The 133,274-nt window shown below is 42.1% G+C and overlaps 1 protein-coding gene across 1 annotated transcript; it reads right to left on the reverse strand.

Moving 5' to 3' along the window:
• Positions 1 to 39,062: 39,062 nt before the first annotated feature.
• vegfc (vascular endothelial growth factor c) lies at positions 39,063 to 117,380 on the reverse strand (the record flags this gene model as incomplete). The annotated part of the gene is made up of 7 exons (XM_079264798.1): positions 39,063 to 39,171; positions 42,580 to 42,904; positions 52,914 to 53,056; positions 71,216 to 71,355; positions 87,824 to 88,014; positions 88,416 to 88,638; positions 117,270 to 117,380. 7 exons carry the CDS (start codon positions 117,378 to 117,380, stop codon positions 39,063 to 39,065), a joined length of 1,242 nt encoding a protein of 413 aa, XP_079120924.1.
• Positions 117,381 to 133,274: the final 15,894 nt, after the last annotated feature.

Here is a 133,274-nt window from a genome sequence, read left to right on the forward strand (position 1 = left end):
GTTCTGAGATTATTAAGGTTAGCAGAGGAACTATGATGGAATCTGGTTTTATATCTTTGAGTAATGATTACAGGGATTGGATGATTAAGAATGAGAACAGAAGATCCAAGTCCAGTATTATATGTGCCAGAGGTGGAACTAAAAACATAGGAACAGGGACCTGGGGGACATCAATCGGTGGGGGACGGGTTAGTTGGTGCAGGTGTGGGAAGGTGCATGGAACGTGCATGCTGTAATCCATAGGCCAGGTTGGCGGACAAAACGCAGGTGCCAGCTCGGTTCAGGTGGAGGCCATCTGCACCAAAAAGATGTCACCTTTCCCAGAAAATGTTGAAGTTGTCTATAAAGTTTACGTTGTGGGCGCTGCAGGCAGAGGAGAGCCAAGTGTTCAGGCTGAGCAACCTGCTGAAGCGGCCCATTCCTCTGCCGCAGGTGGGTGTGGGGCCGGAGATGAAAACGTTCCGCTGGAGTGATGGCAGTTTATTAAAAAGCTCCATGAAATCACGCTTTAAAAGCTCAGATTGCTGCCTGGAGGTGTCGTTGGTGCCCACGTGGATGATGACACATTTTACCTGAGGGTTGGAATCCAGCACGTCTGGGAGTTTCTCCGCCACGTCTGACACAGTGGCGCCGGGAAACACCAGGTTGAGAGCTCCCCTCAGGCAGACGTTCCGGATGATGGAGTCTTGATGACGAGCGTGGTGGCTTGTTGTCGGATGGTTGTCGCTGCAGGTTCGGTCCCCCAGTCACATTCCCGTGGCTGAGGACGTCTGGAGTGCCATCTAACCGCATCTCTCAGGAGCCGCCTTAAAGGAGCCCAGCAATGAGTCCTTCCTCCACAGCTCATCGGAGAGCTGACTAACATCCTCCAAAAGATCGGCTATCTTTTTCTGAGCTTTTATGAGCTGCTTCTCGATTTCCACAGGTAAGGGAGTGCCAGTTTTTATAAATTCCACATTTGTGGAAGAGAGATTTCTCATCACCGGAGACGCTTGCTTTTGGCGTTCTGCCATGGTGGCCATCTTGGATGCTTGTTAGGATGAAAATACAAAGTAGTGAAGAAGAAACTCAGATGGCAAACATGGCTGAGAAAATGCAGGAAGGATTTCCTGACTCGGCTTGGTTTATTTGCCTCCTCCCACTAAACAGCTGAGAAAGAAAAAAATCATTGGTGGAAAAAGCTGCTATTAATAAAGCCTCAGATCACTCAAGGAGCAAATCCAGAGGAGGAGGAGCCAAGACAGGGCGCCACTTTCAAATCTTGCTCGCTCCCCAACATTAGCAACCACAGCTTTAATAAACCCTGATGTGAAGGATGTGTGCTGGTATACCAGCTGGCTAAGTGTGATCTGTTAAATGTGTCGACTTCCTTTCAGAATCATCTTTTTCCTTGCTTAATGGAATAAACCAGCAATGTCTCATCTCCATTTAGAAAATGGAGATGAGACATAACAGGTGTGACGGCTCGGCCAGATCACTTGCTTTAATATGTTCCTTCCCAATCACAAAGAACAACCAACTCATCAGACCTGACAGGATGTAAAACTCAACGGCAGCGAACCACCATGAACAGATGCCATGGCTGAGATCAGCTTATTTCTGGGATGAAGTGGATGTAGCAGCAGAAATAAGCCCTTTGCATCATCCTCCTGTAACTCAGTTATCAATCAAAGCTTCATTACTCATACTCATTAAACTATTGATAAGGAGAAATTCATGCATCTAAGTGCAAATTAATCCAAATTAGAGTAGTGGAATAAATTTATTTCAATTGTATTCTCCCTTGAGCAATAATAAGCAGAAGAAATATGAGTAATGGCAAGTGCTTTATGTATGTGCAATAATAAACCAAAACCAAGAGTTTGAGATGATTCAGGCATTTACAGAGATTTTTCACAAAATTCATCATTAATACAAATATTGTCTTAACAAAACAGTACAACAGTTAAACGTTTGACAAATTAAGGGATTTTCAGTTTATTTTCCATTATGTTCAATAACATAGGTTATCAGTTTTGGGGTAAAAAGAATGAAACACGACCAAAAAATACTGCATACCATTGGTTGATGAAGCTGAACACATGTAGCAGGATCACACATCCGCAGATTCTCTGCTCTGAATGGGATACAGAGGCAGAGCATACCTTTACCTGGAATGCTACTGGTCACCTTGTAACACAGATGTTGCGTTAACATGTGAATGAAACATATGCTAAAAATAAAAAATAAAAAAAGTATTGCAGACCAAATTCCATATGTAGCATGTACAAGAGTCCGACTAAAATTTCTGTTGGTCTGCTTGTCCCTCTTTCACGTCTCATAAGAGGAACATTACAAATCTAAGTGGGCTGGTGTGGCTCATTTTCCCCTCTAAAACTCAAAGAACACAGCTGTCACAACATGGTGGAGAGTGAGTGTTGTACTGGACTACTGACAAAAACATGTCAAGAGCTTTTACATTAAGGCCTCTAAAACCTGTCACTTATCACACAGTCATACATTGATGCACACAGGTGCTCTTAGCTCGCCAAGGCAAGGCAGGTTTATTTATATAGTACAATTCAACAACAGGGTGACTCAAAGTGCTTTACAGATGGTCAATTCCAGCTTAAAAGAAACTTGCAGAATTGGACTTAAAATAAAAACTACTGAAATGTAGCTAACAGGATTTTCTTGTACCTAGATGTTTCAGCTGATTTGAGGCTTCCCAGAGCTTGTTCTAGACATGTGGAACATAGAAGTTCCAATGTCATTGTTGCCAAATGGCTGGCAATCAGGTGCGAATGACTGGACACTTGATTGTCCTCTGGGCATGAAAATTGAAAAGCCTGGGCTGGTAGTGTTCATTTTAAATAAAGCCAGACTGCACATAGTGCTCAAGCAAACTAGTGAGTTAGCAACATTGTCTTTTAAACTTAAGGGTACAAAAATGAGTGGGGGAGCTAGACCAAGTAAAAAGTCAAAAACAAAGTTTTCATACAGTGGTAGGTTGACTTTTTTTTTCCTCGTGTCATTTTCAAAGTGAGTTTGCCTAATCTGCTAGTCTGCCATAGCTTTACCAAAAAAGCTAAATGTGGAGCAGTATTTTCAGGCTGTTTACAGAAACTACGAGACTAGCTTCCCTGCGAAAAGTGAGCTGAGAAGGAGAAAGGTGAAGGAACTCAAAGCTGTCTGGACAGCTGTCATTTTTCCTATTGCTAACTTGTGCAGATATGCATTTTATTCAGATGGTGTTTACTGATATGACCGCAAAAGTGGAGCTGTTAACAGTCCTGCACATGAGGAGAGGGCATATGTCAGTCTTAAGAACTTTGAGAAAACCCAGTTTCCAGTGTGCAAAGTGGTGTTCATTACCATGGACGGAGCACCTGCAATGGTTGACCGCTCCACAGGGTTTATTGCAGGGAGGAAAATACTTTCCCAGACTTGACTTATCACTGCATGATACACCAACAACCAATGATGTAGTGGTCACCCAAGAAGTGTGTATACTCTTTCTGCCTTTAAAAAAAAAAAAAAAAAAAAAAAAAAAAAAACAGTAAAAGGTATCCCAGAAAACAGTTTCAGATAAAGTGTCATCTCAGACTACTCTATTGAGTTTTCCTCCATCAGTATATTTGCTCATTGCCACAATTTCTACTATTCTGTTTCAGGGAAGAAGAGTTATGAAATGACAAAACCAATGCACACAGACTAGTGAAAGACAGGTTCATAGACATATACATTGCTAAAAAAATAAAAATAAAAAAAAAAATAAAAGGAACACTTAAACACCACAATGTAACCAAGTCAACAACCCTTTAAAATCGAACCGTCCACTTAGGAAACACTGCTTGACAATCAATTCCACATGCTGTTGTGCAGATGGAACAGACAACAGGTTGAAAATTGGCAAGACACACGCAATAAAGGAGCGGTTCTGCAGGTGGTGACCACAGACCACTTCTCAGTTCCGCTTTCTGGCGTTTTGGTCACTTTTGAATGCTCTCAGGTAGTGCAGCTCATCCAGGATGGCACATCAATGAGAGCTGTGGCAAGAAGGTTTGCTGTTTTTGTCAGCGTAGTGTCCAGACCATGGAGGTGTGACCAACCTTCAGGTCCAAATTTAGGATCACATGTGGTCAAGGATAGGCACAACAAACTGTTTCCCTCATGATCACAAGTTTATTAAAAACAGAAGACAGAGAATTAAAAACAAGCCAGTTTAAAAAAAAAAACACTCATGCAAATAAAAATTATATAAAAGATAAAGGACATGTACATTTAAGCACTCAAGAACCTTTGAGGACAGAGTGACCACCTACTCCAACCCGAGCTCGACCCCGACAGCTGCTGCCACCGTGAGGGCCCCTGTACATTTACTGGTCTGGCATCAAAGATCCTGAGGGAATAAGATAAAAATAAGTGATTAAAACAAAATAAAAACCATAAAACTAACTGAACAAAACGGCAGTGGCCAGAAGGTTTGGCATTTACAAGAAGAAGAAAGACAGTTAAAAGCAATTGCGCACACACATACCACAAGGTGCGTATGTATTCACATAGCTGCCTGGTTTTCTCTGTACATCAGAAGGGGAGTCTAATGTCCCTTCAATGTGCCAGTTACAGAGGCACTACCAGGAGACAGGCCAGTACATCAGGAGATGTGGAGGAGGCCATGGGAGGGCAACAACCCAGCAGGAGGACCACTACCTCCTTCTTTGTACAAGGAGGAACAGGAGGAGCACTGCAAGAGCTCTGCAAAATGAGCTCCAGCAGGCCACAAATGTGCATGTGTGTCATGATTTGGGTTTTTTCTGTGCTTTGTTTTTGGGCTTCCTGTTTTATTTTGTAGTTTTTCCTGTTTAGTTCCCTTGGTTCTTGTTCAGCTTCATAGATTTCCTATTGATTTAGTTCACCTGGGTTCATTTAGTTAATTTGTTTCACCTGTGTCTCGTTTTGTTCTGTGTATTTATACCCCTCAGTTTCATTCCTTGGTTGCTGGATCATTTTGTTTCCTAGTTAGTTTGTTCTTAGTCTCCTGGGTTCCTTTGATGGAAAATAAATTGGTCTTGAACCTGCATCTCTGTTCCTTCGTCTCTGCATTTGGGTCCACTCCTTCACCATCTCCACTGCCCACCGTGACAATGTGTCTGCTCAAACGGTCAGAAACAGACTCCATGAGGGTGGTATGAGGGCCCGACATCCACAGGTGGGGGTTGTGCCTACAGCCCAACAGCGTGCAGGACATTTGGCATTTGCCAGAGAACACCAAGATTGGCAAATTTGTCACTGTGCCCTGTGTCATTTGCACGCTGTGGTCTTCACAGATGAAAGCAGGTTTACACTGAGCACATGTGACAGATGTGACAGAGTCTGGAGATGCCGTGGAGAACGTTCTGTTGCCTGCAACATCCTCCAGCATGACCGGTTTGGCAGTGGGTCAGTAACGGTGTGGGGTGACATTTCTTTGGAGGGCCGCACAGCCCTCCATGTGCTCGCCAGAGGTAGCCTGACTGTCATAAAGTTGTTTGACTTCATGGTTTGGTAACATTGTTTGTGTTGACAAACATTAAACTCAAAAGTAACTTGCTTAGGGTATCAAATAAGAAAACAGTTCATTTGACACCATAAACTTGTGTTGAACATTATTATGGGTTCAAATCAGACTGATTCAACTACAAACCACTTCAGATTTCATGCTGTTATAGATCAAAGTCATCTTGTGGGGAAAAAAAATCTGTGAGAAAGAAACAATGAAGTTGATTCATTGATTCATTATCGTAACCGCTTAATCCAATGAAGGCTCCTGGGGAAGCTGGAGCCTATCCTAGCAGTCTTTGGGAGAAAGGCAGGGTACATCCTGGACAGCTCGCAAGTCCATCGCACGGTCAATGAAGTTAATGTGCACCCAAAAGTAAAGAAATCCAACAGTCCAGTCTAAATGAAGAACCTTTTGTTGCTGACATCTGGAATACATGGCCTTGGCTGTTTTTTTCAAAGTTTTTTTCATGTTATTGGGATATTTAGTGATATCTTCCAGTGTTTAACAATTCTGACACTTATTTTAGACTAACAACTTTAGTCAAATGCACAATTTTTCCTAACATTTATGGTGGCATGTTCATGAGCATTATTATCTTCTAAGTTATGTGCAGGGTTCTTCAGAATTCTGCAAGTGGAATGGATGAAGATCTTCATGTCATCACTGGATGTACACTGCACAACTCATCAAGCTGTTCAGATCATGTTATGGAAAGCAAGCTTGGTTATCATTCATATGATCCATCTCTTCAGTTCATCAGTTCAACTTTATTTATTTATATAGCGTCAAATCACGGCAATGCCATCTCAAGACGCTTTACAGACAGAGGGGAAAACATAATGAAGGCCAATTCATAACAGCCTATATAAGGAAACCAACAGATTGAGTTGAGTCCAACTCAATCTCCCATCCTGAGCAAGCACACTGGCAACAGTGGGAAGGAAAAAACTCCCTTTTAACAGGAAGGAAACCTCCGGCAGAACCCGGCTCAGGACAGGCAGCCATCTGCCTCTGCTGTGTGGGGGGAAGAGGACAGAAAGACAACAGACAACAGGAACTGCTACTCCCGGCCGGGGAGACCTGCTGAGACAGGAGACATACATGTTAATGATGCAACACTGTTATGGGGGGGGTAAAAGAAAGAGATAAAGAGAAAAAGAATGAAGCTCAGTGTATCAGGAAATGTCCCTCAGCAGTCTAAACCTATAGCAGCATAACTAAGGGATGCTAACCATCCCTAGCTATAGGACTTATCAAAAAGATAAGTCTTCAGCCTAGTCTTAAAGGTGGGGAGGGTGTCTGCTTCCCTAACACTAACTGGGAGCTTATTCCATAAGAGAGGGGCCTGATAACCAAAGGCTCTGCCTCCTGCTCGGCTCTTTGAGACTCTAGGAACCACAAGTAAGCCTGCAGTCTGCGAACGAAGTACTCTGCTTGGTATATAAGGAACAATGAGGTCTTTGATATATAGTGGTGCCTGGTTGTGGAGGGCTTTATATGTAAGGAGAAGGATTTTAAATTCTATTCTAGATTCAACAGGCAGCCAATGAAGAGAGGCTAAAACTGGAGAAATATGATCTCTCATGCTGGTTCTGGTCAGGACTCTGGCTGCAGAATTCTGGATCAGCTGAAGGCTTTTCAGGGCATATTTAGGACAGCCCAGTAATAGAGAGTTACAGTAATCTAGTCTCGAAGTAACAAAAGCGTGAACCAGTTTTTCTGCATCACTCTGAGACAGAATGTCCCTAATTTTGGCTATATTACGTAAATGAAAGAAGGCTGTTTTAGTAACCTGCTTAATATGTGGGTCAAAGGACAGGTCAGGGTCAAATATTACTCCAAGGTTTCTCACTGTAGCACTGGAAGCTAAAGTAATGCCATCCAGGTTCATTACAAAACCGGAAAATTTAGCTCTGAGTTTTTCAGATCCAACGAGAATTACTTCAGTCTTATCTGAGTTTAAGAGGAGAAAATTTCTAGACATCCAAGTCTTTATGTCTATGAGACAATTTTGTAGCCTATTGGGCTGATTTGTTTCATCTGGTTTAAAGGATAAGTATAGTTGAGTATCATCTGCATAACAATGAAAGTTTATTCCATGCTGTCTAATAATTTTGCCTAAAGGGAGCATATATAGCGTGAAGAGTATTGGTCCAAGTACAGAACCTTGAGGAATTCCATGACTTACTGTAGTTTGGGAGGAGGACTTGTCATTTACATGAACAAACTGAAGTCTATCAGATAAATATGATTTAAACCAGCTTAACGCTGTACCTGTAATTCCAATCACCTGTTCTAGTCTTTGTAACAGAATGTTATGATCGACTGTATCAAATGTAGCACTAAGATCAAGCAAGATAAGTACGGACACAAGTCCTTTGTCTGAGGCCATAAGAAGGTCATTAGTAACTTTCATCAATGCTGTCTCAGTGCTATGTTGAGCTCTAAATCCTGACTGAAACTCCTCGCATAAATTATTTCTGCTCAGGTGGGCATGTAGCTGAGCGGAAACTATTTTCTCCAGAATTTTGGACATAAACGGGAGGTTAGATATAGGTCTATAATTTGCTATCACCTCTGGATCCAGAGATTGCTTTTTAAGTAAAGGCTTGATTACAGCAGTTTTAAATGATTGTGGTACATATCCTGTCACTAAAGACATATTGATAAGACTTAGTAGTGATGTATTAATTAAAGGGAAAATGTCCTTAAAGAGGCTCGTTGGGAGAGGGTCTAAGATACAGGTGGATGGTTTAGATTAAGCTATTATTTTAGTTAATTCAGAGGGTTGGACAGGACAGAAACTATTTAGACACAAGTCAGATCCTGGTTCTAAGGATGCTTCAGAGACCACAACAGGCTCAACATTATAGGTAGAAGGAAGAGTATTGTGAATTTGATCTCTAATAGTATCAATTTTATTCCTGAAAAAATACATGAAATCATCACAGCTAAGTGAGAAAGGAATACATGGCTCAACAGCGCTCTGGCTCCTAGTAAGCCTAGCTACAGTGCTGAAAAGAAACCGAGGGTTGTTTTTGTTTTCCTCTATCAATGATGAATAATAAGCTGTTCTTGCCGTACGTAAGGCTTTTTTGTATACGATTAAACTTTCTTTCCAGGTTAAGTGAGACTCCTCTAGTCCTGATGAACGCCATCTGTTTTCCAAACGCCTTGATGCCTGTTTTAGAGCTCGAAGCTGGGAATTAAACCAGGGAGCCTTCATAATCTTACCTAATTTCTTCTTCTTTAGGGGAGCAACATTATCCAAGGTTGTACGCATTGAAGCTGTTATAGTATCAGCATGTTGATCAATCTGAGCAGGAGTAAGGCTTAAAGGGGGACTCTCAGTCATGCTAACACATGGTAGATGTGAAAAAATTGATTCAATTGATTGTTTAAATTTTGTAATATTATTGTCTGATAAACATCTACTATAGTAGAATTTATTTTTGGTCAGTGAGTAATCAAATAAAGTGAATGCAAAGGTTAATAGAGCTTATCAGTCTCAATACCATATGTTAGAACAAGATCAAGAGTATGGCCATGAGAGTGAGTGGCTCCATTGACATTTTGTGAAAACCCAATTGAGTTTAGAATAGAGCTAAAGGAAATGTTTAAACTATCATTTTCATCATATGAAACATGAATATTAAAATCACCTAGTACAATGACCTTATCAGTAGTCAGCACTAACTCAGACAAGAGATCAGAGAATTCGGTCAGAAACTCAGAGTAAGGTCCAGGTGGGCGATACACTAATGCTAAAAGGAGCGGTTTCTCTGAATTCCATTTTGGATTAGATAAATTTAATGTCAGGAATTCAAAGGATTTATAGTTAGTTTTGTGCTTAGGATTAATTAAAAATTCTGACTTAAAAATAGCTGCAACACCTCCTCCTCTGCCTGTAGTTCTAAGAATGTGAAAGTTTAAATAGTTAGCTGGCGTAGCTTCATTAATACTAACATAATCCTCTTGCTGTAACCAGGTTTCCGTAAGACAGAATAAATCAATGTGGTGATCACCTATCAAGTCATTGACTAATAAAGACTTATTTGGGAGGGATCTAATATTCAGTAGGCCACACTTTATTGTCTTATTTTCAGATTTTATTAGATCCATTGTTTTTATTTTTATGAGGTTTTCACGATTAACCCCAGAAGTGTTTTTGTGTTGTTTAATTCTTACTGCTGGGAAGTTGTATAAGGTCGGAATGGGGTTTTGGGTGGGCGGCGGCAGATGGGAAGCTGCAGAAAAGTGTGTAGGACTACAATTCTGCCTCCTGGTCCCAACCCTGAGTTGTCAATTTAGCTGACTAATAAAAGAGTCCATATTGCTAGATAAGAGAGCGGCTCCATCCAACGTGGGATGGATGCCATCTCTCCTAATAAGACCAGGCTTTCCCCAAAAAGCGCTCCAATTATCCATAAAACCCACGTTGTTATCGGGACACCACCTAGACAACCAGCGGTTGAAGGATGACATGCGGCTAAACATGTCATCGCTGATTAAATTTGGCAAGGGACCAGAGAAAACTACGGAGTCCGACATGCTCTTGGCAAAGTTACACACCGAAGCAACATTAATTTTAGTGACCTCCGATTGGCGTAACCGGGTGTCGTTACCGCCGACGTGAATTACAATCTTACGGTATTTACGTTTAGCCTTAGCCAGCAGTTTCAAATACGATTCGACGTCGCCCGCTCTGGCCCCAGGAATGCATTTGACTATGGTCCCCGGTGTCTCTAGAGCCACGTTTCTGACTATGGAACTACCTATAATCAGGGTTTCTGCCTCAGCGGGTGTGTCGCCGAGCGGGGAAAATCTGTTAGAAACGTGAACAGGTCGGTGGTGGCCAGTGGGTTTTGGTTTGGGGCTACGCTTCCGCCTGACCGTCGTCCAGCCCGCCTCGGCTCCCGGCTGCGCAGGAACTGCTGAGGGACGGCTCGAGATGGCTGCCCTGGCTGGTAGCTCCGCACTGGCTAATGGGGGCTTGCTGACTAACTGCTTCCCTAACTGAGTGCGGAGCTGGGCTTCTAACTCACAGAGCCTCGCCTCCAAAGCTGCCAAGCTGCTACACTTAATACACCTACCGTTATCACTAAAGGAGGCGGAGGAGTAGCTAAACATCAGACACACCGAGCAAGAAAAGGCAGGGGACCGGGGTGTGGGAAGAGAGCTAGCAGCCATGCTAAAACCGAGTGCTTGAGCTGTTTAAGTCAGTAAACAGAAAGCCAAAGAAAGCCAGTAAACAGAAAGCCAAAGATCCCAAAAATAAATGCAATATATAGAACAGTGATTTGGGAAGATATTGTGCGCTAAAGTGAGTGGTTGGTTAACAATAGATAGAAGTTAGAAAGAAGTTAAAGGAGCCAACGGCTCGTAGCAATCCGCAGTGACACATGCTAGGGAAACAGGAAATGACACAATACGTTACCGCAACGTCAGCATTCAAGACGTCATCAATTTACTTATTGTAGCCACATCAAAAGAGATAAGCTACAGCCCTTATTCCTGAGACTTCTGAATAGTGTGTGCAACCGTAGTCACAATAAGCTGCTTGAAGATGATCTTTTAGTCATTTCATTACTACTTTATGTTATTGTGTCTTTTTTTTTTGTTTTGTTTTGTTTTGGGGGGTAGAGGTCCAAAACTGTTTTTAACTTATTTTGACATTCTTATTCTTTTCTGCAGGATACTGAACTGGAGGAATTGCTTGTCAAAGTTCACTTCAACTCCAACTGCAAGAGGGATTGCCTTAATGATGGAGGAGCAGATTGTTCTGGATGACATCAGTGCCGTAGGGGTCGGGTGCAGTGTGAGCTGGGCGGCAGCAGGGGGCGGGGACCCTGGCGGTCCGATCCCCAGCTGCAGAAGCTGGCTCTAGGGACGTGGAATGTCACCTATCTGGTGGGGAAGGAGCCTGAGCTTGTGCGCGAGGTTGAGCGGTTCCGACTAGATATAGTTGGACTCACCTCGACGCATAGCTTGGGCTCTGGAACCAGAACCCTCGAGAGGGGCTGGACTTTCTTCCACTCTGGAGTTGCTCATGGTGAGAGGCGCCAAGCAGGTGTGGTGATTCTCATCAGCCCCCAGCTTGGTCCCTGCACGTTGGGGTTTACCCCAGTGGATGAAAGGGTAGTTTCGCTCCGCCTTCGGGTGGGGTGACGGGTCATGACTGTTGTCTATGCTTATGCACCGAACAGCAGTTCAGAGTACCCACCCTTTCTGGAGTCCTTGGAGGGAGTGCTGGAGGGTGCTCCTTCTGGGGACTCAATTGTTCTGCTGGGGGACGTCAATGCTCACGTGGGCAACAACAGTGAGACCTGGAGAGGAGTGATTAGGAGACATGGTCCCCCCACCCTCTGAACCCAAATGGTGTTCTGTTATTGGACTTCTGTGCTCTGGGGCTGAAGTCGCTGAGGTGGTCAAGAAGCTCCTAGGTCCCAGGGGTGGATGAGATCCGTCCGGAGTTACTTAAGGCTCTGGATGCTGTGGGGCTGTCCTGGCTGACACGCCTCTGCAGCATCGCATGGACATTGGGGACAGTACCACTTGATTGGCAGACTGGGGTGGTGGTGCCCCTTTTTAAGGAGGGTGTGTTCCAATTACAGGGGAATCACACTCCTCAGCCTCCCTGGTAAGGTCTATTCAGGGGTCCTGGAGAGGAGGGTCCGCCGGATAGTCGAATCTCGGATTGAGAAGGAGCAGTGTGGTTTTCATCCTGGTCCGGAACAGTGGACCAGGTCTATACCCTCTTTGGCGTCCTGGAGGGGGCATGGGAATTCACCTAACCAGTCTACATGTGCTTTGTGGACCTGGAGAAGGCATTCGACCGTGTCCCACGGGGGCTCCTGTGGGGGGCACTCCGGGAGTATGGGGTACCAGACCCCTTCGTACAAGCTGTCTGGTCCCTGTACGACAGGTGTCAGAGCTTGGTCCGCAGTAAGTCGGATTTGAGTGAGGGTTGGACTCCGCCAAGGCTGCCCTTTATCACCAATTCTGTTCATGACTTAACACTAAAAGACCCAGAGCTACGAGAATTTTCGTCAGCCTGCAGTCCCCCCACTAATCATTAATCCCCTTTTTCATGTAAATGCACCATTTAGCCCTTTACATGAGGAACCATTCCACCCCCTCCAGTGCAAAGTTTTAGCTCATGCCTGTGTCTTGAGAGTTTTACCTGAGAGCACTGAAAAAACTCATGTTTATAATGAAATATGATGAAAGAAACATTTCTGATGAAACATCTGTGTCGCCAGATCTGCGGGATCGGAGTGATTTCACATTGCAGCTGAGCCGTCAGCACATCAGCTGATATAACGGACACTTCTTGATTTGTACAAAAAAAAAAAAAAAATCTATTTATATAGGCTATATATAAATATATAAGCAGCCCGATTGCGGAGGATAAAACTATTGAGAAGCGCAGCGCAGTTTCGGCTCCACGCAGAGCCAGCAACACGGCTTTCCTAGTAAATTTTTAAAAGTGGGGAAAAAATCTACAGAAGCGCGAAACATTTCTGGAGTTGTTACATGCTTGTATCCGGACTCCACAGCACTGTCGCGTGTCGTCGGACCAAACAGTCGCACGCAGCAGCAATGTAAATTCTGAATTGAGTATAGCTGAGTGACATGTGTCGACACCAGAATATTATGCCACTGAAAAAATCAGATCCGCTGCACCACCGGGAAGTTCAGACACCAGCATGAAACATGTCTGTCCGGCTGCCCGGCTCCTCTTTTGCTCCTCAGATTCATACGTCCGCTGAACTGATGCGCTCTTTTATATTACAAATATAACAAAGAACACCAGATTCTGATGAACGGATGAATAGATGGATGGCTGAATAGATCGAAAGATAGATAGATAAATGGATAGGTGTATGGATAGATGGATAGATTGATGGATGGAAAGATAGATGGATAAATGGATGGAAAGATAGATGGACAAATGGATGGATAGATGGATGGGAAGAAGGATGGATAGATAGATGGACAGATTGATTATAGATGGATGGGAAGATAGGTAGATGGATAGATGGACAGATAGATGGATAAATAGATGGATTTATGAATGGGGTGATGGATACATGGATAAATGGATGGACAGATGGATAGATAAATGGATGGAAAGGTAGATGGATGGATGGCTGAATAGATGGAAAGATAGATAGATAAATGGATAGATGGGTAGATAAATGGATAGATGGATGGATAGATGGATGGATGGATAGATGGATGAATGTATGGGGTGAGAGATAGATGGATAAATGGATGGAAAGATAGATGGACATATGGATGGAAAGATGGGTGGATGGATGAATGGATGGAAAGATAGATGATGGATGGATAGATGACAGATGGATGATAGATGGATTGAAAGATAGATAGATAAATGGATAGGTGTATGGATAGATGATAGATTGATGGATGGAAAGATAGATGGACAGATGGATGGATAGATGAATGGATGGGTGGATGGATGGATGGATTGAAAGATAGATGGACAGATTGATGATAGATGGATAGAAAGATAGATAGATGGATGGATATACAGAATGATGGATAGATGGATAGATTGATGGATGGAAAGTTAGATGAATGGATAAATGTATGAAAGATGGATGGATGGATAGATAGATGATAGATGGATGGCTGAATAGATGGAAAGATATATAGATGAATGGATAGATTGATGGATAGATGGACGAATGAATGGGGTGATGGATAGATGGATAAATGGATGGACAGATGGATGGATAAATGGATGGAAATGTAGATGGATTGATGGCTGAATAGATGGAAAGATAGATAGATAAATGGATAGATGGGTAGATGGATAGATAGGTGGATGGAAAGATGGATGGATTGATAGATGGATGACTGAATAGATGGAAAGATAGATAAATGGATAGATGGACAAATGAATGGGGTGAGAGAGATTGATAAATGGATGGACAGATGGATGGAAAGATAGATGGACAGATGGATGGATGGATAGATGGATGAGTAGATAGATGAGTAGATGGATGGACAGATGGATGTATGGATGGATAGATGGATGGATATATGGATGGACAGATGGATGGATAGATTGAATGGAAAGATAGATGGATGGACGGACAGATGGATGGATAGATGTTGGAAATGATAGATGGACAGATGGATGGATAAATTGATGGAAAGATAGATGGATGGATATTATAGATAGAATAAATGTCCTTTACTCAAGTCATACTGTTATAATTTTGTAAGCTGAAATGACTGAAATGCAGTGGACTCAACCACCAAGTTGTTGGTCCTTTCACATCGTGCACTGTGCTCTGAATTCTTACTGAGAAAGTTACTGACTCTGGAAAAATGGGCAATGCTCTGCTTTGCCTAGCAAGAAAAGCATGGTAAGGACCTTTTTTGGGGGGAGAAACTAAACCAGTCGGGCATCTGGTTGTTCTACAGGATTTTTGCATGACAAAAGTGACATTAACAAGGTGAGAGTGAATACACAAACTTGTAGACTTGCAGGAAAACCTGAAATCCTTGGGCCTTAAGTGTTAAATGGACAGAACTTCTAGGCGCAACCGAGATGTTGAGGGGATCCGGCTTGGTGGCCTTAGGATTGGGTCCCTGCTTTTTGCAGATGACGTGGTCCTGTTGGCTTCATCTGGTCGTGATCTCCAGCTCTCACTTGAGCGATTTCCGGCCGAGTGTGAAGCAGCTGGGTTGAGAATCAGCACCTCCAAATCTGAGACCATGGTCATCAGCCGGAATAGGGTGGATTGCCCTCTCCGGGTCGGGAGTCAGGTCCTGCCTTAAGTGGAGGAGTTTAAATATCTCGGGGTCTTGTTCAAGAGTGAGGGAAGGATGGAGCGCGAGATCGACAGATGGATTGGTGCGGCGTCTGCAGTAATGCAGACTCTGCGCTGGTGAAGAAGGAGCCGAGCCAGCAGTCGATCTACGTTCTTACCCTCACCTATGGCCATGAGCTGTGGGTCATGACCGAAAGAACGAGATCTCGTATACAGGCGGCTGAAATGAGTTTCCACCGCAGGGTCACCGGGCTCACCCTTAGAGATAGGGTGAAGAGCTCGGTCATCCGGGAGGGGCTCAGAGTAGAGCCGCTGCTCCTCTGCATCGAGAGGAACCAGTTGAGGTGGCTCTGGGATCTGGTCAGGATGCCTCCTGGACGCCTCCCTGGTGAGGTGTTCCAGGCACGTCCCTCTGGGAGGAGACCCCAGGGAAGACCCAGGACACACTGGAGGGATTATATCTCTCGGCTGGCCTGGGAACGCCTCAGGATCCCCCCCGCAGAGTTGGCAAATGTGGCTGGGGAAAGGGAAGTCTGGGCTTCCCTGCTTAGGCTGCTGCCCCTGCGACCCGACCCCGGATAAGCGGCTGAAAATGAAGATGAAAATGAAGAAGATGAAGACATCAGTTACTTCCCTACCATATTTGCCCTTCTCTTTGGTCTTACATATTCTCTGAACCTGGACTTTTGAGGCAGTTCAGAAGGTGTTTATAAACCACTTCTAAACCATAGTCCAGGCCCTAAAGTACAGTTTGCTAAAACAGCCTGTGATAATGATAGCAATGATGTTCTACATGGGTAAGTGCTGACCAAATTATTCACTAACAATAGCTTAGTGTCAGAAAATTTTACTGTACAATTGAGAGATTTCATAATAGTAGTTATTGTTATACACTGTTATTTTTCTAAAAGGAATATTTAAAATACTTTTTTTATGTAAAAAAAAAATTGCATGTGTTCTTTACAACAAGTTGTTATTAGCAGCTGTTTATTTTCTCTTTCTGCTTCTTAAAAGGTCCAAACTGGGATAAATATTACCAAGTGTAACATTTACCCCAGTGGTGCCCAAGTCCTTTCCTGAGATCTATGAGCCAGCAACTTTTAGATGCATCCCATCTCCAAAATACTTTAATCAAATAGAATTCCCTTATCCGCATGCCATTCAGCTCTGTCGTCCTGGTAACGAGTCAATCGTTTGAGTCAAGTGTATTGGAGAAGAGATGCATCCATAGTTGCAGGACAGTAGGTTTCCAGGAATGCACTTGGAAACTTTTGGTGAAAGGTGTGGGTTTTAAATTAACTTATGCATCTTTTATGAACATAATTGTGTTATTTATTTGATTATATTTATGTCATACAGGCCAGAAAAAATAAGTAAAGGAACTTTGTTTCTGTTTTCAGTATTTGGATTTGTATCAATTTATTTTTATACTTACTGATATTTGATCTATGTAATAAAAAAAATATTATCTAACAACTTAAGTATTTTTTAATCCAATTTTAGAAGGTGGTGTTTGTTTTGAATAATGCTGAAAAATATGCCATGTTTGTTATGTTCATGTTACCACTTTAAGTAGAGCATTTAATGTTAACTGCTCTTCTGTTTTATCTCAATAAATAACATGACTTTAAAAGGGTATTACAATTCTTAATTACAGACTAAATAACTAAAGAATGAGCAGTTGAGCAAACTTAAAAAAGTAAGGCAATCAGCTCCAAAGCATTTTTGAGTAAACTCTGCAAACAGGCTTCAGTTAGATAAACTCAAAACTACTGTTCACACTGAATCACAGTTATGTTGAGCCAACTTGTGAACACAAGCTGTTTCAGCTCAAAGACACAAATTACCTTGACTAACAATCTTAAGTTTATTGAGTGCAATATTCTGCTTTCATTTACCTCCTTAAGTTAAGTTCATACAACAAAACATATGGCTTATCCACGGTTTCCACTAACGACAGTCAATAACTGAGAGAAATTTTCATTTCAGTTGGGGGATTTCTTAGTGTAACATGAGCAAATGATTGCACCCATGTGCAAAATATCTCTGGTCAGTGCTTAAAGCTTTTATTTTTGAAAAACAGTCTTCTGTTCTCCAAGTTGTGAGCTGGCAAATTTTTAGGATAGCTGACATTAACTTTTTCATGAATTTGCTCCCATACAGCATTTTTTTTGCAGTCAGATTTCTTTGCTCTAGGTCTTGTTTTCTTGCACCTGCTGCCCATTTACGCAGTCAGTCTAAGTAAACTGCAAACTGTGATTGTTTGTTATTATTGGATTGGTCTGGCTGGAACCTGATAAGAACCTGATCTACACTGTGTGCTGGAGGAGAGGAAGGGTGGAATTAATAAAGACATATTTATGGTTTATTCTATCAAGTATTAACAACAGATTAACAATGTTGATATAAAACATACATGCAGATTACCCTGTCCTGCTCATTTGGATTGTTTTTGTCCAGATTTGCATGGAAACAATGGAAATCTATTATTACTGTGACATAAGGTTGAAACTTTTTAATATTTGAAAACTGCTGTAGCAAGACAAGACAATATGAATTGTAGTTTCCACAGATTCTAGTTTTTATTTAAATGCATTATCATCACATTTCAATTTTTTAATTTATTCATTTATGTAATTATTTAACCATTATTTTGCCAGGCAAAATTTTAAGAACACATTCGTATTGATGACATTGGCTTGGTAAATTCCTCAATGCACTTGTAGGACATTTAAAAATACTGACAGACTCACAGGTATGTTACGATTAATTTTAATTATTACAACTGTCTTTTATGGGTTTTTTTTTTTTTTTTTGAGTCTCTGTCTATCTTTTAAGTTTTAATTATTAATACCTTAAAATTCTTTAATTCTGACTGTTGTTCAATAATATTAAGGATGGTGTGTTTATGAAGTGTGTGTGTGTGTGTGTGTGTGTGTGTGTGTGTGTGTGTGTGTGTGTGTGTGTGTGTGTCTGTAACACTTTACATTTCAATAAAATCAGACTGCAAAAATCTCTGTCTGACTTCAATTCATATGACTGTACAGAGCACTTATTCTGCCCCAGTCATTATGGTGCCCTAGACTAAATTATGGTTTGGCCCACCCAGTTGCCCCCGACACCACCTACAAGCACACACACTGCGTTTCTATTGTGTTGACTAAAAAAAACTGACACACCCTGAACCCTTGTTTCCCTATTTTCCTTCGAAATGGTTGCACTTTCTGCTCTTTCACACACACAAACATACACACACATACACACACACACACACACACACACACACACACACACACACACACACATTTAGGTCATAGGTCAGAAAAACTCTGAATGCCAGGAAGTGAGCGAGGCTGTTCATACCTGACCTAACTCTAAGAGATGGTTTGAAATGCTTTCTGAGCTTTATTTTCATCTTTTTCTCTCTTTCTACTTCGCATGCGCTGTCATATAATTGCACACATAGGCTACATATGAATAGGTCTCCAAGAACGCACACACACACACACACACACACACACACACACACACAATGAGGCCAGATGTCTGCCAACATCTTATCTCCTCATCAGCAGACCTGGCTAGTTCCTTTAGCTTCCTTCCTGGTTATGCAGGGATGTGAAATGTGTTCATATTGTGTGTGATGTGGAGGCTCCTTTCCTCATTTAAGTTCCTGGAGACCTAAACGAAAAAAAAAAAAAAAAAAAATTTATATATATATATATATATATATATATATATATATATATATATATATACATATACATATATATATATGTTAGTTTCAAGTACTGACTATGACATCTGGTCTGAGTAGTGATCTCCTCTGCAGGTAGTCTGGGCCTCTGGAACTGAGCTGATCGGAAGGACTTAGAGCTCAAAACATTCAGTTATATACTGTAACATTATATAGATATTTCAGTATCAGTCTGTGCGTCATCAATAATTAATCTTTTAAGATAAGTTCTAAGAACTCGCATTTGACCACAATTCTTCTGCCGCCAAAAGTAAAACAAAGCGCTAAATTAGGAGAATGAATTTGCTTCTCTCATGAAACTACATCGCATTAAAGATGACAAAGGATCCTCCTCCGATTGGCTGAACATGAGTTGGTACATATATTTATTTATTCCTAACATGTATGACCCACCTGCATACGTGCCCAGAGTGCGTACCTGTTGCCAGTCTTGCATCATTGTTGGCTTATCGTCTCAGGGACGGTTCGTCCCACTAAATTCTTTATAGGAAGTTGTAATAAAGAAATGAACAAATCCAGCAAACATAACTTTATGTATCATATCATCATATATTATGGCCTACACTAGAGTGATCTATCTCAGTTGTTAACAATACAAAGCAACATCAGACTGTCATGTGTCTTTGCATGCCTCCCACAGGCTTATTAATATAATAAAGTGCAAATCAAAACACTAATAAAACAGCTTTTAAATATGCAAAGATATTGTCAGTGGAAAAAATGTCCTTTACATTAAGCACATCTGTTTTAACTGGTGTTTATACAATTATTTTGTAATGATTAATTTATTACCATACACAAAACACACAAAACATTCAGCAAATATTACATGACACCAACTACAACGTAAACCACACACACACACACACACACACACACACTCGATCGATTTTCAATCAGGGACAGACGAGGTGGAGCCATGCAGAAGAAAGTTACACACCTCACACTTTGCACTCTAATAATCATACCAACTAAATTCACTACTATGTTTATTTTATATCTATATTCTCTCGTTCAGTCTCAGCAGTTCAGATCTGACGATACGATGCAGATTTGTGGCATCAGTGGTAACCATAGTAACCGCGCTCTAAAAACTGGCGCTATATCGGTGTTAATAGTTTACGTTATAAACACCACAATGCTTCATCTGGACGTTCAACAAGGATGAATGAACATACAGAACCTATAACATTCATTATTTATAACACATATAACCTGTATACGTCCACTACAGCGGATAAAAACTGCTAACAGTGTGCTAACCTATGGTGCTAACTACCGAGTCTGACAAATGGTCAGATTCATAACTGTCGTCAGGGATAGATTAGCAGGCTGCAGTATACATCACAATCATAACGGAATAATTTAATACTTACATTTATACAAATGAATCCCCGCCTGGACCGGCGTTAAACTCCGCCATTATTTACCTGGTAAACTGATGGAAAGTCCATCCTCTTCCGCTACGTCAGCAAAATGGCGTCGATTTAGTGCGCGAAGTGTCCATCGTTTCACACTGCATTTATGGGCGGGTTTAGGGCAGCATCCGGGTACTTTCAGTGCACTGAGTTTTTTGCACAAAAGTCAGTGTAAACGCACTACACACTGAAACATAGTGCGGGAAGTAGTGTTTCTCAAATGGGGGTGAGTGTACCCCTGGGAGTACTTCTGCTTCTTGTATATCTTGGATGTATATCCTTTTGTTTTCTTCAAAATATCCTTATATGAAATAATATAATATTTAAATAAATGTAAGTGTGCATTAATAAACTGAATTTACATAATTTCATTCCTTCAAAAATCCCACATTCCAATGTTAATTGAACCCCACCCGTTACGAGCCAGATCATATCAGTCAGTCACTGTCATATATAAGATATATAAGAGCTCACTGATAGAGCCACTCTAGAACTTTCACCCAGAGATTAACATTAGCTACCCCAACTTAAGACATTCAGGTTTGTTTTACTAAAAGAGGCACGAGACAGGTGTTTGATCACAATAAAACAATTTTTATTATATAAAACAAGTTAAAAACCAATTAATAAAAAATGAGAAAAGAAAAGAGTCTGAAATGAGCTTACCAGGGAATGAGTGGACTAAGCCAGGGTGGAGAATCCAACAAAAAGGGGCCACCCCAGTCAAACGTGAAGAACTTTCTTACTATTACACACACACACACAAACACAGAGCACTGGCACACGTGTTAAACATGCAGAACAGGGAGTGGGTAATCACACAAAGGAATCAGCACTACCGCCACCAGCTCTCAAATCACTAGAGATAAACAAAAAATACAATGTTTAGAAACTTTTCAAAAAGGTAAAATGAACACAGTTGTTAACAAAAAAGAGAACCGCACCAACAACTTAAAGCTGCCCTAACTGCCAGTTCCTGGGGAGCTAAGGCCGACTGGATCCGAGCCCCACAAGTGGCCCACATGTCAGGTACACAGCTATGCAGTGAAAATTAGCTGCAGAGCAACAGTAGGTAGTGAGGCATTACATCTGATATACAATCTTTGCAGCCTCACGGTAAAACCATAGACTGTAAATAAAGAGATGGATGGAGTCTCCGTGACGTCACCCATGGGTTTCTGAAGAGCAGAATTGAAGCTCGGTGGAGGTTCTGGCCAAGATGGCGGCCTACGCTGTCATAAATTTCTGTGGCTGAGAACAGTTTCTAATCTCCACTTCTCTTGAACTCGTGATATAGACTTCTCTTGACCAGAAAAAAATCCTAAGTGCAGCTTTGTTTGTCAGGGGAAAGAGATCGCCCCCTCCTCAACCTGCTGCAACACCTACACATGAAGGCATGGACGTCATGGCACCCCCATAGGGAGAGTAAATATTGCTAGACCTTGCATAATGCTCTCTTTTGAAGATATGACATTATGTCCTCAGGCACAGTTCTTGTTACAAATGTTATCCCGACAAGTTTTGATACTGAATTCTGAGATTTATAACTTTATTTATTCCTCTACTTTAAATTTTCCTGACCCTTATTCTCACGTAAGCAGAAATTCTGCAATAGCCAAAGAGCCTGAGTATTTCAGTTTGTAATTACTTTCTTTTAGGATCTACATATACTGCCACAAGAAACCATCTTTTTTTTTTTTTTTTTTTTTTTTTTTTTTTACTGACCTTTAACCCTTATTTGTTCCTGGTTAGAGTTAAAACTTAAAATACAAGTTGAGATTTGGAAATTGTTTACTGTGTTCTTAGCACTTTTAAAACGTCCCTTTCTGTATTTTCTTTAAATGCTAGGTGTTTAAGAGAAAACATCAAACGCAAAGCTTTATTTTTGTTTGCAAAACAGCAGAAAACTAGCTTCTGTTTTTTTTCAAGAGTCACATTCAGTGGATAAAGATACCACCCTATGGAAAACTCAATGGGGAAATAATTTGTGGCTTTCTCATGGCTCAAAAAGATCAGCAGGGGTCATGTTACTAAAAAACAACTTTAATGATAAAATACTTCACTCAGAAAGTGATCCTAATGGCCATTACTTGATCTTGATCCTTAATTTTAAAAACAGTTTCATCCTTTTAACCAACATTTATGGGTACAATACAAAACCAGAAAATGATTTTTTTGTTTGATGCTTTGGAATCTAGGTTTTTACACTGGCTCTCAAAATATCCCAGTGCTATAATTTTAATCGGCGGAGATTTAAACATTGCAATTAATGTTTTTTTGGACAGATGACCCCCAAACACTTCTGCCTCTAGTCTCTCTACATTTATGCAAACATTTCATTTAGTTGATATTTGGAGAAAGAAAAATCCCACTGCTAAAATATTTACACGGAGCAATAAAACCCATACCTCAATGTCTCGCATAGCCTACTGGCTAGTCTCGGAATCTTTGAATGAGATAAATATCGATACAGCTATAATAACAACTCCACTAACTGATCACAGGGCTGTATCACTAAGTGTCTCTTTCGAGGCAAATGCCTCAGCTGTCAGAAATTCATATTGGAAACTTAACAATGCTATATTAAAAAATTATTTTGTAATCCAAAAAGTGAAAATGTTAATAAAAGGCTACTGGAGGAAGGCATTAAATGATGAGTGCTTCTCTAAAAATTGGGAACTCTTGAAATATGAAATCACAAAATTTCTTAGAGAATTTGGAGCCTCCTTGTTTAAAGCTAAACAATCTGAAGAAGCAAATGTAATCTTTAGAATCACAGCTCTTATGATTAATTCACCTCAAAACTTATCTGAAAATGAAGTACAAGACTTAATATTACTCCAAAATAAACTAGATGATATCTATAAAATGAAAGCAGAAGGAGCATTTGTAAGATCTAGAAGAAAGTGGCTGGAGGAAGGCGAACAGAATTCTGCATACTTTTTTCATTTAGAAAAGGCTCATGCTAAATTCAACTCTATCTCTAAACTCTATATTAACAATGTAATTACTGATGATCCAAAAGAAATAGCCAACTATTGCTCCAAATTCTACAAAAACCTGTATGAATGTCAATTTAAAGAGAGAGATAGTATCCGATTTTTTACACATTTAAAATACTGGCAAAATACCATATTCATAAATGTAAATTCTCAAACACAAAACCCTCTTTTTTAATCTTTACAAAAGAATTTACACAATACCTCACAACAATAAACTATTCTAAAAACAAGAAAGCTTTTAAAACCACTGATTTATGTCTGCTATTCAACATCTACTGAAAAGCATACACTCTTTTGTACTCCATACTCTCTGATCCCCTGTCATTATCCCTGTTCATGTTCTGTTGTTCTGTACTGCATTCATAGCTTGTAATGTCCAACTGTCAATAAAGTTTTGTTTGGAAAAAAAAAAAAAAATTAAAGCTGGGTGGGTGGTTCCTACCGTCGCCATGTTGGCAGCATCATGTGGACGAAAGGGGAACATTTTCCGGGCAGCATCATCTCGCCCGGAAAATACAAATATGGGCAAAGAGGTGGAGCTGAGAGGGCAGCCGTGAGTGTAGTGGTGGATGATTGACATCGAGCGAATTCCAAGCTTTCTGTTACTAAAAGATAACCCCGAGATAACGGGAGCTAACCAGCTAACGGAGGTAAGCGGGCTAAAGCTAAGTCACATTATTAACCGGCTAAAAACCGCGGTTGTTCTACATTCTTGTTAAATGAAGCCAGAGATTGGTACCTGTCAATCAAAAGGACACGACCCTAATTTTGCCGAACTTCGAGATTAAATTACTTTAAAATGGGCGAGTTAGAAAAAAAAATCACTCCCCCCACAGTTGTCATGAAGGTATACTTGACCTATAAACCGAAAATGGATTTTTGAACCAGGCTGTAAACATGTTTATTTCTGCCGTGAATTTGGCCTTTTTAACATGTGAGTCTATGGGGATTTGCTCTGTTTTGGAGCCCCTAGTGGATGAAAGGGGAACTGCAGTTTTATGCACTTCCGCATAGGCTTCACTTTTAACCGCCGGAGGTTGCTGCTTGGGTAAAACACCTGAGTCCAAATGCTGCAGCGGGTGAGGGCGAAGCAGCAAGCTCCAGTTCGATGGAGTGGGTAGTGTACTTGTAAAGCAAGCAATTGTGAACATGACCAAAGCAATCCTTAAAACCAAGCAAAGTAAAGCAAAGCAGCAGCAATCGGTGGGATGATCGGCAGAGCAGCAGTTAGCTGCAGCATTTCCACCGCAGCAATAGGGATCGGCTGACTGCAGGAACACTGTGCTATTAAGAGCTCTCAGATTCCAGGACCTAAAGAAGGCAGAAACTGAAGCAGAGCTACAAGAATAAACTCCTTATGTTGTTGTTGATCTTGGAAGATGATGGATGTTGGAATGGTGACCAGTAGTTGGCCTTAACGACATCCGAACCACATCACTACCACCAGCGGGCTGGATCGGTTCGGCAACTGCAGTGACAGATGGACGGCTCTCAGGGAACAATTGGGGAATAGACCTGACAGCCCTGGTGAGACTCCCCTGAGAATATGAGGGTAAAGATTTGTCCTCACTCGTGTGAATGGGTTGACCGCCTGGGGTGGCTACAGATATTTGAGGTGTCTGTGTAACAAACAGATTATAGTTACAAAGTGACTCATCATCCGCAGCCTGCTGCTCAGCTTGCGGCAGACTGGCTGAAACAATGCCAGCTGGCGGAGATTCTACAACCCAGGGCTTTAACAGAGCATGCCTGACTTTTGTCAGTTCTTAGCTCAGTTGGTAGAGCAGTGGGAGACCTGAGTTTGGATCTCGCAGGTAACATCATCCTTGAGTGGTCAGACTCATGATGAGTGGAAATGATGAAGTTGACATGCTGGCTCAGACGTGGCCCAAACAAGCTCTGCGTCACATGACCAGTAGCCCATTTCTCTGCAATGAGAGAAATGGGCTACTGGAACATGGATCTAGAATCGACTATGCTGCCCATGAGAGGTTAATACAGAACTTTTGAAATGCTACGAATATGAAGAGACTTTGGGACATATGGATACTTCAGACACCAAAACACCTAGCAGTCTAGCAGCACAATGTATGTTCCAACATATGCAAATGACAGCTGCCATCACAGTTGGATGGCAAGGGTCGGACCCTATCCAACATAAATTATTGTCGATATAAATGTGGAATAAGGATGCAACAGTTCTTCTACATGTACATGACTTTAAGTCATTGCTTAGACAATGGGTTATGGTTTGGTGGGACCTTTAAGAGAATAAATTTTTCACCTTTTTGCCTCTGGCATCAGCTGCATGTTGAGATTGTACACTTCCAATAACCATACATAATAACAATCTCATTTTTCTCTTTAAACAAGGAATGTTCTGAAGTTTCTCTTTTCTCTTTAAACCAATTGAACATATGATGGAAGTTTATTCACAGTACCACAAGACCAGCTTGGGATCATGTCAGAGCTTAAATATGCTCAGATTTTGGTTCTTGCTGGTGAAAGTGAAGATAATGTTTTATTTCTGACCTACACTCATACAAAAACCAGCTGATACAAATAAAGAGTGAAGGGCTGATGTGTGAAAGAAGTCAGAACATCCTTTAGCTCAAGCCAGTGTTGTGGTTCCTGCTCTGACCTGTGCTGCAGTGGGTGTGCCTGTTTCCCTGGCAATCAAGTCCACACCTGGTTCTCATCGGGAAATCAGCAGCAGCAGGATAAAAGGCCAGCTCAGTTCACCAGTCATCGCCTGGCGTAGAAACGGGGTTGGCTGGCTGACTACTGACTGAATGAATGAGAAGGCGTGACGAGACCGTGACATTGGAAAACAAGAACGCTGTCGGGAGTGCGATAAGTTAACGTAAAGACTGGCAGTAATCCCCGAAAGAAAATATATTGTGAACGATCGCTTTATGGCAGGATCGGGGGGGCGGTGGAGTGAGGATAGTATGGAGGAGGGGGGTGAAGAGGATTCTAGAATACAGAGAAAGCGAGTGTTAAGTTGGGGCAGTGATTCTGAGGAAGTGAATGTAAGGCAGCAAGCTATCTGTAGGAAAACAGACCTAGAAGGGCTGAAAGTGCTTGTGAAGTTCAAGGAAGGCCACGACATAAGGGTGGTGGGGCCGGTGGCGCTCTCTCGGTTTTTGCATGACAAACTTGGTGAGGTAGTAAGAGCCAGTAAGAGTCAGATGGTGACTTGATGATAGTATGTAAAAATGCAGCTCAGCAGGAGAAAGCGCTAAGGTTGGCGAGCGTTTGTAAAAAGCAAGTGCTGACTGTAATTAAAAGGAGGGGGGCCGGAGAGATTTACAGGGGGGTTACATATGGTATCCCCCTAGATGAGGATCTTGGCAAACTTAAAGAGAGCATTCGGGGTGGGCGTGTGATGAACCTAAAGAGACTTAAGGCATGGAGGGCTGGAGTTAAAGTTGACAGTCTGTCTGTTCTAGTGGAATTCCAAGAGGAAACGCTTCCTAAATTCGTTACAGTTGGATACCGAAATTACAGTGTGAGCCTATATGCTCAGCCACCATTGTGCTGCTTCAAATGCCAGAAATATGGCCACATAGCTGCTTACTGCAAAGGCACTCAAACATGTGGGAGATGTGGGGGTGAACACGATTACGGGGAATGTGGAGCCGGAGTCCAAGAGAAATGTGTCAACTGCGGGGGGCCGCATAGTGTCGGCCACAGAGAGTGTGTGGCCAGAAAGAGAGCAGCTGAAATCCAGCTTATCAGAACAGAGGAGAAGCTGTCTTATGCTGAGGCAGCGAAGCGGGTACGAACTGAGCCCAGCACAATGAGCCGGGCACCGAGAGCAGAGAAAGCTCAGTTATTGATGAGGAATCGATGTTCGTTAAAAAGAGAGACTTCCTATATTTTATTGTTGAAGTTATAAATTGTACATCCCAAGCCAAACACAGGTCCGAAAAGACCACTATTGTGGTCAAGAGCGCAGCAAGGCACCTGGGTATTAAAGATGTTAAGTGGGAGAGTGTTTATGAAGAGCTTCAGAAGAGAGATGAAGCTGAGAGGGCAGCCTCCCGATCACAGTCTTCTTCGCAAATGTCAGCCTCACCCCTGATAACTAAGGCCTAAACATTTATTTTCTGCAATGGAATGCTAGAAGCCTGATAGCAAACGGCCAAGAACTTAAGAGATTTATATCCGACCTAGAGACGGGCCCTGAAATTATATGTATTGTTGAGACTTGGCTAAAACCACAATTGAATTTTGTTTTAAATGGGTATGTATGTGAGCAGAGTGATAGAGCTGATAGTAGTGGGGGTGGATGTGCTACTTTTATTAAAGAGGGGATCCCTTACAGAGTATTGGGTAAGGGTGATGGTGATCCATTGGAGTATCTGGTGGTTAAGTTTGGTGTAAAACGGGTAGCCTAGTGGTAGTAAATTTCTACAATCCTTGTAAAAAACTGGATATTACGACTTTGGAGTCGATTGAAGGCCAAGGTAATAGAGAGATAATGTGGTTTGGGGACTTTAATTCGCACAGTTTTTTGTGGGGTGGTAATAGAACAGATCACAATGGATTAGTTTTAGAGGATCTTATGGACAGGAAGGAACTGGTCTGTATGAATGATGGGCCCCCTACTAGAGTGGGCCTGTCTGTGCAGTCAGTGCTGGATTTAACTTTGGTGTCTCAGTCTCTTGCGGATAAAATAGTATGGGAAGTTCATAGTGAGTCTACTATTGGCAGTAATCACTATCCTATTATGTGTAAGCTTGGCAGCAGGTACTACAGAACTGCCCCTACATTATCTGAAAGATGGAATTTTAAAAAAGCTGACTGGCCTATGTTTACATTTTTAAGTGATAGAAATATGAGCCGAGTTGCAATAATAGATGATGTGGAGGCTTTTAGCGATAATGTTTGTGCTGTGATTTTTGATGCTGCAAAAGCATGTATTGGAGAGTCAAGATCAGGTGGCAAGAAGCAAAAGATGGTCCCGTGGTGGACAGATGAGTATTCATGAGTAATAAATAATAGAAATAAGGTTCTTAAGGATTTTAAGAATAATCTGAATTTTCACAAGTATTTGGAGTACAAAAGGGAGCAAGCTATAGCGAGGAAAACTATTACGAGAGTTAAAAAGGAGTATTGGCGTAATTATTGTAACACGATTGGGAGGCAAACCCTGATAAATGACGTATGGAGAGTTGTTAAGAAAATGAGTGGGGTGCAGCAATCTTGGAGCTATCCAGTTCTAAAGAGTGGGGAGAGTGTAGCAGTAAAAGATGAAGATAAAGCAACGCTGATGGTCAGAGCTTTTGCTAAGGTTCATAGCAGTGATAACTTAAGTCAGGGGGAAAAGTTGGGAAGGGAGGCAACGAGAAACCAGTATCAGTATCTTCTGAATAACGTAGAAAACACAGGCGACAGTATGAATATTCAGTTCTCTCTGGGTGAGTTGAAAAAGGCTATAAACAAGGCAAAGGTCACAGCCCCAGGAAAAGATAGGGTTAGCTATGCCATGCTGAAGCATCTTAGTAATGGTGCCCTTAACACTCTTTTGGAGCTTTATAATAAAGTATGGGATCAGGGGAAAATTGTTATGATGTGGTACTGTTATGATGTGGTGGTTTGCTTTTTCCTTGGTTCTGGGTTCCTGTTTTATTTTGGTAGTATTTCCTGTTTGGTTCCCTTGTTTGTTTGTTTAGCTTTATTGATTTCCTGGTCATTGAGTTCACCTGCGTTCACTTAGTTAATTTGCTTCACCTGTTTCTTGTTTGGTTTTTCTGTGTATTTATACCCCTCGGTTTCAGTTGTGTTTGTTGGTTCATTGTCATTCTGTTAATTGTCATTTTGTTGCTCTGCCCTGCGAATAAACCTGAGTTCTGTAGACTGGCGCCCCGACTCCTGCATTTGGGTCCACCTCCCTCCAGCCACTGTAACAGAATGAACCAACCAAACGAGGACCCAGCGGAGATGATCACTCTCTTTGAATTTCTTCGTCGGGAGGCAGCCAAACACCTCCCGACCTACGAGCCTCTGGACCCAGACCCTCTCTGGACCTCGCGACGAAAGAGACACTCCAGGCGCCGTAAGCAAAAACCCCCAGTGAGCATGACGAGTGACGAACTGGTGGGAATGCTGCTGGGGCTGGACGAAGAACCGGAACCAGTCGACACTGAGGTCCAGTCGCGGTTCTGGGGAACCAGACTGGCTATCAAGCCACCAGCTCCACGGTCCACGTATCCAGTGTCCCCGCCTGGTCCACGGTCTACGCCGCCCGCGTCCCAGCCCAGACCCACGTCTCCGGTGCTGCGGGCTCCCACGCCGGCGCCCGGAACCCGCCCGGCGCTGCAGGATCCCACGCCAGCGCCCAGAACCCGTCCGGCGCTGCAGGCTCCCACGCCAGCGCCCGGGTCCACGTCTCCGGCGCTGCAGGCTCCCACGCCAGCGCCCGGGTCCACGTCTCCGGCGCTGCAGGCTCCCACGCCAGCGCCCAGAACCCGCCCGGCGCTGCAGGATCCCACGCCAGCGCCCAGAACCCGTCCGGCGCTGCAGGCTCCCACGCCAGCGCCCGGGTCCACGTCTCCGGCGCTGCAGGCTCCCACGCCAGCGCCCGGGTCCACGTCTCCGGCGCTGCAGGCTCCCACGCCAGCGCCCAGGTCCACGTCTCCGGCGCTGCAGGCTAGGAGGTCGCTCCTTCTTCCCCGTCTCCAGTGTGCGGCGAGGAGGTCGCTCCTTCTTCCCCGTCTCCAGTGTGCGGCGAGGAGGTCGCTCCTTCTCCCCCGTCTCCAGTGTGCGGCGAGGAGGTCGCTCCTTCTCCCCCGTCTCCAGTGTGCGGCGAGGAGGTCGCTCCTTCTCCCCCGTCTCCAGTGTGCGGCGAGGAGGTCGCTCCTTCTCCCCCGTCTCCAGTGTCCGGCGAGGAGGTCGCTCCTTCTCCCCCGTCTCCAGTGTCCGGCGAGGAGGTCGCTCCTTCTCCCCCGTCTCCAGTGTCCGGCGAGGAGGTCGCTCCTTCTCCCCCGTCTCCAGTGTGCGGCGAGGAGGTCGCTCCTTCTCCCCCGTCTCCAGTGTGCGGCGAGGAGGTCGCTCCTTCTCCCCCGTCTCCAGTGTGCGGCGAGGAGGTCGCTCCTTCTCCTCTGCCTCCGGTGTCCAACGTGAGGGATCCAGAGCCGAGGCTGCCCCCGTCGTCTCGGCCTCCCAGCCGTCCTCCAGAGCCTGGCCTGCCTTCGTCGTCTCGGCCTCCCGGCCGCCCTCCAGAGCCTGGCCTGCCTTCGTCGTCTCGGCCTCCCGGCCGCCCTCCAGAGCCTGGCCTGCCTTCGTCGTCTCGGCCTCCCGGCCGCCCTCCAGAGCTAGGCCCTTTGGACTCTTTCCCCGGCCCTGTGCCCCTGGACTTTGTTTTTTCCCCTGGTCCCTCCTCCGGGCCCCCTCCTCCCGCCCGTCTCGGGACTCTGGACGTTTTTGGGGCCATCCGGTGGCTGGCCCTTGAGGGGGGGGTACTGTTATGATGTGGTACTGTTATGATGTGGTGGTTTGCTTTTTCCTTGGTTCTGGGTTCCTGTTTTATTTTGGTAGTATTTCCTGTTTGGTTCCCTTGTTTGTTTGTTTAGCTTTATTGATTTCCTGGTCATTGAGTTCACCTGCGTTCACTTAGTTAATTTGCTTCACCTGTTTCTTGTTTGGTTTTTCTGTGTATTTATACCCCTCGGTTTCAGTTGTGTTTGTTGGTTCATTGTCATTCTGTTAATTGTCATTTTGTTGCTCTGCCCTGCGAATAAACCTGAGTTCTGTAGACTGGCGCCCCGACTCCTGCATTTGGGTCCACCTCCCTCCAGCCACTGTAACAAAAATCCCAAGAAGCTGGAAGTTGGCTGTGATTATCCCGATTAGGAAACCAGGGAAAGACGCCACAGTGGCCTCGAATTACAGACCAATTGCATTAACATCGCATCTTGGCAAGGTTATGGAAAGAATGATTGTAAAAAGAATTAATTTTTATGTTGAATCCCGCAATTTACTATCTCCATTTCAAAGTGGATTCAGAAAAGGGAGATCAACTATGGATCCAGTCATCAAGCTTGAGAGTGACATAAGGAAAGCCCAAGTATGTAAAGATATGGTGGCTGCTGTTTTCTTCGACGTGGAAAAAGCTTATGATATGCTTTGGAAGGATGGTGTGCTAATTAAAATTCGGATGCTCGGCTTAGATGGTAGAATGTTCAGCTGGATCAAAGACTTCCTTAGCAACAGAAAGATTCAAGTAAGTATAAATGGTAGTCTCTCTGAAACCCTGTTTGTAGAAAATGGCGTGCCCCAAGGAAGCGTAATTTCTCCCATTTTATTTTTAATAATGATAAACGATATTTATGACTCATTGGATTGTTCTCTTGGCAAGTCGCTATTTGCAGATGACGGTGCTCTTTGGAAAAGGGGGAAAAATATCCAATATACAGTTAAAAGCTTACAAAAGGCTATAGACACTGTTGAAGCATGGGCAGGAAAATGGGGGTTTAGGTTTTCTGTGGAAAAAACCAAGGTGGTGTTTTTCTCATATAAAAAAATTGAGGAAAATCTTAAATTTAAACTTTACGGCCAAGATCTGTAGAGGGTAAACTGTATTAGATTCCTGGGGATGCACTTTGATTCTAAGCTCACCTGGTGTAGTCATATTGAAAAAGTGGTGAATAAGTGTAAAAAAGTTATTAACATAAGATGCTTGTGCAGCAAGGATTGGGGAGCAAACATGATTTCTATGAAAAGGCTATATAATGGATTAATCAGGTCTGTTGTTGACTATGGGTGTCAGGCCTATGGGTCTGCAGCAAGGTCTGAACTGAAGAAGTTAGATGTAATCCAGAGTACTGCGCTCAGGCTGTGTTCAGGAGCAATGAGAACGTCAGGTTGAGGTGGGTGAAATGCCTTTTGAGTTGAGGCGCCTTCAACTGTCATTGTCATACTATGTCCACCTGAAAGGGCATAAGAAAGATCATCAAACTAAGAATGTCCTCACTCCTACATGGGAGCATGGAAAAGCTAAAAAAGCCTTCTTTGGCGCTTGTGTACAGGGAAAAGCGGAGGAAGCTGGTGTTGCAAACGTTGACCTTAGTCCGTCAGTTGTTTATCCCCCACACCCCCCATGGTTACTGCCTGTTCCAGGGGCTGACACAGCCCTACATGGGAAAATCAAGAACTATAAAGAAAATAGTGGTCAGTTAGCGATGAGGTATGTAGATAACTACTATGGGTACGTTCAAATTTTTACTGATGGGTCAAAGCAACCAGACACAGGGAGAGTGGCAGTAGCGTATGTGATTCCTGAATTCAATATTAAGTTCTCTGCAAGAGTAACTGATCATCTGTCTGTGTGCTCAGCAGAGCTTATAGCAATAATATTGGCTTTACAGTGGGTGGAGCGAATCAAACCATTAAGAACTGTCATATGCTCAGATTCATTGTCAGCGCTAGAAAACATCAAATCGGGTAACACAAGTGAAAGGTATGACCTTATTTGTGAAATTTTGGTTCTGCTTCAGGGTATTCAAGGTGGAGGGTCACATGTCCAATTTGTCTGGGTACCGGCTCATGTGGGCCTGCCTGGAAATGAGCTGGCAGATAAGGCAGCTAAACAAGCCCTAAGTACAAACTCTATTTCTGTTCATTGTAAAATTGCAAAATCAGAGGCCAAATCAATAATCAAGAGTAAAATCAAGACATTATGGCAAATTAAATGGGACACACATGACAAGGGCAGAGAACTGCACAGTGTCAGCCCCCTGGTGGGGTCAGGTCGCCAAGGGGGAAGGTGCAGGAGAGAGGTGGTAATTTTGTTAAGGCTGCGAATTGGGCATACAGGATTAAACAAAACCTTACATTTAATAGGGAAGCACGGGACGGGAAACTGTGACACTTGCAATGTATGTGAAACAGTGGAGCATGTGATAATGCACTGCAGAAAATACAACGATGAGAGATGCCTCACTAAGAGGAAAATAGTGGATTCTGGGGAGACCTTTAGCTTGAGAAATATTTTAACCAAACCATCAGATCACATTACAGTGAAATACCTATTCCAGTTTCTCAAAAACACAGGGCTTTACAAAAGAATATAGTCAGTTTTTTTTTGTTGTTTTTTTGGTTTTTTTTTTTTAAAATAGCTTGTACGCTATCTTTCTTAAGCTGTAAGCTATAAAGATGATTGTTCACAATAAATTGGGAGGGTGGCGGTAGTGCGCAAAGCCAGTTCGCATCCGCCGTTAAAAGCCAAATGAAGAAGAAGAACAGTCATCGCCTGATTGTTGTTTCATCAGTGGTAACAGCTCTCGGCCATTGCAGCATCTCTGCCTAAGGATTTAAACAGCTTGTTTAACAATTGTCTGTTCTGTCACCAGTGCATGATTCTTGCCTGCCTGCCCGTCAACCTGCCTGCCTGCCCGTCAACCTGCCTGCCTGGCCACCTACCGTTCTGCCCAGTTAAACAATAAACCCGTCCTAGTATCCACATCCAATCTGCACTTGGGTCCTTGTTTGTCCTACACTACAACAGCCAGTTCTTTTTCTAATGCACCAGATATGTAGAGGGATCTGTGTTAAACCAACATCTCTGGTCCAGACTGTATCTGTTTGAGAAACAAACAGCAGCTGTGTGACAGAGCATCTTTTCTACATGTTAGCAATAAATAACAAAAGTCCAATAATGGACAGTATGGAAGAGTACCACCCGATCACATCATGGCTCTAGGACTTCCTGACCAACAGGCTTAAGCTTGTGAGGTCGGCAGGTTGTGCGTCTGACATGGTGATCTGCAGCACTGGGTGCCACAAGGGTCTGAACTGGTTCCTCACCTCCTACAACACAAGCAGCAATGGTGAAGCAGCAGCATTACGGTGGCAGTCGGGAAGTAGTGGGTGACAGGAGGATGATAGTAAAGCTGTCAACAGTCATGGGAATTGCCTTCCATCCCCTACACGAGAATGTCAGAGCCCTGGAAATTATTGTCATCCATGAAAAAGGTGACCTACAGAAAAAGTTTGCAAACCACTGTCTTATCTTATATTATATTATCTTATCTTATCTTATCTTATCTTGTCTTATGTAAAATTTATACAACCCTGAGTCAGAAGGCTATGTAAAATATAAATATAACCTGAATTCAGTTATTCAGAAATCTCATCAGGTCATCTTTTTTTTCCCCAGTTTTTAACATTTGATGGAAAATATGAGCTTATTGTGAATTTAATGCATCAACACAAATATAAAAAGTTGCAAGAGGAGTCAGAAAAGCCTGGAAAAGTGGTAGAAATCAGAAACAACTAATAAGGTTAATTGGCAACATTACGGTATATAAAGGAGCATTTCAGTCTTTCAGTTAGACAGATGGTCAGAAATTTACCAATCTGAGCCACTTTTAAGATATTTACCTGCTTCAAGTTAAACACAACATGCAAACAGATCTAAAGCTAGTCCTTACATGCATACTTCTAAAGACTCTAATGATTTTTGGACACGTGGGGTCATTTTTGTTTTTCTTCATGTTGATTTATAGTTTCATGTCTCATTCAAACATCGTAAAAAATGACAAATACAGGCACATCTCAGAAAATTAGAATATAACAAAACAGTTCAACATTTTTCATCACTTCTTTCATAATGTGAAACCCATATATGATATAGATTTATTACACATAGAGTGAAACATTTATTTCTTGACATTTTGATGATGGCTTATAGATAATGTAAACCCAAAATGCAGTGTCTCATAAAATTAAAATATTACACAAGACCAATTAAAAAAAAAGATATTTTTAACAGAAATGTCAGACTTCTGAAAAGTATGTTCATTTCCATGCACCCAGTACTTGGTTGGGCTTCTTTTTGCATGACTTACTGTATCATTGCGGCATGGCAATGGAAGCGGTCAGTGTGTGGCACTGCTCAGGTGTAATGGAAGCCCAGGTAGCTTTGATAGCAGCCTTCAGGTCATCTACATAGTTGGGTCTGGTGTCTCTCATCTTCTTCTTGGCAACACCCCACAGATTCTCTATGGGATTCAAATCAGGTGAGTTTGTTGGCCAATCAAGCACAGTAACACCGTGGTCATTGAAGCAGTTTTTGGTGCGTTTGGCAGTGTAGGCAGGAGCCAAGTCCTGCTGGAAAATGAAATCAGCATCTCCATAAAGCTTGTCAGCTCATGGAAGCATGAAGTGCCCTAAAATTTCCTGGTAGATGGCTGTGTTGACTGTGCACTTCAGAAAACACAGTGGAGCAACACCAGCAGATGACATGGCTCCCAAACCATCACTGCCTGTTCAAAACCAGGCAGGCCCAGAATCCAGCAACATGGATTCTGGGCCTCTCCACTCTTCCTCCAGACTCTGGGACCTTGGTTTCCAAATGAAATGCAGAATCTGCTTCCATCTGAGAACCAGTTCAGTCCTTTTTCTCCTTAGCCCTGGTGAGATTCTTCTATCGTTGTCTCTGGTTCAGGAGTGGCTTGACACGAGGAATGGGACAATTGTAGCCCATGTCTAGGATTCTTCTGTTCATAGTGACTCTTGATGCACTGAGTCCAGCTTCAGTCCACTCCTTGTGAAGGTCCCCAAATTCTTGAATGGATGTTGCTTGACAATCCTCTCAAGGCTGCGGTTCTGCCTTTTGGTGGTGCACCTTTCCCTTCCACTCAACTTTCCATTAATATGCCTGGATACAGCACTCTGTGAACAAGCAGCTTCTTTAGAAATGACCTTTTATGGCTTTCCCTCCTTGTGGAGGGTCAGTGATCGTCTTCTGGACTTCTGCCATGACGTTCTAAGACTGAAGTTTTTTGCAACATTCTAATTTTCTGAGACACTGCATTTTGGGTTTTCATCATCTATAAGCCACAATTATCAACATTTCAAGGATTGAATATTTGAAATGTTTCACTCTATGTGTAATGAATCTAGAAAATATATAGGTTTCACATTATGAAATGAATGACAAAAAATATTGAACTTTTTCAACATATTCTAATTTTCTTGGATGTACCTATAAACATATAAAGAATTAAATCACTCTTGTTCACCAAAATAAAACAAAAATCACTTTGGCCAATATAAAACAAATGACTTCAGTTTATCGCTAGAAAAACACATTCTATCTGAGGTCCATTTTAACCGTTTTGGTTTCCAGCATCCGAGGGCTAGGTTCAGGCCGCTTGCTTAGTTTAGCCATGATGTGGTTTTGGACGGCTATCGATTTCTGGGTTGTTGTTTCTTTTTCAGCTTTTCCCCCTGAAAAAGCACATCAGCAGCTCCCAACTATGAGCAGTACAGAAGCCCCATTCGCTTCTTGGCACATATTTTACACCAGATGCCCTTCCTGATGCAACCTTCTGAATTTATCCAGGCTGGAAACCAGTCCACAGAGAATGCTGCAGCATAGAGGAGCAGAACCTGAACCATCAATCTTCAAATCACAGGACAATTGCCTCTACTCTGAACCAATACCAACCCCACTTAGTGTTTCTGAGAGTATGTGGGAAAACATTACAAGCAGCTGCAGTTACAGCCTATAAAACCAAGACTTACAGAAGAGAGATATGAGTATTTCTTTACCTTACAATAAAGCAGTAAAGTCAGCTGATCGACTCGTGCTGCTTACTAAAGCTAAATCTGAAGGCTGAAAACATCTTAGTTCAATTTAAACAATGATGGATGTTTTCATACTTCCATGACGTGAACCTTCATTGAAGTCAGTGCGGCCGTAGGGAGGCCGACTCATTGCTGAAGAATGTCCAGGAAGGAAAAACAGAATAGTTTTCTGAAACAATGCCTTTAGGGGAGACTTGGGGGTCTAGACTCCAGTCGTGCAGGATTCTCCAAATGTGGAAATTCTACTCAAAATCAGTCTTGATAGAATACAATACATATTTACAATACAGATCAGACAGACAAGAAAAAACATATTTTCATTTTTTTGTATGATTGTTTGTTCATTTGTTCATTCTCTATACCACTCAGTCCAATTTTGGGTCAGGGGAAAGCTCAAGCAGATCCCAGCTATCATCAGGCGAGGGGCTGGACACATTGCCATTCCATCACAGATGAAACAAAAAACATTAAATATAAGATTTTTTGGGAATTTAAACTGACTGGAAAACATTTTAAGTGCAACTCGAGTCCCAGTCCAGACTGGTGAATCTTTGTTACACGACTTTATCAGCCAAACAGGTTTGTCGATGCTAACATTGACATTGAGATCATTTATTACATATTACATCACTCATCAACTGTTTTTGCTACAGTCAGGTGTTTTCTGTTCCTCTCAGTCAGACTTCTGCACCTCTTGACAGATATTTTGTCCCACTGTTCAACAGAAAAGTGCTCTAATTTGTCCAAGACCAATTTGTTTGTTTGTTTTTTTCTTCAACACTATCAAATGAAAAAACAGTGTCTTATATTAGTAAATTATATTTTTGCAAATTTTTAGTTGTTGAACCTTTCTTAAGTCTCCAGTTATTTGAGTGACTGTTGTAAACTCAGCCTTTTCTTTAATGAAAGGGTATGAATACACACACAACTGTATATACACACACACACACAATTATACATATTATACAATTATACATACAGCAGTCAGGATGACTGGTAATCATAAAAATGTGTTGGTATGAAGCAGAAGTTGAGCATTATAACTGATTCTCATTTAGCAGGTTATTTTTGTCAATAAATTTCTATTCATTCAATAAGTTTCTTATTTCAATTTGAAAAATTCTCAAGTAATTTAGAAAATTGTGAGAGTAATGACAGTGTTCGATAATTATTTTGATCAAAGTTGTTCTTTGCTATTTTCATCATATTTGGAAAAACACCTGTACTAAAACTTCATCAAGACAATCATGCTCCTCAGCAGGACTGCCATCGTCTTCATCAAGACCATCATGCTCCTCAGAAGCATAGCCTTCCTCTTCATCAAGTCCCCCTTCTGGTACTCGTTAACTTCATGCCTGCTTTCCTTTTGCAACTTTGATTTTGGGTTTGTTCAAACTTTCATTTCTGTGACTTTGACAGGCAGATTAAGTGAAATCAGTGCTGCAGTAACTTTAACCTTACAGTCAGGATTTGTTGCTGCAGGATAACCAGGGCATACTGGAAATACAACATCCAATATACTTTATTTCACATATAAACATGATACAAAAATATTGATCAGTGTATTTTAATAAAAAAAATACTAAAATTGCAATAAACAAAGGTTGAAAAATAACATTTAATAAATTATATAATCTATATCTGGCAGTAGAATACACAATATAACTCCCCCCCAAAATATTTTCAAACAATTAACAATATTTCATAACCAGTTGAGTTTTCTCATCCTTCCGTTCTGGACGCCGTTCACTCACTCTGATCAAAATGTTCTTGTAGCAGAATCAGTGCATTTCTCACCAGAGTTTTCCATGTCTGCATTCCTTCCTCTAAGGTTTGCCCTTGTTTATTAGGGTCCACACACTTAGCTGCCACCACACCTGATGGAAATCCTCCAGGGATGGGTCATGGTCATGGGTTTTACTGTTTGTTAGCATCTTGCTGGCATCTTCCAGATTAGTCCAGCCGTCTCCAGTGGGACGGAACGCAGCGGCAGACCTCCTCACTGAAGAAGAAACCTGGTTCACACCTTCGCCTTCTCACCTCACAGGGAGGCCTAAGACAACTGCAAGAAAAAGAACCAGACTTCAGATGGAAGGTTGCTGGGTAAAATATAGCAGCATCTAAAAGTCAATGTGAGCATAGACAAACCTGTTTGGCTGATACAGTAGTGTAACAAAGATTCACCAGCCTGACCTGGGACTCGAGTTGCACCTAAAATGCTTTCCAGTCACTTTAAATTCCCAAAAAATCTTATATTTAATGCTTTTTGTTTCATCTGTGATGGAACTGCAACATATAATTTATAAATTTGCATCTGGTCTGGGCTAAGCCCAGGTTGACCTCAAAGGCTGGAGATGCCCCTGATTACTGCAACTCTGTGTATTTTTGCTTGGTCCATCTTCTCCAGCTGGTCCAAAATGCAGCTGCTCAGCTGCTGACTGGTATAAAACAGAAAGAGCACACAACACCAGACTTGGCATCCCTACATTGGTTTCCTATTCTGTCAGGATCAAATCTGAAATGTTACTTTCTGTATTTAAGGCTCTAAAAGGCCAAGCTTTTTATCACCTATCTGAACTCTTATTTATCCATGCTCCTGCCAGACCCATGAGATCTAGCTCCTAGCTGATGTTATTCCTTCCAAGCACAAAACTTTAATTGAGGTGACAGAACTTTTCTGTGGCGGGTTCCAGGCTGTGAAATAATCTCCCTCTTCATATTAAATCTGTACAATCTTAAAGATGTATCTTATTTAACTAGCTTTTATCACAAGTTAATTGGAACAGTTGTTTTTTAACTGGCATAGTCATTGTTTTAGTTTTTAAAAAAAAAATTAATTTGTCTTATTATATTGCATTGGTTGTATTGATGTAGGTGACAAAGCGGTTGAGCCTGTAATTGTTAACCAACAATGTTCTTTGTTTGAATCCACCTTGGAGGATAAGGTGTTTGGAAGTGGCCAAGCCAGCACCTCCTGATTTCAGGTGTGAGTGACTTTACAGATCAGTTCATTGGGTAAAACCAAGTGGCAGAATTTTTTCTTTTTTATCAGTTGTTTCTTTATTTAAATGTGTGACTTATTTTGAAGTAGGGTATTGGAACTGGTATTTATGTTTGCTTCATTCTCATGTCTATCTCACTAACAGCCTGGAAACTGGCCTCGTTTGTCCAAACTAGAGTAAAAACCTAAGTAGAGTAAACATGGAAGACCAAATGAAAGCTGGAATGTTTAGTCTTTAGCTTTGTATTTACTCCTGGTTACTTAAAGCGACCTTTGAACCTGTGATGAAATCCACAGAAGAGACTAAATGGACACGCTCTGTTTCCAGCACACAGACATGCAAACACCCGAGGGCAAACATGGCTACATTCTGCTCATAAATCACTTTTAAACAGGGTCATGGGGGGTCGACACAGGACAGCATGGATAGATGTGTGTGTGCTTCCTCCATTGTGGGGGAGGAAATGGTTAAGTGACAGCTAGGAAATGTCATTAGCACACGCAGGTCTTGAATTACACACCAGCTTCACCACAACAACCACGTACCTCTGCAACCACTACGACACTTCGGTATGACTACTGTAATACCACTTTGAGACCACCAGAAGATCACTCCCAGACCATCTTAAAGACCACTATAAGACCACTGCAGGACCTCTGTAAAACCACTACTAGACCACCGAGACACCACTATGACAGTGCTATGAGAGTACTATAAGACCACTGTGAGACTACCGAGTGACTACTACTAGACCACTGTGAGACCAATTATAAGACCACTGTAAGACCACTGCCAGACTGTGAATGTCTGTGTTAGCAACTCCAGGATGATGTACGCGGGACGATGTGACCACTGGTGTCCAATAATAAAATAATGAGATTAGATATTACATTCCAACTGGTTTTACATGCACCATTAGAATGGATAGTGGACCACTAGAGGTTTAGTATTCTCCCATTAATCCTTCATTTTCTGTATCTGTTTTAAAATTTTTGCTGAAGACCAATTTGTTTATGCTGCCTTTTTCTACACAATAAGTTGATATTTTTTTTATCTGATTTTATTTTGATTGCTTTCATTTTAATTGCTTTTTGTTGACTGTAATTATGTTAGTTTTAGTTGTAGTATTTTACATTTTAATTGTGCTCTTGTATTTTATTTATTCTACTTTTAGTTTTAACCCCCCACAATGTGGCACTTTGGTCAATGTTGTTGTTTTCAAAGTGCATTATAAATAAAATTGCATTATAAATTGCAAGATGGAAACAGGTTCATCAGTCTGAGACAAACTGGGTTTAACAATTATGGACCAACTCAAGGAAAATGTTCTTACACATAAACATGTTCCTCTGACTTTCAAGATCCACCATTTACAGTGTACAATATCATCTACGCATTCAGAGAATCAGGAGGAATCTCTATGCAAAGGACAAGGCTGGATGCTGGCAATCTTGATTGGCATGTCTTGCAGACTAAAGAGGAGAGGGAGCATCCAGCTTGTTATGCACGGATGCACAGTATGGTGTTACAGTGCCTATGGCGTGGGCAGCTTCCACATTTCTTAAGCTCCACCAATACTGAAAAACACATGGATGTTTTAGAGCAAGACAATGTCTCTTTCAGGGAAGGCCTTGCATATTTAAGCAAGACAATGCTAAATCACATCCTACGTCCATCAGAACAGCATGATAGAACAGGAGAAATGACCTGCCTGGAGTCAAGACCTTCACCATTACAAAACATCTTGAGCATCATAAATGCAGAAATCTAGACATCTGGTATAATGTTTGATCTTCTAAGTGGGAATAAAATGTGAACTGAGAATATGATTGAAGGATGGATAGACAAATGGATGATAAAAAACATAAATTAACTGAAAAAAGGATTAACAGGTAACTTTAAAAGTAAGACCATCAGCAGAAAGAACGTGAGGTTTTGAGACAGAATACATAGAAATGATCAGAGAAGACTTTTAAAGGTGGAGTATGTAAGATTTTCAATATTTTCTAAATAAATCAACTAATAAAATAACTACAATCATAATTAGATAGTTTTTTTGAACATGTAGCTTCCAGTTTGTCCATATTTGATGCGTTATTAATTTACAAGTTTAATTAATGACAAATGACAAAAAGCACTTTTTTTTACTGGTAAGCAAACATTTAAGAAGAGTCTAATTAAACTTGTAATTTAATAACACATCAAATATGAACAGACTGGACACTACATGTTTTTAAAAAAAAACTATCTAATTATGATTGTAGTTATTTTTTTTAGTTAATTTTTTTGAAAATATTGAAAATCTTACATACTCTACCTTTAAACAAATAAATGATCAAATGTTGGAATTTTAGATTTATCCTCACTCAACAGATATTCACTGATTTAGAGTATTTACCAGACTGATGTTAAGCCTGTAACAGCAGAACTACATCCTCCTCAGTAAGAGCCCAAACATCCCTATTTACCTGCATGTCCCTTGGTGAAACCTTCTTCCTTTCAGAAAACACTTGTTTGGTGACTCATTGCATTCACAGGAGCATTTTGTCTTGTTAAGGGGCTGATGTCTTGGACATGTCTTGTTGCAAGTGCACTGGCAGGTCTGCTTGTTGAAGATGTGGTTCAGAGGGCAGGACGGATCAGGAATGATGTTGCAGATGCACCGGCAGCTGTTTCGGTCCAGGTGTCTGTTGGGGCCGCAATCTTGAGGTGGATTTCCATGCCGACACACACACTGACAACTTTCAAGGTCCAGCTCCTTGTCTGGACCACACACATCTGATGAGAACACATCTACAGAGAAAAGACAGAAAAACACTTAGAACTGGATAGGAGGTGAGAGACGGGAGGTAAGACTGTAGACCAGCATGAAACTGTTTACTGAAGTCCACATTTGTCTGTACAGACTAAAAGTCTGCATTCTCTCATATTGATGTGATGAATATGAACTTTTAGTCTGTACAGACAAATGTAGACTTCAGTTAAAAGTTTCACGTCAAATGTGGATGTCCAGAAGCAGAGTATGTGCTGATGAGTGACTTTCCTCTGATGCTGGTTTTATTTCAGATGGATAACTGCACTTTAATGCAAGTATTAAGATTAAGATTTATCCCTGTAGGGAAACTGAACTGTAGCAGCAGCATATACATTAAAAATATAAATACAGTATTACTATAGGTCCCATAAACACACACACAGAGCAGCAAGACACACACATAGCAGCAAGTATGTTTACATTGCATAGAAATAGGACAGGATTAAATTAAAATTAAAACAGTTAATATAACTAAATAGGTTTGTAGGCACATGAGATGATACATTAATGCAGTTATGTGAGCACAGCTCTTACAGAAAGGGATGAGTTATAGAGTCTGATGGCAGACGGCAGGAATGACTTCCTGTATCGTTCCTTAGAGCAACGGGGCTGCAGAACTCTGTTGCTGACGATGCTCCTCAGTTTATTGTGGGAAGAGTAGTTTAAATGAAAAGTAGAATAAAGTCTGGGATTTGAAGATGTACAGTAATGAAGTTTGTAACAGTTCTAAATCTTCGTAACTTTAGTAAAAGTCTGAGATTATAAAGGGCAGAATATGATAGAAAATGATATTTCTTATGATGCACTATCATGGTGAATGAAAAATAATATCAGAAAATAGATGCTGCTGATGTGTGATGATTGATGGTAAGCAGAGCTTTAATTATTTAACCCCTTAACCACCACTATGGCATTACACTGACACCATATTTCAATGCTACTGATGGATCAGCAGGCGTTGACGGTCCATTCAGTGGTGTGAAAATACAAAACGTCTAACAGATTGTTATATTTAAAAAAATACAAAAACAAAGGCCCAGGTGCGGAGCCCCGATGGTTAAGGGGTTAAGAAGAAAAACTGTTGTCTGTAAATGAACATTGTGCACATCAAAAAGTGCAGGACCAAAATAAACTATGAAACTAAGACATTCCTGGATGCCTGCATGTTTGTTTAGAGATGAACAAACACAGATAACAACAAAGGTCCACATCGGATAGAATACAAGCTGCCTTTTCTTTGAGTTCTTTAACGACCTAAATCACTGGGAGACATGTCAGAGCATTATGATTTCACCACCGCTGTTCTCCAGCCGACAACAATATAATCCATGATCTCACTGAATAAACAGCTGCTACAAATCAATACTTTAGTCTTGAAATAACATCTCTCCAACTCTGATTTTGTTTTCAAACACATGTATTCTGAAAAGGATAGTTTTACTGTGACCCATCCCTCGGGGATCAGTCTCGGTTCTATCCAAACCATATTGTTTCAGGAGCAACTTAATTAATCTAAATAATCATGTATGATGTCATGCTAAATCATGTATTAAGTTTATACTTCATGTTATGTAAGTTAAGCAAATGGAATGAGACTGTTGTCTGTGTTTATATACATTTGTTTTGACTTCGCAGCCAAACGTGCCCAACAGAGATGTACCACCAGAAACCAGAGGGGGGCAGTGTTTTGCTCTATAATCAGAGAAAGGACAAAGAAGAAGAACATAGCAGCATGCATGGGTGCACAAACCTCAACTGTCTACTGCAGAGATCCTCAATCCTGGTCCTGGACGACCGGTGTCCTGCAGGTTTTCCAAGTGTCCCTGCTGCACCACACCTGATTCAAATCAGCGTGTATTTAGCAGACATGTGCAGAGCTTGTCTGATTCTGAGCCAGGCGTGTTCCAGCAGGAACACTTGGAAAACCTGCAGGACACCGGTCCTTGAGGACCAGGGTTGGTGATCCCTGGTCTACTGCACTACCTGTACTCATATCCCTGTTTAATGATGAATGTTATGATCTCCTGCATTGTCTCCATGTTTGCTATTGTTTTGCATGCAAATACCTGTTTGCCATCATCCACCAGGGATTGGCTCTGCTCACCACACCTTCATCTCCTGTCAGATGCTTTGAAGATTACCTGGCCTGATGCTGCAGCCACGCTCTGGGAGATATAACGCGGCTGCAGCTATAGATTCGTTGGCTACTATTTGCACAGACAGTCTGCCTTAGGCTTGCAAATTCTGGTGAATGTAACCATGTGTTTTGGCTGGTGGTAATTTTATTAGTGAAGGGTGGTGTTTGGCTTAGTGTTCTACTTTGTTTGCTTATAGGTAAATGCTCTTGTTTTGGTGTTTGGTTTGTATTAAGTAAAACCTCTTAGGCTTCTATTTCTGCTATAGTTAGTTCGTTAAAGTTAGGACATGCTGGACTAGATACATTTTTGTTTGTAGCTGTATATAGTACTTTGATGTTTAAACATATCTAACGGATCTGCTTCAGTTTCTGTTTTTATTTTGGCTTAGCAGGCCTGTCTGTTCTTTGACAAGTTTACTAATTCTTGGTTTTCATTCTTGTACTGGCAGGTTATGAATTTATACATCCTTTTTTAATGCTTTACCTGCTTTAAGCAGCTTTGTTAACCCCAAAACTTGTAACTTACCTTCATTTGTTTGTTCGTTATCACTACTTGTGAAAAAATTCTAATAACTTCTATCTTAACATCTTTCTGCAGTTTTTTTTTTGTCATGCCTCGCTTTCCCGAGCAGAAAGGTCATAACAGCCCTCAGTTGAAGCAAGCCCTTCACAGAAGGATGCATGAGTATGTGGACAGATATGTTCTTAAAGTAGCACTAGATAACTTTTGCTAAAATGCTTTGCTTCTGACTCAGTTTAATGACAAAGTGACATTCATGTTTATTTCTTGACCCATTGTTGCCTGCAGCATCCCAAGGCCAAGAAACCACACTACTGGACATCAGCAACAAATTCACCATGGCTGATTTATCAAAAAAAAAAAAAAAAAAACCAAGAGGAAACTTTTGGAGGAGGAGAGGAGAAGAAACAGAGAAAGGGGCAGAAAAAAGAAAAGACAAATGTCACCATCAGAATGACTTTTAGAGGCTGGAGAGATCTTTGTGATGAGACAGGACAAACTCATTGCAGGACTGGCATCATTAGCTGAGTTCTCAGAGAAGAAATGTGACAAAGAGGATACCACAGGACGGGTCGAAAACTATTCTGGCTCCAGTTCCCCAGCGACCCTTACTCAGACTAAGTGGTAAGGATAATGAATAATGAAATATTTGCTCTACTGAGGGAGACAGGTCATCTATGTATGGCTGCTCTTGATATTCTGAATATTTTTATTTTTTATTGTAATCTTTAGTCCAAAAATTACAATAACATGTGATGTTATATATCAATAATATATTAATATAGATATATAAATTATATATCAATAATATAACATGAACCTGACAGGGGAAACAAAGAAAGGAAGAAAAGAAAAACAAAGGTAAGAAAGAAAGGAGTGGAGAGAAAGAGATATAAATAATGTGTGTAAGAAAAAATGTTTAAGCTGCTGAAATCAAAGTATTCACAAAAGCAACATTGACTGCTACAGTCCTAGAGGAAACATAAAGTAGAATAATAATGATATACAAGAGCACAAATATATCCAGAAAGACTGAACAAATATCAGCAACACTTAGTAGGAAGTAGATGGAGAAAGAAGCATCTTTGTGGGCATGCACATGTAAACATGTAAACGTGTGATCGTGTGACAAAGATTAACAGTGTGCTTGCAATGGAATTGTGACCACACTCTGAAGCATCATAGGAAGGCAGGGAGGAGCCTGACACCCCAAAGGCTCAGCAGGCACACAGACACCAGAACCCAGGACAGCCAAGAGAGCTGCTGCCCCAACAGTCCAGAACAGGAGGCCACTATATCAGAAGACCAGGCTGGGTCGGGACACCAAGCAGCACAGGGCAATGTTGAACAGGCCCACTAGGTACTGCCGAAGTACCCACTGCATGGAGAGCTAGCACCAACAGGCCCAAGCGTACCCCCTGCCAGAGTCAGGAACCCAACGGGACCAGACCACCCCACGTACAACCACCACCTTTTAGGGACAAGGAGATGTCCTTAGAAGAGGACCATGTTACCATTTTTATTATATTTTTATTTATAGTGTATGTTTATAGAAATATGGACAAGAAAATCTTAGGAAATTACCTTATAATTCCTTCTACAAATTTATTGGAGATCCAGCAATGTCTGATTCAACTTGGTTGGAAGATATCATATGGCATCTATTGATTACTGATGATGAAGGTTGGAGCCCTTGAACTTTAAAGGCAGTCTTTGTTTTAGATTCCAACTCTGGAAGAAATGGGCTTTTGATGTATGGTGCTGATATCCAACATCAGTTGAGGGTCTAGAATGCAACAGGTCCCAGCACCATCTGACAACAAAGAGGAAAGGATTTTACTTTCTGACTGTCTCCCAGAGCATTTTGGCTGAACTTGTTTCCCTGAGTGGTAAATGTTTAAAATGTCTGTAATGTCCTTAAAGTCTTCGTGTACACTTTTTGAATCCTCCAAACACCATCTGTCATTCTCACTCACTGCATCAACTTTCCTAAAACAAACTCTGCCACATAAAACAGGCAGGTATTACTGGAACAATGACAAGGGCCAACCTTCTTGCCATATTTCTGCTACATTTTACAATCTTAGAGGAAAGACTGAGGATCTGTTTTTGTCATAAAGTTCAGCTATTCCCCACTGACTGAGACTAATTTATACAGCCACACATAAATTTATGATCTGATCATGAAATCTTAATTTGAGATTCATATAAGAAAAAATTTAGGAATTAGGAAAAATCTCCAACCTAGTCATTTGATCAATTAATCAGTTAGTTGTTTTGGATTCGTTTCTAAGAAAAACCAATAAAACAAAAATTTCCTCCAGTCCCTCGAATTGTTTTTCATTTCATATTGCCCTTTCGAGAGCTGTGTTAGTTTATCTACAACTTCAGAGTGATGTTATTTGAGGAATCTGCGACTCTGATGTCTTTGCATACTTCTGTGTTTATACTGTGTATTATCACGGCCAAACACACTGAAGCCATCTCATAGACATACATCAGTTAGAACTACTGCTCACTGAACACAAACATGAATGCTGAAGAAGATAAACTGCTCGGAATGTTTGGATCCTTGTTTGGTCTGTATGTGTTTTATTAATTCACATCCGTTTTCAGCTGCTTTTCTAGCCCCACAAAGCAGTGAAATATTACTATGAACGGTCAAAGTAATCCTAGTCATGAGTAAAGTAATGTTAGGGACAAGTAAGTAATCCTTGGAGTGAGTGAGTAATCCTATGAATGACTTCAATAATACTATTAATATTAAAGTCATTCTAGAAATCAATTAATCTTTATTCATATAACATTTTTCATACAATGACAATGTAGCAAAAAGTGCTTTACATTAAAAGCAAAAAAGGATAAAAAAAAAAAAACAAAACTACTTACTATATCCCCCTAAATTAAGAGTCTGTGAAATCGGCATATACACAACATAGCAAACACATTAAATTATGTCTCAAGAGGCGCTGTCCCAATCCCATTTATTGTGTCAGGAAGCTAAACACTGGAAAAATAAAAAAAGATACCAAGACTAAATAAAAAATTTATAAAATTTAAAAAAAAAACAAAAAAAAAAACATTAAAATAAAGAAGCCATAAAGACTAATAACAAAAGGAAATTACAAAATTTAAAAACATAATAAATAAAACATCATAGACAAGAGTTAACAGGAAGTCACATAATAAAGAATACTTAAAGGATTTAAACAATTCAGACTTCAAATGGGATTAATCAAAAGTTTTACTAAAAAGGTAAGTTTTAAGTTGCCTTAAAAATATCAACACTCCCAGGTCCCTGGGAAGTTTGTCCTGGTTGAGCTGAAGGAAGTTTTCTGCCATTCATGTCCTGAGATCTAAAATACATTTAACAAGGTTGTCTATACAGCGAGTGTCATCAGGAGACAGGGTGGGCTTATCGTCTTTTAACTTTCTTTGACGAGGCAGCGAGGAAACAGAAGTCATCTTTACCAGGACTTCTGATCACCGCCTCCTTCAACAATCTGTGGGGGGATGAAGAGGAGGACTTTACTGCTGGAGGGATACTCCGACGGGTCTCGCTGTTAGACTGACCAGACTCAGCAGGCCTTGTAGTTGTAGACTGATTGGACTTGGCAGACGGATCGGACTCTGAAGTTCATCAGTAGATTCAGAAGGATGTATAGCAGCATCAGCAGACAGAACTGCAAACTGGTTAGGCAGTTTCAAATACGGTGGGAAATTCAATATTGTAGTAGATAATAATTAATTTGACGAGGTCCAGAGGCTGATGGCTGCTGGCAGGAATGATCTTCTGTATCTTTCAGTCTTGCATCGGACCTGAAGAAGTCTCTCACTGAACACACTTTGTTGTTTCATCACTGTGTTGTGGAGAGGGTGTGAAGAATCGTCCATCATCTTCATCAGCTTGTGCAGCATTCTTCTTTGGACAATCAGCTCCAGCGGCTCCAGAGTTACTCCAAGCACAGAACCAGCTTTCTTGATCAGTTTGTTGATTCTCTTCAAGTCTCTGGTTCTGGTGCTACTACCCCAGCAGATTGCTGCAAAGCTGATTGCACTCTCCACAACAGACTTATAGAAGATATGCAACATCTTGGTGCAGACGTTAAACGATCTCAGCTTCCTTAAGAAGTACAGTCTGCTCTGACCTTTCTTGTAGATGTAGTCAGTGTTGCATTTCCAGTCCAGTTTGTTGTCCAGCTGAACTCCAAGATACTTGTATTCCTCCACCACCTCCACCTCCTCTCCCAGGATGGAAACAGTGCTTTGTTTATTATTGTTCCTCCTGAAGTCAACAATCATCTCTTTTGTTTGCTGCTATTTAATATGAGATGATTGTCACCGCACCATTTAACAAACTGACTGACCAGTTCTCTGTACTCTGCTTCTTGTCCATCCCTGATACACCCCACAACTGCAGAGTCATCAGAGTATTTCTGCAGATGACAGGACTCAGAGTTGTACTGGAAGTCTGAGGTGTACAGTGTGAAGAGGAATGGTGAGAGTACAGTTCCTTGTGGTGCACCAGTGCTGCTGACCTCCATCTCAGACACACAACCTTTCAGTCTCACAAACTGGGGTCTGTTTGTGAGGTAGTCATAGATCCAGGTGGTTGTGGAGGTATCCACCTGGAATTTATGGAGCTTCTCACATAACAAAGCAGCCTGAATGGTATTAAAAGCACTTGAGAAATCAAAGAACATGACCCTCAGAGTTCTGCCTGAATGGTCCAGATGAGAATGTGCTCTCTGGAGCAGGTATATGATGGCATCTTCAACCCCAAGTCCATTACAATATACAAACTGTAATGGGTCCTGAAAGGTGTTTACTTGCTTGTTGAGGTGAGCCAGTAAGAGTCTCTCCAGGACTTTCATGATGTGAGATGTCAGGACAACTGGTCTGTAGTCACTTGGTTCAGCTGGTTGTGTTTTTTTAGGCACTGGAACAAGGCAGGAGGTTTTCCACAGCACTGGGACTCTACTTTGTCTCAGACTGGTGTTGAAAAGGTGCTGGAGAATCGGACATAGTTGTTTTGAGCAGGTCTTGAGAATTCTGGGACTGACACCATCTGGACCTGCAGCCTTGTTCTGGTTCAGTTTCTCAAGTTGCTTCTTAACCTGATTGCAGGATACAAACAAGGTGGAGGTCTCAGGATGTCCTGATGTGGAGGGAGATGAAGCTGTGTTCTGGTCCATGACTGAGCTGCAGGGTGACAGATTGGAGGTGTGACAGGAAAGCAGTGGACTTATGGAGGGTGTGTGGTCTGTCGGGCTGGAGGTAGGGGGTGAACTGAACCTGCTGAAGAATATGTTCAGCTCTGTCCAGACCTCCATCAGGCTGGTCACCCTTTAACTTGAAGCCGGTGATCTTCTTCATTCCAGACCACACATCCCTCAGGTTATTCTGCTGGAGCTGACTTTCTAACCTCCTCCTGTAGTCCTCCTTGCACTTCTTAGTTTGTGTTTTAAGTTGTTTTTGTGTTGACCCTCAATAACGCCCTGTCTCTATCCCTAAAGGCTTTCTTTTTGATGTTCAGCAGCTTTTTCAGGTCACTGGTGATCCAGGGTTTGTTATTGGGGAAGCACCTCACTGTTCTTGTTGGGACGATGCTGTCCACACAGAAGTTTATGTAATCTGTCATTCACTCAGTCATGGCGTTGATGTCGTCTCCATGAGGTTCACAGAGGACGTTCCAGTCTGTAGCCTCAAAGCCTCCTCTAAGAGCATCTTCAGCTTCAGCAGACCAGATTTGGATAGTCTTTGTGATGACTGATTGCTGCTGAACGATGGACTTGTAGGTGGAAGTGGGAAGAACCAGATTATGGTCAGATCTTCCTAAAGGAGGCAGGGCAGAACAACTGTATCCATTATTCATATTTGCATAAAATAAGTCCAAGATCTTATTTTCTCTGGTGGAGCAGCTGACAAACTGTTGGAATGTTGGTAGAGTTGCAGAGAGGGAGACGTTGTTGAAGTCCCCAGAGATCGCCATGAATGAGTTTGGATGCTGTGTTTGTAGCCGAGCAACGACAGAGCTGATGACGTCACAGACTGTGTCTGGTGCGGTACCAGGTATTATATAAACCGCTACCAGAATAACACAGGTAAACTCTCTGTGTAAATAATATGGACCAAAGCTCACAGCTAACAGTTCGATGTCCCTTGTGCATATCTTCTCCTTGACAGTAACATGTCCAAGATGACACCAACGCTGGTTAACCAGCACTGCAATTCCACCACCCGTTAGCTTTCCACTGTGTTGTCTACTGCAGTCTGCACGTTTTAAAGCCCGGTACAGAAACATTACAGTCAGGGATGTGTTCCTGCAGCCATGTCTCGGTGAAGCACATAATACTGCACTCTCTGTATTCTTTCTGAGACCTTGTTAGCATCTCGAGCTCATCCGTTTTGTTAGCTAGCGATCTCACATTACCCATGACGACGGTCGGGAGAAATAGTTTAAATCTCCATTGCCGTTTTCGTTCTCTGACTCCTGCTCTGCATCCTCTCCTCTTTCTTTTCAACTCCATCGAGATTTGATGTGTTGTTTCACTGATAATCCTGATTTGGGAGAGGTAAATCAGTTGATCCCGATTGTAAACAAGTCTTTCATTGCCATGGAGACTCATCATAACATGCCTTGAAAGAGCAAAAATATGCAGAAAAATCTTCCTTGTAACACACCCTCCGAACCAGCATGAAATCCTCAGAAAAAGAATACCTAATTTGAGGTAATATCTATGCGAGAAGACTTTGTACTTTCAAAAAAATGAAGATAGCAAGTCAGAGCTACTACAATCTGCTGCCAACAGACGGCGCAATCTAGAATTAATTATCCAAATTAATTTAATTCTTAATAAAAAAGTATCCGTGACCAAGTCCCACTGCGTTGATAACTGAACCAGCTACAGCCTTAACCAAGGCTAAACCTTAAGTGCTTTAGGATATTTAGGACATGCACAAACACAGCCATCCTCTACAGCAGGGTGCTCAAGTCCTGTGGTGGAGATCTATCATTCTGCATCCTACTCCAACACACCTGAACCAGATGAATGAATCAGGTTTCTGCAGAGCTGGGTGACATGTGGATGAGGGAAGTCAGACTGTTTCCGGTGTATTGGAGAAGTGATGCATCTAAACATTGCAGCTTTGTACATCTGGAAGACTGGATCTCTCCTACTAAAGATATTGTCCATCCAGGCAGTTCCTGCAAATACCTGTCTATATATATTTCACCTCTGAGTACAGACAAATTCTTCTTCAGTGTTTCATTTGACCTGAAATGAACAGAGACATGTCACAATGAGAGAAAGCTTACTGGAAAACTCACCAAAGTGTTGTTGGGGGGGCTTCTGGGGGGGCAGAGGTGAAGGATGGGGGTTGTGTTGCAAGCTGGCAACCATGCTGATGCATCGACACTGCCTTATACTCCAGGCATGACCAGGGGGACACGTTTTGTTGGCTACTGGACACCTTTAGTGATGGAAAGAAGACGATCAGATCAGTATTATAGCTGGTTTGATATTTTCGACGGCGTCACATAAAAGCAGATGTTTTCTTCACCTGCATGGAAAACTTTCTCTCCCTATGAAAGAAGTTGAAGAAGAAAATAGTGCAAAGCTTGTCTGGTATTTGTCTGTATTTGTGTGTGTCTTAATAGATGAAGTAGCAATAAGAAGCTTGAAATGCCCCACCCTAACCTAACCATATACTGTTAAAACATAAACTCTGTCCACCAATAAATGGCATCAAAGTCAAACTGAAATTACTAAAAGACTGTGACTAAATTTAAAACATGAATTTAGCCAGAATGCAACCATCTGAATATCTGGTTAACCAAAATCTTGTTTGCACAAGATAACAGAAAACATATTAAAAAACTGACTTTTTTTTTTTTTTTTTTTTTTTTTAATTATGAGCTGATTATGAATCTGATGGCAGTAAAAGTAGCTCCAGTGTGACTTTTAGCATTGATAGCAACTATTAGCATGTGTAAAAAAGTAGTTTTAGGGTGATGATGGCATTGTTAGCATCATCTCTTCTTTTAACAATTTTTTATTAATATGGCGGAAGTGAGGAGACCTGTTGCTGTCTGGTCTGATGCAGGAATCTAGCTGTCTACAGTCCTGGATATGGTTGCTGGAATTTTGCTTTCATGATGTTCCAGACATATTGTATAGGTGTAATGGGGTCTTGCTGAAATCTGCAAGGCATTCTCTGAAAAAAATGTTCTCTGGATGGGAGCAGATGTTGCTCTAAACCCTCCATGTACTTTTCAGCATGGATGAAGCTTCACAGATGTGGAAGCTACCCATGCCATCGGCACTAATGCAACTCCATAACAAACTGAATGCCCCCGGTCCTATTCAGTCTGCATTCAGTCCATGCTTTCTAAAAAGAATTTCACATTTTCATCTGGATTAATTGAACCATTGAGAATTGCTCCGCTTTTCCTATTTTCTGTTAAATAGGTGTTTGTCCAATGAAAATGGTAGCGTTTCCAAATCATGTTCATATAGAATTTACTGTTTTGCTTCTACCCTTTCTCACAAACTTAATTTTCTTTTGACCTCATGCAGGCCCAACTGCATAATTTGAAATGAATGAAAGAGAAAGTAAAGCAATTTTGTTTTATGATACTTAGAGGAAGGCCACACCCAATTTGATACTGAATGCATTTAGGTGTTTTAAAGCTGGAGTAGGTAACATTGGGGAGCTGGCAAGATTTGAAAGTGTCGCCCTGTCATGGCCCCACCAACGATTTTCTCTTTCTTGGCTGTTTAGCGGGAGGAGGCAAATAAACCGAGGTGGGTCAGGGAAATCCTTCCTGCATTTTCTCAGCCGTGTTTGCCTTCCTAGTTTCTTCTTCACTACTTTGTATTTTCATCCTAACACGTTATTTAAATGCGGGGTGTGGCTATCAGGTATGCGCTGCAGGAGGGGGAGGAGGGGAACTGGGAGAAGAAGCTTACAAAATATAAGAAATGAACAACTCCATTTCAGTCCGAACATTTGCATTGGTCAGAGTTTTTAATGATTTACAGTAAAATGAGGGTTCTAACTATATTTCTTATTGTTCATGATTACAAAATGTACAGACTACCATCAGGACGAGAAACCACATCACCATAGGCGTTTAAAGCCCATTTTTGGGGGTGCAACCCTCGACTGAATCTAAAATCTGATTTTTTTTTTCTTTTAGTTTAGTTTAGTTTAGTTTCTTTTGGTTTTCTTTTGCGCTTTTTAAAATAAAAAACAAAGCAAACAAACTATACAAGTTTAGAAACTATACACTACCTGGATTAAAAAGTAATATTCTCATTTTCTTTTACTTACACTGAACTTGGCATACAGCTTTTAAATTCTTTCACTCTCAGATTTATATATTATATTTAATGCTGTGTGTATTTTGAATGGTTGTTAAAATGATTGCTGTCTCTAATGGAAACAAAACTGCTGCTGTCTTGGCCAGAGCTCCATTGAAATTAAGATTTTGGGACTTACCTGGTAAAATAAAGGTAAACCTTGATGCTATTAGACACGTCTTATAAGAGGCACATCACATATACAAGTAGTTGGTAGAAAGATAAGGGGCTCATTCCACTCTCTAAAACTCTGTTATAAATGACTTTGTTATAATGTGTTGGAAAGGTGCTGGACTGCTCACCAAAACATGTCAAGAGCTTTTACATTAAAGCTTCCAAAAACTGTAAGCTTGTTTGAAAAAGTTAATCCTACATCAGACTCTTTTAAATGCAGAGTATCATGGCTGAACTGGTGACAATGGAAACATTTTATATGCTAACATCAGCATTTTAACAGTTATTCTACAGCATCTACTTATTTAGGTAACAGTTGCACAGTTCACTTTCATGGAGCTACTTGCTAAATGCGATCATTGGAAACATTTTAAATGTTAACAGCATTTTAACACCGTTTCTACCACATTAGCCCTTAGCTAAAAGCAAAAATTTACTTTGACAGAACTACAAGCTACATGTTGACATTGCTCAGAGCAAAAGCTACACATTTCACCATCTTCCTGACATTAAAGGTTTAACATGAAGCCTATTGGGATATTTTACTAGACTTGACATTGATCCCCTCAGATGTACAGAGTTGTTTTAGCTAAAACAGATATTGTAAACAAAATGATGTTTTTCTTTTAGGGTTATTATCAAATGTATAAATCATGTTACAGTGAAGAGGTAGATGTGGCTTAGGAGGCTTTAGTTTATTGGGAAGCTGGAAAGAAGCAGATTGTAGGCAAATAAACCTCACCCATTAAAGACCAGTCTCTTGGGTTAACTTCAGATCAGTTGAGAGGAGTCACCATTTCTGTCTGCAGTTGTATCTGCAGAGCTGTTTGCTTTGTTAAGACCACATGATCTGGATATTTATTTTTTTAGTGCAATTGTTCCTGTTTTCCTTTTACTCCTAAATCTTCATTTAGTTTTTATCATTTCACATCTTATTTCACTTATCTTCTCCAGACCAAGAGCATCACTTCAGATTAATTTGTGAAAACAAGCAGTGATGAAAAATTAGTGTTTTTAATTTTTTAGTATGTGCAGCACTAAAAAGTGCTGCACATACTTTTATTTTGCTCTGTGACAACTTCATGCAGCTCATCAGAAAAACAGGAAATGCTATCAGATGTAGTTTTCTAAATAAAGCAATGGACAATGACAGTTTATTTTATAATTCTCCTGTTCCGCCACATTTTTTATCAAAATCAACCGTTTCATCACATCCGTGATGAGAATCTTTCATTCCATCACATCCCAAAACTGTCCTGCTGGATTATGAATTGGTGACTATGGAGGCTATTAAAGTACAGTAAACTCAATGTCATGGTCGAGATGGTGTGAGCTTTGTGAAATGGTGCATCCTCCTGCTGGCAGTATCCATCAGAAAATGCTCCACTGTGCTCGTAAAGGGATGGACATGATCATCCAAGGAGTTGATCCAAGGTTGATAAAAAGGCAAAAGTTTCATTCAAGGCAAACTAGACCAATGTTTTCATGATGTTTACAACAGATTCTGATCCTACCATCTGAATGTGGAGCTGAAATGGTGACTCGTCAGACGAGGACAACGATTCTCCGCAGTTTATCTTCCAGTTTCGGTGAGTCTGTGTGAATTGTAGCCTTCCATGTTCTCCGCTTTCAGGAGTGGTCTTTACCTGTATCTGGTCCAAACTACTGCTGTTTGGTAGATATTTTCTCTTATTCAGACCAGTAAATCCTAGAGATGGCTGTGCAGGAAAATTTAAGTAAATACTCAGACCAAATAATTATACATCAGCACCATTCTGATGCTGATGTATAATTATTTAACTTTGCTGCAGTTTTTTTTTTTTTTTTTTTTTTTTAATTTAACGCTGACCATGCTCTTGCTCTAAATTAAATTCAGATCTCTGACACATCTTTCAGAGTAAATATAACTTGGACCCGACTGATTTATCGGCTGGCTGATTAGACAAATTATAATTATATTTACAAAATAATTATCATCGACTGATTTATTCGTTATATCTCATAAAACAGTAAATGCGTGTGAATCCCAATTCTCATTCTTACCCCTTCCACTTCCCCTAACCCCAACCTAAGCTCTCCAACCAGGCGGTAAGGAGTCAGGGTGAAAATATTTCCCGAAGAAATGAACGCAGACATCAAAGGAGACAAAATTTCTACAACTGGCAATTCACATGAATCAATATATGGTATGTACATTTGACATTTAGATTAGTTAGCTAAGCTAACTAATCTAAGCTAATTTATGTGGACTCGTGTTCAGTTGTTTTCAGAACTGTATAAACCAGCTTGAGGTACCAATCTCTATTTGTACGTTGTGTGTTGATTGTGTGAGTTTTCTGGCTTTATATTACTGAATGATTTCTATTTATGTGAAATTATGTGATTGCATCATACCACAGGCCATGACGGTTGCTTTGTGGGAAGAGGCAACCGTCATGGCCTGTGTGTTCTGTGGGACGGGAGACATCCACAATTTTACGTTGTAATTTTTCCAGGTCTGATTTTTTATTTTTGTTCTAAAGAGCAAGATGTTATTCTTCATGAGGGTTTATCCTGCTGGGTGATGGTGGCTATCCAGCTTGGTGTGTCTAGATAATGGGGATGCACTGGAGCCAAAAAATGACATTTTAGGGAAAAACTTTGATCCCCAAACCCCCTGTGAACCAATGGCCAACAATGAAACATCTCGAATTGCTACAAGAGACAGAAAAGCTTCTTGCTGTGCTTCTCTAGTTTCTTACTGTGTTTTTGTCTTTTTTTTTTTTTATCTGAAACAAACATTTGCATACACATTGCTTGCTGACATGTATCTTTTTCAAGTAAAATTTGGTTAAGTATGTAATTAATTACCAGACCACTTTCATAAATAACAGTATTGCACTTTACCAAAGTAAAACCTACCACAAACTTTAAATATTTATTTAAAAAAAAAAAGTCCCAGCACCCGGGATAAACAATATTTCACCTGTGTATGAAAATTATTTATGATAAAATTAAAAAGGACATCCAGAATAAAAAATGTATTCCAGTAGATTTGTGAAATGTTGACACAATAATAAACAATGTTTTTTATTGCCAAGACACACCTACAACTTCCCATCCAATTTCTCAAAGAGTCCCAAAAACTTCTGTCTTGGCCTCACTCTCCTCATGTCGTTTCTGTTCCTTTTTTGACTCGTCCACCAAAAAATCTGGAATAGGATTTGTCTGTCTTTTCGGTGAAGGAGTTGGGGACTTGCTGTGTCTCTGTTGGTAGCTGAGGTTCCACGAGTTGCTGGAGAAGATGCAAGTGAGGTGTTGGCTGCTGAGGTGCTAGCTGAAGAATGGCTTGACTCTTGACAGATTCCTAAAGGAATATTTCATAAATTATTGCAATCCAGAAATGGCCAATACCTCGTGCATGTCCTCAAAATCCTTCCATGTGGAAGCAGTCAACTGACCAGCATCTTTTCCAGAGCAGAGTTTTGGGAGTTTTTTCTGACACAAAGACACACACACACACACACACACACACACACACGCACACACACACACACACACACACACACACACACACACACACACACACACACACACACACACACACACACAACAATGCTATCCACTTTATTCCTGGGGGTGCTACTGTAGAAAGAGTTATGGGTACAACTTCCTGTCAGACACTGGAAGTAGCAGTAAGCCTTTTGTAAAGAGACCAGATGGGTTTTTTTTTTCACGTATCACTGTCTCCGTTGATCTGCGACTACATGTGCGCCCATATCACCACTACTGTGCAAGAAGTCTACTACCGCTACTGTGAAAAATCAAGTAAAGCAAATGAATTCTGAGCTTGCCATCATCTTGGGACGACTAATGAAAGAACTACAACCTAAGTGGCAAGCGCCATGGGAGCAATGGCGAACACACCTTCACAAAGACTGGGAGGCAGCATCAGGCAATATGTGAGTTGATTGTGGATGCCTGGGCAAACGTATCGCCATCAATTGTTGTCCAGTCAGCAACAACACTGACTCTGAAAACGAAGACAGAGAACCCGCTGTGCTTGACGGCGAAATTGCCCAGCTGTTCAATTCCGTCACAGAAGATGAGGAGTTTGACGGATTTATGACTACAGACTGATTAAAAAATGTGTGTGTATTTTAAAATAAGTACCAGTACTTTTGTTGATTAAAGTTAAACCAAACTCACTGTTTTGTTTTCGTTACTTTGTTTTACTTTAGTTTTAGCATGCGCCTAATAACACGGTGTGCCTTATGGATGACCTGAAGACAAATATAGACTCCGTATTTGAGGATGCGCCTTATAATGTAGTGCACGTTGTGGCCCAAAAAATACAGTAGTTGGAGTGCTATTGCACATTTGTTGACAGATATGTGACTGTCATGAAATTATGAAGAAGTTAATATAGGCTATATAACAGAAATTAGCACAAGAACAGAAATATTTTAACAATAACTCACTCCCAAAGTTGTTTTGCCGAATACTTCGATTTCAGGAAACGCTTCTCATTTTTTGCTCGTAAACAGATTAATGTTTTGGTTTCTTCTGGCTTCCCTGGTTACAAGACATATGATAGCAGTTAGCAATCAGCACAAAAATAAAGACAATGCTACAACATATGAATAATTGTCACCGAAAGAAAACAGCTATAGTTGTGTTATGCATTCAAATCAGACGAGCCTGTCATGCATGCAACTGTAGCAAACAGCGACTTTTTAGAAAGTTTTTTTTGAAGAGCAGACCAGCTTATTATATGAGTGTATGATGAATGTAACATGAAACAACAAATGCTGTAATTCAACATTATTAATGCTGAAAATACTTACATTTGTGGACCTCTTCTGCAGCGTGGGGTACCCATGTTACTGAACACACTGTATGCTGGGGAAATTTCTTCTATCCATTTGCTTAATGTGTGGTCCTGGAAAATCTTTGTTTGAAGGGATAAGTAGCCCTTCCCCTTCTTCCTTCCCCTCTGTCTGAAGAAGAATCAGGATACCCCTACCCCTCACATGAACACGCAAAACCGAGGGGTAGGGCTAAGGGGAAAGGGTAAGGGGTACAAATGGGATTGGGCCTAAGTGTAGGAGAAGGGTAGAATGATGTACTCACGGCTTTTTTCCAATATATGAAGCTCTGTTACGGCCCATGGCCTGTCTAGCTGATCACTATTTAACACCAGAATAAAGGCTGCCAACAACCTTTGTTTGGGGCAGCTGTGTTTGGTTGAGCCTTGGTGCCACAGCTTGCCACTCATTCACTGACAGTGAATGAGGTTGACTGTTTGGTGTTTGTATTTTGAACATTTTTGTGATTATAGCTGGGTTGGTGCCAGCTGTGGTTTATGCTTTTTTTGTTGGGTTTGTATTGGCTTTTGGTTTATGACTTTATGCTTTTTAAGGACTAGTGGGTCCTAAATAAAGCCTTAATTGTGCATTTTCCTGGTTTTCTTTTGTTAATGTTGCCACCCCTTTGTACCCCTGGACAAACTCCATCGGGGGTCATAACATTAGTGGGGGCTCGTCCAGGATATGTGTTGTCCTATCCTGTGACTTGTGTTGTGCATTTTTCTCTTGTATTGCCTGCCGAGAAGTAGGGAGAGAGTTCAGGAAATGGCTTCCAGCAGTTTTGATTTGGAGCGGTTCCTGGAGAAACCCCCACACTGGATAGCTATCGCAAAGCTGAGCTAGCTGAAATAGCAGCCCACTTTACCCCCTCCTACCCAAAGCAATTGGTCATAAAAGAGCTTAAGGCTTTGGTGGTGATGAAGTTGGTGGAGTTACAGCTCTTAGCCGTGCTGTCTGTGTCTGCTATTGAACCTCTGCGTGGTCCTGCAGTATTAGCAGAGGACCAGGACCCCTTTGTTGCATCATGCAGTGAACCTAGCACTGTGGAGGGTGACGATGAGAAGAGTGGTCGGCCAAAAACGCCTTTTACTCTTCCACGTTTTGATCCCCTCAGTGATAGTGGCTCTGCCAAAGCTGAGGTGTCAGGAACGGGCAGTGGAGATGATGGAGTGGACCCAAACGCAGAGACGAGGGAACAGAGATGCAGGTTCAAGACCAATTTATTTTCCTCAGAGGAACCCAGGGAACTAAGAACAAACAAACTACCTAATGAAACAAAATGATCCAGCAACCAAGGAATGAAACTGAGGGGTATAAATACACTGGGGGACCAAACAAAAAACAGGTGTATGGAATGAACTGAAACAAGACCAGGTGAACTCAATGAACAGGAAATCTATGAAGTTAACCAAGAACCAAGGGAACTAAACAGGAAAAAGTACAAAATAAAACAGGAAGCCCGAAAACAAAGCACAGAAAAAACCCAAATCGTGACATGGTTTGGGTCTGAAAGTCTGCCTCGCTCGGCTTCAGCTGGAGGCCCAGGAGAAAGTCCAACAGAGACAGGCACAGCTCCAGTTGGAGATAAAAAGAAAACTGGAGATCGAGGTTGAAAAAGCTGTGAGGCTGCGTCAGCTTGAACTTGACTCCCAGGTGAGAGCTAGTGCTATGCACGCTTCTGTCACAGACAGTGGTTCTCCTTCTGTTCTTCCACCGGCTGGACCTTTGGATGTGACCAGATTCATTGCTTTGGTGCCGGAGTTTAGGGAGGCCGATGTGGACAGCTATTTCGCTGCATTTGAGCGTATTGCTCAAGCTTTAAAATGACCTCCTGATGTATGGTCACTTCTCGTGCAATGTAAAATTCACCGAAATGCACAAGAGGTTGTCACTGCCCTTACACTCAGTGACAGTTTGCAATACGATGTTGTGAAATCTGCCATAATGAAGGCTTACAAACTTGTGCCAGAGGCATACAGACAAAAGTTCAGAGCTTACAAAAAAAAACCTGACTCAGACTTATATGGAGTTTGCCCGAGAAAAGGGGTCTCTGTTTGGCAAGTGGCGTGCTTCATGTAACATTACTGACCTTAACTCTCTTAGGGAAATTATCTTGCTGGAGGAATTTAAGAATTGTCTGCCAGAACGTGTCGTTATTCACCTGAATGAACAAAAAGTAACACAAGTGCAGAGAGCAGATCCTAGGCTATGTCAGTGTTTCTCCAATGTGGTTTTGACCAGGAAATGGTGCCCTGTCGTTCTCCCTGATTCCGATTGGAATGTTGTACATCAAATAGTCGTTCCGCAGCCTTTGAGGCAGCACATCCTACAGATGGCACATGAAAGCACCTGGTCGGGACACTTGGGTGTCACAAAAACTTACCAGCTCATTTTAAAGCACTTTTCCTGGCCTGGTTTAAAGTCGGATGTATCCAAATATTGTGAATCTTGCCTTACCTGTCAAATAGTTGGAAAACCTAAACAGCCAATTCCCCGTGCTCCACTCCATTCGATTCCTGCTGTAGGAGAGCCCTTCGAACACATAATTATTGACTGTGTTGGTCCACTTCCTCGAACTAAGTCAGGAAACCAGTTCCTGCTGACGATAATGTGTTCTGCTACTCGGTACCCTGAAGCAATACCACTGTTTAGAATCACAGCAAAGGCGGTAGTTGAAGCACCTACAAAGTTCTTTTCAACCTTTGGTCTTCCAAGCACCATCCAGACTGATCAAGGTAGTAACTTTCAGTCTAATCTGTTTAAGCAAGTCCTCCATACTTTGCAGATCAGACATGCAACTTCAAGTGCCTATCACCCTGAATCACAGGGCACATTGGAGTGTTGGCATCAGACATTGAAGTCCATGTTAAGGAAATATTGTTTGGCTGAACAGAAGGAATGGGATGACGGAGTTCCTTTTGTTTTATTCGCTGCTCAGGAATCTGTTCAAGAATCATTAGGATTCAGCCTGACCTAGTCTTTGGACATTAACTTCATCATCCTCTTCAGATATTAAAAGAGAAGATGGTGGAATCCCGCACCTCTCACAAAAGGGATGTGTTGGATTTTGTTTCTGCCTTTCGTGAACGCCTACACTGTGCTCGTGTTGTTGTGTTTTTTTTAATGCTTTTTATGGACTAGTGGGTCCTAAATGAAGCCTTCATTTGTGCATCTTCCTGGTTTTCTTTTGTTACTGTCACTTTGCTTCTTGCTCTCGGAGAGGATGAACGCTTTTTCTCTCCCTCCCGTTCCCACTCTGACCTGCTGCTCCTTTATTGTCAATCTATCTATCTGAGACTCTTGCCCCATTTCCTTCTGAATTTAAATCATGGATCTGGTCAGCTGGTCTCTCAATGCAACTTATCAAATCTATTTTCCCCAAAGAATGGGCGAACGGGAGCCCACAGGTCCCGACGAAATGCATGCTGCTGGAAACGTGATGAAGGTCATGTGCCTGCTGCTTCTTTCTTTGGAGGATTTCTACACAATTGGACTTATGATGACTGGGTTTCTGCTGTTTGGTGTGTGCGGTATCCTGGTGTCTCGCAAATTTTGGAAGATCTGTGATGGACTATACCGAGCAACTAGCACTCGAACTCATGCGTGACAGCACTGGACTGCGACTGGAGCTGGTCGTGGTTCTGAAGCTCATCCATAAGTGGGAAACATCTTGGAGAAGCGGTTGCTCGGTTTTGGTGGAAACTGATCCCCGATTCGGCTTTTTCAGAGTCCAACTGAGACCACAAAGGACTCAAAGCTGAGCCAAACGAAGCTTAGCTTGACCTAAACAAAGCTGTTATCTGAATCTGGCTCCCTGCACGCTGAATTCAGGTTTTTCACCGGCATGGGAAAGGAGCATGTTTTTTTAAACCGGTGTGGGAAGGGAGCGGCTGTTGCCTGAGAAGCTCTCCTTTCTCCCACGAACCGAGTTTAGAAAGGAGAAGTTTTCTCCCCCTGGCAGAGTCAGTTGCGGGTTACGTACGGACGCCCAGCCGAGTTGGAGCTGCTCTGACCGGGGACTGTCGGCTCTCCAGTCCAAGTGTCATCGGTAAGAGACTGCACTATTGTAACTGCGTGCTTAAGCTCAACTCTGAACTGATGTATTTTGCTATGCGTGCGGGGAATAAACAGACACATTTATTCTAGCACCATAGTGGTGTGTGATGTATTTTGCTATGCTCTGTGGGGAATAATAATAATAAAAAGATACATTTATTCTAGCATCATAGCAGTGTGTGTGTGTGTGTGTGTGTGTGTGTGTGTGTGTGTGTGTGTGTGTGTGTTTCTGCCGACCTTCAGCGAACTTAAACTTTTCCACAAAACAGTAGCACCGGTAAAACTGGCTGCGGGGCCTAAGTTTAGTGTCGTTCTGTAAACTTGTCAAATGTAAATGTCTGTATGTCTAACCTTGGACAAGCTGGCTTGAACCTTGAATTTCCCCTCAGGCATAAAGTATCTTTGATTTCATTTGATTGATTTAATTTTGCCATCCCTTTGTACCCCTGGACAAACTTCATTGGGGGTCGTAACAAGCTCTGACTCTATTCACTCCTCAGTCTTCACCACTGTAACATGCAGGAGTAAACCTAAAGTCAGGCAACATTACAGGGCTGAGCGGAGCTTGCTGACAGGTAAGTTTATAATGATGAAATTAAGAATGACTCAATATGTCTCCAGTTTCAGTTTAACTCTCTTTGCTTTGTGTAATGACGAGTGAATGCTTTTCATTTGCGTTGTTTTGCTCAAGTTTTGCTAACTTACCTTAAGTTTTTACTGCCTGTCTTAAGTACATAGTGCCATGGACTGATACTAAGTGTGATCTCTGTGTGTGATGCGGTCAATGAGTTCGATCTGTAACTTAAAGAGTGACTTGTCACAATAAACAATTAGTTCGTACCATCGAGTGACGCAAACCTTCCTTGACATTATACACGGCCCTCTAAATTAGCAAAACAGACTGTTATACTCCATATATGTTAACAATAATATATCTGTAGTTATGCTAACCTAGCATCGTGTCAGTGTTACTAACACAGTAGGAAAAGTAACCATTGACTGTCGTAAAAGTCACGAAATAATGTCATCAACTAATTTACAGTACATAATCAAACTGGCAGTATAGTTGTAATGGACAGCACCATGGAGAGGCGCTGTCCATGGAAAGAGAGGGAATAAAAGTGACAGTGTGAGGAATTAACTGTTACTTTGATAAAGGGTGGAAAATAAAAATCTTTTTAATCTTGATGTAAAACCGCTGAGAGTTTTAGCAGATCTGCAATTTTCTGGAAGTTTGTTCGAAAAATGAGGAGCGTAAAAACCTAATGCTGCCTCTCCATGTTTGGTTTTTACTCTGGGAACAGAAAATAGATCTATTCCTGATGACCTAAGAGATCTAACTGATTAACAACAAACCAAAAAATCCTGAACATATTTTGCCCCGAAACCATTCAGTACTCTATTTATTGACTGTCGGATTTTGAAGTCAATTGTAAAGTGTAAAGATCTGAGGACTGAAGTTATATTATCCATAGTGAGGGCTCAAGTACAAATGACCACTCTTCATTTGGAGAAATTAATATGTAATGATAAGCCACAACAGGATCAGCCAGTAGCAACTCTGCATTTCATTTTCAGTCTGTTCATGGAGCAGAGGTAGGAATATCCTGCTGTGAGTGCAGCTGGGAGGTGGGACTGCTGCTGCGAGAGGACCGAGCCTTTTCTAAGTGCTTTTACATGCAAGATGGGCAAGGGTAGCAATGCTGTTTATTGAAAATAAATAAGATAACTGCTTTCACGTTAGTCTCCAAAAGTCTCCACCATTCTCCTTGTTGAGGTGGATTTTCAAAGGAGTGATGTTCACTTTGTCAGAAAATACTATAAAGCAACAAAGCTGTAACAGCAACCCCGCGTGTGTTGTTGTCACTGTTTGTGACCATTATATACTTTAAAAGCAACTCTTTCAAATGTTTTGACATCTGAGAAAGGCATCTATATTTTTATTTGGTTTCATATGAGTCATCTCTTCATTGCAAAGAAAAGAATGGAGTAAAGAAAATGTAATTTAATGTTAAAGGTAAAGGACTGCATCAATAATGTTTTTCTAGTAACTTCAGTCATTATGATGGTTAAATACAGCATACATCTATGATCTAAAAGAAAGATCATCAGTGCATCTGCTAGCCAGACGTTTAATGCTTTGTTCCATATTTTTGTGCTTGTAACTCTTCTGCTGTAAAGTCAAACAAATACTGACAAAATACTGTAAATACAGTAATTAGTAAAATGCTTGTAATTGATAATGTTGTAAGCATTAAGAGAACAAAGAACGAGTTTTTTTATTCTTCATATAAATATATATATATATATATATATATATATATATATATATATATATATATATATATATATATATATATATATATATATATATATACATTTTATACACATACAAACACACACGTGTGTGTGTGTGTGTGTGTGTGTGTGTTTGTGTGCATGTGCATGTGTGTATGTAAAACTGATTAGATATAATTAATCAGTTATCAGAATTTTTTCTACCCAATATGATAATCGGCATTGGCCTCAAAAAATCCAAAATTAAAAAAACTGGGCTTTAGATATATACCCTTTCCAACTGAACTATCTGGAAACACTGATCTCAACACTGATCTGCTCATACAGTCAGCAGTTTACAGCTAGTTTACAGCTACAAACTGAATATTTAGCTCTTTCTAGTTTTCTAAGCTTTTTACAGTGGTAGTGTTGAATACTCATCAGACATATGAGCGATGCCATTTTTTTTTATTATCTAAACGCATTTTTTAGGTTTCCAGCACTTTCTACATTCAGTTTCCATGGTGACAGAAACGATTGGTTTTAGAGAGTTTTTTCTGTCCATGGGAGGGACTCAGTGATTAGTCATCTTCTCTAGGTTGTGCACGTTCACGAGAAGAAAGCCACACCCACCTTCACTGCTCAGTATAATTACTCCTACCAGTTGACCAATTAGACGCAGGCGCAGGCATTACATAGAGCGGAGCTTTCTCTGTTCGCTTGTTTCTGGTGGAGGTTTATCTAAGAGGATCAATAAAAAAATTAATGAAGGGATTTTTTAAAAAAATGCTTGATTATTACTTGCCCTTCTGGACATAACCACTTTAAGGTGGCTCACCCAGTGTGTTCTTCATCCTGCTTTATTAACCATTATTTCATTGTTCATTATATGTTATGAACATAAACATCAGGATATTGAAGAAGATGCTCAAATATTTTGTTAAGATTTTAAATGAGAGGCTAGATAAATACATACACAGTCAGTTATATTATACGACAAACTACAAAGTGAAAATACTGTCTGCAGAGCAGGACAGTGTGTTTAGTCGGACACACAAGACAGATGGCAGCCAGTGTGTTTGCAGACAAATTGTTTGATGTTGTGAAAGAGTCTGACAATAGAAAGGACACAGTGTGGTTTCAATTAGAGCTGCAGTTGCTCAGACTGCAGCGAACAAGGAGGAGGAAAGTTAAACGTTACTTAATGTGAAACATACGTGTGCTTATGTTTTTGCACTTAAATGTTGGATGATTTGTGCCTGTGAAAACTTAAATGATTCTTCATGTTTTGCAGCCACAATCAAATGTAGTTTACCTGATTTACAAACCAAAAAGACTCTGAAAGGAAAAGACTGCAACAGAAAAGATGAAATGGGGAAATATTTTGAGTTAGAACAAGTCTGATCCGATGTCGGTATCTCTCATATCATGCTGAATTCTCCAAATCCTTCTTGAAAACATAAAAAAACCAAGGCAGCAACTTGAAATGACCGTAAACCCAAGGTTTCCAGAGTTCCAGGTTTTCAGGATAAAACATTTTTAAGTTGGGAAGGAAACAGAAAATAGTGCAGCAGACTCTCTTGAAGTGTTCCAGAAACACCGTCAGCAAAGTTAAAAATGAAGGGATTAGTCATCGTAACACTTGCTACAGTTCATGATTCTGGCTGTTCCGTCTGTCTAGAAAGGTCTGCAAGCAAAAATGTTGTAATCCTACATGGCAATGTGACAAACATTTAGAAAGTGAAGGAAGATAAGAGAATTGGGAAATTGTTTTGCAGATGCACTGCAGCTTCTGAAACACGGTGGGCTAAATTCACAGTGCAGTCTTAGCCATGCTAACACTGATGGACATAAATCTGTGGAGTATTTTAAGCATCAACCATGCAAATGTTAAAGCATGTAAATCTGAAAAGCATTTTAAATGATAGCCATGCTAGCACTAATGCACAGAAACTTTTGGAGTATTTTAAATGTTAGCCACGCTAATGCTATTGCACAGAAACTTTGTGGAGTATTTTAAACATTAAGCATCATGTCTACAGGGAAACATAATGTCTACAGGAAAACATCATATCCACATGGAAACACTATATCTGCATGGAAACATGTCAACATGGAAGCACCAGGTATACAAGGAAATGTAATGTCTACAGGAAAACATCATATCTACATTGAAACACTATGTCTGCATGGGAACATTATGTCAACATGGAAGCATCATGTCTACTTGGAAAAATTGTGCCTGTGTGGAAACATTATGTCTACATCATGTCTGGTGACATCATGTCTATATAAAAACATGTCTACATAATGTCTGGAAAAATAATGTCTATTTGGAAACATCGTGTCTACTTGGAACTATCATGTCTGCATGGAAACAGCATGTCTGCATTGAAATACCATACAAGTACAGTGGTACAACTAGTTTTCTATGTCTGTCTTAATGTAGGCAAGCTGTTCCCAAGATGGTCAGAACACTCTGTAAGTATGAACGTGAAGGATTAATGAGGCTTAAAACAACAGAAATGCAGTCTGTCTTTAATGTGTCTAAATGGCTTTAAGAGTTATTTGGACAAACACCCAAAGTGTGAATATTCCAGTGTAGATGTGTTAAAGGCATCAAGTATGTTTCAGTATATTCTGTTACATGAATATGACTTGAACCAGTCCTAAACAGCAACCTTGGCACAGTAAGTTGTTAAGATGTTGTGGTAAACCCCATAAAAAAATACACCATCGTAACTTTAACAATGTGGTTTCACACTGAGTCCTGAACAAAGCTTATACAAACTGTGATGTTTTCTGGGTTTGTCGTGGAAAGATCTCATTCAGTCTTTCCACATTTTCTATAATCTTGGTAGCATCAGAACTATGCCAGCTGTAGACCTGGAAAGATTAATATGTCTCCTTATTGACAGAAAACAATATAAAAAAGTGACTAAAATTGCTGCTCCATGCTGAAGCATACAATGAAGAATGCACTGTTTTAGTACCATTCTGTATCTTTGTCAGGAACCTGTTGTCATATTTATGTTCCAGTTATAGCAGCAATTACAAGAAATTCTCCACCTGCTTTAAAAATGTCTGTCCAGGCTGAATGCAAACTTTCCTTTCTAGTTTCCTCAAAGTGTCATTTACAGAGTCCGACTATATACTCTAAAGGACGTCTAGGCCACCATCTCAACCATAGTGGAGCGTCAGTTCTGAGAGTCAGAGAGAGACTTTAGAACTGTCAACTAGACTGTCCGTCCGGTCCTAAAGAACCGACTGGACAGATTGGATTTGGGATAAATCCAGCTCATTTTGCTTTCACCAACCTTTATCGTCCCTCAGTCATGAGGGAAACTGCATTTTTTATTTTTAATCACCACGACAGATTGAGGTCCCTCATAAATGGTTCAGATATTAACACCTTCAAATCTAGGGTACTTTTGGGACTTCTGGCTCAGTTACAGCACTGCCAAGTATGGTGTAGACCACATGTGGCCCAGAGAGAAAATAATAGAATTTATTTGCCATATGTACAAGTTAAAAAAAGACAGGCCCATTGACATGCCATTGCCCATTCTGGAGTTACCTTAGCATCTTCACATCGGTACTTCCTATTCATTGTTTACATATTTGCCTTCACACCAGGACTGGGAGAGGAATTATGGAGCACCACGCACTTTGGTTTGTTTTCTAACGGAACTTCATGAAAGCATACCAAACCACCTGAAGAACATCATGCAGCTACAGCAGCTGCTCAATAGGGAGTAAAATTTCATAAACCAACTTCTGATCAACAGGAAGGAAGAAGAAAATTCAGCTCATCAACTGGCTGTTAAAATGTCTTGCGCACCAGCAATAAAAATAAAGCAATAATACAATCCTGCAGTAATGTTTCTGTTTTTACTTTGGAATTCAGACCTGATCCAGTTTTCACTAAAATGAGTCCAGCATGTGCAGCAGGAGAAGCAGCCAGATGTCCACCATGTTGGTCTACATCACTTCCTGTCTCTGCTCTACTGGAGGTTCTGTCTGCCGTCACACTCTCAGGATACCTGACCACATGCAAGCAGACTAAGACCCCCAGTTTTAAAAAAGACCTGAGTTTGCTTCTTTGGTATGCGGCATGTTCTCGCTGCTCCAAATAAACAGGATTATCCGACTATACAAAAAGAACCAGTCTAAATGTGACCTTAAGTTTCTGATCATAGATTAAAAACAAACAAAAAATCTAAAGCTTCTCCATAGAAAATAATCCAGATTCTCCTCTTCTCTTACTTGTGAGCTGCTTTAGTCCAGTTTCTGGATAACAATGAAAAAGGTTTTGTCATGTTTTCAAAGAACAAAAGCCAAAAACTCCATCATGACCGGCTTCCTTGTGGGATCCTGACTGTTACTTACTGTCATTAATCACAGAAGGTATCGTTTAGTTTTGCCCACAGGAACATGCACACGCCACTGAGCTGTGAAGTTATTCAGGAGTTGATGTGAAACGTGTTTTGTTAGGTATGTAACACCCCCTTTGTGCACAGATTTCACAGGAAGCAGATTACATGAACATACCACGTTTTCCAGTGTGTGTGTTGCCAACATGAACATCTCTGATGGAGGACAAAGCTGCTCAAATGCTACACAGACACAACAAACCTGAGAAGATTTAACTGAAACCTAGTCTGCATTATGTTGGACATGAGGCCAGCTTCAGGATTCTATTCTATTCTATTCTATTCTATTCTATTCTATTCTATTCTATTCTATTTTACAGTCATTTAGCAGATGCTTGTATCCAAAGCGACTTACATATGAGTGAGGATGGGGTTCGTGTTTGGTTGCAAGCGGGATGTGGTAGATGTCAGGATCGGGACAAATCTCCAGTCCAACATGAACTGATGGAAAAACTGTGTGTGATGAGAAAGAGAGCTTACTCAGGCAAGGCTCTTCTGATGATGCTATGAACCTGCTTGTATATGTCCAGCTTGGACAAACAACTGCATTGGGTGTGGTTGGCCACGCTGATGGTCACCGGCTTAGTGCCCTGGGTGATTGGCACTGTGATCTCAAACAACTGCAGAGAGACAAAAAAGTCAGGGAGAAAGAGTGAATACATTGAGATCTGTTTATATTACTAGGTTTACAGACAACTTAAAGACTCATTCATACTGCTCAAAAAAGAAAAAGAAACACTAAAGTAACACGTTGTAGATCTGAATGAGTGAAATATTTTAATGAAATACTGTGTTCTTTCCAAAGTTGAATGTGCTGACAACAAAATCACATAAAAGTTATCAATGAAGATCAAATGTATCAACCCACGGAGGTCTGGATTTGGAGTTATACTCAAAATTGGCTAATCCAACTTTGATGTAATGTTCTTCAAACAAGTCAAAATGAGGCTCAGTAGTGTGTGTGGCATCCACGTGCCTGTATGACCTCCCTACAACGCCTGGGCATGCTCCTGATGAGGCGACGGATGTTCTCCTGAGGGATCTCCTCCCAGACCTGGACTAAAGCACCCGCCAACTCCTGGACAGTCTGTGGTGCAACTTGGCATTGGTGGATGGAGCAAAACATGATGTCCCAGATGTGCTCAAGTGGATTCAGGAGTGGGGAACGGGTGGGCCGGTCCATAACATCAACCTCAACAGCATATGGTCTGAGGATCTCATCTCGGTACCTAATGGCAGTCAGGCTACCTCTGGCAAGATCATGGAGGGCTGTGCGGCCCTCCAAAGAAATGCCACCCCACACCATTACTGACCCACTGCCAAACCAGTCATGCTGGAGGATGTTGCAGGCAGCAGAACGTTCTCCACGGCGTCTCCAGACTCTGTCACGTCTGTCATGTGTGCTCAGTGGGAACCTGCTTTCATCTGTGAAGATCACAGGGCGCCAGTGGCAAGTTTGCCAATCTTTGTGTTCTCTGTCAAATATCTTATGATGGAAAGGTATTATTTGGTGAAGCGAGTGGCATGTGGTGAGGGGACATCGTGGTTAAAGAGAATCTTATGGTAAAGGGGCATCATATGTGGATGGCCTTCATATGATGGAGGGCATCATATTATAGAGGGGCATGATATATTGGGGCATCATGTGGTAGTGCGGTCATATGGTGGAGAGTATCATATGGTAAAAGGACATCATATGGTAGAAGTGCTTCATATGGTAGAGGGGCATCATGTAGTGGTGAGGCTTCATGTGGTGGAGGAGCATCATACAGTAGAAGAGCATCATATAGTAGAGCAGCATCATGTGGTTGAGGGGCATCATATAGTAGAAGAGCATCATATAGTAGAGCAGCATCATGTGGTGAAGGGGCATCATATGGTGGTAAGGCTTCATGTGGTGGAGGGGCATCATATAGTAGAAGGGCATCATATGGTAGAGCAGCATTATGTGGTGTAGGGGCATCATGTGGTGGTAAGGCTTCATGTGGTTAAGGGGCATCATATAGCAGAAGTGCATCATATAGTAGAGCAGCATCATGTGATAGAAGGGCATCATATAGTAGAGCAGCATTATGTTGTGTAGGGGCACCATATGGTAGAGCGGTATCATGTGGTGAAGGGGCAATAATGTGGTGGTGGGGAATCATATGATGGCAGGGTATCATATGGTGGAGGGGCCTCATGTGGTGGTGGAGGGGCACTTTGTGATGTAGGGGCATCAAATAGTAGAAGGGCATAATATGGTAGAGAGGCATCATATGGTGGAGGGGGATCAAATGGTGGGGGAGTCATTCGGTGGAATAAGAGGCATATGGTGCAAGGGCATCATGGGCGGTGGTCATCAAAGTGGACGTGCTTCATTTTGTGGAGTGTGAGGCATTTGGTGGAGGGGCCTCATTTGGTTTGAAACTGGACATGTGATGGAGGGGCATTGTGGTGGAGGGGCATTATATGGTAGAGCAGCATTATGTGGTGGCGGGGTATTATACGTTATATATATATATATGTATATATATATATATATATATATATATGTATATATATATATATATATATATATATATATATATATATATATATATATATATATATATATATATATATATATATATACATATATATATATATATATATATATATATATATATATATATATATATATATATATATATATATATATACACATATATATATATATATATATATATATATATATATATACACATATATATATATATATATATATATATATATATATATATATATATATATACATATATATATATATATATATATATATATATATATATATATATATATATATGTATATATATATATATATATATATATATATATATATATATATGTATGTGTATATATATATATATATATATATATATACATATATATATATATAACGTATATATATATATATATATATATATATATATATATATATTTCTCAGCCTGAGAAACTCAAACACATTATCATTTAATAAACATCACATTAAAATAATTATTTCTGAGGCCATTTAATGTTAATGAAGTCATTATCTCTGTCCATGAAAGTTTCTCTGAAGACAAGATGAGAATATTTTTGCTGCGTTGCTGATCCAAGTTACAAGTTTATATTTTACATCGTAAATCCATGTAAGATTTGTTCAAGTAAAAAGCAAGTCTTCCTTAGCTGAAGAATAGGTATGATCAACTGGTTTGATGAAAACGTCCAGACTAGAGCTATGCAGGACATCTCTGTCACCATCAGAAATGCTCGGCCTGAATAATAAATCATCAGTCTTACTGTGACCAGCTTAAGACCGTGTGAAAGAGTCCTTATGAGGACTTCATTAAAGCTTTCAACGTGGTTACACAACGAAGATCACTAGTTCAGCCGTGTTTGGAAGGTTAGCAGACAGCACAGCTGAATGATGGAGATAAAATATTCTCCTGTAGTTCTGCTTCATTAGAAACTAGGGGAATCTATTTCTGTCTGTCTGGCTTCATTATTTAGATGGGTGATAGCAAACCTGATGCAGTTAGATGTAAAATTTAATTAGATGTCACTCTTAAAGCTCAGTGTTGTTGGTTTGTATAAATACGAGAATATTTACATTAGTACAGTTTAAAATAACAGATCTAAGCTGATTTCTGCAGCCTAACTGAGCCTGGTGGGTTTTTACTGTCTTACCTGTGTAGTGAAAACTTTATTTGTGTTGATTCTTTATAACCACAGCATGAGTAAAAATCTAAATTTGTCCTTTTGCTTTCATCCAGTTTGAATAAAAACCATCACCATAAAGCACCATGCAGCTTAATGAGGGAAACTCCAAGGCCAGTCCTGCCAGCCCTGACAACTAGTCAGGGCTGTCTTAAATGAGTGGGTGCGTCCAGCTCTTGGCTGGTACTGTATATCCACCAATATCCTGCCAATCTCCTCCCAGCTTCCTCCAATTGTGGCTTTGTGAGCAACTGGGAGAAGCAGCTTTTGTTTCTGTGACTTTAAGAGGATCAGAAAAAGTCTGATACATTAAGCAAAACTATAAAAGCCAACATTTTTTACACAAAACTCCAGCTGGAAATGCACCACTGCTTTTATTCAGTAAATGATTATTGAGTCATCTGATGAAAAACACTTTCATTCTTTTACTAGTGAGGAAAAATCAACTCATGTTGCATAATTGAAGCATTTAAGACTGAGACAACCAACCCGAGGACACGGGACACCACATGAAGGTGTGTCTTCATAAATACAGCCTATCTGGCAGCAGGTGTAAACCTCCACATAACAGGCAGACAGAAGCACTTTCACCATAATAAAAAATTATAGTTAAACACAACCTCCATTATCTCTAAGTGTTTGCTTCTTCAGTGCCTGCCAGCTGCTTCAAGACGCTGCCAAGCAATTATCCCATCGAACAGTTCACAATGACGAAACAAACCACAGCATGGTCTCCGCAGCAGAACCACAGCTGATCTTTCACCTCCTACGTGTTCAACACTGATTAGAATTCAGTGGAAGTGTAAATGCTCTATCTGGTCCTGGAATGACGCATTGCCGGTGTAAATAATTCAACTTTGGCCAGTAGTCTGCGACTGGAGCCAAGATAAGCAGTGAGTGGAGCAATGCCATGTGGAGCCTGACAACCGAGGCTCAGCAGTCGCAGCCTTGTACTTGCTGCCAGAGGAAAGTCTCTTAGATTCAGCCTTGGCCTCCTTTTCTCGAATCTCAGTATTGCCTTGGACCAGGGAAGCCCCATTCTTCCATCATTCATAACACACCCAGGTAGTATCCTGGTATTCCTGATTCTGTATATATAACTGGAACACTACAGCTAGAGCTAACCAACTCTCAGCTGTTAGACATCAGTAATCATTCCTCTGCATACATCCTGTGTGCCATAGTGCCACTAAAATTAAACTAAGATAAATATAGCTAAAATACAGAAGCCATTAAATATAAAAAGCAACAGCTACTATTATCTTAACCTCTTAAATTCTGACATGAGAAATTGTGTGCAAAAAAATCACATTTTCTTTTAATCTGGAGCCCAAAATTAGTCCTTGTTTGAAATATTTGTCATGATGTGTGTTTTGTGATGTCTCTTTAGTTCCTGGTTTCCTTTTTTATTTTGTAGTTTGTTCTTGTTTTTGTCTGTGTTCATTAGTTCACTTGGGTTCATTCAGTTCACTTGTTTCATCTGTGTCTTGTGTTCTGTGTATCTATAACCCTCAGCTTTTGTCTTGGCTTTGCTGGTCCATTGAGTTGTATTTGCTGCTGGAGTTTGAGTTTAGTCCTCAGCCTAGCTTTTTGTTAAATGAACAAGATTCCCAGAACCGTGTCAGCATTCTGTCTCTGTTCTCTGCATCTCCACCAAGTTGTGACAATAGGAATAATAAAGTGTATAAGTAATGTTTGGATTCAATTAAACTTTATTGATCCATAAATTGGAACTCATTTCAGTTTCATGATGCTTTAATGACCTGCAGAAATATTTTGCTTCAGTCGGGAGGAGAAGGAGAAACATTTAGTGCATATCAGACCATGTTTATCAAATCTGGTACAGATAACATGAAAGGTTAGGACCTAAACATTCATTCTAAGTTATTTTCTGATTTGAACTAATCATAAATGACACTCAGCAGATTTGGTTTAATCATCTTTTTTAATTCCATCACAGATGTCCAGTCATTGTTAAGTCCCAGACATCCAGAGAGGAAGTGAGAGTTCAGATTACTTCATATCTTTGTGGGAGACATGGGACCATCGAGTTTTCAGTCTGTTAGGATATATATCAAATAATTATTAATAATTTTGTCCACAGCAAGACAACACAGTAGGCCAGCTTTAACACATAAAGAGCACCTAAAGATCTTATGTTGCATGACTAACATTATTGGGACAGAAAACAGGGAAGAACTCAGCAGCAAACCATAAAGCTAATCAGGAAAGACCACCAATTGTTCTGCACTAACCAGACCACCAGCCAAAAAACCACTCAGACCACTACCCAGAATACTAGCCAGACCACCAGCCAGAATACTAACCAGCCCACCAGACGAAAGAGAGAGAGAGAGAGATGGACATTTTATGCTCTGATATACAGGTCGTTAGAGCTCTTTTAGTTTTTTTGAGACAAACCAAATCACAGGAACATCTCAGTAAACACTCTACATGATGCTACTACAGCATATGAAAGGGACTACAGTTGATCCACCTGTACACTGATGAGTGAAAAACTGTCTGATGAACTAGAACGCAGCACAGTGACTACCGCTAATGACACCTGTGGGTTGGTTTGGAAGCCAGCATGTAGTTTTAATGGTTTTATCATCTTTTGAGTGAAAAATTTAATGTAATCAGAGGAGGGTCTGAGCTGACAGAAGTCAACAACAGATACTCTTAACAATGGTCCAATGTTTTAGAATAATGTTTTTCCGTATTGCCCTCTGATAGACTAAAGTGGAATAACCTGACTGACATTTCAGCAGCTTGGATTCAAACTCTTATCTATTTTACTATTCTACAGTCATTTGGCAGATACTTTTATCCAAAGCAATTTACGTATTAGAAGTGATAAATAAATTTTATATGCATGTCTTGTGGGTGGGAGAAAGCTAGAGTACCTGGAGAACACAAAACACATAAAGGCCACTGTTCAAACTTTCCCCCAGCTGAGCCTTGAATCAGCTTCTGGCAGGGAGGCTAACGACTCGGCCACCGTGACTATCTCTGCAATTGAACAATAGTTTCTGCTCAATCTCAAGAACTGAGCAGTAGGGATATTCTGAATGAGGCATATCAGATGGCTTCATAGAAGCCATAGAAGATGACTCTTCAGCTCTCAGTAGTCTATTATTACTCAAAGCTTTACGATAGATAGTAGTTTTTACTGTATTGTCATCTTTGTAAAGTGTCAGGTCAAGGAAATGAATAGCCGTCTCATTGTAAATTACAAATAGTTGATTGAGGAATTAGTATAGTCCGGAAACTCAAACAGTTCTTTATGAGCTCTCCTAAACACTAGGATGTTATTAGTATATCTCTTCCGCTATATTAATTTGGGGACACATGTATACAGAGTCTGTACATCAGAAGTAGCACATGATCCTGCTGTTATACTCATCTATGGTATATAGTATATCCACACAAGAAGGCAGGATAAAGACTGCAAACTAAGACAAATTTTCTGTCAATCTCCCAATACTTGCCACAACAAAGCAACAGGGAGGATTTTCCAAACATGTATGGAGTTTATGGAAGCCATAAAATAGTGAACAGTCCTTCTGAAACATCTGACCCTGAAACAAAGCAACATTCATGTATTCCTGATTTCAGCTTTAATATATTAGTGGGATCTACTTTAAGGTGTGGAACATGGGCCATGTGACATATCACTCAAATCCATTACCACAACATGATCTGGCAGGGTTTATTAATAAAATAATGATTTAAAAAGAGCTCTCTAAATAACTTAAAGGAGTCCACTTTAAGTTAAAATGCTTTCATGTCATTTATAGGAGAGAAGACTGATACCAAGCACAGACATTCATCCTTAGAGTCTGGCAGTAGAGATGATAATACTGTCTCTTCCTGTTACAGCAAGACGACGGATGTTTAGCTTTCAAAGAAAAAGCAATGGGTGGGGCTGGAATCTGCACCAGTAATGTCTATGACTGGCATGGCCACTAAACATTGTTCAGTTTCTGCGAAAGCTAAACAACCATTGCTCCTGCTGCAACAGGAAGAGACTGATGACAGACTCTATCCAGATGAAGGTCTATACTTGATAATGGCCTTGGTATTTTTCTAAAAAGTAATATTTTCTTTTCTATGTTCTTCTGTTTCTGATTTGTCACATTTCTGTTCTACTTTTTTATTTATTGAAAGAAATTAACACACAGGGAAGCTTCACCTTTATTCTGCTTAGACCAATGTACTTGTGGTACTAGGACTTAAGGAATGGATAATGAACTTTTCGAGGCGAACTTGGACTCGTGGAGGGGAAGTGGGACTTGTGGAGGGGAACCTGAACCTGTGGAGAGGAACTAATGGCCCTTTTCTATTAGTATCAGCTTGTCTCAACTTAACTTGCCTCGACTCAGTTTGAAAGGTTTTCCACTACGTATTTGTACCCGTTTACCGGTACTCTTTTTGTAACTCCTCAGCCCAGGTTCTAAGCGAGCTGAGTCAGGTTGTGTGTGACGTTGTCAGACTGCATGCCACTTTTGGTCAGGGGTAGGGCCAATCAGAGGTCACGGTCAGGGAGTGACATCACTGGAAAAGTGACACCAACTCGCGAAAAAAAGTTTACATTATGTGACAAGCAATGATGCAACAAAAGTCTGTTCCATGGTCCAACACTGAGGTAGAGACATATCTTTGTTTGGATGCTGAGGAAAGAATACATTGGGAACTAGATAGAGCGACACGAAATGAAAAAATCTATCAAGAGCTTTCTGCCTTAACGGCTACGGGTACCAAAGGAGTTTGCAGCAGTGTTGAGAGAAGCTGAAAAAGCTCAAAAGTGACTATTGACTGGTCAAGGACCACAATCATCAGAGTGGATCAAACAGACGAAACTGGAAGTGGTTCCAACCGATGGATATAATTTATGGTCAGCGACTGAGCCACACACCACGTTGCAGATTTCCTCTAGGTCCTGTGTTGTTATAAAGCTTGTCATGAACAACAGTGATGTCACAGCGATCTCACACAAACCCCACCCATTTTAAACTTGGTACTAAATTGTAATGGAAAAGAAACAGCTGAGACGAGTTGAGGTGAGATGAGTTAAGTTGAGACAAGCTGATACTAATGGAAAAGAGGCATATGACTTCTCTAGGGGAACACAAATTCTTGGAGGCGAACTTGGACTTGTGCAGGATAACTTGGACGGGTTGAGTGGAACTAGGACTCATGGAGGAGAACTAAGACTTGTGGGGGGGAACTTGGACTCATGAAAGGAACTTGAACCTGTAGAGAGGAACTACAACTAGCAGTGGGGAAATTTAACTTGTCCAGGGTAACTAAGACCTGTGGAGGGGAACTGGGATGAGTGGAGAAGAACTTGGACTTTCTGAGTGGAACTTGAACTTGTGGAGGGGACCTTGAACCTGTAGAGGGGAAATGGGACTTGTGGAAGGGAACTGGAGCCCGTGGAGGGGAACTTGGACTCATGGAGGAGAAGTACGACTTGAGGAGGGGAATTAAGTCCTGTGGAGCTAAACTGGGGCACATTGAGGGGAACTTAGACTTGTGGAGTAGAACTTTCTTCTGTCCTTCTGTTTATGAGATGTTACAATGACGGCGAAAGCAGGTGCGGTGCGCGCTTCCGATGTAGTGCAGTGGCGGGAGGCGGGGCTTAATGCGGAAGAGTCTCAATCCACTCGTTTTGCCCACAGGCTGATCTGACAGCCTACGGAGAGGGTCGGTCTGAAGTAAATAAAGCGATTTGTGGCAATAACTCGATCAATCCCAGCCCTTCTGGGCTCAGAAATAAAAATAAATTAGCCTGAAATGCACATAATAGTTCCACTTTAAAATGATTCACTTTAACAGCCTGCTGGGCACAACGCCTCTTATTGCTCCTGAAAGAACAGCCTCTTAAACCAGTTTCTTTATGTGGAATAAAACATTTAATGGACATCCAAGTCTTATGTCTCCAGCTGCATATTAATTCATCTCCTGGCAGAAATTTCTGGCATGATTTAAGAAAGTTTTTCTTTCCTTCTGGGAAGGCTTACACTTGTGTTTATAAAGAAAATGACATGATTTAAAAGCAAGTCTTTTCCTTTCATAAGGTGTCTGTCATAAACTTAAGTACTAAAATTATCATATCAAGAAAAATACTTTTTTATGAAAAAATTCTGTAAAAGAGGAACCTTCAGCGTCTAAGGTTTATTCATAGAGCCACTCATTTTCTATTGTAACTTAAAGCAGTTGAAAGTACAGTTTAAAGCAATTTGTTAACTTATCAGATTTTTCCCAGTCTTAAAATGAGAGAGGAACACATAACGTACACATCATGGGTGTGGTAGAGGGGGTAACAGTGGCCTGACTACCCAGGGCCCAAGTAGAGAGAAGGGCCCATGAAAATCGTGATTTTTCTTCTTTTTTATAATGATGTTTTTATTTCGAATGAATTGGGCCCTCCAATCAATTGGTGTCATAATTTATTTAAATATATTGACAACATCAACTAAGAGAATGAACTTAATGTCACACGGTCTTCCAAACATATTGGACTTTCTTGGGGCCCCCCTCTTTGGAGACGCAAAATGGTTTAGTCTGTCCGACAGCAACCGAAGGCAAGTGTAATGTCTGTGAGCCCAGATTGAATGACCTGGAGGTCAGAAATCATGCTGGCTAAAAAATATAAATCAGGGTATGAAAAGAAGAAAGACTGAAAAGAAAATAAAAGAAGGCAGAATGAATGGAGGCAGCAGTTGACCCTATCCTTTCCCATAGATGAACCAAATTTGCTCGTTATGCAAAGTACAATTAAAGTTAACGTAGTCCACTCCTGACAGTTGCTGATGAGGATTATATGCTAAGGTGAAGTCTTCAGCTTAGCTAGCTGCCAACCAGGCTGCTTGCGGCTGTAAGTATCAAGACAGTTATGGGTCACCTAACGTTTCCAGTTTCAGAAACAAACAGTGGCGCTGGAGCAGCAGTGGCCAGACTTGGCAGCTATTCTGGGGATGAGGCTGAGCTTGGAGATGAGCAAAGACATTGTTCAAGTGTTAAAGCTCCCCCTCCAACGCTCCCTTACGTTGGTATGTTTGTGAGAGAGAGAGAGCACAAGAAAGAAAGCACAAGAAAGAGAAAGCAGGAGAGAGAGAGAGAGTGCTGCTGACTGGTAGAGTTGCTGCCTGAATGCGAGTTGTTTACCTCAAGTTTAAACTAAGTTAGCCTGTCGGTTCAGTGCTGTGCTGTAGTCTGTTATCTACTAACACAGCAGAGCTGAAAGTGAAGCTCTGTGCTGAGACTTAATAAATTATCAACCTAGCAATATTTCTGCTGAATAAATCAACATGTAAATAGCCTACCAATACCACTGTAGGCTCAAGTGCACACTAGTAAAATATTAATTGAGCAATAAAGCAATTTATTATTTTTATCTTGTAAAAGCCTTAGCAATGCAGTGTGTTGCTTAAAAGCTATTGTCAATGCTCAATAAATTAATGATGTTACAAAAGTCAATGAATAATCGTGTTAAAAAACTTTGTTTAAACCACGAAGAAGTGATGGTGGCGCAACCTATTTCCAAAGTTTGGGGATATTTTACACAAAGTGTAAAGCAGGTGTAGTCTGCCATGCAGAGTTGGCATACCACGGCAGCACAACAGTCATGCATGAGCATCTGAAACGAAAGCACCCTGGACTCATGGTTTCCAGCATTCCAGATGGCAAAGTTAGCATTAGTGAGTAGTGATGTGCTGTTGTTACCTCTGCCAAAGAGGGTATGTTTTTACCGGCGCTTATCTGTTTGTTTATGTTCAAGACAACTCAAAAAGTTATTAATAGAGTTTCATGAAATTTTAAAGAGTTGTTGGAAATGTGAAAAGGAAGAAGTGATTTAATTTTGGTGGTGATCCGGATCACCGTACGGATTATGGAATTTTTTTTTAAGATTCTGGCTCTTGTTTACCTGACAAAACAGGCTTTTTCAAGATGTAAATAATCATTTCAATGCAATTCTGCAAAAATTAAGATGCTAAAATATTATATTTATTTTGTTTTCCTTTTTTTTTTTCCAAACTTTGTTTTTTATTAGTTTTTATGCAAACACACAAACAAAACATAAAAGATATTAAATAACGAAATAGAAACTTGCAAAAGCAAAATTGACAACAATAAAGCATCTGTCTGGATATTTCTTGATATATTCCGCATTACACCAATATTTCCATTTAGTAGTTTACAACGTCCTATGTGTCACCTACAAATGAGGTCCATTTTTCCCACTGCTTGTCGTATTTAAATCCTTTCAATCGAAGATTATGTGTCATTTTTTCCATTATCGATATTCCTTCCACAATCTTGATCCAGTCTTCCTGGACAGGAGGATCAGGCTTCAGCCATCTTTTTGTTATTGCCTTCTTGCTTGCAGCCAAGACCACCTTTGTAATAAACATGTCTTCCTTCTTAACAAAGTGTACTATGTTTCCAAGGTACAACACAAGACAAGTATTTGGAATGCTGTAACCCAAAATTTTTGTCAGAGCTGTTCCTAATTCTTCCCAGTATCTGGTGATTTTAGTACAACTCCAAAAGATATGTGCGTGGCTAGCATCAATTTCTCCGCACAACCTCCAACACTCTTGTGGAGTATGTGTCTGTCTGCTTTTGATTTTAGGAGTAATAAAAAATCGTGTCAAATTCTTCCAGCAAAATTCCCTCCATATCAATGAATTTGTAGTACTGTGCTGAATTTCACACATTTTGAACCATTCGTCCTCTGTTATTTCAACTTCCAATTCTGTTTCCCTTTTTTTTTAAGATACATTGTCGTTTCCTGCCTGCTTTCCCTCAAGGAGTTATAAAGGGCTGAAATGGCTTTTAATTTTTTTTGCAAATATGAATCTATCATTACCCTTATAATAATATGCGTATTGTCAATAAGTTTTGGTTTAACTTCTTTCATATAGTAATCTCTGACTTGTAAGTATCTAAAAAAGTCTTTATTATCTAAATTATACTTTGTTTTAAGTTCTTGAAAGCTCATCAACTTGCCATCTTTCAACAGAGTAAAGACTGCCGTGATTCCCTTTATTTCCCATTGTTTAAATGCTTCAAGTTGTCCTGGTTTGAATTTAGTATCAAATCTATACCATTTCAGTAAAAGAACCTGCTCCTTTAATTTATATTTTTCTATAACAGAGTGCCAAGTTTCAAGTGTAAATTTTACAATTTGATTCATTTTACTTTTAAGAGATGTCGTGAGCAGTTTATCAGATAAAAAATTTTGAATTTTATAGCCTAAAACTTCTTTTTCAATATCTTTCCATCGAGATTCATAGTCCGGTCTACACCAGCAAACAAGTGGTCTCAGTTGAGCTGCTAAAAAGTACTCTTTTAAGTTGGGTAGGGCCATTCCCCCTTTATTTTTTGGGAGTTGTAAAGTGCTATATTTTGTTCGTGGCTTTTTTCCATTCCATATTATTTTGTTTTCCTTTTGAGACAAATTCTGTACAGCTTGGATATGACACTATAGCTAAGTTTGAATGTTTCAAAATAAATGAGTAGTAAGCTTAAATTTCCAGGACATTATGTTGTGACTGACTGGGAATCGGGGTGACATTCATATAATGCAGATGAAGAGAGTGGGTAAAACATACTGGAGCCTGTAAAAAGAGCTGTGTCAACTGGAAGCACAGATGCTGGGCGTGACAGACTAATCGACTAATCGAAAAAATTATTTACAGATTTGTCGACTATTAAAATAAGCATTAGTTGCAGCCCTACTAAATAATGGTTTAAAACATTTTTGCCTCTGCAGCTTGCTGACCATGAGGACAACTGTGTGTTATAGCAAATAATTATGCTAGTCTAAGCATTGATTGTAGGAAAACAGATCCGATGTTTTCTTCATGTTTGACTGTAAATGAACAAATTTGCAACCTTTCACACCATCTTTGTAGTTATTCTATACGGCTGATGTCAAGCGCTCAACCGGTTTTGACTGGTTGAACACCTTAGACCTCAGCCCATAGCAACACAAAAAAGAGCCCCCATTTAAAAGACAATCTCTTAACATAAGAGGCAATGCTTTGCCATATGTTTGATTATTTTAGCAGTTTACCTTGCACTGAAATGGCTCTAGAAATGCAAAGTGAGCTTGCTTTTAAAAGTATGTTGGGTTATTTGTATGACAAGAGGCTAATACCAATTCTTTATTCTTGTAGATGTAGAGAGTTTTGCATCTGATGCTGAAGGCAAGGAAGGGTGTTAGTCTGAGGATGTGAGACAAGGTGAGCTCATATTGGCAACTTTAAGTTATTTCCAGCAATCATGTGTACCAGCAGTTTCAACTGAAATGAGCACTCCCATCAAGTAGGATGTGAATCTATAATCAGGTTGAGGCTAACTTAAATCATGTGTGTTTCATGCTTGTAGATGTGTTTGAGAGTAGTGAGGAGGCTGGGGAGATAGAAAAGGAAGGGCCAAGTGAAGGAAATGCAGAAGCATTGTGGTCAGAAGACCCTGGACTCTGGCCAACAAACTACAGTGTGCTCATATGCATTCATACCCTTTCATTAAAGAAGGAAAAAAACAGCTGCCTGTAAAAGTGCTCTAATTTGTCCAGGACCAATTTGTTTGTTTTTTTTTCTTTCTTCAACTCAATTAAAACAGTGTCTTATATTACTAAATTATATTTTTGCACATTTTTAGTTATTGTTCCTTTTTTAAGTCTCCAGTTATTTGAGTCACTGTTGTAAATTCAGCCTTTTCTTTAATGAAAGGGGATAAATACATATAAGCACAACTGTAACTGCTCAGCAGAGAGAGACTCTTGTTTGCAGATTGGCCAGTGAAAGTGTAGACCTGACCAAAGTGGCACACAAAGACAAGGAAGGCAAAGCATTCCCCAACTACTAAATTACATATTTACATCTTGTGTCAGCAAGACTTTATTTCTTTTTTTGCAAGCTGAAGCACAATTTGAAAGACTATCAAACAGACAGACTATCAAAATCTGGTCTGCTGGAATGAAGAAGATCACTGGCTTCAAGTTAAAGGGGGACCAGCCTGATGGAGGTCTGGACAGAGCTAATGAGCTGAACATATTCTATAACAGGTTCAGTTCACCCCCTACCTCCAGCCCAACAGACCACACACCCTCCATAAGCCCACTGCTTTCCTGTCACGCCTCCAATCTGTCACCCTGCAGCTCAGTCATGGACCAGAACACAGCTTCATCTCCCTCCACATCAGGACATCCTGAAACCTCCACCTTGTTTGTCTCCTGCAATCAGGTTAAGAAGCAACTTGAGAAACTGAACCAGAACAAGGCTGCAGGTCCAGATGGTGTCAGTCCCAGAGTTCTCAAGACCTGCTCAACACAACTATGTCCGATTCTCCAGCACCTTTACAACACCAGTCTGAGACAAAATAAAATCCAAATGCTGTGGAAAAAATCCTGCCTTGTTCCAGTGCCTAAAAAAACACAACCAAGTGAACCAAGAGACTGCAGAACAATTGCCCTGACATCTCACATCATGAAAATCTAGGAGAGACTCTTACTGGCTCACCTCAACAAGCAAGTAAACACCTTTCAGGACCCATTACAGTTTGCATATCGTAATGGACTTGGGGTTGAAGATGCCATCATATACCTGCTCCAGAGAGCACACTCTCATCTGGACCATTCAGGCAGCACTCTGAGGGTCATGTTCTTTCATTTCTCAAGTGCTTTTAATACCATTCAGCCTGCTTTGTTATGTGAGAAGCTCCATAAATTCCAGGTGGATACCTCCACAACCACCTGGATCTATGACTACCTCACAAACAGACCACAGTTTGTGAGACTGAAAGGTTGTGTGTCTGAGATGGAGGTCAGCAGCACTGGTGTACCACAAGGAACTGTACTCTCACCATTCCTCTTCACACTGTACACCTCAGACTTCCAGTACAACTCTGAATCCTGTCATCTGCAGAAATACTCTGATGACTCTGCAGTTGTGGGGTGTATCAGTGATGGACAAGAAGCAGAGTACAGAGAACTGGTCAGTCAGTTTGTTAAATGGTGCGGTGACAATCATCTCATATTAAATTAAAGAGATGATTGTTGACTTCAGGAGGACAAACAAAGAACTGTTTCCATCCTGGGAGAGGAGGTGGAAGTGGTGGAGGAATACAAGTATCTTGGAGTTCAGCTGGACAACAAACTGGACTGGAAATGCAACACTGAATACATCTACAAGAAAGGTCAGAGCAGACTGTACTTCTTAAGGAAGCTGAGATGGTTTAATGTCTGCACCAAGATGTTGCATATCTTCTATAAGTCTGTTGTGGAGAGTGCAGTCAGCTTTGCAGCATCTGCTGGGGTAGTAGCACCAGAACCAGAGACTTGAAGAGAATCAACAAACTGATCCAGAAAGCTGCTTCTGTGCTTGGAGTAACTCTGGAGCCGCTGGAGCTGATTGTCCAAAGAAGAATGCTGCACAAGCTGATGAAGATGATGGACGATTCTTCACACCCCCTCCACAACTCAGTGAAGAAACAACAAAGTGTGTTCAATGAGAGGCTTCTTCAGGTCCGATGCAAGACTGAAAGATACAGAAGATCATTCCTGCCAGCAGCCATCAGCCTCCGGAAACAAGACCTCCTCAAGTTAATTATCTAGTTATCTAGTACAATATTGAATTTCCTTTAGGGGATTAATAAAGTATTTTTCATTAATTTTCATTCATTTCAAAAGCTCAGGAAAGAACAAAAGGTCATTTTAGTCATGATTCAGCTGTAGCTTTAACTTATGAGACACATCATATATGTGAGGTAACTGACTGGTTCCTGTGTTGGTGTGATTTAAAAATGGTTCCAAATTTTTCTCAAGTTGACAAGAAGCTACTGGAATCAATTAATTAATTATTTGAATCAGGTGTGTTGTGGTAGAGGGAAACAACAAAATCCTGTGAAATACCAGCCCTTGAAGACTTTGAGGTTGACACCCCTGGTGTAGGGTTGTTGTGTGGTTAGTTTTGGTTTGCTGTTTTATTTTGTAGTTTTCCTCCCTTGTGTATTTGGTTTACCTTCCCCCTTCCTGTTTATTAGTTTCCTGGTTTCTCTCAGTTCATTCAATCCACCTGAGTCTTGTTGGTTGTTTTGTGTATATATACTACTACAGAAACCAAGTAATATATATATACTAGTTGGTTTCTGTTTTCATTTAGCAGTTCATTGATTGTAGTTCTCCCATGCTGTTCTTAAGTTCACTAAAGTTCAAAGCATTTTCTCCACCTCCTGTCTCTCCCTCCTGCTTTCTAATCATTATTTTTTTACAATCAAAGCAAAGATTCATCAGTTCAGATAGTTTCATCTGAGGATCTAACAGCTGTAATAGACAGGAGAGAGGATTTACTTACAGTTTTGCTGAGGTAACTTGTGGAAATATTCTTGCATTGTTTGTCCTCAGAGTGACAACATCCTCCACATCTGTAGACGGACACGCAGGGTGGCTTATAGAAAACATTGGTGGGAGCCCCTAATTCCCTGCCTACGTCCACACACACTTCTCTGGGCATGCATTGAGTCTTCCTCCATTCCAACTCTATACCTGCACACAAGAGTCAGATATTTCTTTTATTCCCTTTGATCAGCTGGTCTGCACGTCCACATATATTTAGAGAAAATACCAAACTGTAGTTAAATCTGAATTTTGTCCTCAGTCAAAACTGGGACAGAAATGTAAAAAAAAATAAGATATACCACACATATATATATATATATATATTTATATAAGTATATATATATATATATATATATATATATATATATATATATATATATATATATATATATATATATATATATATACATATATATATATATATATATATATACACACTATATTTGACAAAGACAAAAAGCTTTATTTGAATCAACATGGCACAGTTTCCTGAGTGCAGGAAGAGTTGGGACTGACAGAACTAGGTCTGATGAATGAGGAGGACTTACTCTTCAGGACATCCAGGTTGAGGTAGGCAGCAGCGTACATTGGCTCGTCTGTGTCAGCGAGAGGTCTCTGTCGTGGATGCAGTTTGGAGGATGCGGAGGCAGCAGAAAGTTTGGACCTGCACTTCAGAGCAGCCCAGTACAAAGGATAGATTATACTCATCAGTTCATCCACGCTGGAGGCAGAACGCAGCTTCTGCTCCATGTCTGGTTTCAATGCAGAATCCTGCAGAAAAAGTAAAAGACATCCATCATAAAGTTAGAGCTACAGACAACTTGTAAACACATTCCGATGTCAGACTCCCTGCTCCTCACATAGTTAATCTGCCTTTTTATATCATCTATAAGTAAACACCTTTCAGGACCCATTACAGTTTGCATATCGTAATGGACTTGGGGTTGAAGATGCCATCATATACCTGCTCCAGAGAGCACACTCTCATCTGGACCATTCAGGCAGCACTCTGAGGGTCATGTTCTTTCATTTCTCAAGTGCTTTTAATACCATTCAGCCTGCTTTGTTATGTGAGAAGCTCCATAAATTCCAGGTGGATACCTCCACAACCACCTGGATCTATGACTACCTCACAAACAGACCACAGTTTGTGAGACTGAAAGGTTGTGTGTCTGAGATGGAGGTCAGCAGCACTGGTGCACCACAAGGAACTGTACTCTCACCATTCCTCTTCACACTGTACACCTCAGACTTCCAGTACAACTCTGAATCCTGTCATCTGCAGAAATACTCTGATGACTCTGCAGTTGTGGGGTGTATCAGTGATGGACAAGAAGCAGAGTACAGAGAACTGGTCAGTCAGTTTGTTAAATGGTGCGGTGACAATCATCTCATATTAAATTGTGGCAAAACAAAAGAGATGATTGTTGACTTCAGGAGGACAAACAAAGAACTGTTTCCATCCTGGGAGAGGAGGTGAAGGTGGTGGAGGAATACAAGTATCTTGGAGTTCAGCTGGACAACAAACTGGACTGGAAATGCAACACTGACTACATCTGTAAGAAAGGTCAGAGCAGACTGTACTTCTTAAGGAAGCTGAGATCTTTTAACGTCTGCACCAAGATGTTGCATATCTTCTATAAGTCTGTTGTGGAGAGTGCAGTCAGCTTTGCAGCAATCTGCTGGGGTAGTAGCATCAGAACCAGAGACTTGAAGAGAATCAACAAACTGATCCAGAAAGCTGCTTCTGTGCTTGGAGTAACTCTGGAGCCGCTCGAGCTGATTGTCCAAAGAAGAATGCTGCACAAGCTGATGAAGATGATGGACGATTCTTCACACCCTCTCCACAACACAGTGATGAAACAACAAAGTGTGTTCAGTGAGAGACTTCTTCAGGTCCGATGCAAGACTGAAAGATACAGAAGATCATTCCTGCCAGCAGCCATCAGCCTCTGGAACTAGACCTCCTCAAGTTAATTAATACCTACTTCAATATTGAATTTCCCTTTGAGGATTAATAAAGTATTTTTCATTCATTTTCATTTCATTTCATTTTCATTTCATAAACCAGCAGCCTTCAGGTTGAAATTAAACCTCAAATAGTTTCTCAGATTATCCATAGTTCACTCTGAACAGGGTTGCCACTCGTCATGTAAAATTCGGAATCGTCCTTTAATTGACAAGTAAATGTTGCTTCCCGAATTGAAACAATACGGTACGCACTTTGTTTTTTATATTCATACATTTCAAATCGCCTACACGTCGGTCACGCACGTCAATCCTAAATCTTATAATAATTAACAAAATAAAACACAGAAGAAACAACAGTCTGAAAATTTATTTTTGGGCAGAATCTTTGCAGGCCTCAGTCCCCTCCCCTCTGCGTCTGCGTGTTGGGCAGCCACAGTTGCCTAGAGACAGACGTTAATCATCTGCGCTCCTCAGAAGACCTGCACATTTTAAAAATGTCTAGTGTACCTGGGAGTCTACTTCCTCAAATAATCAAAACAGACATGAGTGAGAAGAGGCCCATCCTTGGCCTACCACAAGTGTTTAAAGTCCAGTGTTGCACATTCTACACACAGAAATCTTCTTTAGGTGCCACTAGTGCTGTTGCCACGTGATTCATCACATAGTATTAACTATGAAAATGCAGTAAGGATTTCCCCGACCCAGCTCGGTTTAGTTGCTTCCTCCCACAATGCAGCCAAGAAAGAGAAAATTGTTGCTGGAAAAAGCTGCAAATAAAAAAGCCTTGGATCACGCAAGGAGTAAAACCAGATCATTGATTGGAGGGGGAGGACCCAAGACAGGGGGCTGTTTTCAAATATTGCTAGCTCCCCAACATTACCTACCCCAGCTTTAAGACGCAAACAGAAAACTGATGTGGGCACCCTACTCACTTGGATTGGAGCACTGGTGGGCATTCCTTATTTTAATTTCTGAAAGGTGGCAACCCTAGTCTGAAACCACCAGTTTCCCCAAACTGATACAAACATGCATCACCAGCAGGTCAGTCATTCATAACACACTGACAGCAATAGACTAATAATATTTTAAAGGGGTGCTATTATGGTATTTGGAGTTTCCGAGCTTTCTACAGTGTTACAGTGTTGAATCCTCATCAGACATGTGAACGGCACTGGTTTTTATCACCTAAACGCATGTTTGAGTTTGAGTTCCAGCACGCTCTCCGTTCGCTTTCCATGGCGACGAAAAACGCGTCGTTTTAGAGAGTTTTTTCTACTTGGAAATCATTGTGACGTCCCGGGGGATAAGGTTCGGTGATTGGTTACCATCTACTGGTTAACAAGGGCATGTACAAATACATCAGGCGGGTGGAAAACGTGGGATAAAGTTATTTCCAACGATGGCTGGTGAGTTTACCAAAGAGAGACATCCTGCTGCATTCGTTGCTGTGCTGTTTTCCACTTCGTTTTCAGGATCTGATTCAGGTTCCAACATGTAGGGCTGTATGCTATGTGTTGACATTGTATTTTGGTTTTTTTATTGAGTTCATATTAGCCTAATCCTTCTGTTTATGAGATATTACAATGACGGCGAAAGCAGTTGCAGTGCGGTAGTTGAGTGTAGCGCGGTGGCGGGAGGTTTAATGCGGAAGAGTCTCAATCCACTTGTTTTGCCCACAGGCGGATCTGACAGCCTACGGAGAGGGTCGGTCTGAAGTAAATAAAGCGATTTGTGACAATAACTCGATCAATGCTAGCCCTTCTGGGCTCAGAAATGAAAATAAATTAGCCTGAAATGCACATAATAGTTCCACTTTAACCATCTACATGTCACAGGAGAGATGCTTCATCCCTTCCCTGGTCGGCGTCCTGACAGTTGGGTCAACATGTACCAAGTACCTCTACCATAGTAGACTGCTCCTTATAATGTAGGATGGGTTGAGGAAGGGATTTTAGGGTGGGTTGAAGCCACGGCAGGTCTAAATAGGACACAAACAAAATTCCATAATAAAAAACCTCTATTGTCTATGAACAAAACATTAAACTAAGGTTCCAGCTGCAAAAAAATGGTACTCTGGTACAGATATGTTTATTGCAAAAAGACACATAATGAATGCACTTCATCCATTATATTTCTATCTAAGATTAGATCTACAGTCAGGTTCACGGAAGAGTGGAAGTTTAGCCCAGTTGGGTAGGGGGTGGAGGACACTCTAGAGGGGTTGCAAGAGACATATCCCTCCAACCTTCCACTCTGTTTAGGGCCACAAACCTCATCACCACCTTTTTTCCAGCATCAACAAGAAATTCACTCATCACTTTAATGTCCAACTGGGAAATCCTGTGCACCAGCAGAGATGGGATCATGTTCTTTAATAAAGATTTATAAATATTCACAACTGGGTCATCTGACTGGACCAATAATTTATCATCTTGATCCTCACTGAACCAGAGCTTAGCTGGTTGATGTGATGACAGGATAAATAACTGATATGTGGCTGAAGCAGGAGCAGAAAGCACCGAAACACCCCAGAAATCCAGCTGTTCCCACGTCACAGTAGGAAAACAGGAGCTGAGCGAGGAGAAACAAATAAAGCCACAGTGTCTTGGCAATATTGTGATGTTTGTTGCATGTTTACATCTTCATAATGCAAAAGCACTGATCCAAACTGAATCTCTGGATCAATTGTGGAGCCATGATTTTCTCTCAGATGTTCTTTAGAAAAAACATTTGCTTTCCTTGAACAACTAAACGTCCAATGAAGTAAATGTGAAAGTCTAAAGGTGCTAATGTTTGAGCTCAGCAAGAAAAAGATTTTTCTGATTTTCAAAGTGGCTCTATTATGCTATTTCTGCTTTTCTGAGCTATTTACAGTGTTATAGCGTAGAATACTCAGACATATGAGCGCCGCTGTTTTTTTTGTTGTTTTTTTTTTATCACCTAAATGCATGTTTGACTTTTCCAGCCCTCTCTACATTTGGTTTCCATGGCGACGGAAACAATTGGTTTTGGGGATTTTTTTCTACTTCGAAACCTTAGTGACGTCCAAGTGGAGGGACTCAGTAGTTGTGCATGTTCACGAGAAGAAGCCACTCCCACCTTTTCTGCTCATGATAACTGAAATGAACAGAAAACAAAGGACCCAAAAGAAGCACAAGAGGTCCGGGCAGGTTAACAGTCTTTATTGAACCATTTGGTAGAGAAGTGTTCTGACACAAGTGTTCAGTGTTGGGGTGAACTCTGGTCCCCAACATGCTAAGCAGAGTACATTTCCTCTAGGCCAACAGAGCAGGTACATGGCACAGCGTGATGACAGAAGAAACTCCACAAACTCACTGGTGGGGGTCCTCCAGGACAGAAACTCAGTAACCACTGGGGTGTAGGCTCCAAGGACAAGACACAAAGTGGTAGTCAGGGGCAGATCAGGTCAGTAGCGGGCAGGCAGTTCAGATAGGAGGGCTGGAAGGTCAGGTATGAGAGCAATGACAATCTGGAAATGAGTGAATGGTGGAAGATGCATATTTGCACAAGCTGAACTGATAGGGAATGACGAACAGGTGGCAGTGGCAGATGAGGGCAGTAAACCGATTAGGGATGTGGCAAGCAGCAATGCAGGAGGAAGCATGGCTGATTGTGACATTAACTAGTCCGAGCAGTTGACCAATCAGATGCAGGCAAATAGGCAGGACATTTAAATATATATATATATATATAGATATATATATATATATATATATCTTTATATATATATACCCATCAGCTGCCTCCAGAGTCCCACAGGCCAAGAAGGCCCAATAGGACTCCTTCTTCAGCTTGACGGTATCCCTCACTGCTGGTGTCCACCAATGAGTCCTGGGATTACCGCCACAGCTCCGGCTAGCTGCCTCAACAATGGAGGAACGGAAAACAGCCCATTCGCACTCAATGTCCCCTGCCTCACTCAGGACATGTTCGAAGCTCTGCTGAAGGTGGGAGTTGAAGCTCGCTCTGACGGGGGACTCAGCCAGACATTCCCAGCAGACCCTCACAACACGTTTGGGCCTGCCAGATCTGACCGGCTTCCGCCCCCACCATCTGAGCCAACTCACCACCAGGTGATCAGTTGAAGCTCCGCCCCCCTCTTCACCCGAGTGTCCAAGGCATGTGGCCGCAGGTCTGACAATACGACTACAGAACGGATCATCGAACTGCAGCCCAGGGAATCCTGACGCCAGGTGTACATATGGACACTCTTATGTTGGAACATGGTGTTCGTTATGGGGGGGGAGGGGGAGGGGACCATGCCTCCAAATCACTCCTCTCCAGGTCTCACTGTTATTGCCCACATGAGCATTGAAGTCCCCCAGCAGAACAATGGAGTCACCAGAAGGAACACCCTCCAGCACTCCCTCCAAGGACTCCAGAAAGGGTGGGCACTCTGAACTGCTGTTCGGCACATAAGCACAGACAACAGTCAGGACCCGTCCCCCCACCCAAAGGCGGAGGGAAACTACCCTTTCATCCACCGGGGTAAACCCCAACATGGAGGCACCAAGCTGGGTGCTGATGAGAATGCCCACACCCGCTCAGCGCCTCTCACCATGAGCAACTCTACAGTGGATGATAGTCCAGCCCCTCTCGAGAGTACTGGTTCCAGAGCCCAAGCAATGCGTCGAGGTGAGTCCAACTATATCTAGTTGGAACTGCTCAACCTTGCGAACAAGCTCAGGCTCCTTCCCCACCAGAGAGGTGACATTCCACGTCCCTAGAGCCAGCTTCTGCAGCCGGGGATAAGACGGCCAGGGTCCCTGCCCCTTACTGCCACCCAGCTCACACTGCACCCGACCCCTACAGCTCGACTTGCAGATGGTGAGCCCACGGGAGGTGGAGCCCGTTTAACCCTTTCAGGCTGAGCCCGACCGGGCCCCACAGGCAAAGGCCCGGCCACCAGACGCTCGCTTTCGTACCCCACCGCCAGGCCTGGCTCCAGAGGGGGGTCCTAGTAACCCGTGTCCGGGCAAGGGAACATTTCTGCCCAGGTTGGTCGTCGTCATAGGGGTCGATGAGCCATGCTTGGTCTGGTCCCTCCACTAGACACCTGTTTGCCATGGGTGACCCTACCAGGGGCCTAAAACCCCAGACAACATAGCTGCTAGGATCTGCGGGACACACAAACCCCTCCACCACGATAAGGTGATGGCTCAGGGAGGGGCATTGGAGGAGTTTGGCACGGCCATATATATATATATATATATATATATATATATATATATATATATATATATATATATATATATATATATATATATATACATACATATACATATATATATGTGTGTGTGTGTGTGTGTGTGTATGTGTGTGTTTGTGTGAGGATATAAGCAGTCTAATTAATATTAATGCACGGCTGCTTTATGTGCATGTTATCTCACTTCCTGTCCTTCACTGCAGTTACTTGTACACCATTGTAGTATTCATGATAGTCATCAATTTCACATTCACACAATCAGGAACAATAAGTTTGTTTGAAGCAAGGCCATATCACACACACACACACACCCAACTGGCCTTTGTATCCCACAGACAGCGAAGCAAACACTTCATTTCCTTCTCGAAGAATGTCTTTCGTTTCCATATGCTATGTGTATGTGTGTGTTGCAGTGTGTCTGGGCAGGTGTTTTCACACACAAATATCCTCTAACATGGGAAAAGGTCTTTTTCTCTTCCCCACAGAATGAAACAATTGAAAATACACAGCACTAAATATGACTGTCTGGTCAGCTGACAGAAGGTCCTACTTCCTGCTCTGAGGCGGAAGCAGGTAAAGTCTGACCAGGGGCTGAAAGCCAGTCAGTTCAAGACCTGCATGGGGCCCTTGCACTGTTGAATGATTAGGTGTTTGTTAGGTTATGTGCTTATTATGTTTTTTAAATGATTGAAAATTAAATTAATAAATATTTAAAACCTGCGCTGGACTGGCAAGCTGTCCAGGGTGTACCCTGCCTTTCGCCCAAAGACTGCTGGGATAGGCTCCAGCCTCCCCATGACCTTTCATTGGACGAAGTGGTTAGGATAATTCAATGAATGAATGAAATAGTTCAAACTTTTAAAGTTTTAGTACACCCATGGAAACTCTGTTAACGCTTTCTGAATATAAGATGTGTGTTTCCCATAATGGTTTCATGTTAGTTCACCTTAAAAACAGCTGAAATGTCTACCATTCTGTGGTTAACACCTTATTGATTAGATCTGATCAGCTTCCATGATTAGAGCAGTGTCTTTATTGTCTCTCAGGATGAGCCATATCTGTGGAACTGAAGCTTTCTTAACATGAGCTGCATGCTGTGTGAAAGTCTTTACGTGCGTGTGCTCCAGAGCATGTTCAGCCAGTAACTGGCAGCTTTCTTTGCCAAACAAACCACTAACTTGGTGGCCTGAGTGTGTACTTCTCTTTTCTCTGAGTGTTGGAGTAAAAAATTCATCACGTGTTTGTTTAACATGTCTGCGTCTGATGTAGCTGCTCATGTGCACACACAAACACACACACACGCACACACACACACACACACACACACACAGAGTTTCCATTCAGACTTTAAACCTCTCTCCTCAGTAAACACTCAGAGAACAAACATCCATCAGGATGTGTTACTGGGGCTGAAAATGGCATTTTACACATTTTAGTCCGACACAGCCAAGACGATACCATCTCCGTTTCCAGATCAGACCAAAATGTAATCATATGAAGTTCTCCAGTCTATAATAAATCTAGTATTAAACTCCGATATGTCACCTTTTGGTAACACAGAAGGGAAAATTGTGAATCCTACAGCTGGTTGTAGGTCTGCTGTTTGTGATGTCTTCATTTTGGGAGTTGTACCTGACTGTTCGCTCTGCCCAGTTTGCTTCAGGTAACCCTGCCAGTAGGAGCTTTTAATCCCAGCCTTCATGCAGACATGATGTTGCCAGGCAGATTAAACGTTTTCAGCCTCAATTGTCAGATTATGAGGCTAGAATGCTGTAAAATGAATGTATTGAAAAGATATAGCAGCATAAAGACCAACCAGAAGAAGAAAACAGAAGTTTGTAGAAAAAACACACACATCAACAGTGACCAAGCCTTTTCTCATCTGTACATCATTCTTTCAATGTTTGACTTTCAGGAGAAAAAGCAAGCACACAACAGAAAATATTTGCACTTTTTATCCGCAATATATTCAGTTTTTGCTAAATGTCAGACTTGAGTTTGCAGACTGGTTTATATTAACATGCATTACATCTGAAATCATTCATTCATTCATTCATTCATTTTCCGAACTGCAATTCAGGGTTGCGGGGAAGCTGGAGCCTATCCCAGCTGGCTTTGGGCGACAGGCAGGGTACACCCTGGACAGCTCGCCAGTCCATCGCAGGGCCACACAGAGAGATGAACAACCACACTCACGCTCACACTCACTCCTAGGGGCAATTTAGAGTGACCAATTAACCTATCATGCATGTCTTTGGATGGTGGGAGGAAGCCGGAGTACCCGGAGAGAACCCACGCATACACAGGGAGAACATGCAAACTCCACACAGAAAGGCCACTGACCAAACCAGCCAAGGATTGAACCAGCGACCTTCTTGCTGTGAGGCCACAGTGCTAACCACTGCGCCACCGTGCAGCCCATCTGAAATCATTCATTTATATTAAAAGAAAAAGAAGTGAGACATGTACAGAACCCTGTGGAACACTTCTAAAGATCTCAAAAGTGCACCTAACTTGAAAACATGCAATGATTTCAATATTTACACTTTGTACTCATTTCCACTTATTTCTGCTAATTTATCTGCTATCCTCACTAAACCAACTCCAACTCAGCTGCATTGGAGGCACCTTCTTGGCTTTATCCCAGCCATAGAGGAGCATTATTTTCTTTCTTTTTTTCTGCTCCCTTGTTGATTTTTGGCTGCTCCTGATTGGACATTGCCATCAATTTAAGCTCACTGATTGGTTGAAAGTTTGAAAGGAAGTGTTTTTTTTCATCATTTTCAGGTGAAAATAGAGGTCTCTTAGCAACATAGTAGTAATGTGATGAAAATGTAATACATAATGTTTTTGTTTATAATAGATCATGTGGCTTTGTTATAGTCTCTGAATAAACACTACATGTTGTAGCTGGATTTCAAAACTCTTGTACGAGATAGAAATGCTGAAAAACTTCTGTGCATCACCTAAATGGTCAGATATCCATCACCGAATTACACTACCTTTCCTGGGACTGATGGCGACTGATGCTGATGATGATAGTTGGTGCAGAGTTACAACTAATCAAAGCCTCAATAAGGAGTACCAGTGAGCTACCCTCAGCGTGGACAGGATGGACACACAAGTGAAGGTGTAATAACCACAGGTTAATATCATAATCAGACTCTGTTGGTGATCTCACATATACAGTGATGTTTACTCAACCCCAACTAGTCATTCAACAGCACATGAAATGATTTCTTCACCCAAATATCAACAACATAACTTTTATTTTGCTCCATCGTTAGTGAAACACTGGGATTAAGCTTTTATATATAATGAAAGAACATTTTGAAATGAAAAGAATTGTAATGTGAAGACTGTGGGTCCTTCAGTATTAGTATTTCCACCATGCAAGCTACCATAGACTGTATATAAAAAGATGGACAGAGCCTCTGTGACGTCACCCATAGGTTTCTGGAGAGCTGAATTGAAGGTCGTTTGGCGGTTCCTACCATCGCCATCTTGGCAGGGGCATTTGTGTCGTCTCGCCCGGAAAATACAAATATGGGCAAATAGGTGGAGCTGAGAGGGGGGCTGTGAGCATCATGGTGGATGATTGACATCGAGCAAACTCCATGCTTTCTGTAGCTAAGAGCTAACCAAGCTAACCCGGAGATAACAGGGGCTAACCAGCTAACAGAGTTGGGCAGGCTAAAGCTAAGTCACATTTTTAACCGGCTAAAAACCGTGGTTGTTCTACGTTCTTCTGACTTGAAGCGGGAGATCGGGTACCTGTCAGTCAAAAAGACACGCCCCCTAAATATGCCTAATTTTGAGATTAAATTACTTTTAAATCGACGAGTTAGAAAAAAACATTCACTTCCCCCACAGTTATCCTGAAGGTAAACCAAAAATGGATTTTTGAACCAGGCTGTAAACATGTTTATTTCTGCTGTGAAGATGGTCTTTTTGACATGGGAGTCTATGTGGACTTGCTTTGTTTTGCAGCCCCTAGGGGATGAAGGGGGAACTGCAGTTTTATGCACTTCCGCATAGGCTTCACTTTTAACCGCCGGAGGCTCCGTCCATCTTTCATATACGGTCTATCCAAGCTACTGAAGTATTTATCAGAGGAGGCCTACCTGACTCATCTGTGATAATCTCACTTCATTATGCAGTCTCCCATTTACAGCTCCCCCACAACCGCATTCAGACCCACAGAGGTTGGGTCTGTAGGTCAGCGTCTGAAGGGTTTAGCCGGCTGGTTAACCTTCATATGTCACAGCTCTTAAAGAGGGCTCACATTAATCATTTCAAAGAGGGTCAAGGGTAAAAAAGCCTGCATCATAGTGGAATTTGCACTGCACTTCCTGCACAGTACCCAAAATGCACACAATGCATGTAACAGTTTGGTGGAGGTGTGGACCCAAAATGCAGAGAAAAAAAAATGTGGAGACGGGAGCGAGAGATGCAGGGTCAAGACGTTTATTCCAAAAACCATAACTGAGGGCAAGCAAACACAGGAGGCTAACAGAACTAATCACAATGGACCAGCAAACAGAACTGAAACCGAGTGCTATAAGTACAGACAGAAACCAAACAAGACACAGGTGTTATAAAACTAACAAGACCAGGTTAATCAAAGTAACAGGAATGAAGGCTACACAGGAAACAAGACAAGGGAACTAAACAGAAAAAAATACAGAAGAAAAACAGATCTGGAACGGAAAAAACACATGAAACAACCAGACATGGCATTTTCATACTTGCACAGTGAGTTCTGCTTGGTGATGCATCTAAGCAACAAATTTCCTGATACACTGAGCTTCTTTCTCTCTCTCTTTATCTCTCTCTTTTACCCCCCCCCCCCCCAATAACAGTGTTGCATCCTTAACATGTATGTCTCCTGTCTCAGCAGGTCTCCCTGGCCGGGAGTAGCAGTTCCTGTTGTCTTTCTGTCCTCTTCCCCCCACACAGCAGAGGCAGATGGCTGCCTGTCCTTGAACCAGGTTCTGCCGGAGGTTTCCTTCCTGTTAAAAGGGAGTTTTTTTCCTTCCCACTATTGCCAGTATGCTTGCTCAGGATGGGAGATTGAGTTGGACCGCCAACTCAATCTGTTGGTTTCCTTATATAGGCTATTATGAATTGGCTTTCATTATATTTTCTTCTCTGTCTGTAAAGCGTCTTGAGATGGCATTGCCGTGTTTTGACGCTATATAAATAAAGTTGAATTGAATTGAAAAATTGAATTGAATTCTTCCTCTAGCTTCTATGCACACCCATCCATCCATCCATCCATCTTCTGCCGCGAGTAGGGTCACGGGGGCAGCAGCCTAAGCAGGGAAGCCCAGACTTCCCTCTCCCCAGCCACATTTGCCAACTCTGCGGGGGGGATCCCGAGGCGTTCCCAGGCCAGCCGAGAGATATAATCCCTCCAGCATGTCCTGGGTCTTCCCCGGGGTCTCCTCCCAGAGGGACGTGCCTGGAATACCTCACCAGGGAGGCGTCCAGGAGGCATCCTGACCAGATGCCCGAGCCACCTCAACTGGTTCCTCTCGATGCGGAGGAGCAGCGGCTCTACTCTGAGCCCCTCCCGGATGACCGAGCTCCTCACCCTATCTCTAAGGGAGAGCCCGGCCACCCTGCAGAGGAAACCCATTTCAGCCGCCTGTATACGAGATCTCGTTCTTTCGGTCACGACCCACAGCTCATGACCATAGGTGAGGGTAGGAACGTAGATCAACTGGTAAATCAAAAGCTTCGCCTTCTGGCTCAGCTCCTTCTTCACCACGACAGACCGGCGCAGAGTCCGCATTACTGCAGACGCCGCACCGATCCGTCTGTCAATCTCGCGCTCCCCGAGATATTTAAACTCCTCCACTTGAGGCAGGACCTGACTCCCGACCCGGAGAGGGCAATCCACCCTATTCCGGCTGAGGACCATGGTCTCAGATTTGGAGGTGCTAAATAAATTTAATTTCTTCATAAGGTCTTTTAACCAAACGGGGGGGGGGGGGGGGGCATGTCTGTCTCCTCTGCTGACAAGTTCTTAGAGCGTGGCTTCTATGCATTTATTCATCACCAGCATCCCTCCATCTTCGATACCAGATTGTTGAACCAACAAGTGGTATCTGTTCTACAGTATTCTTTGGGAATGTTTGTCTTGTTCATGTTAGCAGGCCTTATGTATGCATTGTCTTTTCAGAGAAACTTGCTTGATTCTTTTGTTCCCAAAGCTATTGGAAATACCTTCCCTCCTGGTCCTGAGCAACGCCTATCTCCCTCTAGATCAACCTGAAAAGCCTTAGATCATCTTCCTGCTTGTGATCCCACCAGTTTGCTTACCAGAAAAAAAAGTTCTGCTTCTCAACTTTTAATTCCAGTCTGCTTTGGGTCCGCAATCTTGCCTGTGTGACACAAACTCATTGCACACACGGAAAAAAAAGTATGAACTTATTTACTAACAGCATGCACTGAGCATTGGGTCTTTCAAATGTGCAAAATAGTGCATCTGCACCCAGTTAGTACATCTGCCACAATGAATATTTAATGTGGTGTTCACACACTGTTTTGCATATGTTTGGAGGAGAAAATGTAAAAATATTAATTTAGCACCCACAATGTGATCTATATAACCTGTGGGCTGTAATGGATTACTGCGAGGACCCAAAATTCACTCAAACCCAAAGGAGTTGTGAACAAAAAACCCGATTTATTTGAAGATAAGGAATGAGAGATGAGGCTAATGAACAGAGGATTAGTTCTGGGGAATGAGCAGCTGAAAAAGCTGTGGTTCCAGAGACACGGTCAGGAGGGAGGCAAGAGGTCAAGATTGGGAAAAAGCAGATCAGGTACTTGGCCAGGACAATAGGCGAGGCTTGGGGGTCCAAAAACAAGCCAAGGGTCTGTCTCCAGAAAATCTGAGAGGCTAGAAGAGTCCGTTGTGGGCAGGGCAAGAAGGGTAATCCAGGGACGTGAAAGGTGGCTCAGCAACTTGAGACAATATCTTCAATGCTGGACAACAACTAGACATGATCTGGCAGAGGGGAAGAGACTGGAGAGAGTTTAAGTAGGCCAGAGTCATGACAAACTGGGTAAAAACAACAGGTGGACTAAATAAGGCTGTTGAGCACAGGGAACATGGCAGAGGCAATTAGGAAGCTCCAGGTCCGATTAATCGCCCCATCCTATGTGTAGGTGGGGTCACATTGGTATGATCACTCGTCTTTGAACACTTTTTGTATTGTATATTCTGCATGCTGACACAGCCACTGTGCTGCCCTTCAGGTTACTCACTAATACACATTTTCAGTTCATTTTCCTTGTGTATGTTTCTGGTTTCAGTTGAAATACATGGTTTTGATTTAACTTGTTAATCTCTGATGCTCTTGACAGTTTTCTTTCGACAGTAGGGATGTGGGATGTCCTTTGTTGTGTTTTTGTAGAGGGGATCTAGAATCTGTGGTTGGATTGCAGTGTTTTCTATATCGTGCATCTCTGTATTCTCTTTGTTTTCTGTATTTGTTCCACTTTCTTTTTTCTTTCCATCTTTTTTCTATGCCCTCTTGTCAGGTCAATCAGTGTTCTACTTAGTGATTTGCATATAAATGTACGGTGCGTACAATAATGAGTCAGTATGACTTGCAACACTAAATATTTACTGAGAAGCTCATCAGAACATAACATGCGTGGCAAGTACAGGAGTATCCATACGATGTGGAGAGACACTTCCTCATTTTTTATATCACATGATGTGATCACCATAGAAACGTGAAAAACTACGGGACGCATTTTGGACAAACATATCCTGAGAATATTACAATCAGTACTTTCTAAGTTACGTAAAACAAACATGTAGGAGAAATACACAAACAAAAAATAACAATTTAGGTTATCAAGGGGATCTTTCTATCCACAAAGCCCGTCTTGGCAAAGCACACAGCAGCCAGACCACCATTAGTTTTTACAAGATTATAATGACAAACTGAGAACAAAAAAGGTAACAAAATGACTCCTCAGCTTTTATTCAGTAAAACAAATTTGCAGGAGTAGAAAAACACACATCTGGGCTCTGCTCAGCTGACCTCGTTGCCATGGCTGAATTAAAGCTGCGTCCAGACCTTCCAGATGACATTTAGATTTCAGATGATGATCACCAGGAAAGGAATCAGTTTAATCTAAACTGCTCCAGAGATTGATAGTTGTTGAGAATGTCTTACCATGATGACCTGGAAAAGCTTTACATGCTAATTACCGTAACAATGTTAACATGGAATGTATTTTATTTATTTTACAATTTGCAAGATTAGAAAGTAGCTCAGAACCTGCCGATTTAGGAGTACCTGCTAGAAAAAGTGGATGTGACAATCCTAAATTTAGAGTTCCTAAATGTTTTGCCTAGAAATGTATTGTAAAGCATTTTAGTGCGAGACATGTGACCTGAAAATGGTCACAAGTCTCAAGGACTCTTCAACACTTCGAGTAACCAAAGAGGAAATCCACTGAAAAGCTGTCGGTAGTCCACACAACCAATCATCATTTTGGAAAACTGGAAACAGGAAAACGTAACTGATGCAGATAAGTAAAACAGAGACAAATAAGTGTGATCAATCTGTGACATCTGGCACACATACAACAGTCACATGCATGGGAATCTTTTTCTTCCCCATGCTGTGGAGCCATCAAATCTCCTCAAAATTTATCAGCTGGGTTGGAGCTATATTGCATCAGGATTATGTAAGAGAGGATGTAGCAATCATGGAAAGTGACCTCACTTTTCTTTTATTTCTGTCAACATGCCTGTGGCCCCCTGCTTGCTTGGACAGATTTCCAGCCTCCCCTGAGGTGGACCAGACCCATCACAGCTATTCAAATTATGTGGAGGAGTTCAATGTGATGTAATGCCACTGCAAAGAGGGCTACCTCTCGTAACCCCCCCCCCTTCTTATCTAGCCAATTTGTTCTGATCAGTTGTAGGCATCATTTCAGCCTGTGTCTGCAGATGAAATTACCTGCGAGGACTACATGGTGTGTTTAGCATATTTATCTGTGCTATGCTTGCTATCTGCTACCTTATCTCACAGTGTGCTGCTTAGCATGTAAAACAGTGCAGAATGAAGTGTTACCTTCCTGATTATCTCTTTACAGGTGGTACATGAAGATTAATAAAAATGAATAAGGTGAAATATAATGAACATTTCTGTGACAAGACTTGAACATTTATTTGTAATCTGAAAGGAGAAATGCTGGTAGCTGGATGTAAAGCATCAGTCTAGAATCATTTAAGCAGTATAATTTACAGCATTACAGATTCTCTGTGGTATTAACACAGCACACAACTTATTTTCTCTACAAATCATTCAATTTTATCTATCGCATGTCATTTAAGCATAACCACTGTTTGTTTTCTTGTGTGTTTATTTCGTCATCACCAGCGGCACTGAGCGAGCCAAACAGATGTTCTGATTAAACTACTTTCTCTGAAGTCCACAGGCTCTTCCTACACTTTGGCAGCAATGACTGTGGCATACAGTTGAAGTGTGAAGCCAGCATATTCGTATCTGAGCAGTGAGGCATAGCCCAATGGAGAAAAAAATGCTAATTACACACTACATTCTTCCTCAGACGCCAGAGGGTTGAGAAATATCGGTGAAAGATATAGACAGAAATCACTGCAAAGAAGTAGGACAGAAAATATCACGGCAGGGTCAGAGACACACAGACAAAATCTCTCAGTCATCTTCACTATGAAGTAATGATGGAGTGACAGTATTTCCCCATATCTGTCAGGTTCTTTGCCATCCAGAGTTGACAGGAAGGTTCCAGTTTGGCGAGCTTAGCGTCGGACCTGGAACATCCTCTCTGCAGCTTATCTCTACATTTTGCATGTTCCAGTTATAGGAATGTTGGAAGTGTACATTCAAGACTACATCCCATTTTGATGGAAGCTGAAGCAACAAGGTCCAGGACAGCTCTGCTCACTGAGCAGAATAACACAAAATTTGTCTGCAAAGTCAACATGACAGACTCATTCTTCTCCCTGAGATAAGGAAGCATGTCCTATTCAAACTCTTGTCTCATCGTTATACTGTGACCAGTTTTGGTGGGTTTTTTTGGGGTGTTTACACACAAAAAGATAAACTGTTTGCAGCTACATCAAGTTAAAGGAATTAATAGTTAATGAAAGTTCTATGAAAGCACCAGATCAAACATTCTTCAGAGCAACATTGGGCTTACATCTCTGATTCAAAGTGGTCATTAGTGAGAGAAAATGAACAGAGCAGTTCAAAGTGGAAAGATACGAGCAGCACTGATAAACCTGCCAATGTCTGCAGAAACTGCCCTGGCAAACATTTAAAGAGATGGCCAATCAGAGGCCAAATCTAAGCTACACCAGGCAGCTCCTGCTAAAAGGAAAGAAATTCTCCCATAATTTCAATTTACAAAGTAATGCCGATGCAGCACATGGTATTATTAATATATGAACAAAGATCAAGTCAACAATTCCAAAAAAGCTTTCGGCAATAGGTTTAGTGTGCAACTTTACTGTTGGACTTAATGAAATTATCATGTTATCCTGACTGACCACGGTATCTTTCTAGAAATAAAGACACAAATGTTGTCATTTCTGCAGAGTTTGACTTAACATTTAGCCCTTCAAACTCCTATCATTGATCATACTGGTAAATGGTTGACATGTACTGGACAATAAGAAGCTAATAAGCAGCCAGTAACAACAAATATCAGCATATATCTGTGGTTTCTGCGCAGGGGAGAAACTACAGTGGCGGTGGTGGTGTTTGGTTAATGGATCAGAAGGCTGGTCGGGCTAAACCATGTTTAAACCTTACAAAAAAAGTGTGAAGCCAAATCAAACATGGTGAGGGAGGCAGAACCACCAGAATATCTGACTGGGAAACCGTGCCAATAACAATCCAAGTTACTTTGCATTTGTAAGTTAAGCACATGAGAACAATTTACCAGCAAATATCCAGAAATGTTTTTTTTTTTAAAAAAAAAAGCTAATATAATTTAAGAGGAAGAGAGGTGTTTAGCAAACCCAGCTGATGAGGGATGCATGTTTAGAAATGGAATCATATTGTGGATTAGTCTGGACAATCCCTGAAAGAAGCTGAATCAGTGAGATTTAAATGTCATTTACTGGATAAATCTATGTTAAATGTGCCTCTACTGAGCTGTGATGGTTTAAAGTTCCTCCATGATAAAAAAAAAAAAAAAAAAAGATTCATATCAGTCTGGCTTTAGGCAAGGCCATTCCACTGAAACTGCTCTCATGTCTGTTACAGATGCCAGATCCACTGGTTAATCTTTAGTTCTTATTCTGCTGGACCTGTCTGCAAATTTTGACACTGTCAAACATCAGATTCTCCTCTACACACTTTCTGAGCTTGGCATCTCTGGATCTGTCCTCTTGTGGTTCATGTGGAGTTCAGTGGCCCGATTGCATGTGTTGAAAACAGGGGTGCCTCAGAGATCGATGCTTAGCCCTCTTCTCTTTTCACTATACACCTCCTCACTTTTCCTCCACCCCTCAGTCATAAGCTCTCATGGCCTCTCTTACCACTGTTACACTGCACTCAGCTTTTCATTTCCTTCCTATCAGATTACACAACTGTCTCAATGAGAATATCAGCTTGCCTTGCTGATATCTCTGCATGGATTGCCACCTGCAGCTCAATCTGTCCAAAACAGCGCTCATTGTCTATCCAGCCAACTCTTTCTTGCCTCCACAAATAAGTGTGAAGCCCAAATTTATCAAACTTGTGCCTATGTCTGCTGCCCAGAATCTGGATGTCATGGTGGATGACCAGTTGACCTTAAAGATCCATGTTGCCTTGATTGCCTATACTTGCCAGTTTGATCTCTACAACATCAAGAGAATCAGACCATACCTAAAAGAACACACAACACAGCTTTTGGTTTTTGGTCATTTCATGCATTGATTACTCCAATTCCCTACTGTATGCCTGCATATCCAGTTAAACCTCGGCAGATGATTCAGAATGTGGCAGCACGTCTGATATTCAACCACCCCAAAAGCACTCATGTCATTCCGCTGCTAATCACAATCCACTGGCTTCAGGTCGCAGCATGCATCATATTCAAAACTTTGCTTCTGGCTTACAAAACAGTGACTCAAATTGCTCCTGTCTACCTTAACTCCTTAAAACAGTTACACTTCCATTTTGACACTTTTGCTCTACCAATGAAAGACGCCTAGCGTTACCACCAATATGTGGGACTAAAACACTAGGCAGACTCTTTTCTTCTTTCTGATCTGCAGAGGCCTTATCTGCTGTACTTTTAAGAGCAAACTAAAGACGCAGCTCTTCAAGGAGCAATTCTGCACTTAGTTTAGCTACATTTATCAGAGGAGTTAGAGAGCTTAGCCCAGTTCTTTGCAACAATATTGTGGTATTTATTCTTTAACTGAATTACTTCATCAGTAAATTATTTTTTAAATTAGTAAATTTAAAAGGAAGTGAAGTATTCGAGTTAGCACTGTGGCCACATAGCAAGAAGGTCACTGGTTTGATCTTCAGCTCAGACTGTGGACTTTCTGTGTTGAGTTTGCATGTTCACCCAGTCTATGTGTGGGTTCTCTCCGGGTACTCCGGCTTCCTCCCACCATCCAAAGACATGCATGTTAGGTTAATTGGTTAATCTAAATCCTCCCTAGGAGTGAGTATGAGCATGAATGAGTCTTCTCCGTGATCTCCTCCCAGAGGGACATGCCCAGAACACTTCACCAGGGAGATGTCCAAGAAACATCCTAACCAAATGCCCGAACCACCTCAACTGGCTCCTGTTGATGCAGTAGAGCAGCACCTGAGCCCGGATGACTGAGCTTCTCAACCTATCTCTAGTTAACAATGTCTTAATATGGCCATTATTACAAGAAGCAGGACCAGGTCAATATTAAAGGAAATATTACCAGGTTATTATTACAGTGAATTGTACTATGTCATTATTAATGGAAATTGTACCCTGTCATTAAATAAAGGAATCATATTGTGTTATTATTACAGAAAGAAGTACCTGGTCATCATTACAGGAAGATAGTACCAGGTCCATATTAATGGAAATAGTACTAGGTCATTATTGCAGGAAGTAGTGCCAGTTTAGTATTACAGGAGGTAATACCAGGATCATAATTACACAAAGTATTATTAGGGTCATTATTTCCAGAATTAGTATCAGGTTGGTATTACAGGAAGTAATACCAGGACCATAATTAAATTAAGCATGACAAGGGTCATTATTACAGGAAGTAGTACCAGGTTGTTTTTAACAGAAATAGTACCAGGTCATTATTACCGGCAGTCATACTATGTCATTATTACTTTAAACAGTGAGCGGTCTTTTTACAGTAAGAACAACCAGGATCATTATTACAGTAAGCAAGTTTTATATGTTCAATAGTCTAAATTTAAATGTGTTAGTCAGACAAATATTCTACACTTTATTTCAATTAACATAAAACCATAACTGAACTAAACATTTCCCATGAAATGCATCTGGTTAGATATAACACAGTAAAGAGAGTTTGAACAGAACAGTCAAGTCAAGATCAGTTTGCTATTACAATACACACATTACAACTATAGACTGAGGATCACAATCTCCAGTCCTCCAGGTCTGGTGTCCTGCAGGTAATAGACGTTGGATGGAATATTAACAGAGTTGCAGAACTTGACAACAAACTCTTGGAGATCGATTTTATTTGAATCAGGTTTTGCAGTTGAGAAACAATCAATACCTGCAGTATACCAGCCCTGGATGACCACAATTGATAATTCCTGCTGTAGACTGTTACATTTCTTTTGTAAATGGTCAAAAGAAAATCCAAACAGTTAAATACTTATTTCTGCAAATGCATATGTGGTGCATCCTGCATTTTTAAAGGAACTGAGAGAAATTATGTGCACATATGAAACTTATGTTACACTGCTAACAGCACATCTTAGCTTGAAATTATTACTGATAACAATAAAAAGAAACCTGTTGGCAGTACAACACTGTGTTCGTCCTAAAAACATGTAAAATCAAAGGTCTGTTACACCAGAAGAAGAGTTTTACTTCAACAATTTTCAGTTGTTAAGAGACACAGAGTGCATGTTATGTATATTTATACTACCTTTGCTCATTCCGATCCATTTTCTGTGATTTCCTCTCTGTTTACCACCGGAGGATGCTGCTCAAATGCAGATAGGAAGGACAGTCAAGAACATTTCAGTAGAAATAGTTTGAGGGCGGAGTTTAATATCCAACCCCACTCAGTATCTCACGCCCCTCATTCTACGTTCCACAGCCATCATACAAAACTGCTGTTGTTGAAAAGTTAAGATGTTGCCCAAAGAGATAAACAACATGTGAGATTCCAGTCCCTAACTGGTTAGACATTTTATATTCCACATCTGACCAGTTAAATGTGTAATATTCAAGTCAACGACCAGTTAAACATGTCATATTTCAGTCAATGACCAGTTAAACGCATCATTTCCCGATCCTGATCAGTTAAAAGTGTCATATTTAATTTCCTAATCACTAAAATGTACCATATTTCAGCTTTTGACAAGTTAACATGTTATATTCCAGTACCTGACCTGTTAAACACTTGATGTACCAGTTCCTGAGCGGGTAAAGGACTGTGACAGTTCCAGTCAGTGTCTAGTTAAACTCATTCTACTTCCTGACAATAAAAGCATGTTATGTTTTGGTTCCTGACTAGATATATGTGTCATGTTTCTGTCCCTGACAACTTAAATGTCACAGGCCACTCAAACATATCATAATCCAGTCCTTTACCAGTTAAATGTGTCAAATTCCAGAACCTAGCAAGTTAAAAGTGTCAAATTCTAGTCCCTGACCATTAAAATGTTATCCTATTTCTGTTTATAACCAGTTTAACGTGTCATATTCCAGTATGTGACTAGACAAATATGGTATATTCCAGTCAGATATAATGGGTCATATTCCAGTTCCTGAACAGGTAAGCACATAAGATTCCAGTTCCTGCCGATTTAATGCAGTGTTCCTCAATCCCAATCCTCAGGCCCCCCTGCCCTGCATGTTTCCTAGCCAACACACCTGAATGAAAATAAAGGGTTTGTTAACAGGCTGCAAAGAACTGGATGAAGAAGTTCAATAATCTGACTCAGGTGATTGGGAGGAAGATCATGTCTATAAGAGGCAGTGCAGGGCGGCCTGAGGACTGGAATTGAGAAACACTGATTTAATGAGTCATATTCCAGTTTATGACTAATTAAACATGTCATATTCCAGTGCCTGACCGAAAAAACGTCATATTCCTGTTTCTGAACAATTAAACAGATAATATTCCAGTTTCTGAACTATTAAACAGATCATATTCCAGTACCTGACCAGACAAACGTCATATTCCATTCTGTGACTAGCTAAAGATGTCATGTTTCAGCTATGGATTAACGTGCTATATTGTGATTCCTGACAAACATCTTATGTTTCTGATTTTTGACTAGATAAATATGCTATGTTCCAAATCCTGACTGGTTAAACTTCTGATATTCCAGTTGTTGATAAGAAAAACATGTCATTTTACAGCTCCGGACTACTTGACTGAGTCATGTTTCAGTTACTGACAAGATAAACTTATAATGTTCCAGTCCCTGAAAACTCAATTGTGTCATAATCCCTGACCAGTTCAACATGTCAGTATTCCAGTTAGTTAAACGTGTCATATTCCAGTCCCCGACTCTTTAAATGTGTCACATTTTAGTCCAGGTAAATGCATGATATTCCAGTTTTTGACCAGTTAAATGTGTCATATACTATTTCCTGACTGGTTAAATGAGTTATAGTCAGGTCCCTGACCAGTTAAACGTGTTATAAGCTAGTCCCTGACCAGTTAAACGTCTTATAAGCTAGTCCCTGACCACTTAAATGCACCACATTCTAGTTGTCAAAGACTTAAATGTGTCATATTTCATCTAAATAAGGCTGCAACGATCTGTCAACAAAGTCAACAACGTCGACAATGAAAATTCATCTAAGCGAAATTTCATTGTCGATGCATCGCGTTATCAATGCCCATAACGGGTTTGCTAATAACACTGCGCCAGACAGCTTAACGCCATTTACCAACCACAGCTTTTCAGACAGTATAGGAACTCAAAACACCAAGCAAATGATGCAAAGCACATAGGAAGTGCTGGGGGCAGTAATTTCATTTTGTGCAGCGTCTTTGTTTCAACTCTTCGTTGTTGAAACTGACCGTGCCGCAACTTATTTCTAAAATATCCAAAGGGATATTTCACGCTAAACAAAATGTCAAATTGGTGAAATTTGTAGTCTGCCACGCAGAGCTGACATACCATGGCAGCGCGACTGTCATGCATGAGCATCTGAAACAAAAGCACCCCAGAGTCATGGTTTCCAGCATTCCAGATGGCAAAGTTGGCATTCCCGGTAGTGCCGTGCTGTTGTTACCTCTGCCAAAGAGATTATGTTGTTATCTGCGTTTATCTGTTTGTGTTCAAGATAGGTCAGAAAGTTATGGATAGAATTTCATGAAATTTTCAGGAGTTGTTGGAAATGTGAAAAGGAAGAAGTGATTTCATTTTGGTGATCCGGATCACCGTTTGGATTCAGGAATTATTTTAAAGGATTCTGGCCCTTGTTTACCTTACAAAACAGGCTTTTTCAAGATGTAAATAATCATTTCAATGCAATTCTACGAAAATTAAGATTTTAAAATAATTTATTTATTTTGTTTTCCTTTTGAGTCAAATTCTTTACAATTTGGAGATGACACCATCTCCAAAGTATGAATGTTTCAAAATAAATGAGTAGTAAGCTGTTAGGCTTAAATTAAGTATTCAACTGGTTCAGTAGTTATTCTTTTAACTCACTAAAGGACATTATCTTGTGACTGAATGGGAATCAGGGTGACATTCATATGGTGCAAATGAAGAGAGTGGGGTAAAACATACTGGAGCCTGTAAAAAGAGCTACGTCAACTGGCAGTACAGATGCTGGGCGTGACAGAAATAATCGTGACTAATCGACTAATCGAAAAAATTATTTACAGATTAGTCAATTAAAATAACCTTAGTTGCAGCCCTACACCTAAATGTGTCATATCACAGTTCCTAACCAGTAAAACATGTTATATTCAAATTCTTGATGAGTTATATTGCATCATATTCTAGTTTTTGATCAGTTTAATGCAGAATTTATGAGTCCTTGGCCATTTAAACGAGTCATTCTCCAGTCTCTGACAGATTAATCATATCAAATTCCAGTCCCCAACAAGTTAAAGGTAGGGCTAGGCAATATGACAAAGATCTCATATCTCGATATAGCTCATTTCATATCACCACTCTATTCTTTATCTTTATTCTGTATTTTTTATCCTGATTCTTGCGCAGGTGATAACATGTGTTAGTTGTGTCAAAGTGCATTGTTGGGACTGTGATCTAGTCTGTTGTCGGTCCACGTTAGCCTTTTTATATCCAAACTGCATCCGTGCGCCAGACATTTCTCCTCTTTTATGAACAAGCTCATCAGTTTTGGTTGGCTGGTCATCTGTTAGTGAATTAACCTGCTCTGAAACGCGTCTGCTACCGTCTTTTTTCATGTTTGTTTAAATATTGCAGAGTGCATGTCGTAAAGCGCATCTTGACGTAAAATACTGCAGTAAAGCACCTTATCATGGCGTAAACAATAGAGCCTCATATGCCACAATCATTTTCTATAATCCAAAGGATATATATTGTCCTATCGCATAGCCCTAGTTAAATGTAAGATATCCCAATTGTTAACCAGTTAAATGTTTTGTACTCCATTTCCTGACAGGTTAAACATGTTTATTCTAGTCCTTGACCAGCTAAATGGATCATTTTCCAGTTCCTGAACAGTAAAAATTGTAATACTGCAGTCATAAATTAATCCTTCATTAGATAAATGCATCATATTTTAGTCCATAATGTGTTAAAAGCATTATATTCCAGTCCTGACCAGTTAAACTCGTTACCAGTCACTGAACATTTAAATGTGTGATTTTTCAGTTGCTGACCACTTAATTTGGTCTTATTTCAGTTCCTGACCAGTGAAACATTTCATGGTCCAGTTCCTGACAAGTTACATGCACCATATTCCATTTAATGCCTCATATTCCAGTCCCTGACCACTTAACGTGATATTCCAGTTCTTGACCATTTTAACGCCTCATATTCCAGTCCCTGACCAGTTAAACATGTAATATTCCAGTTCTTGATCAGTTAAAACATGTCATAATCCAGTCCCTGACCAGTAAAACACATCATATTCATCATATTCAGTCCCTGATTGGTTGACTGCATCATATTTCAAACCCTAGTGGGATACAAACACATTCATGACCAATTAAACGTGTTTTATTCTGGTTCCTGACTAAGTTAACATGTCACATTCCAGTTCCTTACAAGTTAAACTGTTATGATGTGGTGGTTTGCTTTTTCCTTGGTTCTGGGTTCCTGTTTTATTTTGGTAGTATTTCCTGTTTGGTTCCCTTGTTTGTTTGTTTAGCTTTATTGATTTCCTGGTCATTGAGTTCACCTGCGTTCACTTAGTTAATTTGCTTCACCTGTTTCTTGTTTGGTTTTTCTGTGTATTTATACCCCTCGGTTTCAGTTGTGTTGGTTGGTTCATTGTCATTCTGTTAGTTGTCATTTTGTTGCTCTGCCCTGGGAATAAACCTGAGTTCTGTAGACTGGCGCCCCGACTCCTGCATTTGGGTCCACCTCCCTCCAGCCACTGTAACATAAACAGGCCACATTCCAGTTCCTGACTAGGCAAGTGCATTGTAGACCAGTCCCTGATTGGATAAATGCTCGCTATTCCAATCCCTGATGGATTAAAAACATCATATTCTGGTCCTGACTTATTAAACACATTATATTTCTGTTAATTACTAGTTAAATGTGTCGTATTTCTTCCTGACCAGTTAAACATGTCATATTTGTGTTCCTGACCGGTTGAAAATTAAGAAAAAAAAAAAACAAGAATAAAGATATAACAAATAAAGTTACACTGATCCTGCAGATATAAAGTAGGGCTGCTCAATTATGACAAAAATTATAATCACGATTATTCTGACTGAAATTGAGATCTCAATTATTTAACACAATTATCCAGTATTTAAAAACAACGGTGAGTGTTGAGGTGTTCTCGACTTAACTGTCTATTGTATAGTTCCAAGTTGTTTAATCCGCTTTTACTGCTCATATATGAACTATTTTACGTTGGCCTCGATGTACGTCTTATGCTAAACAACCACTGTCAGGCTACAGCGCGTTTCTCTCATTCTCCTGTTAAAAGTCAGCTGATTTGAACCAGCTGGTTAACGCGTTGCTATGGTAACGCCCCGTAACAGAGAGATATTACAGTGATTTAACTTGCTGAACTATGTATATCAAAATAATGCAGCCCATTCTCACTGACAATGGTATAAACTATGTTTAGGTGAACTTCCACAACCTACTGCAGTTATTCTACATTGACCTGCAGCCGGAGCCGACTGAGACTGGCCGCCTGGGAGTGCTTTAGGACGGGAGAGGCTCCCGCTGCTCCTTCCTTACAGTAACTGCAAAACAATATGTGCCTTCAAGTCAGTCGCCAAAACACCAGAAAAGTCTCTAATAACTCCAGTAAAAGTTGCTAGATTTGTCGCTAGTCGCTTTTAACAAAAACAAGTCGCCAGATTTAAATCGGCTGTGGGAGGAGTTTACAGCACAGCGCTGCTATGCCAGTGATGCTCAATTAGCAACTGAAGATAACGGCAGGAGAGGAAACTGCAAAGAGAAAAATAACTGCACCCTTTTATTTTTATGATCGTCAAAAACCCAGATCGTAATTAAGATCTAAATCCGACTAATCGCCGAGCCCTGATATAAAGCAACATATAAATGTTCTATCTAAACACCCAAACATGCATTTGCTCCGCTTGTACCGAGCCATAAAAGAGAAGATCCTATGCCCTTACAGGAAAGCAAAGCAGACAATCATCAGGAAAGCCAATAAGACACCAACAAGCTTATGTGAAACATGAATCACGACTAAAAACAAAGGTTCTAACAAACAATGGCTTCGGTTCTATGATGTTCGTTCACTCAGAATTATTTATTTTGAATTAAATCATTGCGAATTACAGTATTTTCCTTCGAGTTTACAAGGAAATAGCAATTGAGGTTTACATGGAAAACATGTCAATTCACTTATACTTATTTCCGCTTTATATTGGCGATTTGGAGGAGTTGTCGCTAGATGAAGGGAGGGCAGATGTGACATACTTATATACCAGAAATAAACAAACTCCACTTTCTACTTCTTCAGTTATAATATGGAAGACCACATACTAAGTACGGTTTTCACTTTGATTTTAATTGTAATTATAAACATGAGCAGACAATTTCAGCAGCTGAGGAGGACGAGGAAGACGAAGTACCGGAGATGGGAGGCAGAAGACTGTGCTGGACCACTGGAATCAACTTAGAGTGGAATCAATGTTTAAATTATAGAGAATTAATAATTTGGATCTAAGGTGGGAATAAACCAGCCATTTACTTTGGAATTCAGTTTCATTCGGAACTGTCATTTTCGTTCGGAATTAGGTGTTTACATGGTCATTTCTCATTTCTTTAAAGCAGATTTAACCTTTCTTTGGAAATAAAGAAGAATTAAAACTCTCATGTAAATGTGGCCAGTGTCTAAATGACTGTCAGAATGCAGATTATATGGAGTAAAGAAAGTTCAGAGTGCCATCATAGATGTGACCACACCTGTACAAAGATCAGCAGCATACCAGGAGACCCTCTTAGACCTAGAGCACAGATCCCAGACACTACACCATGAAGACAACTGTGCATCCTTCATCCATTGCTGTACATCTTTATCCACCCTCCATCGACAGCTATGTTCACCCAGAGACACTGGACATTCTTGTAAATCTTTCTAGCTGCTGGACAGCATGATAGTACAGCAACCTCCTAACAGCGTGATCCAGTCACTGAAGCAGAAGTCAAAAGGAGTCAGTGTTCATTGAAAACCTCTTGCAAACAGTTTTTTTCAATTTAAAGAAGAAAAAAGTGTGTCTCAGAAAGGAGACATGTTTGCTGAGAATCAGCCTGATAAAGAAAGGCAATCACCTGCAGTTCCGACCTGCAAGTCTGATATGCAGCTCTTACTTGCAGTTCTGACCTGCAGTTCCATACAAAACAATGACAAGTAGAACCTTTTTGATGTACTGTGAGCAGAGCAAAAACATCAGTCATTAGTTCCATGATCTGGACCTCATTCGTTCTCTGTATTGCCTCTTAAACGCTCATTAAAACAGTTTAATCCCTGACATTCCAGGAAGTTTCCACCTGACAGCCGTATGAACTGGTAAAATTCCTGACAGTTGGAGGTCTAGAAGAGAAACTCGTCATCCCAGCTTATCCTCAGCTGAGATCAAATAACTGCATGCTGCTGCCTTGCAATCATCCTGCATCCCAGTGCTGAAACCATGGAAACCACACACACACACACTCTTGACCTCTGTGACACACGCACACATGTCTCTATTGGCTCCTGTCTCTGGCTAATTTGAAGGAAAAAATCCCCCCCCCCCCAGCAGTACCACCACACAGCCCACCCAGCCACACTCCCATCCCCGCACCACAATCTTTCTCTTCTTCACTTTCTGTACAAAGTCCCTTTAGCAGCACACCGAGCTTGTATCGTAAAATCTGCAGGGGAGGTACATCCATAATGAGTGGATGTACTAGTCCTGCCTGTCTGCAGGGTGTCCACTTGTCCCCGGCTGTCCTGCTTTCAGCTGAAAATGTGATGGGTTCCAGAATTTCGTCTACAAACACATCCAGTTGGGTTTTCTCATCATTAGTTGCTCATTCACACTCTGAATACAACACGGTGACACTAATCTTCATTAATACTTAAGAACCAGCCAGAACCAGACAGGTCTTCAGCGGTGGGACCAGATCTCGATAGATCAGACCCGGTTTACCCTACTGTTTACCCTAAAGACCTAATAAAAATGTTTATCTAAAATATGTCGAACTGATTGTTACCAAGGTGCCGCCTAAAATCCGCAGAACTGAACCGAAATTACGCTTGACCACATGGACCTGAATCAAGACCCGCTGAAAGTTCCAAACACTGAAACAAGTTTCGCCGAACTCACCGGGTCGTCCGTGTGCTCGTGATCCTGGTATTCATCATCATAGCTGAAGTCACTCGCCAGGTTATTGTAGAGGAGATAAAGCAGCAAGAGAGATATTCCCAGTACGTGCATATTTACATCAGTTCCTCCAGTCCGGATGGTCCGAGTCTCACAGAGGACAAATTTTAACTAAACCTTTTTTGTGTCCGCTCTCTCTTTCTTTCTCTCTCTCTCTCTTTCTCTCTCTCTCTCTTTCTCTCTCTCTCTCTCTCTCTCTCTCTCACACACACACACGCGCTCTCTCTCTCTCTCTCTCTCTCTCTCTCTCTCTCTCTCTCTCTCTCTCTCTCCTTCGCTTTGTCTCTGTGAAGGTCCAGTTCCTGGTCCTCGGAGGTTCTGCAGCATAAGTCCGGACCTTACCGATATGGGACCAGATGCGGAGATTTGGCCGAATCTCAGTCCAGACCAGAGGAGGAAAAAGCAATCCTTATGTGGCTCCAAAACGAGGCTAAAAGGCCACCTGTTTAAGGACAGGGTAATGTGTGTGTGTGTGTGTGTGTGTGTGTGTGTGTGTGTGTGTGTGTGTGTGTGTGTGTGTGTGTGTGTGTGGCGCGCGCGCCACGGCCTGTTCTTCATACTGAGAATTGTGTACAACTTTAACTATTTCATATTTATAATAAATAAACATTTATAATAAAGAAACAGCATCCAGTTATTTATAAATCCCATCCACCAATATTTTATTCCAAGTAGAAGATAAGCATCATGTCATATGACGAAACTGAGATGTTTTATCCTCTGATAGCAGCAACACATCTAGAAACTTTTACTGATTTAACGGATAATGTCGTAAAGTGACCGCTGAAGCTCCAGTGTGTAGAATTACCACCATCTAGTGGTAAAGATGGGTATAGCACAGTTGTGAATGTACAGTGGCCGTTAGAGAGCATGAAGATGTTTTTATAAGTGAGCGGATCCAGTGGCCTCAAGCGCTGCCATGATGCACTACAGGTAAATACATAAGGGCGTTCGGATTATCAGACGGGAATTGTGTGAGTCATCAAGGGCCATAAAAGCAGCATTGGCAAGCAGTACAAGTTTGTTGATGTGATGGCTGCAAAGATGGAAAATCTCACATCACTATGTCTTCGTCATTGTGAATTCAGATGGGTTGTGGGTTCTCACCTCATTTTTCTTTCATTTTTATTCCTTCTAATGTTTACTTTTGACTTATATTAGGGAGCAGCACCTCCTTGTGTAACATGTAGAAAAATGTGAGGCATTTCAACAAAAATTCTTCATTTTCTTAATTTATTTATTTATTCATGTATTTGATTTTTATTCTGTATTTTAGTATGTAACTACTTTTTATTTATTAAATTAATTTGAGTTTCCATCCATCCATCCATCTTCTGCCGCTTATCTGGCGTCGGGTCGCGGGGGCAGCAGCCTAAGCAGGGAAGCCCAGACTTCCCTCTCCCCAGCCACATTTGCCAACTCTGCAGGGGGGATCCCGAGGTGTTCCCAGGCCAGCTGAGAGATATAATCCCTCCAGCATGTCCTGGGTCTTCCCCGGGGTCTCCTCCCAGAGGGACGTGCCTGGAACACCTCACCAGGGAGGCGTCCAGGAGGCATCCTGACCAGATGCCCGAGCCACCTCAACTGGTTCCTCTCGATGCGGAGGAGCAGCGGCTCTACTCTGAGCCCCTCCCGGATGACCAAGCTCCTCACCCTATCTCTAAGGGTGAGCCCGGCCACCCTGCAGAGGAAACCCATTTCAGCCGCCTGTATACGACATCTCGTTCTTTCAGTCATGACCCACAGCTCATGACCATAGGTGAGGGTAGGAACGTAGATCGACTGGTAAATCAAAAGCTTTGCCTTCTGGCTCAGCTCCTTCTTCACCACGACAGACCGGCGCAGAGCCAGCATTACTGCAGACGCCGCACCGATCCATCTGTCGATCTCGTGCTCCATCCTTCCCTCACTCGTGAACAAGACCCCGAGATATTTAAACTCCTCCACAGGACCTCACTCCCGACCCGGAAAGGGCAATCCATCCTATTCCGGCTTAGGACCATGGTCTCAGATTTGGAGGTGCTGATTCTCATCCCAGTCGTTTTACACTCGGCAGCGAATCGCTCAAGCGAGAACTGGAGATCATGACCAGATGAAGCCAACAGGACCACGTCATCCGCAAAAAGCAGGGACCCAATCCTGAGGCCACCAAGTCGTATCCCCTCAACACCTCAGCTGCGCCTAGAAATTCTGTCCATATAAGTTATGAAGTGAATCGGTGATAAAGGGCAGCCTTGGCGGAGTCCAACCCTCACCGGAAACGAGTCCGACTTACTACCGGCAATGCAAACCAAGCTCTGACACCTGTCGTACAGGGACCGGACAGTTCGTACAAGGAGGTCCGGTACCCCATACTCCCGGGCTACCCCCCACAGGAGCCCCCGGGGGACACGGTCGAATGCCTTCTCCAGGTCTACAAAGCACATGTAGACTGGTTGGGCAAACTCCCATGCCCCCTCCAGGACCCCAAAGAATGTATAGAGCTGGTTCACTGCTCCGCGACCAGGACGAAAACCACACTGCTCCTCCTCAATCCAGGATCCAACTATCCGGCGGACCCTCCTCTCCAGGACCCCTTACCAGGGAGGCTGAGGAGTGTGATTCCCCTGTAATTGGAACACACCCTCCGGTCCCCCTTCTTAAAAAGGGGGACCACCACCCCAGTCTGCCAATCCAGCGGTACTGCCCCTGATGTCCACGAGATGCCGCAGAGGCGTGTCAGCCAGGACAGCCCCACAGCATCCAGAGCCTTAAGGAACTCCGGGCGGATCTCATCCACCCCCGGGGCCTTGCCGCCAAGGAGCTTTTTGACCACCTCAGCGACTTCAGCCCCAGAGATAGGAGAGTCCACCCCTGAGTGCACCAGTTCTGCTTCCTCATCGGAAGACGTGTTGGTAGGATTGAGGAGGTCTTCGAAGTATTTCTTACACCGGCCCACTACGTCCCGAGTTGAGGTCAGCAGCTCCCCACCTCCACTGTACACAGTATTGACGGAGCACTGCTTCCCCTTCCTGAGCCGCCGGATGGTGGACCAGAATCTCCTCGAAGCCGTCCGGAAGTCTTTCTCCATGGCCTCGCTGAACTCCTCCCATGCCCGAGTTTTTGCCTCGGCAACAGCCGAAGCCGCATGCCGCTTAGCCCGCCGGTACCCATCAGCTGCCTCCAGAGTCCCACAGGCCAAGAAGGCCCGATAGGACTCCTTCTTCAGCTTGACGGCATCCCTCACTGTTGGTGTCCACCAACGAGTCCTGGGATTACCGCCACGACAGGCACCAACGACCTTACAGCCACAGCTCCGGCCGGCCGCCTCAGCAATAGAGGCACGGAACACAGCCCATTTGGACTCAATGTCCCCTGCCTCACTCGGGACATGTTCGAAGCACTGCTGAAAGTGGGAGTTGAAGCTCGCTCTGACGGGGGACTCAGCCAGACGTTCCCAGCAGACCCTCACAACACGTTTGGGCCTGCCAGATCTGACCGGCTTCCTCCCCCACCATCTGAGCCAACTCACCACCAGGTGGTGATCAGTTGACAGCTCCGCCCCCCTCTTCACCCGAGTGTCCAAGGCATGTGGCCGCAGGTCCGACGATACGACTACAAAATCGATCATCGAACTGCGGCCCAGGGAATCCCTATGCCAGGTGTACATATGGACACTCTTATGTTGGAACATGGTGTTCGTTATGGACAATCCATGACGAGCACAGAAGTTCAATAACAAAACACCATTTGGGATCGGGGGGGGGGGGGGGGGGGGGGGACCATGCCTCCCAATCACTCCTCTCCAGGAGGAGTGATTGGGAGTGATCGCACACAAGCTCAGGCTCCTTCCCCACCAAAGAGGTGACGTTCCACGTCCCTAGAGCCAGCTTCTGCAGCCGGGGATCGGACCGCCAGGGTCCCCGCCCCTTGCCACCGCCCAGCTCACATTGCACCCGACCCCTACGGCTCCTCCCGCAGATGGTGAGCCCATGGGAGGTGGGGCTGAGTCCGACCGGGCCCCATGGGCGGAGGCCACCAGACACTCCAGGCCTGGCTCCAGAGGGGGGTCCCGGTAACCCGCGTCCGGGCAAGGGAACATTCATGCCCAGGTTGGTCGTCATCATAGAGGTCGATGAGCCGTGCTTGGTCTGGTCCCTCCCCTAGACACCTGGTTGCCATGGGTGACCCTACCAGGGGCATAAAGCCCCCGACAACATAGCTACTAGGATCTTCGGGACGCACAAACCCCTCCACCACGATAAGGTGACAGCTCAGGGAGGGGATTTGTGAGTTTCATGGTTTTAATTTATGGTCATAAATGTTCATGATGTCATGGTGTGAGCAGCGCTTCCTCCCTCAGTCTGCTTCCGGCTACTGCGGAGGAAGGAGTATTAGGTCAGATCCCCGCAGCAAAACATACAGCACTTCATGTCATTTTGTGCAGAATAAATAGGCCATTGTTTTGAGCTGAATCGTAGCGCTGGTTTCTCTGGTCATTCACTCAACAAAGAGTGACATCTACGGTGGTGGAAGGACTCAAACATAACCGGTCACTTGTAGCCTCTGCTTTTTTGGTGTTCCTACAGCTGTCTGTGCTTGAGCAATGACAATAAAAGCTTGTGTCTTTGTTTCATAAATTCAAATTATGAAACAATTTGAATTTGTTTCATAATTTGAAACAAATTCAAATTATGAAGAGGACTAGTGAAATTATTATCCATGTATTATAGTGACATAACTTACAGTTTTGCTTTACATTTATCTAAGTATAATAACTTGTAGGCTGCAGTACATTTTATGTTGCTTTGTTGAAGCAACCAAACATTAGCTTTTCCAGGTTGTGTAAAGTTTATTCATTCATTAATTTTCTATATCACTCATTCCAGTTTAGGGTCATAGGGAAGCTGAAGCCTATCTCGGCAACCACTGGGCGCGAGAGGCAGGGTACAGCCTGGACAAGTCGCCAGTTCATTGCAGGACTTGTAAAGATTAGCATATTGCATTATGAAATACCAAGACCAAGCACGGCTCATCGACCTCTACGATGACGACCAACCTGGGCATGAATGTTCCCTTGCCCGGACGCGGGTTACCGGGACCCCCCTCTGGAGCCAGGCCTGCAGGTGGGGTACGAGAGCGAGCGTCTGGTGGCCGGGCCTTCGCCCATGGGGCCCGGTCGGGCTCAGCCCGAAAGGGTTACATGGGCCCCACCTCCCGTGGGCTCACCATCTGCGGGAGGAGCCGTAGGGGTCGGGTGCAGTGTGAGCTGGGCGGCAGCAAGGGGCAGGGACCCTGGCGGTCCGATCCCCGGCTGCAGAAGCTGGCTCTAGGGACGTGGAACGTCACCTCTCTGGTGGGGAACGAGCCTGAGCTTGTGCGCGAGGTTGAGCGGTTCCGGCTAGATATAGTTGGACTCACCTCGACGCATGGCTTGGGCTCTGGAACCAGTACCCTCGAAAGGGGCTGGACTTTCTTCCACTCATGGTGGAGTTGCACATGGTGGGAGGCGCCGAGCAGGTGTGGGCATTCTCATCAGCCCCCAGCTTGGTGCCTGCACGTTGGGGTTTACCCCGGTGGATAAAAGGGTAGTTTCCCTCCGCCTCCGGGTGGGGGGACGGGTCCTGACTGTTGTTTGTGCTTATGCACCGAACAGCAGTTCAGAGTACCCACCCTTTCTGGAGTCCTTGGAGGGAGTGGTGGAGGGTGCTCCTTCTGGGGACTCCATTGTTCTGCTGGGGGACTTCAATGCTCACGTGGGCAATGACAGTGAGACCTGGAGGGGAGTGATTTAGAGGCATGGTCCCCCTCCTCTGAACCCAAATGGTGTTTTGTTATTGGACTTCTGTGCTCGTCATGGATTGTCCATAACGAACACCATGTTCCAACATAAGAGTGTCCATATGTACACCTGGCATAGGGATTCCCTGGGCCGCAGTTCGATGATCGATTTTGTAGTCGTATCGTCGGACCTGCGGCCACATGCCTTGGACACTCGGGTGAAGAGGGGGGCGGAGCTGTCAACTGATCACCACCTGGTGGTGAGTTGGCTCAGGTGGTGGGGGAGGAGGCCGGTCAGATCTGGCAGACCCAAACGTGTTGTGAGGGTCTGCTGGGAACGCCTGGCTGAATCCCCCGTCAGAGCGAGCTTCAACTCCCACCTTCAGCAGAGCTTCAACCATGTCCCGAGTGAGGCGGGGGACATTGAGTCCGAATGGGCTGTGTTCCGTGCCTCTATTGCTGAGGCGGCCGGCCGGAGCTGTGGCTGTAAGGTCGTTGGTGCCTGTCGTGGCGGTAATCCCAGGACTCGTTGGTGGACACCAACAGTGAGGGATGCCGTCAAGCTTAAGAAGGAGTCCTATCGGGCCTTCTTGGCCTGTGGGACTCTGGAGGCAGCTGATGGGTACCGGCGGGCTAAGCGGCATGCGGCTTCGGCTGTTGCCGAGGCAAAAACTCGGGCATGGGAGGAGTTCGGCGAGGCCATGGAGAAAGACTTCCGGACGGCTTCGAGGAGATTCTGGTCCACCATCCGGCGGCTCAGGAGGGGGAAGCAGTGCTCCATCAATACTGTGTACAGTGGAGATGGGGAGCTGCTGACCTCAACTCGGGACGTAGTGGGTCGGTGGAAGGAATACTTCGAAGACCTCAATCCTACCAACACGTCTTCCGATGAGGAAGCAGAGCTGGCGGACTCAGGGGTGGACTCTCCTATCTCTGGGGCTGAAGTCGCTGAGGTGGTCAAAAAGCTCCTTGGCGGCAAGGCCCCGGGGGTGGATGAGATTCGCCCGGAGTTCCTTAAGGCTCTGGATGCTGTGGGGCTGTCCTGGCTGACACGCCTCTGCAGCATTGCGTGGACATCAGGGGCAGTACCGCTGGATTGGCAGACTGGGGTGGTGGTCCCCCTTTTCAAGAAGGGGGACCGGAGGGTGTGTTCCAATTACAGGGGAATCACACTCCTCAGCCTCCCTGGTAAGGTCTATTCAGGGGTCCTGGAGAGGACGGTCCGCCGGATAGTTGAATCCCGGATTGAGGAGGAGCAGTGTGGTTTTCGTCCTGGTCGCGGAACAGTGGACCAGCTCTATACCCTCTTTGGGGTCCTGGAGGGGGCATGGGAGTTTGCCCAACCAGTCTACCAGATGGAATGGAAAAAGGATGGAATGGAATGGAAAAAGGATGGAAAGAGAACAGAAGAACAGAAGCTGAAAGAAAATTAATTCAAAATGTGTGTTTATGAGCCAACCTGCAGGATAATAGTAACAGTCAGCATGCAGAATATACGAAGTTTAAAGTGTTCAAAGAAGAATGATCATACCAATGTGACCCCATCAACACAGAAGTCAGAGGCAGGCCAGCAAGACCTCGAGACCTGGGGGAACGGCAGCCATGAGCCACCCCACCCCAAAGTCAGTCCAGTGTCTGCCCAGGAGGTGTTGGACGGAGGCTCAGACCAGAGCCCCCTACAATCAGTGGTTGCAGGCCCACTGATTTAAATCATTTCCACTAACACATACATCCCTACACCCCCTTACACACACCTTAATCCCTTACCCCACACAACTTTCCCCCATACACACACTCCAAGGCCTGCCCTCCCCCTGCCCAATCACCCACCCACTTACCACCTTCCCTTCATCTTAACCCCTCACTGTCAGCCTCCACTGAACCACAAGTCTCCCCTTCATTCCTCCTCCACACACAATCCTCCCTCCCACCTCTCACCTCTCACTCACAGCCAGCTTTGCAGCCTGTTCATAAAACCAAAACGAATTTATTTCTAGGAACACAACATGTAAGTCCCGTCAGAAAATCTGTTTGCATCAGCAAGATGTTAACTAAGTTTTGTTGTCAACAAAGGCAGGTCCACAAGCTGCAGTTTGTAAGCTACACACACTCCGACTGCAGTCGGGTGGCTCCAATGTTTTATGGTCATCTGGTCACAATTTCCGGTGAAGTGCAGCCACAGTCTTCAGTCAGATTTTTAACAGGCATTCAGTACTCGGGACCACAATCCCTTGGTTCCAGACATGTTGCGAATAGCCAAAGTCCAATGAGGGGCATGGGTACTCCCTTGTTCTGTGGTGTTTTTTATGCACTACTTATCCCAAACAGTGCTCTAGCTCCTATAAAAAAAAGCTACTCCTGCAGTTTTAAAGCTCTTTTGTCCATTCAGAGGCTGTAATAAAAAATGGTAGCAGGTGCAGTAGTATGTGCACCCAGGATAAGCAGGTACAAATGCTTCATTCTGACAGAATTAAAACATAACAGTTTTTTCATTATAGTCATTAGAAACTAATACAAACGTAGTTTTAATGATACATTACAATCTCATGTCATTGATCATTGGTTTTGTTTCATACTGCATCTTTAATACGGTAGAGCTGGTGGTGAATTTCAGAAAAGATCCTGCAACCTTTTCGCCCATCATTGTTTGTGAAACTCTGGTGACCTTTGAGTCTTTCTGCTTTTTGGACCACCATCATCCAGGAAATTAGGAGAAGGAAAACATCAGCTCCATCACCAATAAGGCGGAGAGGAGGCTTGGCTTCCTAGAGCAACTAAATGAAAGTTTCACCTACTGTTGTAATTGATGGTGAATATTTACACCACCATTATCAAATCCATCCTCACAGCCCCCATACCAGTCTCATTTATTGCAGCTCGGCCAGATGTTGATGAACTTCTAGCAACTATGTAAAGTAATTTACATACATTTGAAGAGGTGAAAGGATAGCAAAAACACCAACCTTGAGAGTAAAAAACTTTGCACTTCACTGTCACAGACCCACTAATCCAGCACTAAAGTGATAAAAAAAAGAGTCATGATCCAACAAAGAGACTAGAAAGAGCTGAAATTTATGTCATGAAATAAAAATTAGATTAATCACAATGTGTAGTATAGGAGTCAATTTGTTTAACTGTGTTCCTCATTGTTGCTGTTAGAGGGCACTGTATTGTTACCTGGGCAGGGGTATAGGGGTAACGCGTCACTGGTTGGGCAGATGTGAGGGAGCTTTGTGGATAAACTCACCCTGTTCCAGGTGCTTGATGTCATCAGTGTATACCTCCCTCTGAACTGCATGAATGATGCTGACCCTGGCTTGTTGGAGCAGGTCTTGGGTGATCGGCTTGTCGCACTTGTGCCATCCATTACATTTTATTTCTGGGACACCTTTAAACGACTTAGCAATATGCAGAAGCCAAGCAAAGGCTTTCAACAGGCTACTCCAACTCGAGATCTTTCAAACCTTTCAGTTCTGAGCTTTCCTTTTATTGTCCAGGTGGCACATGATATAACCTCAACACGCAATTCACTGTCCTTTTCAGGTTCAATGAGATCAAAAGACTCTTCGTGGGTTGGGCCCGGGTCTTTTTCCAGAAGGAACGATGGTCCACTCAGCCAAGTAGAACGGGTGAGATGTTCAGCCGGCACAGCACGTGTGGCATGGTCAGCTGGGTTCAAATGTGTGGCTAAGTGAGAGAGATGAAAATGTGCTGCTGCAGCCTCTGGGGTAGGTATCTCACTTCTGTTGTTTGGAATCTGGTCACATTCAGTAAGTGTCGGTAGTGGCATGGACACTTTCCCATTAACCCCCTCAATGACAAAGCCACAGGCCCTGCGCCCCAATTTGTCCATCGTGCCAGAACATGTTTTTAGTGTGTATGGAAAGGCATCACCACTCAGGTTGAAAACACTGAAAAAGGACGAACGAGCCAGTGACACATTACTTTGGTCGTCCAAAATTGCGTACATTTTTCTTCTCTTGTGAGGGGCTGAGCTGGGGTGAACATTTACCAAGCAAATTTTGGAACAAGACTTCCCTCGTATATGTTGTCCACATACCTCAGTGCAGCTGGCTGTAGTGACCGTGGAACTTTGGGTGCCTGGCTCCCCGCCATGCACTTCTGGTGGGACGTCAGAGTCTGTAATTATCCACGGCGGAGGTCTATCATGCACGGCGGAGATGTGTGTGTCGCTATTACATTCTGTACATTGGATGATGCCTCTGCAATCTTCGGCTCTGTGATCTGTTGATGAGAGACACTTGTAGCAAACTAAAAGTTCTTTGAGGAGGCCTCTCCTCTCACTCAGGGTCTTTGCTCTGAAAACTCTACACTTGATGAGTGAGTGTGGCTTCTTGTGAACCGGGCACTGTTTGTTGGGGTCAAGAGAATGGACTTTTGATCTGTTGATGGGTGTACTGACTTGTGTTTTGTTTGCAGTTAGGGGGGCTCTGAAACGTGCCAGTCTTGCTGGTGATCCTTCAGCTTTTGTTTGAATGGTGTTGAAGTTTTGAAGAATGAAGCTCGGGTCAGTTTTCATCTCAGCGTGCTCATTCACAAACTGAACAAAGTATGAGAAAAGTGGATAGTGACTACATGTTCTCTCTTATATCTAGACCCCTGTTTGACCCAAGACTCCTATAAACTGTGTGGGAGTTTTTCTACAATAGGATTGATTCCTCTTGGAGTGTCAAGGAAGCTGAGCCCCGGTAAATACCCTTCACCTTTTGCTGCTTCCAGCTCTAGAAGGAGATCTGCGAGCTCTTGTAGGAGGTGTCTTTTATACTGACCCTAGGAAAGTTCTCTAGACGTTTGAATAGAGTTGCTTCAATTATCTCTGATGAACCATAATTCTTGTCCAGTCTTCGCCACAAATGCTGCAGACCTGCATTTGGATCGTTGATGTGGACAGCTCTGACTCTCAGGGCATGCTGAAGAAACTCCCCACTGAGCCACTTAGTGAGTAAATTCAGCTCTTCACTGGATTTCAGGTTTAGATTTTCAGTGGCACTCCGGAACATAGATTTCCAAGCTAAATAAGTCTCCGGCCTGTTATCAAACACTGTGAGCCCTGCTCTCAGTAGGTCACGACGTGAGAGGAGGGCAGCAAGGTCTGATATGTCGGTCTGTTGATGTGGCGGAGGTGTGAAGTTGCTCACTTTGTTGTGGCTGGACAGATGGGGTGGTGAAAGTTTGGGCTGCCACACAGGTGGAGAGCTAGTGGGGTATTCACATGCAAATGCAGCTGCTCTTGGCATGCTTGGGTCTGTGTTGTTCTCTATTATATGCTTTTGCTCCAGGTGGTGGTTTGTCTTGTCTCTCATTCTGGTATCGTTATGGAAGTGGGAATTGATGTAATCCTGAATGCGGCTGGGGGCTGTGGCCATGTTAGTAGAACCGCCTGGTAGTTCCAGACACTGTGATTGGTCAAGGACGGCTGCTTCGAGGACCCTTGCAGCTGCGAGGGCAGCCTCTGCTTCTCCCTCTTGTTCTAAGGCGTTGAGTGCTGCCTCCACTCGAGCCTTTTCCAGCTCTATGTCTATTTGGCATTTGGCGTACTCTGCTCTGGCGTGGGCAGCTTCAGCGTTGGCTCGTGCTTGAGCTACTGCTAAGCTTGCTGCTGAGTTACTTGAACTGCATGATGTAGCCGATCTGCATTCTGACCTGACTTCCATTTTCATTCTGTGACGTTTCTTGCTGTTTAGACATGTTGGCAGTCATTAGAGGAGTGTCTCAAATCCTTGCGATGTACTTGGTGTATGATCTTTTCACTCTTCTGCCCTCAGCCAAACATAGCCATTTAGCTTATGTAGAGAGCTAAACAATTATGGCTTCAGTAATCACTCAGGAGACGATCACATTCTTCAGAGCTTTTACTGATGTACCACATCCTTATTTGGATTGATTTTGTAAAACTGCAATACAGAAAAATTAAGTACACATAATCACCATTCAACTGTATGATGAGAACATACAGATCTTCCATGCGTATGAATCCCAAGCCAAGAGAGCAACTAGCTAACAACCAGCTTCCTAAAATGAAATACAATCTACATTCCTTAACATAAACTTGAGACAACTGTCTGGAGATTTATTTGCCATTATGCAGAAGCAAAATGAAATAACAGCAGCTCTGGTCCAGCAGCAGCATTTGATGACTCTGCCACCATGAGATAATCCAAACTTTGATGGGTGTCACGTCAGAGAGCACGCAGAAGGAGAATGCAGGTGCGAGAAGTGACAGTTTATTCACATAAGAAGAAGGTGTCGCTGAGACAGCAAGATGAACCTAGAATGTTCCTCCTCGTCTGTTCAGAAGAGAAATGAGGATCTGTGGAGCAAGCTGGCTGGTACGCAGTGAGGACTACAATCAGAGCAGCAAAACCACACTGAGTGAGAGATGGCTGGCTGTGATATAGGGTGAGAATGTTGAGCTGGTGCACAGGTGTAGGCCATTCCCTTTCCAGTCCACTAAATACTGGAGACAATCCTGCTGGCGCCTGGAATCCAGAATCTCTCAAACGAGGTATGCAGGAGACCCATTGATGTCCAGGGCCGGCGGAGGCTACTCCAAAGGCACTGCATCAGCTAACGGGCCGGGAACCACTGGCCTGAGGAGAGATACATGAAAGGTAGGTGAGATCCTGTAATGTGAGGGCAGTTGCAAAGTCACTGAGACCTCATAAACCCTCCAGAGAATCTTGAAGGGTCCTATGAACCGCAGGTTCAGTTTCCTGCAAGGCAGGTGGAGGCAAAGATCTCTGGTGGACAACCACACCCTATCCTCAGGCTGATAATTAGGAGTGTCCCGGCAGCGTCGATCGGCCGCCATCTTCTGCGTGCGTAGGGCCCTGCAAACGTGGACATGCGTTTCTGCCCAGACTCATTCTGAACTTCTTGAACCAGTTGTCAACTGCCTGTACACTAGTGGCCATGGTGTTCCAAGGACTGAGGGAAGGCCGGTATCCAAGGACAGACTGAAAAGGGGGGGCTCAGTGGAAGCATTGTGGAGTGAATTTTGCGCATACTCAGCCCAAGGTAAGAATTTTGCCCAGTCCTGTTGATGGTTGTGGCAGTGTGTCCGGAGAAACCTTCCTAGTTCCTGAATGGTGCGCTCTGCCTGCCCGTTAGCCTGTGGATGATAGCCTGATGTGAGGCTGGCCATCACCCCGAGCTTGCCAAGGAAGGTTTTCCACACTTTGGAGATGAACTGAGGCCCTCGGTCTGGCACAGTGTCCTCAGGTAGGCCATATACCAAGAAGACAGAATGAAAGAGAGCTTCTGCAACCTGGAGAGCTGTTGGAAGGGCAGGAAATGGGATCAACTGACATGATTTGCTAAATTTGTCCACGACCACAAGAATGACTGTGTACCCTTGTGAAGGTGGAAGGTCCGTGATAAAGTCCACAGCCAGATGAGACCAGGGTCATTGTGGTACAGGCACGGGCAACAACATCCTTGCAGGTGGCTGACGAGGGGACTTTGTTGTGGCACAGAGTGCACATGACATCACATACCTCCTGACATCCTGGGCCAGGTGGGGCCACCAGTATCTGCTTTATAGTGTGTGGATGGTACGCCAGATGCCAGGATGTCTGGAAGACAGGGACGTGTGTGCCCACCGTATTAACTGGTCCCGGAGTGCTGTAGGTACAAACTGTCTTCTGTCTGGATAGGAGGCTGGTGCTGGTTCGTGCTGAAGTGCCACTTGTATCTCCCGATCAAAGGTCCATGCAATGGGGGCTACCACCATGTTTGGAGGAATGATGGGAGTGCGTTCTTGTCACACAATATCATTGTCATGCAGACAGGAAAGGGCATCTGCTTTACCGTTTTTGGTTCCTGACCAGTAAGAAAGTCAAAACGAGTAAAGAAAAGTGTCCACCTGGCTTGGCGAATGTTCATCCGCTTTGCTGCACCAACTCCGGTATCCGAAGCGTCAACCTTTACTACAAAAGCTTGTTTTGGATCGGGGAGCTGCAGAAGTGGTGTTGTGATGAACTTGGCCTTCAGGGCATCAAAGGTGTTTTGAGCCTCAGGTGTCCAGCGCAGCTTAGTGGTCTTACTTTGCAGTAAAGCCGAGAGGGGCAGCAACAGAGCTGAAGTTCCGGATGAAGTGCCAATAGAAATTGGCAAAACCCAGGAAGCATTGGAGGTCCTTTATTGTGGCTGGGACTTGCCATGATGTCACTGCACTGACCTTTTTGTCCTCCATTTAATCCCCCTGGGACCAATGACGTATCCTAGTAAAGGTACAGTCTGTGTGTGGAAAATACACTTCTCTGCCTTGACGTACAGATGATGCTGTATCAGCCATCTTAGTACTTGACGCACATGCTGAACATCCTGGGAGAGAGATGGAGAATAGATGAGTATATTATCAATATAAGCAATTACGTACCTTCCCAACATGTCCCGCAGTACGTCATTAATGAATGCCTCGAACACAGATGGGGCATTGACTAGCCCATATGGCATGACGCAGTACTCAAAGTGTCCAGAGGTTGTGCTGACGGCTGTCTTCCACTCATCACCCTGTCTGATGCGCACCAGATTATAAGCACTGCATAAGTCCAGTTTAGTGACGTATCTAGTCTCACGCAGCTGTTCAATGGTGCTGGGCATGAGTGGGTACCTGTACTTCAGTGATGGCATTCAAACCCCGATAATCGAAACAAGGCCGCAGTCCACCATCTTTTTTCTTAACAAAGAAGAAACTAGAGGAAGCTGGAGATGTGGACGGGCGGATGCAACCCTGTGGACGGGCGGATGCAACCCTGTGATAATGCTTCCTAAATGTACTCCGCCATTGCTCTGGCATCTGGTTGGGACAGAGGATACATTTAACTCCGGTGTGGTGTGAAACCTGGCAGGACGTCAATGACACAGTCCCAGGGGCGATGTGGAGGAATGTAGCTTTCTGCCTACTGAACGCCAAACGTAGGTCATTATATTCTGCTGGAATCTGCACAGCGGAAACTAAGTCTAGGCTCTCGATGGTGGTTGCTGAGGGCACCAGTGTGCTCACAACATTGGGAGGACGAGGAGCTTACATCTCTCTCCTTCCAGCGTATAGTTGGGTTATGTCGTTGAAGCCAGGGAAGTCCCAGGATAAGGGGTTGAAGGGACTTAGTTCAAACAAAAAAGGTTACTCTCTCGGTGTGGTTGGGCTCCATGGTTAGTTGGATGGGCGTGGTCTGATGAGTGACTGTACTCTTCCCTATTCTCAATCCCTTGGACTGCGATGGGGGATGCTAGAGGGATGGTCTTTGCTCTTAGTTTTTCAACCAGCGCAGCCAAGATAAAGTCCCCTGCAGCTCCAGAATCTATCAATGCCGCTGAAGACATGCCTCTGCAATCCTTGGCTCTGTGATCTGTTGATGAGAGACACTTGTAGCAAACTAAAAGTTCTTTGAGGAGGCATCACCCGTATGCAGCACAACAGGAATCATGAACATGGAGTGTGCATGGGGGTGGAAGTTGGAGGCAATTACCACGGTTGATGTGGTGGAGGTGCGTGCCTCAATGTGATGGAGGAGCTCTGTTTGTACGAGAGCCACCTGGTGTTGCTGGTATCAAACCCTTTACCATCCTGAAATCACAAACAAGAAACGGCATAAAGGGAAATATTGTGGCCAGAACAACAGTGACAACCAAGGAAACATCTGAGGAGTTTAAAGAGCCAACATCAGAGCCAGACTAGACTAAGCAATCAGGATGCATTTGTTGTGATTGCAGCCATTTTGTGGAAGAAAGCCACAAGTTTAAAGGAAAGAAACACAAGGAGAAGATTCCATTTCTGAACACCAAGGGGGTTGTTTTGCATGTTTATGTGTGGGACACATGAGCCGTGAATGCGTGAGGCGGCTGACATGTAAAGTATGAAGGCAAATCCATCCCACAGGGCTTTATATCAACAGACAACCATCATCAGAGCTGTAGGAAACATCTAAACATTCCACTCAAAACATGTGGACATACAGGGGCAGGTCATAACCTGTGTGTGTTATCCATCCTCCCAGTAAAGGTTAGAAGTGAAAAGGGAAAGCATAGCATAAAAACCTATGCTTTCTTGGATTCTGGAAGTTCAGCAACATTTTGCTCAGAGCGTCTAATTCAGTAGTTGAAAGTCACAGGGAGAAAAACAAACTTCCTGTTAAGCACAATGGGGCAGAAAACTGTTGTTCC

Source organism: Telmatherina bonti (assembly GCF_933228915.1).
Source record: "Telmatherina bonti genome assembly, chromosome: 3".
Classification (NCBI taxonomy): domain Eukaryota; kingdom Metazoa; phylum Chordata; class Actinopteri; order Atheriniformes; family Telmatherinidae; genus Telmatherina; species Telmatherina bonti.